This window comes from Choloepus didactylus, chromosome 12 (assembly GCF_015220235.1).
Source record: "Choloepus didactylus isolate mChoDid1 chromosome 12, mChoDid1.pri, whole genome shotgun sequence".
Lineage (NCBI taxonomy): Eukaryota > Metazoa > Chordata > Mammalia > Pilosa > Megalonychidae > Choloepus > Choloepus didactylus.
The window spans coordinates 90,790,898-90,935,076 of NC_051318.1; the positions used below are offsets into that span (position 1 = coordinate 90,790,898).

The following is a 144,179-nucleotide window of genomic DNA, read 5'->3' on the forward strand; positions in this document are numbered from 1 at the left end:
TGGTTAGAAATCAATCACAAGGGCTCACCCGGCTGCAAGGCCTTCTGGGAAATGCAGTCTGTGTGCCTAGGAAAAGGAAGAGGTTTCCTTGGTAAACACAAAACAGTCTCTGCCATTGCCCTCTTTTCAGATCCAAATATACGTTGCACCCACAGGACATACTCCCCCTTCCCCAGATGCAGCAAGTCCAAGTCCCATCCAGCTACTACATCCTGCTCCAACTCCAAGATCTCTAGGAGGGGAACAGGTCTGGTGGCCTGTGCACTACAAGACAAATCATCTTCCCCTCCTCTGATAATGTGATGGTGGAGCTGGGGCATGCTAACTGCAATAAAGCTACCTTCAGGAAAATAAGTGTAGGAAACACACAGTGGTTTCTTGTCATCAGCAATTGTGAAATCCTGCTAGTGGGGCACTGGGAAGACCCGAGGCCTGGCAGCAGGGGAAGTTCCCTGACTGGATCTTGATTCTACTGTCTGGGAGGAAATCCCCGGCTCACTGTTCTCCAGACCTCCAGGAGGTCTTCCTGGTCCAGTATCCTCCATGGCCACAAATAAAATGGGTGTTGGGGAGAATGCTTTGCTTAGAAACTAAGCAGCTTTAGATGCCTACTACACCTACTTTCAGATCTTGCGAGTTTGGGGGCTTGTGTGTTGTTTGAAGGCTTGAACAAAGTTTTGTTGTTGCTGTTGAAGTCCAGGCTTGTGTTTTCCTTGGCCATAAGACTCCCTCAGAAACTTCGTAGGCTTCTCCCCTATTTGTTTCTGGTCAATTCAATGTGTCAGTAGGAAGACTCGAAATGTTTCCCTGGACATATTTCCCAAGCCGGTTTTCTGTTTCATTACTTCCTCTCCCTGACTTCAAACAGCTGAACTGTGGTCACCTAGAAGCCATCTGAAACAAAAGGCTTATATGGGGACTACATTCCCTTAAACTGCTCGTGGCTCAAGGACGAAGAACTTTGTTTAACTGAAAAGTCATAATGGGCCTTTGTGGCTTTTTTGAGTCCTACTTCTAACTGTAGGGGGACTAGTAATAATAGGCTTTCCCAATACAAGGCAGCCCCCAATTTCTTCCTTTCCTTTCTACTTGCAAACTGGCTAATTATTTCCCAAGTTCACTCTTTTCTTGAACTCCTTTGCCTGACACAGCAAGGAGCAACAGATCACTAACATCCAGCAAATCAGAGCCACATGCTTGCTAGGCACATGGTCGGCCTTCCCAGTTACCACAGGCAATGGTTTTCCATGATGTTTTGCCACCTCACAACATAGGTCTCGAACTCTCCGGCCTCTACTAGTTTCATCACCACCTACCAGCCAACCGTAAAGTCAATGCCATGTATTTTGGGGTTTTGCGACAGCAGCACCCACTTCAGCATACTTACTTACTTATCTCCCTGCCAGTTAAGGTAATGACCACTGAGGCCAGCGGACTCTAAATTTCCTAGTCTGAAACACCCTTGCTTGCAAAACTCTGCTAGTGGTTTCCATGCTGTGGGAGAGGGCTTCCTAGTCTACAGCCAGTCAGGACCCCGGGCTGACAGAGGCCGTCACCTCCACGGTCCCCATGTTCCTCTCTGCCCAGTCAGTGGAAGCGGGAGGAGCAGAGCAGATCACTGAGAGCAGCTTTCTGAGGGGCCACATCTGGAAGCAGAGCTCAGCCACTTTGGCTCTCAACCCACCGACTAAGCTGAGTCAATGGCCATACCTATCCCCAAGGGAGAGTGGGAGCTGTCATTTCGGCTGTGTCCAAGTAGAAGGGGAAATTGGGTCAACAGCAACCAAGATGTCCCAGTTTGCCTAAGACTCCCCTGGTTTTAGCACTGAAAGCCCCACATTCCAGGAAGCTCCCTGAGTCCCGGGCAAATTGGTTAGGGTTGGTCACCCTGAGTCTCCATCCCATTCTCGTTCTCCTTAAGGAGAGAAGTCAAGTCTTCGGCTTGCTTTGTCTCCCAGTCTGCAGTGACTACATACCCCTTACCAGGGCACGGATCTAAAGCCCTGATGAGACCATAGGGCAGGTTACTTTAAAATATATGCTGTTTCTGGAAATTTGGACATGTGTGATGGAAATTTGTAGCATGCACGTCTGCAAACACATTTAGGGGCTGCACTGCCTCTAAATGAAGCCACTATAAAAAATAGTGGTAGGGGTTACACTACCATGAGGGGATGCTACCTGTTGAGCACGAGTTCTTAGAAGTCCTAAAATATTTTTGCCAAAGGGTTCATCAGAGAAGGAACAGCGAGGGGATGATTCAGATGTATCAGACAGGCACGTTTTCATTGAACTTAAAGGCAGCTACGTGAGCTGTTCTCGAGGGCAGGGACTGGCTTGTTCACCATGTACCTCTGGCCTGGGGAAGGTACTCAATAAATGTTCTCTAAAGAAATTAAAACCCAGCTTAGCCGGTAGCCCATGCCCACTTTCTCCAATCAAAAAGAAGGGGTTGTTGTTTTTTTGAGTTGAATTGTGAGCTGCCATTGGGGCTGCACTCTGGTTCTTGACACAACCAGAAGACATAAAGGAGGCGGTGAAAAGTTGTGGCCTGAGGGCCACCAGTCAGATCAGAGAGGAGTGGATGTGTCCTGGTCTGCACGGAGTCTGAAAATCTGGAATTTTCACCTTGAAGACCTCATGTTGAGTGGAATAGGCCAGACACAAAAAGGACAAATGCTGTATGATCCCACTGATATGAAATAATTAAAATAAGCAAATTTATAGAATCAAAAACTAGAATATAGGCTACCAGAGGCTGGGATAAGGGTAGGGATTGGGGAGTTAATGCTTAAATTGTGCAGAGTTTCTATTTGGGGTAATGAAAAAGTTTTGGTAATGGATGGTGGTGGTGGTAGCACAACATTGTGAGAGTAATTAACAGCACTGAATTATGAATTTGAATGTGTTTAAAAGGGGGAGGTTTTAGGTTATGTATACATTACTGGAATACAAATTAAAAAAACAAAAACAAAACAGAACAAAAGGGCAATACAACACAAATAGTGAACCCTAATGTAAACTATGGATACAGTGACTAGTACAATTATAAAAATGTTTTTCCATTCATTTTAACGGACGTACTATGCTAATCCAAGGTGTTAATAATAGGTGGGTATATGGGAACTCCATTTTATGCATGAATTTTATGTAAACCTACTTTTCTAATAAAATAAAATATAAAGTGTGTATCTATGGATGAAAAAACATCAGGAATTTTCAAACAGAAACCAGGATTTCTGGACTTTGAAACAATGGAAGATCTGACAAGACAATGCTTGAATTCCCATATGGCAACATCTGGACAGAGTTCAGTAGCAGCTGGCCCCAACGGCCCGTCACTCCCATTTCCCATTGCCTTACTCACACTTCACTCAAGGAACTTCTCTGTCAGATCCCATAGTCATCTGCTTCCTACATGCGTGGTTTAAAACTCACATTTCTAGGGTAGCAGTTTTGCACATTTAAAAACGGCCACAGAACCTTCCAGTAGTTGTTGAGAGGGCTTGATTAATAAGCCCGGTGACTAAAGGTCTGCCTAGTATTCCACAGGACTGCTTTTTCCATTATGAAATTAATAATTTAAGACATATAACCCCACCTGCAACCGTTTACTTCCACCAATGTTGTTAAACATGGACAATTCCCAGCGAATCCCTTCTCTAATTCACATAAATGGAACAGCTGTCTTTCAGTGTTATTTTTTAGATAAGGAAGAAACGGTTTACTTCTGCCGATACTCTAAAGGGCATTTTCTTCTGTGTGTGTTTTTATAATAAAATGTAAACAACCATTACTACTATCAAATACTAAATCAGCTATTAGAAAATAAATGGCCACATCTTTATACATAAGAAATACAAACTTAAACGATAAACAAGACAATGACTCAAAATTCATAGTAACATCCAACACTCACTGAATGCTTACTCTAAACCTATTTCTGTGCTTTCAGCTTTTCAGCATTATCCCTTACAAAAACTCGTGAAGATACCATGTCCCTGTTTTATGCATGAAGAACTTGCCCAAGGTCACCTAGTAACTGGCGGAGTTAAGTTTAAAATCAAATTACTTTAATACACTTTAGTCCAAAACAAAACAAAAACAAAACAAAAACCACATACCCATCCCCCATCACAAATTAAGAGGAATAAAAAGCCATCAGGAAAATCACAGGATGGCAGTATTTTACAGGATAGAGTATTAGCGATCTGATCCAACTCCTTATTTTGCAGATGGAGGGCAGAGAGGCTCTATCCCTTGTCCAAAGGTCAACCAGCAAGTCACTGCAGGGCCAGGCCTCAGCTCTTTTCCCACACGCCAATGCATGAAGCTTTACCGCGCAATCTGCTTCCAAGCTCTAACCCTTGGCACACTTCTCCATTTTCAGGCAATCTCATAAGAGGAAACTTCATTTTCTCTGCCTCTGTTTCTAATCTTTATTCCATTTTTGCAGTCTGAAATGGTTTGGAAGTTGATGCCTAAAGCAGTCATGCTGACAAGCCCTTGATAACTAAATGACTTATTTTACTTAAAGCAAGGGTTTTTATAGTGCCTGTATTGAAATTAAATTTCATTTCTGATATCAGTAATAATTAACTTTAATACATTTCTTACTTGTGTCAAGACAAATTTAAAATTGATTCCAGCATTGCATATTCATCACGTAACGAAAAATAAATTTTTGCTTTTAAAGTACGCAAAAAAGGGCAGAGAATTACTGAATTGTGAACGCCATTAATTTGAAACAGAAAGCAGACTTTCGTTAAAATCATGTAAAATTCCGTTTCTCGTTCACTGAGAAGTGGTCTTTTCTGCTGGAATGGATGATGTCACGAACACCCAGTGTTGGTACAACATTCCATTCTTCTCAGAAATCTTTCCTGCTCCACGGAACATAAGCATGATAGCCGATTACATAATAACCCACAGGCCAACAAGACCTAACCAGGTTTGTAAGCAAATAGTAGAATGCCTTTTAAAACTGCCTTAAGTAGAAGCCAATCAATTTACTTAAAATTCGTTAGGTAACTACTAAAATGAGGAACCTGTATGGAAATCTTCTGATTTTAATAATTCAATCTTATTTGAACATTTCATAGAAGCATTTTAACTGTATTTGGGTTCAAATTTCACATGCAATATTCACCCACCAAAATTCCATGGGAGTTTTGCTTTTTAAATAAAAGGGCCACAAATTCCATTAAATAACGGAGAAGAAAGTTCTCCACTATCTTAATAATACACTGACGTGAATTTTCTTTTTTTTTTTTTAAGTTTTTAAGTTTCTTCAATTGCCTCCTTTGGTGTTGAAGATCTTCATTAAAAACAAAAGATGCAATGGTTAGGGATCACTATTCACTATAGTCTTCTATTTAAAGTCAATGCAATTACTATGTTATCATCCATTAAAATCAGACATAGAACCTTCAAACTAATGACAAAGATTTTAAGTCCTCCCCCAATTCCCCCAAACATCTCTATGGCAGCTGCCATCAGACCGTTCTAGCCAGTCGCTTGAAGGGAGGCTTGGGTTGCCACCTCCCTACCTTGTTGCTTTGACCCTCAAAACACATGCACATGGCCCACCAATTCTCGTCAGGGACTCCCATGAGCTTCCATTCACCCATCAAAGCCCGCTAGCTCTACGCTGGAGAAATGAAGGGCTCAGATAAGCCTTGGAGCTTGGGGTGCCCCATTTCATGCTTACAAAAAAAATACAAACTTAAAATATAAACAAGACGTTTGCAGAGGCTCTGGGGCAGACGCCAGGGCTGTTGATGCATCCTGTTCACCTGCTCACCGACTTTGCTCCTGGAGCAGAGTGGGCCGTGCTCAGGCTCACTCCGCAGGTGCCTGTTTGCTTGAGGATTTCATCAGCTGTTTTTTAGTTTCAACCTCTTTTACAGTCTTACAGAATCAACTGGGAGGGACCTCCTTGCTCAGCTGGTTCCCCTCTGCAAAACCTAGACAGAATCATCCTGTCTCTTGATTGGACACTTCCAGGAGCTGGAAACTCATTCCACACTAAGAGAGACATGCAGACCCTGGTGTCAGAGCTCCAAGCTTCCCTCTGTAACTTCCATCTTTTGTTTCCACAGCTGCTTATCAGAACTATATCCAAAGTAAGGCTCATTTCTGTTTCAGTTCAGTAAACATTAGAAAACTAGGAATTTCATGGACTCCTATAATTTTAAGGCCATAGGGGAACTTAGAGATGATCTCTTCCAATCCCCTATACATCATCAGCCCAGAGGAGTGAAGGGATTTGTTAGGATTAAGCTCTCGTCTCCACTCTCTATTCCCTTGCTGGCCAGACAATGTATTCTCTACTTCTTTCTCCTCTACAGTTAAACCACCTGCACCCCTATTTTGTTCAGCCCTTTTGTTTCCCCTCAAGAGTTTACCAAATTGTTTTCACTCTACCTGGAAATATTTGTAGAAATGACTAATTACATCAACACTGTAATATGGAAACACTTGTTAATCAACATTTTATATGCTTTATTGAAAGTTGACAAGTGCAACAGTTAAATACAGTGATACCTTACAACTGTGTAGAGAACATGCACAGAAACATATGCATATAACTACTATACAGGTAATAGGCAGAAATCCCTACTGGGAAAGTCATCTCATTAGCTACAACAGTTTTCAAAGTATTCAACTAACTCAATCAAAACACTTTGGTGAACAGGGATTTACTTCAGGATATTCAGCAGCTAGAAGATTGCAGATTACACAGAGACTAACTGTGCCAAATTCTTAAAATTTCTTTATGTGTGGTTTTGTCATGTAGCGTTTTAAATGTAGGTCTATATATAAAAGACAATTCACACCTTTTCAGACAGCCAATGAAACATCTACATTTCAATCTGTACAACCTAAATAGTAGTTACAGTCCTCTATTGTACAAAATAGTTACACTACATACACAAATATACAATAAGCAAAACAACCTTCATGGTGAGATAGCCTAGGTCCCAGCTACCTATCGCCATTTAGTCACACTAACAGCTTCGTGTCATCCACTGTTTCGGAAACAGGCACAGTACTTTTGATTTTCGTGGATTTGGGTGACAGTCAATTTGCACAATGAACTGTGTTTCCTCTCGTTTTAGGTGAGACTATGCCTCAGTCTTCACTTGTACCTCCTTTTCAAGTCCTCATGGGGTGAGAAGGGGGAATTCCGACCTGGAACGCCACTGCTTTCTAACCCCATGTGTTAAACCATTTGCAAGCAGGAGATAAACCTTGGAGGTGGTGGTGGTGGGGAGCAGGGAAGGGATGGAAAGGCACACAGCTCCTCAGCGTGAATCAAACCATTTCTCAGGTATTTGCCAGGCTGCATAAGGTCCCAGTACATCCATGCTAATTCTCTGATTAACTTTTAATTCACCCAACTAAGAAACTTCTTCAAGCCAAAAGTATGACTGTTTAATACTGGGGGGGGGGGGGGGTAGAAAAAAAAGAGATAATGGCGTATATCAGTCTCACGTCTCTTTTGCAGCGAGCAATGAAATGGGTGACTGTGGAGGCGGATTCCCGCTAGCACATCTTCTCCGGGCTGCTGGGTTCAGATCGGGCGGTACCAGCCAGTTCTGCGGGGGCCACGGGAGGCTACGCGGTTGGTCCTGAGCCCTGGGACGCTGGCTGGGCGGGGGGCTGTGTGGTCCCCTGTGGCTGCGAGGTGGCAGGGGGGGAGCCAGTCTGCAGCTGGGCCTGAAACTGGGCGAGCTGCTCGGGGCTGGCCAGCGTCTTCAGCAGATTGTTTTCCTGCTCCAGCTGGGAATTTTTCTCTATGAGTTCTTTGATTTGTTCTTTGAGGACCTCCACTTCCTCTCTAACCGCATACATCAAATGGCTTTTCACCAGATCCTGAGAGAGAGGGTGGGGAGGGGGAGAAAGGTTTAACTTAACTAGTCACTATTTTCCTGATTCTGGGTTTCTAAAGCACTGTTTTGCATGGCTCTCCTGACCATTCACATATCCTGCCCTTAAAGTTTACCAAGCACTTGGGAAAATCTATTGAATACAACCACGACTGCACAATATTTGAATTTAATGTGGAAACGATTAAAAAAATTTTTTTTTAAGCCAATGAAATCTCTGCAGACCTTAGACAGGCATTCATACCGCCGGGTTTCCCACCGGACATGGCCGAAGGCACCCGGGCTCACCGCCCCCCGGCCCCGCCCCCGGCCCCGCCCCCGCGCCCGGCCCGCCCCTCTCAGCACCAGCTGCAGCCAGTTCCTACCGAGCATGTCGCCGCATTTTCCAACCTCCACCCCACCCTCGTTCGTGATTAAGCTGACATCACAGAAACCTGGGCAGACGTCGCAGCCAATGGGAGCCCGAGTTATTTATAGCTCGGAATTAAAGGTTCGGAGTTTGCCTAGCAACAGCGGGCAGAGAATCCCGTGAGAAGAGCCACAGGCGCTGCTCCAATAACAAAGACCAGCCAAGGCGGAAATAAAAAATAGGAGAAATCCAGGCACAGGATGGGGAAACAAAACTTTCCTCCGATTCTCCTTCGTCGCGCAGTAGCCGACATCAGCGGAGATCCGTCTGTGCGCTGTCTAGAGGGCCCTTCCCCGAGATCCCCACTTCTGGGGACCCCGTCTCCTCAGCTCCCTAGTTAAACCTTAACATTCCCAGTAAAGCCACATCGCTAAGGATGTGTCCACGACCAGAGGGAACCAGCAATTCCCTATACGTCTCCCTATCAAAAAGGGACACCTCTGCAAAAATCCCGACGTTATATGAAACCATTACAGCAAGAAGAACATTTAATACCCTCAGGGCCCGTTTCTCCCTCCCTGGCAGCCGCGGAATGTGGCTTTATGCGGGCAAAATGGAGAGAGCGCCGGCATTTCTAAATGCATGAAAAGCCACCAACATCATCTTAAATTATCGATGATAAACCGGTTCCATCCCAAGACGCCTGGCTCTTAGCGCTGTGCCCACAGTTAGTGCAAATGATCGTTAATCAGTACATACCATAGCTTGCTCGATTTTGTTGTCAATAGCTACCACACTTGCACCAGAGGAGCTGGAAAAGAAAAAGAAAAAAAAAGACCATTGATAATTTGGAATTTCTACTAAAGATCCAAGAGAAAAAGGATCTCCCAATTCCGTGATGTTACAGGCATCATTTTTTGAATATTCTTTAACGATGTGTGAGTAACGTATCACCCTGCAGGCAACACCAGCCACACTCATCTTACTGATGAATATCCAGACATCTCCCCCTTTTAGTGAGCCACAAAGGACTAAAATTACATAATGTGGTAGAAGCCTGTTCTCTGGCCAGAACGGAGAGAAGCAGGCTATTCTGAACGTTTCAAAAAGCAACGTTCATTCCACCGGAGCTTCTCAGCAATGGACAAAGGAATTCGCCCGGGTATCTTTCACCTGCATTATCACAAAAATCTCACGACTAAATTTAAACTAGCACAGCGACATTTACCTATTGTCAAGTCTCACAGAGGCGTTTTCAGTTCCCAGCAAGGATGACAAGAAAGAAATAGAAAAATGTCTCAGTTGGTAAACTCCTAGATCCATCGCCACTGGTCTACACCATTGGGATTTCATGCAATTGCAGCCAAGAAAACACCCTCGTGGAAAAAAAGAGAGGGAACACCTGCAGCCTCGTCTGAGCTAGATAAAATCTTCCAGCTTGCTGCAGCCCAGAAAGAAACAGAAACCGGCCGCTCTAATTGCAAGAAGCTTGGCGATTCCGGGAAGATGCGGACCGCACTGGCATGGGAAGATTCCCGATCTGCAGCCCGGCTCCGTTCGGCTCTCGACCTGGTCTCCCGGGCTCAGCCCTAAATATACGCAGGGAAGCGCCGCGCCGATTGGTCAGAGCGCCCCGGGGCCCGCCCCCTCCTCCCTCCCCGCCTCCTCCCTCTCCGCCCCCCCCGCCACAGCGCTTCCCCGCCCCCTCCTCTGGATCCCGCTCTTCGGGTGGGCTGGCGCAGGCCGCGCTCGGAGGGCTCGGGGCGGCGGGCGGCCCCAGGCTGCTGCGGCCGGCGTACGCCCACGGCTGCTGCGGAGGAAGCCCCGAGGGTCCTGAGAAATACGGCCGGAGCCCCGCACGTGCTTACGTTTAAGGGAGTCAGACCCCGTCCCCGGAGCTGCCTGCGCCCGCGGCTGCCGTGCGGTGAAAGCTTCCTATTTGCAACCAGAGCCGTCGGAGCTACTGGGCATGCCCAGTCCCACCGCTTAAGACGTGCGGGAGCTCGAGTGGCTCGATTTCAATTATCTAGTTCTTACGGGCAGCGGTTAATGGCAGGATTCTATTTCAGGTTTTATTTGTAAGGATAATAGGCGTACTGCAATAATAACCTTTTTTTTTTAAGCCAGTGAATTTTAGAGGGAAAAAATCACATTTGCTTTTTGAGATAAACTATTTTTCCATGAATTTGGTTGTAGAACCAAAAAACATTACATATTCTTGGCTAGGCATATATAAATTGATTGCAAAAAGAAATCCACCGGGTGAAATCAGGTTGATCTTCCTAAAATGTCCCCAGCGCCATAAACCTTAAAATCTCACCCCATCAGTGCCTTTTCATTAGTAATTAAATATGCTTCCATTTCTAATAGAAAAGTCAAATCCACAGTCTTAATCCTACATAGATCTATTTTTCAGTAAGTCCCTAAGGCAGGTTTTTGGAAGTTAAGAGTGGCAATTCCTCTCTCAATTCTAAGAATCTTTTCTTACATCACAGAGATTGAAATGTTGTAAAGTATGTATTCAAAGCCAACAACTTCTTGAAGTTAGTTTCTTTGACCACCCTCCGAGTCCAGACCAGTAGAAAAGAGATTTGATGGTGATTAGAAATAGTTGAGTATTAACTATTATGCTACAGGCTCACCCTCCTCTCCATTTCACCCCATGGCCACAATGACCAAATAAATGCCTTCTCCCAACCTAAATCAAAAGATCCGGGTGTAAAAGCCTATTTTAAAAATTTGTCTCCTTTATTTAAAATATTTTCAAGGATGCATCAATTAATGTTGCAATTTAATATTTTTATAAACCTAAAGCCTAAAGTTTGCTTAATAGATTTTAAAACAATTTGCAATTCGATCCAAGTAAGGAGGCAAATTCAAACTCTACGATACTGCCCTCTATTGGCAAAATAATATAAAAACAGAAACAATAAACCTATACAGTACTAGGGGAGACTTCTCTAATCCATAGGCAAGTGTGTTTGGCCACAAATAATTCCAACATAAAATCTGACCACACAACATATAGATGTATATATTCTATTCATATATATATATACGCACATACACACTCTCACTAAAAAGCCTTCTCTCTCAAGCAGTATCCTTTCCTAAAATTGCCATCAGAGCCTTTTGCACATTCTTTTAAGCTGACCCAGTGCCAGCAGGGATGCGTTTGGTTTCAGAAACTCTCAGAAGTGACTAGGAACCAAGTTTGGTGAATGCAGTAGATGATAAAGAGGGTAATTCTCTTTGGGGTCAAAAAGCAAAGTGTGTCTGACTATCAAGTAACAACATTCTTTTTTTATTGTAAGCATTATATTATTCCCCAAATTTTAAGGCTTTACTTTTGAATAACAAATATTTGTTATCATATTTTAATTTTTAAAAATTAAATATATATATATAATCTCATATGGTACAAAGTCCTTTGAGGAAGGCACTTATTTTAAGTAAAGTAAACAGATACATAGATAAAGTGGAGGCTTAAAAAGCATAATAATTAAAAATTTGGGGAGCAGGCTTGTGACCCCCATGCCTATGAAATCTATACAGAATTATCTGTTATTTACTTCATGATAGTCATCTGAAAAGAAGTTTAAATGTTATCTGAAAAAAACTTTAAATGAATAGCTAGAGTTTAAGAAGATGACTGAATTAACTGAATTTTATTTATTCATACTGTTCTCAAACACAGACAAAGTTAAGTTGGTTATGTTTCTATTTCAATCATTTCAACCGCATCCATTGTATTAAGGTACAGAAGCAAATACAAGCACCTATACTCCATTTAACCCATTTCCCTACTGAGGGACACTGTGGTCAACTTCAGTCCTTTGATATTTTAAATAAAATTGCAAGAAACATCCTTGAACACCTGTATATAAATTTCTGGAGAATTTGTTGGGCCAAAGGATATGCAACCAGGAAAAAAATCAGAAATATAGTCCTTTCATAACTTTCACATAAATATACTAGATTCCTTTAAAATTGGACTTTTATATCAAAAACTGAAAAGACATAATTTGAAAAAGAAGGCAAAGGAAATAGAACAAAGCTCCACGGAGGAAAAACCCGTGGATCAGAAATGTCTGGGGCACAAATGACTAGAATTACTTTAAAATGTTCTTCTATTCGCAAGACGAACTATCTGTGGGTCTCATGTCTAGTCAGAGGTCAACAAAGGTGTGCTGACAGGACAGAAGAAACACCACAATGCTTCAGAAGAGACCCCTAAATGGAAGGTACAAATCTTCAGGCCAGTGGCACAGAAATCAGAGGATGTCTTGCTCAGGAGGGGCGCTTGGAGCCTAGGAAACAGTTTGGAAATTCTCCCTTTAGAAAAAAACAGCTATTTAACTGGGGCTTCACTCCTGATATATTTGAGATCCAAGTGTGAGATTGGGGGGTATTTTTGTTTGGTTGGCTTGCTTTCACCTGAGAGTCTTCCATAGTGCATACTGCATATCGGTGGCAAGCATGCGAGGATAGAAGAGGAGTGGGAGCCCAGCCTGTGTGTTTCTAATTCACTAATACACGCTTGTCTTCCAAACTTGACCTGACTTAGTCAATACAGGCATAGTTGGGGATCTACCACTCAAACGGGAAAACTACTTCTCCCCCTTTCCAAACTCCTTGCAAATGTAAAGTGGCTGCCAGGGAAAGGCTTAGGCCCATCCCTCTGCTTCTGACCAAATCACTGTTATCTGGGGATTTCCAGGTCACTTTTCTAATTTACTCTCACTGGGTGCTGGGAGTAGGGTTGCCAGATTTAGGGAACTTTCGGTTAAATTTGAATTTCAGATAGATAAACAACTAATATGGAGAATTAGCTGTTTGTCTGAAATTCAAATTTAACTGGGCATCCTGTATTTTATCTGGCAACCCTCGCTGGAGGCATGATGCACGTTAATGAATAAAACCTTCCACCCTTGGGTAACGGGCTAAAATGATGTTTCCTAAAAGGGCTGACATTGTTAATCAAGAGCACCTGAGAATATTTAAATGCTTATCCTGGATAAGGCAATTAAATAGATAAAAGTCATTTTGTCCCCAGCTGATATGACAATGTCCTGTAATATAAGCAACAAAGTACACATTGGGCTACTTATACCATTAGGGAAATGTGAATCTTTGGACAACCACTATAATGCTTGTAGGAAATACAGCTACAGCAAAGCTCCAAGTTCATCCGAGGTGTTATTCCTAAGGCAGGCAAGAACAGTGAAGGGCTTTATTAAGTAAGGCACATGTTTGGGCCCCACACACAGTGGCAGAACAAGAAATAAAATCAGAGAAGGCAAAACAAGAAAAAGTCATTAAATTCAACCAGATTTTAAACTTCCTTGATTTCCACGGAAAGGTCAGAAGATAGAGTTGAGGAAACCTTCCAGAACATAGAACAAAAGAAAAAGAGATGAACATTGGGAGATAAAAGATAAGACACTTGAAGGATGAATCTAGGAAGTCCAACTTTGAAATACGAGTTTCCAAAACAGAGAACAGATGGGAGGAAAGTGTCAAAGAAATAATTTAAGAATTTTGCCAGAACTAAAGGGCACGAGTGTCTAGATTATAAGAGATGACCAAATGGCCAGCACAATGAATGAAAAGAGTTCTACACCAAATCACACCATGAGACTTCAAACCATTGGGAATGTGGAGAAAATTGTAAAAGCTTCCAAACAGAAAAACAACAACAACGAAGTTGCAAACGAAGTAACCAGCATCAGAATGGTTTTGCTGGGTGCCAAACAATAATCAAGAAAATAATTTTAAAATTGAGAGTAAAATATTTTTAATCTAGAATTCTACTTCACCAAATCATCATTTGAGTGTAGAGTAAAAACATTTTCAGACGTTTCAGACACCAAAAGGGAGGTGCAAATCAAGAAAGAGGAAGACATGGGAAACATGAAACAGGGACTCAACCGCTGGAGAGAAGGGAAATGAATCCGCAGGAGGAAGGTGAAGGGAAATCTCAGGATGCCAGCTGCCAAGCAAGTGTAAGCAGCCGGTCTCTAATGGTGCAGGAAGACAGAGGACTCTCGGAGGGAGAGCTTGAGAAAAAAAGAGTATCTAATAACATCTCAGCATTTGCAGGGAAGGCTACTGATAAGTATACGACAGACCTGATGGAACAGTTCAATAAGTTCAGACAGTTTTATAGAACACAATGCAAGAAAAAAAAGCATAAGCTCTTAAATTTTGGATGATTATATTAAGTTTTAAAATTTTTGTTGATTTAACTTGACAAAGTTAACTTTTATTAAGAGGGTGATAGGAAGAAAAATGTGTAGTAGGAATGATTTAAAAGTGCTAAATCCTAATATACTACAATGTGAATATATAATATCTAAAACTGTAAAAGAGAATAGTATAAATATATAAAAATATGAAAGCAAATATGAGAAAAAAATAACTACAAGTTAAAAGCGGCTGCCTCTGAGAAATAATGAAAATAGAGTGAAAAAAAAAAAAGGAATTGTTAATACTTTTTCCGGTTCGTTCTATTTGATCTTGATGTATGTACACATACTGTTTTGATTAAAGAAACATTTTAAAGTAAAAGAAAGAGGTACACAGGGATCAACAGAGAGCTGCCCCCTTCCCAAGCTCCAGCATGAGGAAATTACCCAAGGCTGGGAAAGAGCCACTCAAAAGGAGCAGACAGAACAATTTTCAATAATCAAAACATCAGGCATTACTGGTGTTACCAACAGCCCCGAGTGGAAAAATCTTGTAATACATGGATCTCAGATAATCAGAAGGAAATGACCTAAGAAGTAAGGAAAGGTTAGTCTTAGACTAAAGAGGTTTTGGTTCTATGGAAAGCAGCTTAAAAGAAAGTCTTCAAAGGATCAAACGTAGAAAGTTTTGTCTCAAAACCAAACTCAAGGATATTTAGTATAATATAATACCTACCATCAAATAATTCATAAGTTTGGGCATTCAGTAAAAAAAAAATTACCAGACATGCAAATGAGCAGAAACAACTCATAATGAGGAGAAAATTCAATCAACAAAATAATGCAGATATGACAAATATGGTACAATTTTTAGACAGAGACATGAAAACTGTTATGATAACTACATTTTATTCATTCAAGAAGATAGAAAAAAACATGAGCATGTTAAGGAGAGATGTGGAAAATATAGAGAAAACCCAAATGAAATTTATTAACATGAAAAATGTTTGAGAAGAAAAATATACTAGATGGGGTTAACAGCAGATTAGACACAGCAGAAAATATTAGTGAACTTGAAAACATAGTAATAGAAACTATTCAAAATAAAACAAAGAAGAAAAACACTGAACAAAAGAGCAAAGCATTATTAAGCTGTGGGACAACTTTAAGCAACCAATTATACCTGTAGTTGACATCCCTAAAGGAAAGAAAAAGGAAAAATATTTCAAGAAATAATGGCAACTTTTTTCTTAAATTTTATTATAACAATAAAGCCACAGATCCAAAATGCTGAATGAACCCCAAGCAAAAGAATTGTTAAAAAAAAAAAAAACAAAAAAAACCACAAGGCATATAATCAAATTGTATAACAACAGTTATAAAGAGGAAATCTTCACAGCAACCAGAGAGAAGAAGTACATTATGTATGGGGCAAGAAAGATAAAAATGATTGCAAATTTCTAGTTGGAAACAATGCTAGACAGAAGACTGTACAGCAGCATCTTTAAAGTGCTGGGGGGTGGGAGTGGGAGGTCTTTGTCAACCTACCGTGCCCAGTAAAAGTATCTTCAAAACTGAAGGCAAAACTAAGACTTTTTCAAACATATGAAAGCTGGAAAGATCATCACTGGCAGACCTGCACTATAAAAAAATTTTAAAGGAACTCCAGGCAGAAGGAAAGTGAAACCAGAAAGAAATCTAGGTCTATACAAAAGAATAGAGTACCAGAACTGATAACTGCAAGGCTAGATACAAAATACTCCCCCCTTACTATTTAAATCTCTTCAAAAGATAACTGACCCTTTAAAGCTAAAATAATAACAATGGGGGTGTGTGTGGTTAAAATATGTAGAGGTAAAATGTATGACAAAAATAGAACAAAGGCCAGGAGAGGAGAAGGAAAGTATACTGTTGTAAGGTTCTTATACTATATTACTTGAAAATAGATTGTGGTAAGTTAAAGATGTATACTACAGACTCTAAAATAGCATAGTTATAGCTAACAAGCCAATAAGGGAGACAAAATGGAATCAAAAGAAAATACACACTCTAATAAGAGGAAAAGGGGAATAAAAAAAAGAAAGAATAAATAAATACCCGATGGTAGATTTAAACCAACCGTATCAATAATTACATTAAATGTAAGTGGTCTTAACCCCTTCAATTAAAAGGCAGAGATTGTCAGACTGGATTAAAAAAGCAAGCCCCAACTACATCTGTCTACAAGAAACATACTCTAAATATAAAGCACAAATAGGTAAAATAAGATGATGGAAGAAGATATGCCATGTTAACAATAATTAAAGGAGGCTGGAGGGGCTCTTAATCACTCAAAGTAAGACTACACAGCAAGGAATATTTCCAGGAATAAAGAACATCATTTTCTAATGATAAAGGGTCAATTCATCAAGAGGTCATTAAACTTTTAAGTGTTTATGAATCTAATAAAAGAGATTCAAAATACATGAAGCAAAAACTGGTAGAATTGCAAGGAGTAATAGAAAAACCCACAATTATAGTTGGAGATTTCAACAACCCTCTCTCAATAATTGAAAGAATGGCTAAACAGTAAATAAAATAAGGATACAGAACACTTGAATAGCACTATCAGCCACTTAACCTAATTGATATTTTTAGAACAGTCCATCCAGCAATAGCAGAATAAACATTCTTTTCAAGTATACATGAAATTTTTACCAAAGTGGATCATAATCTAAGCTGTAAAACAAGTCTCAAATTTTAAAAGATTCAAATCACATAAAATATGTTCTCTGGCCACAATGGAATTAAAGTGGAGATCAGTAATAGAAAATTATCTGGAAAACCTCCAAATATTTGGAAACAAAATTACAAACATCTAAATAATCCATGGGAAAAGAAGTAACCAAAGGGAAAATTAAAAAGTATTTTAAACTGAATGAAAATTAAAACACGGCATATCTAACTGATTTCAATAAATTTAACAACTCAGATGAAATGGACAAATTCCTAGAAAGACACAAACTACCAAAATCCATTCAAGAAGAAACAGATAAACTCACGTGTTCTACATTTTTCTTAAAAATTTAATTTGTAGTTTAAAATCTTCTTACAAAGAACACCTCAGTCTCAGATGGTTTCACTGGGTGAATTCTACTAAACATTTAAGGAAGAAATAATACCAAATTCTACACAAACTCTTCCAGAAAATTAAAGAGGATAAAACGCTTTCCAGCTAATTCAATGAGGTTAGCATTACCCTAACACCAAAACCAGACAAAGACATTACAAAAAAACTACAGATCAATAGCCCTCATGAACACAGATGCAAAAATTCCTAAAATTTTAACAAATTGAATCCAACTATATATAAAATGGATAATATATCAAGACCAAATGGTGTTTATCCTAGAAATGCAAAGTAAACATTAGAAAATCAAGCAATGAAATTCACCAGACTGAGGAAGAAAAACTATCGGATCATCTCAATAGATACAGAAAAAGCATGTGACAAAATTCATAATCCACTCATGATTTAAAAAGAAAAAGCTTTTATTTAGCAAAATAAGAATTAAAGTAAACTTTCACAACCTGATAAAGGGCATCTACAAAAACATTTAGCTCACAGCATGCTTCATAGTTAAAGAGTAAATGTCTTCTCACTAATACTGGAAAAAAGGGCAGAATGTCCACAAATAAGCTACCAGAAGTATCAAAAAGCAAGTTTAACAAGATCACAGGCTATAAATTCAATATACAAAAACAACTGTATTTGTATACTTAACAATGAATAATAAATTGAAATATTAAGAAGTTTCATTTACAATAGTATAAAATACATGAAATCTAACAAAATATTTACAAGATCTGTATGCTAAAAACTAGAAAACACTGATGAAAGAAATCAAAGGGGACCTAAACACCATGTTCGTGGGTTGGATAACTCGGTTTTGTTAATATGTCAATCCTTCCCTCCACCTGCTCCTCAACTGATGAACAGATCTGATGCAATCCCAATCAAAATCCCAGCAAGACTTTTTGTATAAATTGACCAGATGATTCTAAAATTTATATGTAAAGGCAAAGGAACTATTTTGGAAAAGAACAGAGTTGGAGAACTCATGCTACCTGTTCGCAATACTTGCTATTGCTCTTCTCATTAATATGGTGTGGTCTTAGGAAAAGGAGAGACGTACAGATCAATGGAACAGGCTAGAGAGGTCATAGATCCACACATACGTGGCAAATTGATGTAAAGGAAATTCAATGCAGAAAAGATAAGAACTTGATCCATTCCTCGCATTATATTAACTATTAACTTAAATGGATCATAGATCTAAATGTAAAATCCCAAATGAAAAAACTTCTATAAGAGAATGCAGGAGAAATCTTTGGGATTTGGGGATCCATAAAAGAAAAAATTGATCAATTGCGCTTCATCAAAATTAAGAACTTTTATTCTTTGAAAGATCTGTTACAAGAATCAAAAGATAAGTTATAAACTAGGATTAAATATTGCAAGTCACATTTCTGATAAAAGACATATCTAGAATACATAAAATACTCTCAAAACTCAACAATAAGAAAACAAATATCCCAATTTCAAAAATGAGTAAAAGACTTGAGCAGACACTTTACCAAAGAAGATACATGGTGGTCAATAAGCAAGTGGAAAAAAAATGCTAACCATCCTTAATCATCAGGGAAATGCAAATTAAAATCACAATGAGTTACCTCCTCATATCTATTAGAAAGGCTAAAACTTTTTTTAAAAAAACGGAAAATACCAAGTGTTGATGAGAATGAGGTGCAATTTGGAATGCTCATATATCGATGGTGGGAATGAGAAATGGTACAATCACTTTGCAAAACAGTTTGGCACTTGCTTTTAAATGTACATTTTCCACAAATCAACAATCCCAAAGTTATTTACCCAAGTGAAATGAGAACTTACGTTCTCACAGAAATCTGTACAAGAATGTTTAGAGTGGCATTATTTGTAATTGCTCAAAAAAGAAACAATCCTAATGTTACTCAACTGAATACTGGATGAACAGACGTCATATATCCACATAACAGAGTCCTACTTACCCAGCAATTAAAATAAACTACTGACACATGTGACAACATGAATGCATCTCAAATATATTATGGATGCTAGACTCAAAGGACTGCAAACTATATGATTCCATTTACATGACATTCTAGAAAATGCAAAGACACAGAGAAAGAAAACAGATCAGAGGTTGCCAGGGCCTTGGCCCACGGGAGGGGGACTTTTGTTGGTGAGGGAACTGTTTTATATCTTGATTGTGGTAGTGGTTACACCCACTGTTTGTGTTTGTCAAAGTCTGTAAAATGTACACTAAAAAGTAGCTGCCTCTAGGTAGCAGACTGGGAAGAATTAAAAAAAAAAAGGATTAGATTTTTTCCATTAATTATATTTAATCTTTATATATGTACATGTTTTATTTTAATTAAAATAATAAATTTAATTAATTTAAAGTTAGGAAAAAAAAAAAAACTGGAACCAGAAGCTGAGAGCAATGAAACCCAGGAGCAAAGGACCAGCAGATGCCAGCTGTGTGCCTTCCCATGTGACAGAGGTGTCCCTGATGCCAGCAGCCTGTCTTCAGAGTCCAGGTGTCATCCTGTTGATGCCTTATTGGGACATTTTCATGGCCTAAGAACTGTAAATTGTAAGTTAATAAATTCCCATTGTAAAGCCAATCCACTTCTGGTATGTTGTATTCCAGCAGCTTTAGCAAACCCAAACAGTGGGGATCCTCCCTTACTAACCATCTAAAGCTAGCCATTCTACAGATGGAGAGGCAGGCTGGGAGACGGTGTGGGGGCACAGAGGTGGCCTATGAGCCAGGCTGTGGGGTTTCCAGGCCCTGTCCAGAGTGGAGATGTGCTTGTGGTGTGAGTTGGCCCTCCTCAGCTTCTCGGCTTGGTGCTGGGGGGACAGACAAGGGGCTGAGGGGCAGTCCCCAAGAGTCTCCTGCATTCTGAGAAGGTGCTCTCCAGTCACTGGGAGAAGATCCCAGGCAGGGAGGGAGGCTCTCCAGAGACACAGAGACGCAGCCTGCTGACTGGCACGCCACACCATGCCACACCACTGTGCCAATGTGCCTAAGAATGATTTTGAAACTGTTTTCATAAGTCCTGGTAGTTGCTGGAGATCCCTCGAGAGCTGTAGAACAGTCAAGAGAGAATCTGAGCAGACCAGAGAGAACATTGCTCACTTATAAAGAAGGAAAACAGGCTGCATCCCCAAGGTTTGTGGCTAGGGGTAATGGAAAAAATGGCTCAGCAACAAATCTAACACAGTCCCGACAGATCTTTACCCTCAGAAGTCATCACCCTGGGTCTCCTTTCCATCTCTCACCTAGAAGGTGATTGTGACATTGCTACATTCTCCTTCACTCACAATTAAATAAGGTGAGAAGACATATAATGAAAATAATGTACTGAGTGGGGCTACTAAAGTGAATGGAATAATGTAATGGGAAATGTAAAATTACAATGGCTGCTAGGGTCAATTTTTAGCATATAAACTTGCTGCCATTACTGTAAAGGGAGTGGTCAATACAATACAACTTAGCCAGAAGGATATAAACTGGAATAAAAAATTTCTCTATACATGAACTCTCCAGGCATTCCTTCATTCATTTATACATATTTATTAAACACTGAGCACCCACGAAAGGCCAGGAACTTTAGGCTTAGCACTAAAATTCTCAAGATAAATAAGACATAATCCCTTTTTCCAGTGACCAGGGGCAGTTAAGCAGGGTGGGGGTGGAGGGGATTAGTAGAGGAAGTGTTTCGGTTTGCTAAAATGCAATATGCCAGAAATGGGTTGGCTTTTAATAATGGGGATTTATTAAGTACAAGTGACAATTCTACGGCCATAAAAATATCCAAATTAAGGCATCAACAAGAAGATACCTTTCCTGAAGAAAGGCTGCAGACATTCAGGGTGCCTCTGTCGGATAGCAAGGCACATGGCCGGCGTCTGCTGGCTCTCTGCTCCCAGGTTTCATTGCTTTCAGCTCCTGATTCCAGTGGCTTTCTCTCTGAGCATCTGTGTCCTCTCGTAGCATCTCCAGGGTGTTTCTCTCTAAACTCTCTCTGGGTATCCTCTCCAAAAGGACTCCAGTGAAGGATTAAGACCCACCTTGAATGAGGTGGGTCACATCTCAATGGAAACAACCTAATCAAAAGGTCCCACGCACAATAGGTCTACACCCACAAGAATGGATTATAAGAACGTGGCCTTTTCTGGGGTACATAACAGCTCCAAACTACTACAGGAAGACATGTGAAATCTGGTATAACTTGTCTATATATAAAGAACGATGGCTAGCAGAAAGCCAGGGGATGCTTTCAAGGTCAGGAAACAGTATGCTGAGTTTGGAGACCTAACAGTAGCAGAATGTGGCCAGGAAGTAAGAAGATGAGGGTTGGTGGTGGGGGGCATAGAGAGAAGCAGTAGAAGAAAAAAAGGCTGATGACAGGCTGGCACCTCGCGGGCCACGCAATGGAGCCTGGACCTTCGTCTGAGGGCCAATGGGGTCTGCGCTAAAGGGTCTGAAGCAGGCGAGTGATGCGATGGGACCTTGTTTAGCAAGGTCGCCCTGTCTACCAGGTGGAAGACTACAGAAGACGGACTTGGAAAAAGAAGGAAATAATGAAGGCCAGAACTAAGGAGCAGTGAGGACATAAGAGAGAAACAGGGAGGGATCCCGGAGATCTTCCGAAGCCAGCACTGGCAGGCCTGGTGGGATGTGGGAGCCAGGGGAGGCAGGACGAGGGTCAGGCCTCTGGATCATGGGAGTGAGTGGGAAGTGGTGCCTTTCACCCAGATGCCGTAGGAGGAGGATCCAGTTCTGGGAAATGACAGTGATGGGACACCCTAGGAAGTGGAAATACAGTTTTGGAACTAAGGAGAGATCTGGTTTGAGGAAAAATGTCTGGAAATGGTTCAGTGGCAGTCAACAGCCATAAGAGGGGATCAGAGCACCCCAGGAACGTATATGGGAAAGAGATGGTGGAGCTGAGGGGTCTAAGGCTGCCGGGGGCTGCCAGCATTTTCACAGTCTGGCTTTGCAAAGACACCTGAGTTTTCTGCGGGTCAACACCACACCACAGAAGGTGGCCGGCCTTGGGCTATTTCATGAGAACCTTGTCAGAGAGAGTAGCCTTTGGATGAGGAGACCGAGAAGCAAGAGGATCAAGGACTTGACTGTGGAAGGGGTGGGAATGAAGAGACCAGGGCAGCTCTCCAATTCTAAGGGACAAAAAGGGCCCCCCAAAGAACTCCCAAATGTGCTCTATGAGAGAGCAAATACGATGTAAACTTATTAAATAATTGAACTAAGTCTTAAGAACCAAAGGAAGGCTGTTTAAGTAACCAAAAGTAACCAAAAAGATATGGAATTAAACTGAGATATTGTAAATCATTCCCACTACATAGCAAGGAGGGGGATCAAAAGGACAAAGTTGATAGCAATTATTAGAAAAATAAAACTGCTTTATATCCATACCACGACCCCCAAAGTTGAGGCTTCTCAATAAACTGGTTCATACAGATATCTTACTGCATCCTTACAACTCTGAGCTAGATACCATTATTTTCTTCATCTTAGAGGAAAGAAAACTGAGGTTTGGAGCAGCAGAACAACCTGCCCAGTGCCCTAACACCCCCATCAATGGCAGAGTCAACACGCAAATTCAAGCTGGTCAACTCTAATATAGAGTGTGACGCAGCCACCAAACAGTCCCAAAAGCTGGGCTGTTGCTAGACAACCCAGAAATGTGCAGCCTGATTTAGTAAAAAAAAAAAAAAAAAAAAAAAAAGGATGTCTATCCTTAAAATCATAAATGTAGCTTGTAGTCATTACGGCAAAGCACTTTTGGACAATTCTGCACAAATACATAAACTGGATACTTCGATATGTAAAAATAGAGTTAAACAACTTTGATTGCATTTAACAAATTGAGGGTGGGGGGCAAGTTAGGTTCTATTTCTTAAGGGATTTTAAAAAAATAAATGGTCTTCCCTAACAGGTTAACTAGATTAAACCTGTTTGAATACAGAAGAATACCTGGGAGAGAAAAGGTTTTTTTAATGAAATATTTAAAACATACAAAATATCTGTAACATACATGTAAGTTATGAGGCATAATCATAGAGCAAACACCCTCAAACCCACCATTAAAGTACGCACGTGACTGATAACCACTGAAACCCCCAAAAGCTCCTCTCTGGGCCCCAGCCCGCGAAGGGCAACTTTTCCTCGACCGAGATTGTAAGAAATCACTTCCATTTATGTATTTACTATGTTCACAGTTGGCCTCCCTTCACCAGAATGTTAAGCTCCACAAAGGCAGGGGGGTGGGACTATTTTATTTACCAGTGTGTCCCCAGCACCTAGGTCAGAGCCTGGCATACAGTAAGAGTTCCACAGAGTCTCTCTCCAACCGAGGAAAGTGAACCTCGATGATAATAGCAGCAAACCCTTAATTACACGTCGTATTTGTCGGTCCCTATTCGAGCCCATTACACAAATCAACCCATTTAATCCTCAGCAGTGCCTATGACCCAGTTACATTACAAGCCCCTTTATTACAGACGAGGAACTGAGGCACGAGAGTCTTGTGACTGGATCAAGGCCATACTCATCACCACCATGAAAAGCAAAAAGCATTTCTATAGTTTTAACAAAGCAGATGCCATAACATTTTGGAAATTTCAGTCCCTTGAAGAACTGGTTACCACTAGAACACTTGCAATACCTGGAAAAGTGATGAAAATGCAACAAATACACAGACACAGAAGGTCTGTTCTAGATGCTAGGGATTCAGGAGAGAACAAGATGGAGAAAAGTCCCTGCCCTCATAGAGCATATGTTCTAGTGGGGTTTAAAAAGTAAACAAGACAAGTACAATGGTGACACATACTGAGGAGAAATACAAAGAACGTGAAAGAGGGACAGGAATTAGCAGAGAGGGTGGACTTTTAGATAAGCTGATTGAGGAAGGTCTCCCTGAGAAGGAGAGTTTTGCGTTAAGACCTGAAGGAAGTGATGGAATTTGCCACAGAAGCGTGTTTTGAACCGAGAATAGCAAGAGGCAATGCCCATGTGACTTCAGGGGTCCCAGTGGAGTCGATCGGCATTCCCTGGTGAGGAAGGAATGGCTCTCTGGCATCTTGGAATTCTTAAAGGCTCAGCTCTTCTTTGGGGGAAAGCATACTTTCATACAAGGTACATTAAAGAAGTACTGCTGTGCGTTTAGTGGTAGTAGGTATTAGATACTACTTCATATTCTCCTAAGCTTGGCTTTTCAAAGGTTACTCTGGGGTGCTTTTTGCCTTCCAATTAAAAAAAAAAAAAAAATCAAAATCTTTTCCTGTCTGGAAGCACAAACAAGTGGTGACCTTGTATAGACTCATCTGCCTTCAAAGTCTGAGCATGACAGAAGGATGTGCAATGGGAGCTGTTTTCTCAGCCTTGGATTGGACAGCTGCAGTGGTTTCTCACAGAGGGAGGTGAGAGCTACTTCTGATTAAATATGGTGGACTGAACACATGCATTTATCTGTTTTTTCCTATAAACTATGAAAGAGACAAAGAATCCGGTTTTAAACATACAAAGACAGACAGACTAGGAGACATGTCAATTTCAACAAAGTGTTCAAAGCTGGAAAAAAAAAAATGTAATTCACTTAGCAGATGTGGAAAAAGCCAAAACCTAAGGAAGCAGAAAAGAAAGTCTGGAAGGTGGTGGCTACGCACTGAAGAACTCCAAAAGGCAACTACACATGGCTGAAAGTGTGAGGTGCTGGCAGGGTGAGGGTCTCTACAAAACCAGGCCCGATCCCCATCCCGGTCAACACAACTGAGTGACTGAGCAACCACTAGCAACCCCCTAACATACCCGACACCCAGAAAAAAAAGGAACCCGAAGGACAATGTAGACAATGAAGAAACTCAAAAATCCTGAAAGATTACGTGGATGAAAAAGGAGGGGGGAAAGGTGGGAGAACAACCATAACATTCAGAGCACCAAAAAGAGCCCTTGGAAATGAAAAAAAACTGACATTATGAGAGCATATGTGAAAATTCACTAGAATGATGGAAAGTACAGCAGAAGAAATATCTCAGGAACTAGAATAAACTCTCAAAGAGGGAAAATAGGAAAGAAAAGAATATTAGTTTAGGAGAGCTGACATTTGAACAACAGGACAACAAAGAATATAGAGAGGAGGAAGTTATCATAAAATAATTCAAGAAAACTTCATACAATACAGATCAAGCTTTTTAAGTTAAAAGAGCCTATCAAATATAATCAGTTCTAAAGCCAGTTTTGAAAACGTGAATTTGTTCCTAAGCAACTGATATTTCAGAGAGCAATTTGAGCATGATGAACATTGCTTGTTTGCCTATGCACGATTTCATTAGCAAGAAACACTGGGTGAACTCAGAAAACTACATGTTGCTGCATAGGAAAAGGCAAAACGCAAATACACACATCTTAAATGTATACCAGGTACCTCCCTGGTTCGTATTTGTTATCCTACCAGGTTATGTTTGCTATTTTTTGCATTTGCATTTCTACATAAAAAAGCACTCACTCAACATCCCAAACTTGTCTCAGCATCCTGGTTCAAAAATATCAAGCAGTGCATGAAAAAGGAAAACTTTAAGTATTGAGGAGAAGGTGGAAATATGGTGAAAAAAGAGGGAGCATGTGTCATTGTCTGACCAGTGGGTACAAAGAACACACATTGTGACCACCAGAGATAACATAAAAATAAAAATCTATGGCACTACAATTTCAAATGCTGCACAGTCAATAAGAACAATCCTAAAGAAACAGAAGAAATGGAAAGATTGTTGAATATATGGCTGGAAGACCAAAAGAGCAAAAAAAATCCAGAACAACCTTTCTCACAATCAAAATGAAAGCACTATCTATATACAAAGACCCTAAATGGAAATCTCTAAATCCCTCAGAAGTTGTTTCTTTCAGTGCTAGTAGAGGCTGGTTTAGTGGTTTCAAATATCTCTATAATTTCCAAAGCCTCCAGCTGTCGGGTAAAGCAGAGTGTGCAGATGAGAAAGCTGCTAAATATTTCCAGCAGTGATAAAGAAGTTAATTGAAAAGGTTCTACATTGGATCAGATTTTCAGTTTTGGTGAAACCGTTATCTATTATCAATGCACGCCAGCTCTAAGTCTACTGACACTGTTTTATATATTGGATGGACTTAGAAAATTACAATTTCCAAGGATTTCAAGAGCTAATTACATCAGAATAGAGAAAGTTCCAAGATCTACGTTCACTTTTTAAACAGATCAGTAATTACTTTGGAGTCACTATATTCCATCAAATTTAATCCTCTCAATATTTCTTACTAAGAATCAAATGTCAGTCAAAATTAAATCCATATTCTCCTAGTAGCATGATTCTATATGGCCTAAGAGAGGTAAGCCAAAATGAAACTGAGTTCTCCTTCTTAACGCCAATTAAAGTGCCACTTTCAAACAATCTTTAAAAGCATCTATGATGTTATTTTGATCATACAAGTCCAGATATGCAATTGCAATTTCAAAACTCAAATTCTATTTATTTCCTGTTCAGTACTGATTTTTTTTTAATGCAGTTTTAAAGAGTGATAGTCAGATTTTGAGCTTTGGTGTCAGACCTTAATTCGGCTTTCCAAGAATCATTTCTGCCTGTGTAAAAGGGGGGTGATAATATCTACTTCATAACGTTGCAAGAATTAAATGAGATAACACCAGACAAGAACCCGGCATTTCCCACAGCAAGTAAGGTGAGCAAATCAGGTCCTGACTTTGAGTTCTCAACTGCTGGGCCTCAGCCGTAACTGAGGTTAATCTAAAGGGATCGGCACATTTCCCCCACTGACTTTTTAAAACAGAGACTTCTTGAAGATGGCCTAGTATAGACAGCATTGCCACACATTATTTCCAAAAGCAATTTTTTTTAACTATAAAATCACCTTTAGGCAACTGGCTGCCCTTTTCCCTAATACATAATAACTATCTTGAAAGCCAAGTCATAAGAGATCTTGTGACAATTTACAGGGTTCCGGAATGTCGTTTTCATAAAAGGGCGACTCAAGTCTTCCTCGAATCTCTGTGAGATGATGAATCGCTTCAGAGAGTGATTACTAATATTGTTGCTGTCTATCTTTACAGAGAACCCCCTCTTTTTTGCACGCCCATTTACTGGACATCCCGAACTGTGCCGCCGTCCCCGTGGCCTCCTCAGTATAGGCCGTCTCTGCCTTCTTGGCCTCTCCTCAAGGAAAAGCCGGGGAAGAAGGCTCAGTCAGCTTCTGTATCGTTCCTTCTTCTCGTAATTTTGGCACATGTGTTGCTCCAACAGGAAATCAAGTGACCCGACCCCAGAGCAAGGAAGGGGATACACTCTTTCCCAACGTAGCTCCCTTCCACAAATATTTATCGCACAAATATTTATTACAGATATTTATTTCACAAACACTTTATGCCTGTCAGGGTGCAAGTCATTGGGCTTCTTTTGCAGAGTGAAGCAGCCCTTCCTCTAAAAAGTTTTCCAAACCAAAGCCTGGTGGAAATTTGTAAACAGTGGTTTCTCTCGGCAGCTGCTGAGATACTACCTAGCATCCGTATTTATAACAGAGCACTAGAAGAGAGATATTGGTTTTCGGATAAAAACTGCTTTCTTGTTATAAAGTTCAAAGAGGAAAAAAAAAGGCAGAACTAAACTTTTAAACCAAATTTAACTAGAAGGGAATATGCATCAAGCAAGTATGCAACAGGCAATGTAGTAAACACCCCACGTATTATCTTGTTTAATATTCAACTCAACCCTATGATCATTGCATATACAGACGAGCAAACTGGAGCAAGACTGGTTTGTCCGAGGTCACCCTGCTGGTAGATGGCAGGCCTGGAATTTGCACTTGGGTGTGTTTGACTCAAAAATCCAACTTCTTTCCACCACACTTATATATTTCGTTAGTGCCTACCTGTGCTAAATACTGGGACAGGTGCCATAGTCCAGGAGAGGAAGCAGGTTGGCAAGTGATAATTATAGGGCAAAGAAGTAAGGGTGACATCTCAGGTGTGGCAAGTGCCTTGGGAACACAGGAGAAGCCAACTAAAGGGGGAGGCGGCTGTTGAGGGCCAGGAAAGATTTCAAAGGAATTTTCTCCTAAGTTAAAGCTTGAAGGATGACCATGAGATCACTAATAAGAACAGAGAAAGAGAAGAACATTTCAAGGAAAATAAAGAACACATCCAAAACAGAGGCAAAGCCAAGCATCTTAGGAGAACGTTCCACAAGAGTAGGAACATCCGAAATAATTAAAGAATAGAAGAACATGAAGGCAGAGAAGGAAAACTAGAGATCCTCCCATCCCCCAAAATTGTGAAAGCCATCACTGGTAAGGAACCTGAAATTCACCCCACAGGTCACAAGCACCAGCCAAACACAGATACTGGTAAGCAGTCACTTCAACCTAACTGGTACAAACCAGCTAAATATCAATCCTGTCCATTGGAAATGGGAACACCCACGGTGGGGTTTTCTGCAGGGGAGTGACTTCACCACCTGTGTATTTTAGCAAAGTAATTCTGGATACAGTGTGAAGGCTGAATGGAAGGACAACAAAAGCAGACACCAGGACAAGTTCTGTAAAGGGGACTATGCTGGAAAAAAGGATGTAATTTTAAAGGAAGCAGGTACTCAAAATATAATCATCATTTTATATGAGTCTATGACCATAACAAATAAGTATGTATGTGTTTGTGTCTGTGTGTGTGTACACATAACACAGAAACCATTATGTAATAAAAATAATTCAGATGAGGGGCTACTAGATCCCCCCCCATATATATATATGCTATGGCTCTGTAAATGCTACATCACAATGGTCTCATCTAACCTCTTTTGTGGGGGCAAAAAAAAGAGCAGACTTTTTAAGACTCTGAGTCCTTCTCTGTGATAATCTTATAGCAAATATTCAAGATGCAAGATACAATCCAGCCCATGCCTCTCATAGTTAAATCGTTCATATGCTCCAGTAAACCATTTACAAGCCCGCGAATAACAAGGAGTACAAGCACAGCACAAAAATCCAAATTAAAAATCTCATAGTAGCAAGAAGGATACACAGAATTAAAAAGTCCACTAATGCAGGATACAAGATATGAGAGGTTACTCTACCCCTGAAAGGTATCTGGGCTGTCAAAGTACTTGATGTAGGCTCCATTTCCACATCAAAAAGAGGATATAAAAAATTTAGAGAGAGCCCCTGAAAGGACAAAAAAGAACTTAAAAAGTTATAAAACTAAAGTAGAAGAGAACAAAGAACAGGGAAGGAAATGGATACAATATAATGAAAAGTCCATTAAGATGCGTTTGGAAATTTTTTAAAACTCAACTTTGTTGTGTAAAGTCAAGAGTTGCAGGCTAATGTGTAATAAAAAACGGGTTATAGATGCATGCTATGCTTATTAAGGCTTGAGAAATTAAAAAAAAAATTTTTAATCATACCACTTATTTCAGTGAAAACAGATCCACTTAATAATTCTTAGTACTTTTCCCAACTAATCCTAATTTTGCAATAAAAATTAAAGCTGACCATATAAGAAACTCTCACATATCAGTTTGTCATGTGAGCAAATAAGCCAATTTCACTTGACAAAGTAACAAAAATGGACATAGCTATTTGTATATAAGCATAAAGAGAAAAAGTATAAATGGATATAAAAGTACATATGATTTTCTAAAATTACGGAATTTCAGCAAAAAGTCCAGGGAAATTTCTTTGAAAGTGCAGAATGACCTAAAATCTATAAATCAAATACAACTCACTTGACATATGCCCACACTTCTCACATATCTGTATTAATTTTCTATCTATTCAGAATTAGAGAAACAGCACCTCTAGCTACACTCAATTCTGAATTAAGAAGTTAAAGTGTCTAACAGCCCATATAAAAACACCATGCACTCTGACTCAGAGATGGGTCAATGGAAATTAAATCAGATAAACTGTTGAATTTCATTAAGAGGTTTGTTTAAAGAGAGTAGATCTCTCTTTTAAGATGATCTTTTAAAAGAAATGTCTAAATCCTTAAATACCTGGCATTTGATTAGAAGATATCATGAAAGACTATATACTTGCAAATTAATATTCATTTGCTCTTAAAATACAACAAAGGAGAAAAATTTTAAAACGATCCTTACCTGCAATCCAATCATAGTAATTGTCAAAGAACAATGCCAGAAGAGAATAAATCAAGAAAGAAAAAAAAAGGAAAAAAAAATCAGTCATTTTCCATACTGTTTACTATTTCACATGCATGTACCTAGCTTTCATTTTCATATATTCAGGAATATATCAGCAATTAAAAATGCTTAGCTCTGCACAATAGGGGTTACTCAATGACTGCTGCATTGAATTTTAAAGAATATTAAGTGTAATTAATTATTGTGTTTTATTATCTCATGTTTAGAAAAAGAAACTAGGAAGTTATTTGTAGTCACCCAAAATAATAAAAACTAAGCAATGTGGGAAATATGTACATAATATTAAATGAACAAAAAGCAAGATATAGAATTGCACACATCCCGTGATGACAACTATAGAAAAGAATGCAATATGTGGTAGCCAGCCTTCAAGATGGCCCTAACGAACCTTCTCCTCCTGGAAGTCTCGCCTTTGAACGGTCCCCACCCACAGTGAACAGTGCTGTACTGTGAAAAAATATCGCACAGATGATGGTGTGTGTGATTTCCAAGACTCGGTCACAAGGCCGTGCCCCCTCTTTGCCCACTCTCTCTGGGAGAAGCCAACTGTCATGTCGTGAAGCCCGTCATGCAGCCCTATGGAAAGTTCCAGGTGGCAAGGAACTCCGGCTTCCAGCCGACAGCCAGCATCACTTCCCAGCCACGTGAGTGAGCCATCCAGGAAAGGCGCCCTCTGGTTCCAGTCTGGTCGTTGATGACGGGAGCCTCCATGAGGGACCCTGAGCCCGAGATACCCAGCTAAGCTCCTCCTGAACTCCTGAACCCCAGAATTGAATAAGGTAATAAATGCTTGTTGTGGTTTTAAGCCACTACGTTTTAGAGTGACTTGCTACACAGCATTGGAGAACTAAAAAATATATTGTATATAATCATAATCAAAAGAGAGTGTGCCCCTAGTATAAGACCAGGGATGATTTCTTCCTCAACTTGCCATATTTTCATCATTCCATTTTTAAAAAGCATATTTGATGCACACATCTCTAATTGCTCCCTCCATTTCCGTTAGGTGAGTTTTAGCTAAGCCATCGATTCAGCAAATGCCTGAACACTCACTCCCACTGTGGCCCCTGACATCCTGCAGCTTACAGTCTAGTGGGAAAGACATACTTTATCAAGTAATATCACAAATTGGTCTACAATGACAAATTATGGCATGTTTTGCTACAGCATCTGTTTCTGGAAGGCAAGTTAATTCATAAGTGATCAATAAACGGAGAAATGATGCCAGTATAATGTGAAAACTACAGTGGTTCACATAGATTTTTCCTTTATCAGAGGAGCCAGAAAAGCCAGTGAATTACAACCTTCACCAAGAAAGGAAAGAACTCTCAGCTCCACTCTATACTCCCTTCATCTACATTTAACCACACTTTAAAAATGAGCTCTCCCCGCTTTGTGCTCCTTTCTTTCGGCTTATGCCAGGTTACAGGTCAGCTCCACTGGCCCAGACCTCCAATTTCTTCTACCTTATCTCAACACCTGCCACCTCTGTGGCATTTCACTCTTCTTTGACTATATTTAATATCTACCATGAGAGCTTCCAACCATATTGCGCTGGTACTAATCTTTTATTTTTTCAGTGCTCTGGTTACAAAGCTCCCTAAGTTTTGAGTGATGGGCTCCAGCTCTATTTTCCCCATAAGCAGTCTTATTGTTAGTGTGGAGTTTTGCCAAATGGGAAGGTTTTTAGGAACCTATGTATCGTGTTGTAGAAGAAATGCCTGCACTTCTCAAGAAAATAAGAAGAGCCGGCGTGTGGGAACCAAGACCAAGGGCCATGAATCCAGGTGTCTGACCTGGGTGGGACAGCATGGAGGGCTGGACCCTCAGGGCTACTCTGAGCTTTGGGACCTATGATCTTCAATTCCACTGAGAAGATGGGGTAGGGATTGGGGGTGCGTGGGGAGGGGTGCTCAGAGCTAGTTCCAGGGGCATTTAGATAAGCTATTCAAAAGGAGCTCCCGACTCAACACACTGAAGCAGAACATACCATTGGAAAACATGATCATCTTTTGACCATCAGAATAAAGGATAAAAATACAAGAGTGTAAGTTCAGATCCAGCCTTATTACATGGAGGTAGGATAGCGGGTTGCAACAGAAGTTTTCAAAGTTGCTGATAAGAGTTGCCAGAGGGAATATTTTGAAAATACAGACTCCTGAGCCCATGTTAGACCTATGATTTAGAATGTGCAGGTGTAGGAAATAATAAATTAACAAGAACAATAGCTGCTAGCATTTATTCCGCATTTCAACGTACCAGGCGATGTTCTAAGCACTTTGCAAGCATCATCTTACTTAGTCCTAACAACAACCCTAATCGTTAAGTGGAGCACAGAGCATTGCCCCTGGCGAATGATGAGGCCAGGATTCAAACCTGTAGACCCAGAGTCTGCCATCTTAACTGTGGCCTCCTACATCATCAAAACCACCGCCCGCCCTCAACAAGCCACGTGATTCTGAGGCAGTCCCCGTTCACCCAGTGCTTGGGAACCACTAGAAGATGCAACCTTTCAAAATCACTTTTAGCCAGATAGATCTATGAAGTCCAGCCCCAAAACAACAGTGCTCTGTTACTGGGCTTTAAGTCAAGTAGCATTATCTCCTTTATTATGAATAATTTACAATATGCTAGACGGACAGAAATAGTTTTCATGCAGAGGATGGCCCTCTAAGACTTCTGTCTCTGACAAAAAGAGGAATTTTGCATAACATACTTTTTTTTTTCCTACCTCACTTAGCAAGTTGCTAAGTCTTGTCAATTATTCCTCGATAATCTCTCTGCCTTTCTTGTTTCCACTGCTATCACCCTAATCCCAAACCGTCTTATAAATGACTTCCCAGGGACTGCCATACCATCCCACCAGGCAATCTAGCTTCAGCCTCTATTCAGCCCAAACCAAGCCCTCACATCTTACACACTGCTTCAGTTAATTTTCTTAAAACTTTGCTTGCCTACCATCCATTCAATTAGCAGTCCTCTACTGATTACAGACAACCTACATGATAAAACCCCTAATCTTCAGCCTGCCCCTTTAGCATCTTAATTCAATAAAAATTTCAATTGCAATGAATTTTTTAATCTGAAATCCCTTCATAAAAACAAGATTTAAATAATTTTAAAGGATATTTAAAATGAGAAAAATAGTTCAATTGTAGGCTAATTCTTTTAATCCATTTAGTAAGATACTAGCTATCTTAGAGTTAAAATGTTCTAATACGGTACGACTTCAAACAAGCTGCTTTTACCAACAGCTCTTAAACTTTTTGCAGAACCTGTAGGAGGATGTTCCTGACACAAGCTAAATTCTTTTATCTATCTGATCTTTCAGATAATCTCAAAGTTTGAGTTAATTTAGTTTCAGAGTGTACAGTTACATCAAAAAAAACTCTGCCGCCAAGCGACAGGGAGAGTTTAGGCTAGATCTTTAAGCACGAATCTTTTATATATTCCACAAAACCAGTTTATCAATCTTGAGTAGGATTTTTTATTTAAAAACGTACAATACCTTACCAGAAAGGAAATGTATACATTCTAGAAAATTACAAGCTAGGGAAATTTATCCACATATTTCAGTCATGAAAGTTCCGCTTACTCTCTACTTCAAGGTTAAAAAAAAAAAATTCTGCTACCAAGGAGAATTGAGAAGAAAGGATCAAGTGTCTATGCTCTAATATCCATTTCAGGTGGAGATAATTTATCAGTCATTTCCCCCTGGCTTCTGTAGCGCTCTTTTAAAAGTTCTCAATTACCCCAGAAAAAATGCCCTCCATAAGCAGCTGATTTCTGCAGCCACCACGTAAAATGCATAGGGTTGGGAACTTGGCAAGCAGGCAGGGAGCATCTTACAGAGCCAGAAAAATAGGACTGTGTTGGAAACAGTCTCCTATACTCTGTTTACTCGGTAGCACTCAACCATCACTTACTTTTTGTTTACGTAAGGTTAAATGGATTCATTCTGAAATTTAGTCCAATGAATTCTATGTATAATTTCTCTTAAAAGATTAGAAAAATAAACAAATAATTAATGAAGGAAACAAATGCAGAAGAAAGCCTCCTGACAGTACAGTCTTTCATAACAGATTCGCAGCACAACTCTAGCCCTGGAAGGATACAGGAGGGGAAAGAAACACTCTGGCAGAAAGAGCAGCCTCCATCAACGAGTGAACCGAGAGGTCCAAGAGGCTGCAGTCTCTCCCCGAGGCTTGCAGTGCCACCGACAAAGGCCCAGCCGCCTGGAACAGCTCGCCAATGACCAGATCACCACAGAACTCACCAGCAAAGCAGAAAGATGTCTGCTCTTAACTTTAAAATCGGTATCGTCTCATTCATCCAGATTACATACGATTCAGAGTCCAAAACTTTATTACAGGGAAGATTTCTCAACGTTGCTCCATAGGCGGTTAAATTAATTTCTAATGATCCTCGTAACTACACAGAATCCTATTCGGTGACACAATGGGGACTCATGGTCTGCTGCTGCCTTTAAAAGAGTGCCTGTAAGGAAGAATTTGTAAGGTCTTGTAGTTTGTTTTCCTGCCCCCAAGCACCCTGTCACAAAACTCCAGGTTTGCTATTGAATTTTACAGAATGCAGTCATGTTCTACCACACCTCAATCAGGGAAAAAAAAATGCATATGAGCAAAATGCCAGCTGACATCAGGCAGTTAAGAGCTCAGACTCCATAGTCTGTGCTCAGACCTGTCCTTATTCCCTCCACGTGGTTTTATCTACTGCTTCACCTTAATCACAATCCAATAACTGATAAAGGTTACCTTACATTCTTCTGCTTAAGAATTCAGGGAGGCATGGGATGTAGTTTTAAGTTTTCCATCACAAAAGTTAAAATTCAAAAGCCCTGACATATAAAATGCTTAATGGTTTAGCCACATGGAAAACTTTAATGTTAGAAAACCCACCGTTTACTGAGCATTAAAGCAAAAAGAGTCACAAAAATACAATCCTGCCACCTGGTGGTACATATTCAAAAATACTTCACCATTTCACACATTCAACCGAATTTTTTTATTTTAAATGTGTGCCTATTTGGAAAAGTATGCATCAATATAAAGCAATTATTTTTAATTCTTAAATACTGATGCTGATATTCATTAAAATTAACTGAAATTTATTAGCTTGTCAATGTTTGGCTTAGTGAAATTATTTCTAAGGTCAAAACTAAATTCTCTCTTCAAACATTGAGATGGAGAAATGCGACTGAGTAGCACTTGGAAGTCTCATACTCTTAGCCTCAATTGTGGATCCTGCTTTCCTTTCTGTTAGTTAAATAAGCATCACGTTAAATAAATGGAACTGCAAAATTTTTATTGTCCACTGGATAGCACTGTTTGATCAATTTTAAAACATGAAGTACAAATAAACAAGGCAAGGTAAATTTCTACAGTACCTTTACAAAATATATTTTATAATTCTTAGATTGTTCAGATTCCTCAACAAACTGAAATAAAGCATTAGGTTTCTTAATATCATACTGACATTAAAAAAAAGACTAGCTCTAGAACAGTGGCTAAAAATACAGAATCACTGCCATTTTTAGAACACTATGCATTATGCATCACTTAATTATTCCTTTTTAGAAAATCATGAACTGATGATGAAGTCTCCTTTGACATATAAAGGACTGGAAGTTTATCCTATGAAAATATGAGCCACCAATCACAGAATACGATGATGATGATATTAAGTTGAATTGAATGAAAAGTCTACTTGTGTAGGTTGAAAATAGTTGAATATGGTTCAGTATAATAACTAACATGTACTGAGAGCTTCTTATAGATCTGTGCTATGTACTTTACCTAATCAATCTCATGTAATAATCCCAAAGTCAACCTTGTGAAGGAGCTACCAATATTATCCCCCATTTTACCAAAAAGCTCACTGAGGTTTAGAGGTAAAAGAACTTGCCCTAAGTGACAGAGCCCATCTTCTTCCAGCTCCCCTGGCCTTGACCACCATGGCCAATAGGAGAGATATCAAACGGAATATCTATTTAAGATGTTTCTGAAAAGACAGTTAATCTTTTGGTGAAAATTTTTTGTCTTTCTGTTAATGATGAATTTCAACAGCATTTGTTTCCTTCATTACTCTAGAAACTTTTGGGAGAGAGGGCAAAGAGAGACTGGTATATTTTTCTATTCTACAACATCATTTGGATTTACTCCTTTGATTTAACAAAAACTGGTCATCTCTTATATCTCACAACGCTAGAATATTCCCTTTTCTTTTCTAATGCAAACCAGCACGTGTTACCTTGCACGCTGGTAATCAACCTTTTAGACACTCAACCAACCATTGGTATATCTGGTTTCTCTCTCCCCTCTCACCCAGTCCTCTAGCCAACAGATATCTGAGAACTGCCTATGTGTCCAGGTGCTGAGGAAAGAAACGAGAGAAGGCACAGTCCTCACATTAAAAGTTTATAGTCTATTAGGGGATAACAAAGGGATGGCACAATTTACAATGGTAAGTATTTTAGGACAAGTATCACAGGGTTTAATGCAGTCATGGAGGAAAAGCCGCTCATTTTGTTTTGCCGTACCCATTTTTGCCCAGGCTTTCCATCCCCCAAATCGTTCTACTAAAATAAACTCCACATTTGTAACTTTATTCCGTGTTCATTCAATTTCAAAGTATTAAGTACTGTACTATTAGCATTCATAGATAAAAGTACAAAACAAAAAGTTTAATCGGGAATAATGACTATGCAAATATAAGTTTTTCACATTCTTTTCTCTTCTCTGTCCATAAATTAAAATGTTCAAACAACCCACTAAGTGGCTACAGGTGAAGCAAGGGAATCGGTATTACCTATCAACTCGATTAGTCAGAAAAATAGATTAAAGACAATTCAAGAAACACAAAGATTTGCAAACTGAGTTGCTTTAAATGCCACTGTTTTAACTAAGCACCGACTTTCAAAAGCTCCAACACAGCCCTTTCTTTACACCCTTTTCCCTTTCAACTTTCTTGATAAAATATACCTCTTTTCTTAGGTTTCTCCCTATCACTAAAAAAAAATTTCCTGTAAAATTATATTTTCTTTCACATGTCAAGCAAAAACAGAATTAGATTTCAACAGGTTTTCAATCTAAATTCTTCACGTAAAAACTAATTATCTTATCATGGTACAAAATTTAAGAATATAAGAGCTATTTTCAGAGCTAAAACTCTGCTAATCTGAGATTTTAGGATTCTAGTTCCAGATAAGCCAACAAGTACACACCTTGAAAATGTTTTAAGAGTGGAACTAGGACAGATGAGCACTCAAATGTTTAATTTTTGTGTGCCTAGCATAAGAACATAAAATATTTTAGCTGTGATTATGGTTTTCATTTCCAAGTCTCCCTTTAACCACAAATTCAGTATTGGTAGAGGTCTACCTTCAACGAGACTTTAAAAACCATGAGGGCATTCAAGAAATAATTTAAGAAATTATAGATGAGACAATTTAAGAGTCAATAAACATTTAAAAAGTTCAATACACAACTCATTAGATCACAACATATATAAGGAGAATCATTTCCTCCACAAACTTCCTCTGATTAAACTGGCTACACAATGAACCTTTTACAGTTCTTTATATTATATAATCTTTAGATTACAACCTATAGTTGAAGCTGAATATAAAACAATTTCATTATGAACTGTTAGCCTGAATATGATTTCAGTTAAATATACACACACATCTATACATATATATACATATATGTACATATTATACACTTATACATTTTAATGTACATGAAGATATACAATTACTTTTAAGTGCATTATCATATATGTATTATATAATATTTAAACTAATTCATTCAACAATTATCTATTGAGCACATACTTTATATGTACTACATACATATGTAAAGTACAAATCAGGGAGTTAAAAGACTGAGGACCTAGTCTGACTGGCTGTGTTTCCAGAAGTAACAATCTCTTGGCTTCAATTCTTCACGTGTAAAGTAAGGATAAAAATATTTGCTTTCCCCCCCTCACAAGTTATTTCAAGGATTGAAATGAACAATCAGAGAGCTGGACAAGTTATATTACAAAATAGGTGGGCAAATAAGATTATTTAAAGCTAAAATTGAGATGAAATTTATCTTATATATATAAAATATTTCCAATTAGCCATTAATTTCAGTGGGATAGTTATTTGTGACTCATAAGTTCTAACTGGTATACCAAAAAAAGGCCTTTTTTAAAAATCATCACAGCCAGTTCTTAAAAAAAAAAAAAAATTCTAAAGCACAACTCCTGGTTTTCTATTAGTATCAACCACTAAAATACAAATTACTTCAGTCATCTTACAAAAAATAAAACTCTCTCTTCATCTATTATTATGAAAACAAACTTCATTTAACCATTGGTGATCAAATATTAAACAATCTCTCACTCCCCTTCCTGCTCTAAAACTGTGACATTTTTTATTAGGAAGCTTACAAACATGTCAGAAACCTACAAATCAAAAAGATTTTAGAACTCTTTAAAGATTGACTCATTAGTTTTTCACTAAAAACAATTTTTTAAAAAATTGCCGCCATAAAATGACAAGGATTAATTTAGGCAAAACATTTACTTCTGAGATTCAAGAATTTCATGTATAATAAAGCAGAAAATTTCTCATTTATAATTTTAGATCTAATGTATATCTTTTACTGAAACTGTTAATTGTTCATCAATCTTCAGATTTAATAAAATATTTAAAAGTGTATTTGCCCATTACCCTTTTGATAAGCCTCCCTTTGAATAAAACTAATCTGTGACAATATTTCTGTAATTGTTTTCACTCATTTTAAGCCACTTAACCGCTTGTTTTGTACCTCAACGGTTTTAAAATTCTAATTCTAAATTAATTCTTAATTTGAAGATTTAATACCAACTCCTCTAAAATATTTTACATTTATTTAGAACTATACAATTGTACAAATATAGTAGAAACAGCATATATACTTGGGTCTATATGTACATATTTTTAAACCATAAAACTAGAAATAGCCAGCTCTAAGAAGCACCCACAAACGTTTAAAACATTTCAGAAGAACCATGTAACCAATGCTTTATATATAAATTTAGAAGTCTCTTTGTCTAAGACACACTAGAGTTAAGTTTACTTTCAAGCATGGAAGAATGAAATTAATATTTTCTAATAGAAAAGCTTAATTTAAAGTTCTGAATCATTTACAATTGAAGTCAATTCGTAATGGCTTCAACTGGGGAATCAAACAAATTAAAAGCTAACACTTTGCAACCAAATTTTTAGAGCTCTAAACATAAAAAAGGACTTTAAACAATTCATCTCAGTTAACAAGGGAAGGAAAAAATTCCTTCCTTCCTCATCTCCAAATAATTCTCCCAGTGGTTTTAAGAAAAGCTTTTGAAATCTTTCAACTGGGAAAATGACAGACAAAAAGAAAGGGCTGAAATGAACCTAATTTCATCCTCAAAGACGGGCACAGAAGCCAACTGCCTTTCAAGGTAATAAACAGCGTTTAGGACAACTCAGGGACAAGTCCTTCGCCAATTATTTGAATTACAGTTACATACTCACAACAGGTCTATCACTAGACTACAGAAAGGGTTGTATGCTACACGCACTGGGCAGCTCTCTCCTTGGGCCCCTCTCTCCAGCCGGCCCAACGGACGCTCGGTGGCCCCCCAAGGCCGCCAGGAAGCAGCGGTCCCCAAGTTCCACAGCCCCCCCCCCAGGCAGTTTCTACTTAAAGGGGCAGTGAATCGATTTATTTATGATGGCTCACTGCTTCAGAAAGAACAAAAACACCGTAAGTGTAGTGATTCACAAGGATTCAGGGATTGAAAGGGCACAGGAGATGTTCCTTAGGTTTTCGTAGAGTGTGATGACTCAATAACATATTGCCCCTGTTGATCATTTCTCCTTGATCCAAGAATCAGGAGGATCTAGCGGAGTGGGGGTGGGGTTCACAGCTTTTGAAACATGTTTCTTTTTGGAAAATAAAACGCAAGAAATTCAAGAATAGAAGGAAAAAGACTGGAGGAAGAGAAAGGACGAAGGAAGGGATGATGATAAGAAATGACAGTGGGGAGAAGAAAGAAGGTAGGAAAGAAAGAAGAAAGGAAAAAGGAAATGAGGAGGCAAAAACTAAGCAAAGCAAATCCAGAGCAAGCAGATATCAGGAGGACTCGGAGAACCCAGCTTCCTGACAGCTTTTCAGTTCCCATGAGGACTCAGTATACTTCAACAATTTGTGTCCAGGATATTCTGCTCTGGCCTTAAAAATATACCATTTAACTGAAGCAGAAGCAGGGATGGGATGGTGAACAAAGAGAAACTTATAAATCTTAGTTTGTTCTTCTCTTAATCTGCAGTGCCACTCCAGAAGGTAAAAAGAGATTGATAAAATCAACCAAATGAAAGTAGGGGGAAATGACATAAAAACAAAAAAAGATGGTGTGAATTATAAAGCAGAAAGCGATATAATTAATGAGTAAATCTACAAGTTACATCATTTAAACAACAGATTAAACTTTGGAAATTTGTAACAGAAAAATATAATGGAGAGAGGCCAACATCGCAGAACAAGAGGTTTTTTTTTTAATTACAAGACTGAAATATTTTAACAAATGTACTATATATAAAAACTTATAGAATGCTACTGAAGGACACTTACAGGGGAATATATAGCCTCGAATGCAGAAAAAAGGCTAAAAGATCTGTGGGAAAAGTATTTATCAAAAAAATTCTAGGAAATCTCCAGCCAAAAAAAAAAAAAAGTCTGAAGAAAATACAAGAAAGGAAATAATAAAGATAACAGGAAAATATTGAAATAGAAAACATATATATTAGAAGACCAACAAAGCCACAAATTAGTTCTTTGAAAAAGACAAAAATTCACAAATCTCCAGTATGAGTAATTATGAAAAGACAGAGAGAGAAGGCAGAAATAAGCAATATCAGGAATGAAGAAAGGGGATAGAACCACAGTTAAAGACAGGATACAGATTAAGCAGACAAATTGCTAGAAAAATATAATTTACAAAATGGATTGATGAAAATATAAAATCTGATTAGTCCTATATTAACATTAAATAAAATTAAATCAATAGTGAAAAGTCTTTCTGCAAATAAAACTCCCAGACTAGACAGCTTTACCAGCAAGTCCTACAAAACATTCAAGGAACAAATAATTCTAAATTTAATCCCCAACATTAAAAAAGAGAATACTCCTGAATTCATTTTATGAAGCCAACATAAACTTGATACCAAAACACTACAAGACAGCCCAAGGAAGAAAAACTACAGGTCAATGTCACTCATGAACACAGATGCCAAATCCTTTGAAATGTATATATTAAAAGAATAAGACATCATGACCAAGTTGGATGTATCCCAGGAATACAAGCACTGTTAATATTAGGAAATCAATTTTTGTAACTCACCTCCCTGAAAAGATTAAAGGAAAAATATCATGTGATAATTACAAAAGAAGAAGAAAAAGTATTTGAGAAAACTCAGTAGGCATACTTTATTTTTTCTTTTCCTTTTTTAATGGAGTGTGTTGGATGTCTCTGTAATTTTGTTCAGATGACCGCAGAACCTGGAAAGCTTTTGCTGCTATTGATGCATAACATACTGCTATTGGTCTTTTTATATAAATCAATATATATACGATTAATTTGAATTTTTGGAAACTTTAGCTTCCAAAACTTTTTCAACTTTGGAAAAAGTATCCCCGTTGTACCATGTTTAGTTGGCATTGATCAGAAATTAACAGCCATACTGATCTAGAAATGTTAAACTTTATTTTTTTCCATTCATACAGCGGTAACACACTGTATTCAATATGTATGGTCTTATATACATGGGTTTGATTACAGAAGCTAATACAAGTATTATCTAAATAATGAAAAAATATTCAATCGACCATGAAGTTTTAAAAGCTTAGAAAACTAGTAATAGAAAGGAATTTAACCTGATAAAGGGTATCAACAAAAATAAATCTAAAGCAAATATCATACTTAATAGTGAAACATTGAAAGTGTTCCCTTTGATATTAGAAACAAGACAAAGATGCCTGCTAAGAACACTTGTATTCAACATTATATTAGAGATCCTAGCCAAAGCAAACAAGTCAAGAAAATAAATAAAAGATATAAGGGTTAGAAAGGAAGAAAGGAAGCTAACATGATTCATAGATTTTACTTCAAAGAAAACCTAAAATAATCTACCAATAAATCATTTGAATAAATAAGATGTATTTAGCCAGATTGCAGGATAAAATTTCAAGATAAAATTATTTCCATGTATCAGTAACAATTAGAAAATATTATTTTTAAAAAGATATGATTAAAAATAGCAATAAAATATGAAATTCCAAGGAATAAACCTAACAAAAGATATGTACGACCTCTACGGAGAAAATTTTTAAAGTTTGTTTAAAGACTCATGGTCACAGATGGGAAGACTAAATATTATAAAGATGTCAATTCTCTTCAAACTTATGTGTAGAGTCAATGAAATAACAATTTTTTAAAGTGTTGGGCTTTTTTGTGGTATTTAACAATTGATTCTAAGAAAACATAAGATACTGATTCTAATGATATAAAAAATTTTAAAAAGGTAAAGCCAAACTCCACTGTTTAGGAAATGCGACAAGGAAAGCAAGAAACGAGCTATCATACAGTCAGGAGAGTCGTTACTTCTTCAAGTGAGGGAGAGGGTTGTGGCTGGGAGAGACACAATGGGATGGGGTATGGGGGCTTCAGGAGGGCTGACAACATTCTATTTCTTATAATTAGACAGAGAGAGAGAGAAAGGGAGAGAGAGAGAAAGGTGCATAACATTGCTATCAAAATAAATGCTCGACCCTCTCTCTTTCTCTGCCCATGGAGGTAGCAGCCATCCCCTTCCCGGCATCATGGCTGTCCTCAGACCCCTTGTGAAGCCCAAGATCATCAAAAAGAGGACCAAGAAGTCCATCCGGCACTAATCAGACTGATATGTCAAAATTAAGCTTAACTGGAGGAAACCCAGAGCCACTGACAACAGGGTGCAGAGAAGATTCAAGGGCCAGATCTTGATGCCCAACATTGGTTATCGGAGCAACAAGAAAATGAAGCATATGCTGCCTAGTGGTTTCCTAAAGTTCCTGGTCCACAATGTCAAGGAGCTGGAAGTGCTGCTGATGTGCAACAAATCCTACTGTGCTGAGATTGCTCACAACGTTTCTTCCAAGAACCGCAAAGCCATCACGGAAAAGAGCAGCCTAGCTGGCCATCAGAGTCACCAACCCCAATGCCTGCTGTGCAGCGAAGAAAACAGAGAGCTCGTGTCCAAGTTTTATTTGTGTGAAATAAAACCATAAAAAGTCTGCCAAAATAATAATCATCATCGATGCTTGATTCTATGCTAATGATTGGAAAATCTGGATGAAATGAATTAGAGTCCAAATACTCAGCTGTGTAATTATGAGAGGGGCGAATGGATTGTGAACTCCACCACTGATGGAAGATGTCAAGTGGAAGTAGGATTACTCTGTTTGTGAAAGATGCTCTAAAGAAGATTCCCACACTTAAAGAGATTGAGGTAGATGACCTCTACATCCCTTCCAATTCTAAGATTCTATGAAATTCCAAGCTTTAGAATCCTATAATTATTATAACCATATGCCTCATTTTCATGTGAAGCAAGAAATCTGAGGAAATACATGTCAAGCTTTTTAATTAACAGAATACTGTCTCCAAAGCACTTGGATCTGTCTTGAATCTATAAAGTAGAATGCCTGCTCCTTCACATTCTCTGAAGGCTTTTTTCTTTTTTTTTATTTGAACTTCACCCAAGAGCAGAGCTCAGCAGAGATTTGGAATTGAAATTGAGGATGAGCTAAGAGATATATGTCAACTATTTACTCTAACAGTTTATAACATCCCTCCCTGTCTCAAATTAAATAATCAGGAAGCAATGTGCTTAGATTTTGCTTCCTGTATATGCCTTCAACTTCAAGAGTATGCCCTTAGTGTTAAAATGTCAAAATAATTAGCTACCACATCAGGACCATACTGGGATCTTCTGCAAAATTATTGTTGAAGATATCATCTATTATAATAGCCATTTAAAAATGAGTAAGTTAAAATTCATAAATGTAAAAATGACTTACAAAAGACACACAGCTAACATATGACAAGGCCAGAACTTGAACAGAAAACTCATTGACTTTTAAACCAATACCTTTCTTACTATACCTAATCGCTTCTCTGAAGAGAACAGAGACCAAGTCTTCTATTTTTTTTGTATCTCCTAAGAGAACTCAATATCAAATGCACAGATGGCAAATGGAGGTATGGAATTTAATTAGTCCTCTAGAGCAACTAGTAAATATACAGGAACAACTAATAAACAGTCTGAAACAACTGTTGGGGGACATCTATGACTGGACACACATCGTATACCAGTCTGGAATGGGGGAACGGCTGAGATCGCAGACAGAACTGGAAACTTAATAGTGATTACACTCTCCTCCTGAAAACTGGGTCTGTCTGGTCTAGGAAAATCTGATTGGGGTGATCAAGGAAACCAGATGCCTAGACAACAAAAGATTTCGAGTCACACGAGGAAAAAATGAAGCTATGGCCCAGTCAAAGGAATAAACTTATACTTCAAATGAGATACAGGAGTTGAAACAACTAATTAAAGATGTTCAAACAAATCTTCTAAATCAAATCAACAAGCAGAAGGAAAATGCGGCAAAATAGAAGAAGGATATAAAGACACTGGGTGACCATAAAGAAGTATTTGTAAGCTTGAAAAACCAAATGGCAGAACTTATGGGAATGAAAGGCACAAAAGAAGAGATGAAAAACACAATGGAGACATACAACAGCAGATTTGAAGAGGGAGAAGAAAGGATTCATGCACTGGAAGACAGGGCATCTGAAATCCTACCCACAGAAGAACAGATAGGGAAAAGAATGGACAGATACGAGCAACATCTCAGGGAACTGAATGACAACATGAAGTGCTAACTGTACATGTCATGCGTGTCCCAGAAGGAGAAGAGAAGGGAAAAGGGGCAGAAACAGTAATGGAGGAAATAATCACTGAAAATTTCCCATCTCTTAAGAAAGACATGAAATTATAGATCCAAGAAGCACAGTGTACCCCAAACAGAATAGATCCAAATAGATCAATGCCAAGATGCTTAATAATCAGACTGTCAAATGTCAAAGATAAAGAGAGAATTCTGAAAGCAGCAAGAGAAAAGTGATCCATCACATATGGGGAGTTCGATAAGACTATGTGCAGATTTCTCAGTAGAAACCATGGTGCAAGAAGGCAGTGGCATGATATACTTAAGATACTGAAAGAGAAAAACTGCCAACCAAGAATTCTATGTTCGGCAAAACTGTCCTACAAAAATGAGTAAGAGTTTAATATATTCCCAGACAAACAGACACTGAGAGCATTTGTGAACAAGATACCTGCTCTACAAGATATAATTAAGGGAGCACTACAGCGGATAGGAAAAGACAGGAGAGGTTCAAAGAAGAGTGTAGAAATGAAGACCAGCTTATGGGTAAAAAGAGAGAGAAAAAAATAAAAATAAGATATGACATATAAAAAAATCAAATGCACAGTATATATTAAACATTGACAGAGATCTACTGTTGAAATAATTATAATTTTCATGATAGGTCAACAATCAAATAGGTAAGTAGCACTTTAATTTAGTATTACAAAAATTCTATGTTAAAAAATCCAACATTTGCAACTAGAATATTAATAATAATGTTCTGGTATTATTATCATTGCTGTAGCAAACACCAATTATTTAAATAGTTATGCTACCATTTAACAGGGATTTCACTGTCTGTCTGCGACTTAAAAAAAAAAAAAAAAACACCAAACAGAATAAATCAAAAGCTATTGCACACTATATTACCAATAGGAAGCTACTTATTCTAGAGAAATCAGATCTAATTGCTGAAATATGATGGGATATAACTGGATTTACAGCTTATGAATAATGATTAAAGTATTTTATAAATTTTTGCAAAGATCTTCATTGAATATCGTATTGGTAAATTAACATTGCAATATTAAAAGCAATTGCTACAAAATATTTGCATTATTTTAAAGCATTCTAGTAATCTTAACCATTTGTAGCACTTAAGAGTATGTGGAGACAGGATATATGGGATATAGGATGAAAATATTTGACTTTTAAGTAGCAAGTACAAAATTCAGTATCAATGTTTGCTGCTCTATAAAGATCTCCATGAATTTTCTTCATGAATATGTTCTATGGTTTTGTTAAATTTATAGAAAAATAGCTTATATGGTCCCCCATTTTCTCAGATGATATTTTCCACAGTAATTCTAATCACCACTAACAAATCAGGATAATGAAACAGTTAAGATAATAATGCATCAATAATTAATGTATCTCACTATTTAAAACAACCACATAAGATAATAAACCATTCCCAAAAACATCAATTGTCATAAATCTGTTCACCAGTCTATCTGGAAAAAATAACTTGTGTATACTATTCCTTCCATGTGATGGAACCAAGAGGAATTTGCATATTGTTTTAATAGCATAAAAAAGCAGCAAATAAAGTAAACTAATCTTATTTTCAAGATAACTTCCGTTTATTTCATTTCTAACATTCTACCACCTTAATATGGTGAAATGAACCAATATTATTTTTCACTCGAACAGAATGGTTTTACTAAAATGTGAAAAACAAGATAGCTGTATTAAAAATGCTTTTTGTTAAGTTTAGGTTTTACTTGTTAGTTTTTATCCAATTATCTATGACAATAAATACCTTAAAACATGTAGAAGAGCATCTAAATGGAGAACATAACAAGAGATTAGGGGGTCCTTTCTTGAGCCTAAACCATACTGGGTAACAACTCACAGAATGCCTAGTAAATAGCAGAGTATGATTTCAGGAATGTATTTGTATGAGGAGCTGAAAAATCTCCTGGGAGAGAATTAAGCCCAAGAAAAGGAAAGGGATAGTCAAGGGGACAAGTTTGTCTCAGTAATGAAAAAGAAAATTTAGTCAAGAAATGGAACTGGAAATTCTACACCCAGCATGGTATCTGTCACTTTTGGGTCTTCTCCTGGTCCTAACCTCCACCACGCAATCCCCATTCCTATTTAAGGACTAATTTCAACTCCCATGGGGGAGAAAAAGGAGTGTACTCCAGTATCTCCAGGATCGACTCCCCAGTCCAGTGGGCCCCTGCAATGGCCAGGACGAGGTCAGCTACAGCACCCCCGAAAGTGGCAGTGCCCAGTGAACATGGCAGAACCTCACGGGTGGTCAGAACAGAGAAAATTAAAACTAACGCCATGTGGCTGGCACGCAGACATATCCATGAACCCATGTGAGATCCCCTTTGGGAACTCCAAAAATAACTGGAAGAGGCGCTGGTATCCCATATTAGCAGGTGGGGGCATGGATTACACAATCATCAAAAACTAACATTCTAATAAAAATTGTTTAAGCCATAAATGACACAGAGTTGTTAAAAACTAGCTGAAATGTGATTGTTGACATAGTCAAAGTATATCCAACTTTCTTCTTTAACAGTTATGTAAACTACATACAAACTGTAGAACTTGTGTTAATTTCTGTCCAGGAATATAAGTACAGAAAAAAATATACATTAGGATTATTATAAAACAGAATCATTTGGTTCTAAATCAGTCAATTAAAAGAAAATTATTTGTAATTTCATATAAACATAGAATAACTACTGAAGTGATTTTCCTCCTTTATCAATGGTTATCTAATAAATGATGTTAACATACAAAACGTGCTCTACTTAAGAAAAAAATAATCAAGATTATTCAGACTGTGTGATCTGACCCCTACATTATCGAAAATAATGTCTCATACTTGAAGGCAATCTTTAATTTTAAAAATCAGTTAACTATGAATCATGATTATTTTGTATATTTAGTAATTGCAATTTATATTCAAAATCAAGTTTCTTTTTATATTTTCTTACATATAAAATTTTTAAGAAAGGTTTAGGGTACCCCAGTAACTAATTAATTTAAAAATTTTAAGACTGCTATATGGAAGATTTTATATGGACAGCTGGATGGAAGATATTTAACAGGAAAATACCATTTTAGAATATACAAAATGCCATTTTGAAAACCCACACTTAGAATATTCTTGGAATATATGTTCTTCAGACCATCCATCTCTGCCTGAAATACAGCCCCTGCACATCCTGCCACGTCCGTTCCTTTTCTAGTTAATGCAGACTCAGCCTTTGGATCTCAATATAAGTCCTTTCTGGAAGGGCGCCTTCCCTGAACCCTCAGACCAGGCCGGGTCTCCCTGTGCAATGCTCTCGTAGATATAAACCCTGCTGCTCAGCAGAAGCGAATCACCTGTATAATTAAATGTCAGACAGTCTGTGTCCTCCAAGATACCGTATGTACAGTGATGGGGCATGCGTGTTTTCCTCACTGTTGTATCTGCAGTCCCTACCACATTGTATCTGCAGTCCCTACCACATTTCCTGGAAGTCAGGTGTGTTTGAACAAGAGAAAAGAGGAGACAGTGGAAAATACAGCAATCATTATTCCTATTTTTAAATCAACTACATACAAACTATTTTTAAATCAAACTACATAAAATAATTTCACCAGATTCCTTGGAGAAGCAGGGACTCTTTTAAGTTGCTTAACTAGCTAAATCACAACCTTCTCTTGAAGAAGCCAGGAGATTCCAGAATTCTTAAGTTTGAAGAAGTATTAAAGTTTACTTACATTCCAAATGTTTTCATGGAAAAAGTAATACATGCAAATAGAATAATAATACTGTACTATTCAACTCCAGCATTGTTCTAGTACTCCATACCTAAATTACCTCATAATAACTCTATTTTTACCATTTTCTAGGCAGGAAAACTGAGGCACAGAGAGACTAAGTAACATGCCCAAGTTCACAGGCATAAGTAAGTTTTTGAGTCAGGCATGGAACCTGGGAGAATGAGGCCAGGGAGCACATGTTCAATTGCTTCTACACAGAATGAGATAAATGCAACAGCTCACAATTAGAAAAAAAAATAAAATAAGGGGGTATTGGAATTTTTTCACTGCATAGCAGTTCTTTATATGATTAAAATGTAAATATGTGCATTTACAACATATTCCAGAATATAAGCCAGCAGTCAGTTATCCATGGAAAACCCACACTTAGTTTGATTGTACCCCAGTATCTAGTCTTCCTTCCTGTGCACAACACCCAGCAAGAGAGCCCCAGGTGCATGCACTCAGGCTAATATTCAGTGGCAGAGAGCTAAAAGGAACAAGATTAAAGAATTTGCATTGTGTGTATATACACATAAGCACACATATGGACTGTGTGTATGTATATGTACATGCATGTGTGTGTACAGAGATTATCATCCAGGCTCTCCCTCGCCTAAGATTAAAGCCCTCTGAATACTACCGAAGAAGAAGAAAACTAAACCCACTTACTCTGCTCCCAGAAGTCTCCAAGAGCAGAACCAATAAATGACACCAGACCAACTAATTGCAGAAACACCAGGATTCAATGAAGCATAAGGGAATGGGCAGTGCATCGAGTACATCTAGAATCAGCAACACCACCCTCACAACACAGTCCAAACTCGAGACAATGAAAATCAACCACTGAACAGTTGAAAAGCTCTCATAAGACAGTTACGCCAAAGCAACAGACTCTACTCCTTAGATTTTATGGGAAAATTATTGCCTCTTGCTTATCATACAGTTCTTAAAACTTGATTATCTGGCTTCCTGGGTCTCAGGGATAAAAAGCAACCAACCAAAGGGAAAGCTGTAAGCAGGCACACACACCGACAGTCTCAAGAGGAGACAGTGTTCAGCCTAATGAGACAGAAAAATAAGGAGTAGCCACCATATGCAACAACTCATCAACCAGAGGCTGAACCTGGGTTATCATCAAACCACCATCATCGAAGGTTAAAATAGATTAGGCATCTGCAAATTTAAGCTTCAATGATCTGAATATTTCTCCTATGTCAAATACTCAAACCATTAGAAAACCAGATAAATAGTTGTTACCATTCAGGATCTGGAACACATTTTTCTGTCTTATGCTATTTATTTAGGACTAAACTGGAAAAAAGTTTACCCTTCTTGGCTGGCCCTGTCAGGACTGCTGTATGTGAACAACTGTTTCTCAAAAATGACAACACACAGAAGCACAGTTATGCATTTTACAAACATGCAACTCTTGAGCCACCATTTGAGAGCATACAAGAAATATGATAAAGAAAAATGTAAGTAACATAAGACTGCTAAGAAGCAAATTTGGACTTCATTTAAAAAATGAAGGAATTAGAAGTATACAAGTTCCAAAATGCATCAACAGCACATGAACTCTCTTTTAAACTGAGAAACTCTAAAAGAAAAATATCTTATAGTATGTTACTTTAATAATATTAATTTATCATCATTAATAAGATTTTTTAAAATTAAGATGAGAAGATCTATTGTTTTCTAGTATCTTGGCATTTTCAGGACAATAGGGTGATGCTATTCCCTTGGGAACTAGTGCTTACTGATAAATTCATTTCTACATATAAACGTATTAGATGAGCACTTCCTACTGTATAAAAATTGTGGGAGGTTTTTTGGGACATAAAGAGTCTAGTAAAAGAAACAGACAAATAAGCAAATAACTACAATATATTAAATCCTATCACAGGAAGAGATTGAGGCAGTAGTGAAACCAGGAGTAGCTGCTGAGAAGGGAGAAGTAGAGTTTGGGATGATTTGGGGTTTAGCTTGGAGTAGGGTCTACCTTGGTTCTATTAACCTTGACGGAATGCAGGAAGAACGGTTTGAACGGCAGGATGAATGAGGGACCGAGGTTGAATGGGGCATCCAAGCTGATAACTCACAGGACGGGTGAGAACACTCAAGGGCAGCTCCAGAATTTCTAATGAGGAGTGGTCCAGGGGCAGAAGGGATTAGGAAACTCTTCTGGAAGCTGAGTTTGCATACCAACCACTCTGCTTTTACGTAAAATTTTTCCTTAGCCTTTTTTTTAAAACATAAGATCATATGCTTATTTAAGGAAGCTTTAGTGTAGAACAGGCGATGGAGGTTAAAGGCCCATTTCCTCTTCCCCTTGCACTACCAGTGGATGGACTTGGTTTCCAAAGATACCTCTCAAATGGACATACCCAATCATCAGCACACAGGCAGGCTCCCTGGGCTGCAGAGAAAACCTGTAGGGTGAAAAGCAGAGCAGGCAAATGATAGAACCTAGGCCAACACCAACACTTAGGAGGGTCGGGAGAAAAAAATCTGTAAACGAGACTGAAAAGGCGGCGGCGGCCACGAGACAGAGGAGAACCTGGAGAGATGGATGCACTGAATCCAAGGGAGGAAGACTCAGGAAGTAACAGGCAGTAATACCAAAGACAGAAATCAGATGAGACGGGGCCTGGAAAACACCCACCCAGACTTGGCAGGTAGGGAGCCTGGGGCCGTTTGCAAGCAAACCATTTCGGAAGCTTGGGTTGGGGCATGGCCAGGAACAGGGAGCAGCCACAGTACAACCGGAGAGATGATGGGTACCAAGAAGACAGAGGATTGGGGGTTGGTGCTGCCTCATACAAGAAGGAACCAGGAAAGTGGAAAAGATTGAAGACGATAAGATGATGCATGCCGATGAAGCAAAGTCCCAGAGGAGGAAATTTACTCTAATTTTACACAGAAATTAAACTAGTGTGTGATGAGAACACTAGTTTCAGTTAATACGATAATGGGATGCAGAGGTTTTCATGTGCGTATTCAAATATTTGAGCATCTCCCATTCTCAGGACAATACTCAGGGTTGATCACGGACCCTCCCCCACTTTGAACAAGGCTGGATACATCCACAGCATGCTGACAGATATCATGAAGTCTACTGATTAATCCATGAGTGGATTTTATCTTTATGTCATCTTAGAATGCGTAAGGAGCCACAACTACCAAAAAAGTTAATAACGTGCTAATGAGGGGAGTGGCAGGTAGGCACAGACACTAGGTCCAGTGTAAAAAACTTCCCTTCTTTGAATGCCTAAGATACATCTTCAGTATACTTCATTCAGCAACCACGTACTAATACTACTGCCTGAACTATTAGTCAAATTAAAAAAAAATACCTTTACGTATTTATATCTCATCCTCAATATACTCCTGAAGAATGTCACAATCTCTCTGTAGTGTTCTCAAATTCCAACAGTCTTTCAAACATAAAGGGTGGTGCTCAGTATTTTAAATTTTATTTTAGTATGAGTCATATAAACTGGAATTACAGAAAGATATATATATGTTAGTCAATGTCTAGTATGCCACTGAAAGAGAAAACAAACATCTATGCTCTATTAGTCTACCAAGTACCAATGATACATGGTATTGTTTAATCTGCAAAACAACCCATTTTTCAGATGAGGAAACTGAGGTTCAAAGAAGTTAAATAATTTACTGCAAGCCACACTGCTGTAAGTGAGAGAACCAAGATAGAGATCCCAAAGGGCTTATTTCCACTCTACCATACTTTACTTCAAATAATGCTCAGAAACACACAGTAAACATTTTGGATATTTATATTCTTTAAGTATTTTAAATCAAACATAGGTTTTGTTGCCAAAAAAACAAACAAAAAAACCCTTACGGTTACTAAGATAAAATATACTTATTGAAACATCATATTCACTCTGAATATATAAAGTGATAAAAAATACTGTCAATATTAAGTGTTTACTCTGTGCCAGACACTGTGCTAAGTGCTTTAGAAGGATTATCTTATTTACACTTTACAATAATCCTAAGAGATTATTTTTCTATTATTTTACTATTATTTTCCTCTATATTTTACAGAAGAGAAAACGGCGGCTCGGAGAAGTTAAAAGTTGATGGTCTCAGGATCACAAAAGGAGTGAGTGGTAAAGCCAGTGTTTAAACTCAAGGAGTCTAACTTCAAAGAGGTCATGCTCTTCATCAATGAACTGTAGAAACTATTTTTGCAATGTCCTTTCCTTTAAGAAATAAAACTCCAAAAAAGGGACTATATTATTTAGACATGGGTTTTCCCTAAATTACCCCTCTACCCCATATTGTGCTATGCACATTTGAACATTCAGGTAACTAAATAGCAAGCAACATACTGAGGCATAGTTTCCATGGCTAATCTTTGAACTACAAATGGGACACGACTTAAATCCCAATTTAAACCACTGGTCTTTTTATAATATTCATGATCAATAAATCAGCAAATTTTAAAACAAGGATACAGTACGGAAAGTTAGCACAGTGAGCAAGCTTTATTCTAAAATCCCGAACTGTCAAGAATATTGTAGAAAATTTACCATTGCTACTTTGATAAGAAAAATGAAGCAAGAGTTCCAAAAACTGGTCAGCCCTGAACAGACGGGAATATAATTCGAACAGCCCAAAACACGCAGTTTCTACTGATTGGCCAACAAAGTGATAATATCCACAGTAACAAGCAAGCCTTGGAATACGGCACTGGGAAAAAAATCTACATGTGCACCGAGAAGTGACTATTCTTACTCAACGGTAGATGGCGCTCACAGATCATGTCCTATTTAAAGAAAGCTACCCATTTTCTCCTGGGAGAAACATTTTTTTAAAATACACAACCCAGGCTATCTTAAATTAATAATGCAAAATGTTTATTTATATAACATTCTGTATAATTTAATTGAAAACCTAGTTTTTCTTCACACGAACACACAGGCATCATATACATGAATCTGGGCAATTTTTAAAAGAGATGCATTACTTAAATAGAGTGTAACAGTTACAAAATTTGTTAAATACAACAGACACAAAGGTTGAAAAACTGGGGGAAAAAAGGAACAAAGGTAAAATAAACTCAAAACAAGTAATTCCTGTGTTTTGAGATTTTTAAGCTATTCAAATTATGGGAAAATAGTATGCAGTTTCCAGCTTTCATTTATGAAACTGGTAGATTCTTACAGAGTAATGAGAGTTTGAAATTATTTCTAAAGTCAACTCTGGGAATGTTCAAAATCCCTTTAAAATCTCCTACATCCTCAATAATGGGATTTCCATTTGTCTCTGCCAGACCCTTTAAAACTATGCAGAATAGACTAATTTCCTACTGACAAGCAAGGGAAGTCTTTCCTCCTTCCTCACAAATAACCAACCTTTTACACATTACAAATAGTGCGTCTCAACCCAGAGGTGTAAATAATGCCTCTGAGTGTGGGGCTTAGAAGCCATCCCACAGCTATTTATTATCACCAGTCACAATAGGGGAAGGGAGGCAGTAATAGAAATTGTGAGAAGTAAAAGACTCATGATATACATGTTTAATACCTGCAGCATTAGGTAACCATCCCAAATCCTAGAAGTCAGTCTAATTATAGGTCTTTGAAGCACCACAGCATAATTGTACAGCAGTATTCCTATTTGAGGGGGCCCTTCCAGCATCTAACATCGAGCCACACAAGTGGTTTTTCCAGTCTGTCCAGACTGCATAGGGGACTGATTATCACAGGATATCTTAACTAAAATGGCCCTGACTCGTGGGAAATGCACAGGAAATAATGTTTCGACTCCTAGCCCCAACACGTATTCCTTGAGAAGTCACTTAACCAACTTTCAAACTCAAGTTCCTCAGTCATAAAATGGAAGTAAGGTGGGACTGTGGTGAGAATTAAAAAATAAAAAGTATGCAGAGTATACAATATGAGTAGATATATAAAGATTCAATGAACGTTGGACTCCCTCTTCCTTTTACCGTATTATAGAATAAGGAACAAGCATAAACAATAGTATAAATTCACTGAGGCTGTCTTCAATCAAGGCAACAGAAAATTAAGTGAAAAAAAAAATGCAGATAAGCTACCCTCTCATCATCAAGAGCTAATGAAGTATGAGTTTTCTAGAAGAAAAAAAACATTGTCTAGTACAAGAAAAATAAAAACTCAAAGACATAAATAATAGGCACTATAAATAGTGACTCTAGCTACAAACCTAAGGATAGTAACCACACTTATGGGTATGGAAAGTTCTTTTTGGTCTTTCAACATATAGTATTTCCACCAGTAACCTAATATTAACTTTGTACAGAAGTTAAGATTTCTTTTTAGTAAGATTTTTTATAAGACTGTACATTATAATAAACGATTTGATTACATTTTTCATAAAAAAGACAATTCAAAATTGACTCAAATTTGTGAAACAAACCATGTGTACAGTTAAATTCAGTATATAAAGATTAGTTCCTGCTCAAAGAACAGAGGACTAGAATAACTGTCAACCTAAAACTTGGTACTTCTTGTTCAAGAACTAATTAAAATATAAAATAAAACATAAAATAAAAATATAAAATAAAGACATTTCAGATATATAAAAATAAGAGTCTACCACCATATGACATTTACAAAAGGAATTTCCAAGTAACATACTCTAAGAAGAAGAAAACTACTACCTTAAAAAAAAGGTGCAAGTTATAAGAAGGAATAGTAAGCAAAGAAATCGATAAACATGTAGGTAAACCTAAACAAACATTGTTTATATAAAATAATGATAATGTCAAATTAGTGGAGTTATAAAAAAGACGGTCTTAGAACTATGGACAACAGTATGTAAATTGTGGGGAATAGGAAGATGGTAATTAAGTTAAAAAGTCGTAGATTTTAATTTTTTCTCAGGACAGGGGGAGAGTGGGTTTTAAGATATTAGCTTTATACTTTTAAGCTAATTACACAAGAGTAGAAATGAAAAGAACAGAAAGAGAGGATGTAATTCCCAAACCAGGAAAGCGAGAAAAGCCAAAAACAAAAGTCTTAATCCAAAAATATAAATCAAGAATGGAGGAACTGGCAAAGCATAGAAAAAGCAGGACAAATAGAAAGCACGACAATGGAAGAAAGAAATTTAAATGTATCAGTAATCACAATAAATATAAATGGATCAAACTCAACAGTTAAAAGATTTAAAATGTCCCCCCACCCCAATTCACTATACAGTATTTGCAAAAGATACACTAAAATATAAGGAAATGCTAAAAGATGAAAAGTAGAAAAAAAGATATCATTGGCAATATCAACTAAAGAAAGCTGGGATAACCTTGTTAAAATAAGACAACATAAACCTAGGTAGAAGGCACCATTAGGGTTAAGGGGTCATGACATAACAGATACAGTGTACCAGAAAGATGTTAAGAATTCTAAATATGTATTTACTGAATAAAATACACATAAATATATAAAGCAAAATTTGAGAAAACTATAAAAAAAATCAAATCACCACTCTTTATTACTGTAGGTCAAGCAGACAAAAGTAAAGAGATTAAATAGCTGAAAAAAACAATTTTAAAAATCTGACTTAATGGACACATAGGGAATCCTCAACCTTAAAATTAAAGAATACATATCCTTTACAAACTTACATGAAACATCCAGATAAACTGTTTCTGCACTAAACCATAAAAGTTTTAAAAATTTTTCAAGGAATATCACATAACCATGTTTGCAGATCACTATGCAACTAATGTGTAATTCAATAACCAAATGATCAAGATGTAAAAACACCTACATTTGGAAATTTCAGAACACACTACTAAATTCTTTGTGGGTCAAAAGAAATCTTAAAGGAAAATGAAAACACTTAAAATGGAAAGGACAGGCAAACTTGTAAAATATACTGTGAAAGTACAAACTTGGAGGGAAATTTATAGCCTTAAGTGCTTAAAATGTTAAAGAAAGGATGAAAATTAATGAGCTAAGTTTCCAATTTAAGAGAAGGAACTAGAATAAACCTAAAAATGCAGAAGGAAGTAGATAATAAATATAAAAGCATAAGTTAATGAAATTTTAACACAAGACACAATCTCAAAGCCAAAAGTTCATTCTCTGAAAAGACTAATACGTAGACTTCTGAAAAGATTAATAAAGAAAAAGGGAAGCAAAAATAAACCATATCGTGAATGAAAAGGGGATATAATTATAAATAAAACAAAATTTAAAATATAATAAAGATACTATGAACTTTAAGGCAACAGTCAGAAAACTTAGAAAAATATAACCTACCAAAGCTAATTTGAAAAGAAATTAAGAGAGCCTGAATGAATCCATATCCATTAAGGAAACTGATTCAGGAGAAAAAATCTTCCAAAAAGAAAAGGTCTTACATGTAAAATTCTACCTACATTTCCAAGTAACAGATGATGCTACTCTCTTTTAAAACCTTCGAGAGAACATTATGTATATACAAAAAGGAAAATTCTTTATTCTCAAACTTATTCTAAAAGGCTAGTAAAACCTTGAAACCAAAATCAGAAAAGGACAGTTTGAAAAAAGAAATTTACAGGCCATTCCCTTTTATGAACAGTGTAAAAATCCTTAAAAATAAATAAACAAGCAAAGGTAAAAACAAACCTAGTAGTGAATAAAAAGACAATATGTCATGACCAAGGTGGATTTACCCCAGGAATATGAGTGGTTAACCATTAGAAAACCTTGATAAGTTTATGTTATTTGTTTATACGTTTATGTCATTTCTCACAACAGCTGAAAGAAAATATCACTTCAAGATGTACAAAAATAGCATTTGATGAAATTCAATATAAATTGCTTATTAAAAAGAAAACTTAGTAAACTAGAAAGAAAAATTCTTTAACCACATAAAAGATCTTTATCAAAACTTACAGAACATATCCTTCCCAATAGTGAAACCTCCAAAGTATTTGCTTCAAAATTAGGAACAAGCATGCCCAGTATGAGCATTCTATAGAAATTCTAGTCCTGCATTGTCCAAATACAGTAGTCACTACCACATGTGGCTACTTGTGAAATCTGGCAGTCCCAACTGAGATGCACTGTAACTGTAAAATACTTTTGAAAATTTGGTGTAAAAAAATGTAAAATATAAATAAATGTTACACTGATTATGGGTTGAAATGACAACATTGGATTAAACAAACTGGGTTAAGTAGAATAAAGTACATCATTAAAATTAACTTTACCTGTTTCCTTTTATTCTTTAATGTGGCTACCAGAAAATTTAAAATTACAAATATGGCTCACAATATATTTCTATTGGACAGAGCCATTCTAGTTGGTTCAATAAAGTCAGCTCTATTTTAATACAAGAACAAATATTGGAAAGTATGAAACAAAGTTGTCACTCTCAGATGCTGTGATTGTCTACATGGAAAACCCAAAATTATAGACGAAGACATTAGACTTGATAGGATTTAGCGAGGTGACTAACTGCATTTCTATGTACACCAACACTTGGAAAACGTAATTTTCAAAAATATACCATGTACAAAGCAAAAGAAATATAAAACCACTTAGAATTTAACAAAAGATGTATTTCGTGTGACTCCCATATCAAATGACAAAATACGTATTCAAATAAAGAGGAATTGTAGTATTTCCCTTGAAAACTGCTCAAGAGAAACACTCTCCATGGATAACTATGTATAACTGATAACTCCCAAATCCCTCTGTCTTCTCTAGTTTGGACAATCCTCAACCTCTCTACCAAATTTATTTGAAAAACCACCTGAGCCTTTTTCCCCATCATCCTTCACATCCCATCTGGCACTAAGATTCTACCCCCAACTGAGGGGACCCTCTCCTCAGCCTTTTCCTTCCCACTGCCCAGTCTTAATTCAGGACTCCATCACTTCTCACCTACTAATCACAACTGCTTCCCCACATCGAATCCATTCTCTGAGTTGCTGCCAGATCCATCTTTCTAAGATGCAAATCTAATCATCTACTTTTTTCTAATCAAAATCCTGCCATGGTGCCCTACAGCTTTCAGAACGTGAAACTCCTTTGCTACTCTGGGCTCTCCCCACCCCTCTGGCTGCATCTCGAGCCATTCGGCCATTCCTCCCCCTTTCCCCACAGTTCACAGAGCATACCCTTCCTACTGGAAAGATCAGTGCTGTTTCAAGGCTCTGCACTTCTTTGCCTGGGAAACCCTTTCCCAAGTGAGTAATTGCCTTCAAAATTCAGCTGAATGTCTCATCCTCTAGAAAGGATTATGCCGAGCATTTTCCACAGCCCGTGACACACTCTATTATAACACACTCTATTATAGTTGGTTTATTTTCCTATAGACGAGATAATCCCCTAGAAGACTCCAAGCCTGAGAGCTGGGTCCACGACTCTACCGTGTTTGTATCACAGGACCTAGCTCAGCCAACGTTCATTCCTTCAGTCACTCGGTCCGGTCCGCCCGTCAACCATGAAACAGTTCACAGATCCGCTCACCCTTCAGCTACCTGAGGGATGCCATCAAGTCTTCAAGGTTGGCCAGTATCAGAGAGAATAATTAGCAACTTGTTGGTGCAATGTTTCTGCCTAGGAGTCTGCCCTCAAACAAATTAAAACAAAAGCTTCTGACTTGATTAGAGCCACTTAAATACATGAAAGAGTATTTTCTAATCCTTCTAATTAAAAAACTGAAAACTGTTCTTAGTCAATCATTAAGGAAATGTAAAATAACCTTTTATTAAATAAGGCTACCATCAAGGTAAAAATTCCTTAATTTGTTTGTGGAGATGAAAAGCCTCAATATAAAAATTCAACTAACTGCTCTCTCACACATGAGAAATACAATCCAATTTCACCCTTTAAACCTAGACGTGTACTCACCCCATACTACCCACCAATCTCCTGAGGCAACGGCCCTGGGGTCTCAGGCTCGCCAAATCATTTGGTTGGGATTAGAGAATGTGCCAGAAGCTAGATTTTCTGTTTGAAGGTTTTTTAAAGCTTTCTCGCGCTTGCCTTTAACAGTCTGTTGAAGGCACTTGATGCCGGAGAATGTTTTCAACAATCTGAATTTGAAAGTACCCAGGTGGGCCTAAGTGGAGCAAGACTAGTTCTCTAGACTTCCTCAATAATTAGAGATAAATTGATATTCTGAAACTCCTAAAATTTAGAGATAATACTTTGTATTAAATCAAAAACTACATGTTTTCATTGTTAATGGGGTTAGTCCAACTCCAATTGCTTCATTCCCATCTAATTCTGCCCACATTACAACATCTATAGATTTCAAACACCCAAAAGAATGAAGCACAGATATTAATGTACTTTATTACAGGCAAGACTGATTTTTTCCTAGGGCTGTTTCTGCTGACCCAAAACACTATCCCCATTTTAATTAGATTACAAATTCCTAGAAAAGACCCATTAGAAAATATTTTCTCAATATCAGCAATTCTTCGGCTTCTCTTAATTATTCCTTGGTTTTAAATCTTACAGGCTTGGAATCAGTAATTATTACTTCCAATTTTCGTGTTGGCTGCTGGAAAGCTCACAGCTAACTTATGGCTGATTTCTAGACGCCATTAGAGGCAATTTGGGTATTATTCTTGTTCTGAGCTCTGGCTTATTCTTTTCTAATCTCTTTTTCTCCTTTGCCACAATATAGATTTAATTTTAAGTTTATTTTGTCATACCGGATATATTTTCCTAAGTTGCCTTAAACACCTTCTAAAAAATAAACCTAGAAAACCTTACTCACACACTTAACTACTTATTAGCCGGTCTGCTTCAGGGCTTCCGAACGTCACAGAAGCCAGTCAAAAGCTACTCCACAAGGATTCCTTGTATTCATTCTGTTACCACAGGCCTGTTCCCCATATGAATCTTTATATACTCTTTTTCATTTCTCGTTGAGCCATGGCAATTTATCTTACCATCAACAGATAACATTTCTGCCTAGATTTCAGAGATGAATCAGTTAAACTCTCTCACTCTCCCCAACACCCCATCTTAAAATTATAATCTCAAACAAACAAAAAGGCTTCCATCTGGGTTCTTAATGCTAACACTTTCTGTTTTTCACTGTTGCCTTATTTCATCTCATACATTTAAAGGCACCCAGTCTGGTGGCTCCTTCCTTTGCCAGGAGTTTCATAAAAGGGTACATCTCTGCCATTATCATTCTTCAGGCAGTGCCACAGGGCCCTACGGTGGGATTGGAAGGGATAAGGATTTAGAACTTGGCGCTGATAGCTGGTGAATCAACAGAGGGCAGTGAGGGCACGTTAGTCTAGAAGGTAGAAAACAGGTAAAACTCTTGACAGGCAACAGGTAATAACTGGCATGGGTGGCAGGAGACAGTTTCAGCACCAGTTACCGATATCCCAACAGATGGGTCCCTGCCAATGTCAGCATCAGGGTTCCAGGAATAGGCACAGAGGTATCAAAGCAAAGACTCTGCAGAGAGAAATAAAACTAGCCCAGGTACCTGGACTGGGGTGCAAGGTGAGGAACTGACCGTTGGAACAAAGCTGAATGCTAATTATAAATACTGAGCCGGAAGTATCAACTAGCAACAACAGCCTTAGTGCTGAATCCTCCAGCACTGAACGGAATTCTTTAAATCCTGTAAGGTCAGACTTGGTCCCAGAGGCTGGGCTGGTGGAGGGCTGAGCACACTAGCAGGGTCGAATGGACAGAAAAGAAAATGACTGGGGCAGTGACATGCAGCATAGGGTTACTAGTTAGGAATCTACTATAGCAAAAGAAAAAAAAAAACCAGAAACTTCTTAATAAGCACATTACTTGTATCAAAGCCATATAAATCTACAAATGTCATATGAAATGGTGTGAGAGAGAGAGCAAACACACAAGGGACAGCACACAAATGCATGCACTGTAGGGTGACAACCCACAGAAGTGGATTTCTCCCAACGTCACCACTGATCTTTACACTCAACATCAGATTTTTAGTACTTAACCTTCCTAAAAATTCTACTAGCAGGGCACTGTAGATCAAATGAAGTAACTGTCACTCTCCAACCTGTCTTTATATGAAACAACAAAAGTGCTTCGATATACACACCTTATGCAATATGGTTATTAATCTCCATTTGCCATCACTTGCTCACTAGAAATTTTTATGGCTCTCTCTCACAGTTTCAATGTGGTATTTGTCAATTTATATGACTTTGCTTCAGGTAGTATGCTTATTAAGAAGTACTTTTTTTTCTGACTTAATCCTCCATTTGAATGATCAATGCCTTTCTGACTGATGAATTTAAGTTGTTAAACTTTCAGATTCCAACTTGGTCCCAGAAAAAGTAATTGGATACTTGCCTGAGATGGAAAACACAGATAACCTTTATTTAACTTGTCTCAGCCTGAAATACCTTTACATGCCACGGATGCCTTGGGTGACTATGGCCTAATTCTCTCAAGATCCCGCAGTTGAGAAAAGCCACAAACCACAGTAATCCCTATAGGCAGGTGGCATCATCACCCCCATTTTACAGATGAGGAAACTGAGGCAGAGGCTGACTCACTTGAGCAAGCTCACATAGCTAGTTAAGTGGGATAATCAGGACTGCAACCCAGGCAGTTTGGCTCCAGGGTCTACCACTTCAGTGAGTCCAACCTTGTTTCTCTGACTCCACAAAGCTCTTCCTCCAGGTACAGGACGCACTTCATGACCTAATCCTTGATAATCTGCTTTTAAAACTTTTTCAATTATTTGTTTTCCCAAAAACACTGCAAGCTGTTTAAAACAAACACCATGAGAAACTTCTATTATATTCCCACAGTGCAAGGCCCAACCCGAGAAAGGTCTTCAGAATTTGTTTAACTGATTACTGCAACTAAAAATAGCCATAGAAATGCAGGAAACAATAGACGTGACTAGCTCACTTGACATTAGCCTTGCTTGGGCCACACTGCAGTCTGAGGCACACTAATTTATTCATACTGAACATACTGGAAACTTGAAGGTAAAGCTACAGAGATTTACATAAAATAGATATACCTATATAAATCAGTACAACCACACAATTACTAATCTGAAGGTTGTTACTTCCTGGTTCCTTCTGATCATTTCTAATTCTTTCAAGCAGATACCCCAGAGCAGTACACAGAAAAGAACAGAGGTGAGAGAAGTGACGCAGCAGAAGATGAAAGTGTCCAGAAACCTGTTGGGGCTCTATTTTGGAAGATACAAATCAAGAGTAATGTTAACAAGGAGACAAGAAAGGAGAATGAATGATTACCACCAAGACTCCAAGATGCCACTGACAAATACCTCTGAATTTTCATACTGTTGCCATTGCCAGATGGAGTATAAATCATCCACTTGCCCCAAGAGCTTTCTTCAATTGGGGCTTAATCTAGGATATAAAAATCTTTCATAAAGCAGAGAGAAGAGAGAAGCTTACAGTACAAACTTCTCAGTATCTCAGCAAGAACTATGAAGAGGAAGTTAAGACCCCGCAAGTTGACAGGGAGGTCATTCTACTGCTGATGAATATTTTATCACCATTACTCGATACCTTTCCTCCTTCAACTCCACTACTGATCCATTACAAAACCTACATTTATAGACTCTTCAATAGAGAACCTTCTCATTTTTACTAGAAATACTTAAAACACCTTAACATCTTAAATAAATTCATGATTAAATTAAGACATTAATTAAATAAATCCTAGTAGAGCACATTAAACATAAAAAGATGGAAATTTAGTTTTTAACTATATGTTAAATGTGAAAAATAATATACCTGGACTTTGTTACAACTAATGATTGATTACTTGAGAATTACAGCTACTGGTTTATTGGCATAAAGGAAATGTGGTTCTTTGTCAGATGCTCCAAAGCCCCAAAACTATTTAATAGCACCAAATGGAATAAGATACTGAAGTGAGAAAAATAATTTCACTTTCTTAGGGGCATTAAGTAAGGTTTCATGCTTTTTGCTGGTGAAATTCAATTTTTCTCCTCTTGGAGCCAGAAAAAGTAAGCCTATATTTGATGGATTTTTTTCCTTTTTTCCATCAAAACCAAACATTACTCTAAATTTCATCTGTGGTCTCGTGTTTTTTTTTTTTTTTCTTTCTTAAATCCTTATGAAGAATCTCAAGGAAATTCTTAAAAGTTATCTGAATGAAATATCTACCCCAACGTTCACAACTTATTTAAAAAGATATACATACAACTACCCAAAATGTCAAAAGTTAAGCTTGAAATATCATTATCTCAATTAACAATGTATTAAAGTTTAACATATCAAGACCAACAGCTAATTTTCACCCTGAACATCTCTTATTCAATTCTAAGTTATTCAAAAACTCTACTGTATATGTTAGAAAGACTAAATGCAAAGGTAAGCTAAAAATCCAGAACGGAGCCTAAAACTAGTGTTCTTGAATGAAAATTATACATCATTACTGACTAGTTCTACTCTGGGACGGTTTTACTTAGAAGGTTGTCTCTATTGCATGCAAATTGTTGCCCAATACTACTTTTTTTTTTAAATACGAAAGCTTGTGTCTTAAGTTTTATGTCCAAAGTTTCACTATTTCTTCTTCTTCTTAGGATTTTGTTTAAAATATATCATTTTTTAAACTACAAGGATGTGTTTTTCCCAAACCACACAACTGAACAAGGAAACTGTATACTCTGCTACTAAATTATCTCATAAAAACTCTCTGACTTCACTTTATGAGAGCTGTAACTGCTTTGTACAAGTTTAAACAATCTTATTTCAAAACGAAAAGTGGCTATTAGTGGACAACTGGATTTTTCAATAAATTTCAATGAAGTTATTGAATGCTTACTACATACAAAGCTCTAGTTTCTGTGGCCACCAAAGAATAAGACATTTTCTATCTTTAAGGAGCTTATGGAATAACAGAAATCTTTTTTAACATGTGATAATAATAGCAAACATCTATATAGTACTGGGCAATTTTAACTCACTTATTCCTCACACAGCCATGTAAGATGAGTACTGCTATGTGCTCCTAATTTATAGATGAGGAAAATCAGGCTCAGAGAGGTTAAGTAACCAGCCCGAAGTCCGGAGCTAGTAAGAGGCAGATCCAGGATTAGAACTCGAGCTCCAGAGCCCATACACTCAACCACCTGCCCCACTGACTTGCAAATAAAGATTAAGGCAGAGTTTGGAGATGTAGCATTTTTCAAAAAGAAGTACAAAAAAACACTTGGGTCTCCAGAAGGAGATCACATCCAATCAGAGAGATCTGGAAATGCAGTCCCTGAAGGATGGGTACGTTCCAGGGGAATTGTAGGGTGGGAATTCTGGGCAATGGCGACACATAAAAAAAGGCAAGGGGTTATGACCAGGCAGTGTATTAAAAGTACATGCATGAAGTCAGCTAGAAGGGAACATGGGGAGCCTCTAAAGATTTCTGGGATGGCTACTGAGAAGATGAGTTTTAAAAAGATTTATCTCATGGCTGGGGACAAGGGAGTGGGACACGGGGTCAACTGCCCACCACAAATGGGCCACAGACAGAACAGCAGCCTGGCCTACAGTGGCGGTGACCGGGATGGTAGGGAGGACAAAAGCAAGACACACTGAAGGATCAGAGGCCACAGAACTGCTAACTCAGTGTGGCTGCTGAGTTCCAGGCACAAGCACACGGAGCCCTGAGAAAGCAGTCCCAGGTGACTGGGCTTTTGAGCCAGGATGCCTGGAAAGTCGGGGCAACCATGAACGGAAACTGTAAGCATAGGAAAAAGTGTTCATATGGAATACAAGGCAGTTGTTCAGACACTCATGACAGGGCCCGGGTTGACGATAAGGATGTGGAGTCATCTGCCAAATTCAGAGTTTAACAATTGTAGCAAATGGGTCAGGAGTAAGACGGAAAGGGACAGAACTGAGGACAGAACCGTTACAGGTCCACATGCAGCGCATGGGGGGCGGGGGGGGGGGGGGAATAGCCAAGAAAGGAAATAAAAATAACAGAAGTAAGAAAACTAGAGTAGTGCAGGGTGAAAATAAGGAAGGTTCAGAAAGAAGTCAAAGATCAAGCTTAGAGAAAGCTGAAGGGGCAAGTGCTCGGGGTAATGTGCTGAAGTACTATGGGTCTGCATTCTCAAAATTTTATACTCAAGTAAACGTTATCATTAAATTATTTTTAAAAACTTGCAAATCCTGACCATGTGGGTATAATGCTAATCCCTACAGCCAATACAGGACACTAATATGAAGTACACAAAATACTTTCCCCTTCACACCAGAGAAAATGGCAAGCTGCGTGCACACGAGGCCGCAGTACAGACAAAACGTACAGCTTCCTGGCATGCCAATTCTACTCAATATTAGGTCATTTAAAAGAGTATTTCATATTAAAACAAACAAAAATGTATTTTGGAGTAAAAGAGAAGAGTCATCGACTTCAAAGAAATTTCACACTTGCCTCAAGCCCCACTGAGTTTTCCTCCCAAATCCCAAATCCCCACTGTCTGTATTTGTTCTCCCCGGTCTTTATCCCTGTCCTCAGAGAGCTTAGACTTCAGCACAGGCCAAGGGTCAAGGGGCTGCAGCTGCACAAATGAGGGGCACCTTCCCCAGTTGTGGGGGAATCACAGGCAACTTCCCTGACGTTTAACACAACCTTTAGCTCGGGATACATGCCACATTAAAACAAGATAATATTCCGCTTATCGAATTAAAAAATTAGCAAATCAGCAAAAAAAAAAAAAAGTAAAAAATAATGCTCAGTGTGGGCAAGGGAAATAAGTACTCATACACTGCTGGTGTAAGCACAAGTAAGGCCCCTGTGAAAGGTAATCTGACAGTATATAGTAGGAGTCTTAAAAATGTTCATGCCCTTTCACCCACCAATCTCACTTTTTGTTAATTAACCCCTAAGGAAATAATTCTAAATGCATAAAAAGATTAATGCATAAATATAAATGTTATTAAAGCACTGTTTATAGTGAAATAGTGAAAAAATAAAATGAATGTCTGACAATAAGGGAATAAAATAAACTGTGATACATCTATTCAATGTTTTCATATAGCAAATAAAATAGCTTTTGAAAGACCAGTAATAACATGGAAAACTGTTCAGTTAAAGAATTATGAAAAGTTGTATATAAAATATAACCAGATACAATTTCAAACATTTCCAAACCATATAGACAAAAATCTATGCCTAGAATTCCGCTTTTCTACAGTTGAACTTCTATCTCTGTAGAACTGGAGGGCAAGTAAGGTTAATTTATCAATCAATTTATTCTAATTTACATTTGGGAGGAGAGACTAAGGGAAGCCATGAACTTCATAAAACACCCACCAGCTTTCTATTTTCCCCATCAGGCGACTGGTACCCTAAGGTCAGGAGCTTTATCATATTTCTTTATCTCCAACATCTAGCACAGTGATTAACACAGTCTGCTCAATAAATAGCTAGACATGATGATCCTAAAATACCTACTCATCAAAATGCTATCTTTCTAAAAAGAAAAAAAATATATACACATGTACTTTTTTTTTTAAACAATCAGTAACCTCAGTCAACCAAGCTAAAAATCTGGCAATCTATAAAGTAGTTTTTGATGATGTTTAAAAATAAATGCTACCCCCAATAAATGTTTTTTTTTTTTTTTTAATCTTTAGACAGGTAGGAGAAATGGTTTCATGAAGACAGGCTTCAGCTGAGCACTGAACGGCTGATTTGATCTGCTGGGGGTTGGGTGAAGAGCTCTGATAGTAATTCAGGTAGAAGATCTGCCCCAGCAAGGGCCATAACCTCAATCTCAGCACCTCTTAAATGCTAATGTTCCCAAGACTTCTACACCCCCAGCCTTCTGCTCTTCTCATTCTACACACACTTTCTGGTTGATAACATCTACTCTCAGAACTTTAATTATTGCTCTTAAGAGGACAGCTCCCAAGTTAATATCTTCAGAATTTTATCCTAACCTTTAGCCTCAAAGTTGTGGCCCATCTCTACTTGGATAGTTGTTTCAAATTCAGCATGCTCAACACTGAATTAATCTCCCCTTCTGTAAACCAGTTCCTCCTATATTGCCTATTTCTGCAAAACAGAACCATTTTGCACCTAGAAGTTTGGGTCACCCTTAATCTATCCTTTTCCCTAAACCGACATCCATCAGTTAACAGACTTAGGAATTCCTAACTATCTCTTAATGCAGTCTCTTCATTTCCATCTCTAAAGCCTCTGACCTAATTCAGGCCCACACTGGCTCTTGCCTCCTAGTTGATTTTCCTGCCTCCAGTCCTAACTCATCATTTAAGACTGGCTGAGATGTCACCTTCCCAGGCCGGTCTACCCTCTTCCCCTATTCCAGGTTACATTTCACTTAGGAAATGTTTCTGCAGTGGCTGTTACCCTATTAAGCCAGCGCCCCCTCAGGGAAGGGACTGTCCCTCTCAAACCATTTTGCTTTATTTCATTACTTCTGAGACTCAGTGAAAATGACTTAGTGTATTGGATCCAATAAGTGACAGACCACATACATCTCAAACGTGAACTTCATATTTTTAAACGTACAGTAGATATTTTGTGATCAGGACAGTAAAATTAATTTAAATCTCACTGCTAGAAATGAGAGACTTTTGTCGTGCATTTTCTTAGTCACAGTATACAAAAAACACAAAGATCTGTGAAGTGTTTTTTTGATATCAGCAAAAGGTCTTCACATTTAGAACACAGACCCAGAAAGAACTTGGTCTAATGAAATGGAGTGAAGTGTTTAACAACAGAAGGCACTCCAGAAATAAAGGGAACTGATTAGAACAGAGATTAGCTTATAGAATGTGGCTATGTTTTTTCATTTTGATTCAGAATTTGGGTAAAGCATTGGAAATCCTATCAGCTGGCAGCGGAGCAATATCAAACTACAGTCGCCATGAGCAGTGTCAGCCAGTGCAACGCTGAATCCTAGTAGAGAGTGCTGTCTTCTGTCATCCACCTTTTCCTTCCAAGTATGAGCTAGAGTTAACTACTTAAGGCTTACGGGAGAAGAGAATTCAGATGACAAGTTATCTCGGTAGGCATGAACAACCCCAGCCACCAATTAAAAACAGTTCTGACAGAGAAACCTTGAAGATAACCTACATTAAACCCTAAAGAATAAATACAGAAAAGATCAAGAAAAGTTCCTTTCAGTGTGTGGGTAGCTACAGAAAACTAATCAAGAAGGAAAACACTCATCTTTTCTTTCTATGACCCTACTATTCAAAACATCTGAAGGACATTCTAATTAAAACACATTCTGAATATGATCTGGAGAAAATATCAATTATCCAATAAATGTTGAAACAATCAACAGCCATCTGAAGAAAAAAAAAATAGAGTTGGAGCCACTCAGGGCACCAAGATAAATTCCAAATAATCATATATTTATATAGAAAAAATGAAATCAACAGTTGAAGAAACTGTAAGATAATTTCTTTTAATCAAGGTCTTTATGACGCAAGGTCTTTCTGACTCAAAATTCCGCAGATGTAAAAGCAAAGTTTGATGAACTGCATTAAAATTAAAAAATAAAAAAAAAAAACCTCTGCATGGCCAACAACAAAACCTAGAAACACCCATAAGCAAAATCAAAAGATAAATGTCAAACTGAAAAAAAAAATATTTGCTACTCATCTCATCCACAAAGAGCTAATCTCCATGATATATGAAGAGCTCCTAGAAATTGATTTTTAAAAAAAAGTCCAAAAACTCAATAGAAAAATGAGCAAAGGATATATGAACGGCAGTACATGGAAAAAAAATACATACATGAAAAGATGACTAAAGTTGCTCATAATCCTGCAAATTAAAACTACTCTGAGTTACAATTTTCACCTAACAGATCAGTAAAAATCCAGAAGTTCAACAGTATACACTATTGACAAGAAAATAGGACAAGAGACACTCTCTTCCATTGCTAGTGGGAGTATAAATTGGCACAATCCTCAGGGATGAAAATTTGGCAATATTCATCAAAATTACAAATACATATCCTTTGACCCAGCAATTCTACTTCTGGGAATTTAACAATATATTTACACATATGTACAAGGTTACTTATTATGGTATTGTTTGCAGTAGCAAAAAATAAGAAACCAGTTAAATGTACATTAATTGGAGACTGGATAAATAAAATATGACACATGCATATGATGCAGTACTACACAATTTTTTAAAGGAATGAAGCAGAGTATTTACTATATGTAAAGACTGCCAAGAAATATTGGTAAGAGAAAAATGCAAGGAGGGGGGACAGTGTGTATAATATGCTTTTATGTAAAATTTTAAAAAGTGAAAAAATTAGAATATAAATTCCTAATTGCTTGAATATGTACAGAGGATCTCTGAAAAAACATATAAAGAACTTAACAACTGCCTAGGGACTGGGCTAGGAAGACAGTACTGGGTGAATTGGGGACAGAGGCAAGAGAGAAGCTTTTTGCACTATATACCATTTAAAAACATATTAAAAATTTTTAAAGGAAAACCATGCCACTTTGAGTAAGCAGTAACCTCAAAGAAGGAAAACTAGGTTACAAATATGAACAAAACCCACATTTCTAGCATACCACCTTCACGATACTTTTTGAAATGGAAGGCTGGGAAGTGGGGTTGACTTTAATGAAGACATAAGCCCATTTCCAAAAAGTATTTTCTAAATTCTTTAGTTAATAGGTGATATCTCTAGAGTAATATGCTATCTTATCTGCAGAACTTCAACATCTATTCTAATTAAAACGTTTTCTTGTTGAACATCACTAATGTGCTTGGGAACTTTCAGGCACCCCCCTCTTACCATCTCTCCTCTAAAGTGGTTAACCTCCCTCTTAATCATGATGAACTTACTTCTTAAAAAGTAGTCTCTTGATAGTCTTAAATAGTCTCTTAAGGAAAGATCCTGAAGACGAAGACTCCCAAGGGGTACCTGGGTAAAATGGCCAATGGAAACTAGCCACGTGGGAGCCAGCTGACAGAAAAGAAACCCAGGATATGGCAGCATATCCAGACTCACCTGGACTGCATCACATGAGTAGAGAGAGTAGAAAAAGTCTTCCTTACTTAATATGAAAACAAGAAAACACCTAATATTATAAGTGAAATACTATTTGAATTACCTTTAAGGTAACAAAATGTACAAAGGGACATTTTTAAAACATGTCATCAAAATTCCCTTAAGTAGAAAAGATGAGGCCAGACAACTTGCAATGAGTCTACTCAAAGACAGGATTTTAAGGTTAAGATTTTCCTCTCTAATTCTCTTCCTCTCCCTTCTGATTTCTGAAACGGCAACACGCTAGCAACAAGAGCTTCTCAAAGTAGAAAACAAAACATTTCAGCTTCTGGAATGAAGATGATGGAAAAAAATCAGAGACTGTTAAGCAAGGCTGGAAATTTACTTTAATTACCATGCAAATTATTTTAATTTTGAAGGATTATTGAAAAGAAAGCCCCAGTTTTTAATAATCATACTCGACACCAGTGATCTCCAAAATAGGGAATGAAAGACAACCTACTTGATATGCGAAGAAAATATCAGAATTTCTATTCTTATTTATTTTTAAAAGTTAAGAAAGTTAAGAAAGACATGGAGCTCTGCTGATCTTCTACACACTAAAACTGGCACACTCTTTCCACTCCTTATCGGATGGTTCCCATCAACTAGTGTTTACACTGTGGCGTCCTCAGTGGTAGTCTCAGAAAGATACAGGAATTTTAGGTAGCAGCCTTCATTGTATACCTTAAACTTTACTGCAATTTTTGGGTGCCTGACTGAGTTACCTTGTTTTAACTAAAATGACTTAAGTGAGTTATCTTGTTTTAACTAAAACTACCCATGCCAAATGAAGAAATAGCTTCAAAATATTTGTGCAAAGGAATATAGAACCAGGATATCAATACTGTAAAAGGAAAATGGCAAGGTAAACACTTTTCCCAGTACAAGCACCTTATTAACCACATCAGGTGATATAAAGCAACATCATGCTACTCCAAATCGACCAAAAATAAAGAAAACCACAAAACTCTCAAGAATTCTGTTTGAAATACAGATTTATATCCACGACCAAAAATGACAATCATAGCCCTAAATATATAATGTATTATGAGGAAATAATTAATGTGAATATGAAGCCTCTGTTACTCAAAAGACATCTAAAAAATTAAACATCCATAACATACACGAACTTCTATATTTTTAAAAAGATATATAGGTTTAAAGCCATGCCAATACTCAATCCAGTTCTTTCAACAACTCACTATATATTAACAAATAATAAATACCTACATTACATAGGAAAAATACGTGTTTTCCCTCCTGTGGTAAAAATGGGTTAAATGATAAATAAAAAGTATAGTGACAAATTAAAATGCAATCCTTTATCAGTGAATACTGTTGGAAGAATTTTGGGAAAGATTGCTTAACGTTTAAACAAATAAGTATTAGAGCAAATTATGTAGTATGGAAAGATGGATACAAGAGAAAAGATTCTTACATGGCTCAGCCCACAGTAGTTGCTAGATTCTGTTTCCAGCACTAAAAAACATTCTGTATGTTAAGGATTAAAGGAAAGCTTTACTGGAGAAGACATAATCTCAACAGCAAATTATTTCTTTAATAAACTGTGTAACTTCTAATACAGCAGCTGCTTAACTAGAAAAGGGGCTCTCATTAAATATACAAAGATAGCTACTGATATATGAAACCACTCACTGAATCATTCGTTCGTAGACAGATTACTGCCACAAAGAAGCTGAAGAAGTGTGCACTAAATGCCTCGGGATGCCATCAATGTTGTTAACTTTATTAAAAGCAAGACCTTTAAAAGAGAAGAATCTTTAGGGTATTTTTAATGAGCTACAGAGTGCCTGAAGAATTTTCCCCCATACAGTTCACTAGTTACCTTCTGTAAAGAACTGAAGAGTTGTTGAACTTAAAAAAGATTTGCTATGATCACCCCAATCTATTTTTGAACATTTTCCTTACACCAGAAAGAATTGGAATCAGTATAAAAAATTAAAATTAAAATTAAAATAAATAGATTGGGGTGATGAATGCACAACTATAAGATGGTACTGTGAACAGCTGATTGTACATCATGGATGACTGTATGGTATGTGAATATATCTCAGTAAAACTGAATTTTTTAAAAAAGTATTAAAAAAATCAGTTGATTTCTTAGGACACAAAGACACAAACTACATGAATCTCTTGAGGGGTAGAAGCACAAAAAAAAAATTTGCTATGGATTTCTTTTACGGGGAATCATTTCAAATTTGCTGACCTTTTCTGTGATAACAAGAGGTGAAGTGTCGAAACAATAAACACATTGAACCTGTACCTTCCACGTAAAAGGCATGCTTTAACTCAAGAGACGAGAGAGTGCTTTTCTAGATTTATAGGAAAGGTGTTTTAAAGACGAATGTTTAAAAACATCCCCATGATTTTGTGATTTGTACTAAAAATATTGAGAACAATTTTCAAAAACCTCTTATTTGCATTAAAAACCTTGAAAACAGAATCTTAAGCCTGTTTCAAAATCCTCCAAAAGCCTATCCATGGGTTTTTAATCTCTTAAAATGATAGAAATTAAACGCCTTCAAATTAGATAAAAAAGAGTAACTGACATTAGGGAAGATAAGAGATCCACTAGCCGAATTTCACCAAAATCCTCTGCATAAATTTGTTATGGTATTAAAATCCGAGCACAATTTAAGAAACATTGCCATTTGAATCAATGTATCTTTGTCAACTATCTTATCCAGCTATGATAGCCACAAAAAAATAAAAAGTGTCAAATAAACTGACCTCAGAATCAGATTCATATCACTCTTGTCAAAGTGTTTTAAGATGTTGAAAACTAATGAAGCAGTTGTTTAGAAATGTCCCCATCGTTTTCTGATCTATACTGAAATGTTAAGGAGTGATCTTAGAAACCTCTCACATCTGCACACTCAAAATATGTACCTATATAATTTAGGGAAGAGCTAAAAAAAAAAACTTTGACTCATGCAAGTGAGCCATGAAAAACTTACATAACAAATTTGGTCCTCCTATAGATTCTCCTTTTCCAATGAAGAAGCCAATCTTAAATAGAAAAATAAGATGATGTTCTTCCAAAAGCACAGCCAGTAACAGAATGCAATTTTTAACTGAAAAATAAAATTTACATATAAATTCCTGCATTCCTATTGGAACCCTCATTCGCAACAACTGAATACTTTTCCAAGAATGATCAAAAAAAGTTGAATCTTTTAGCATAACTTCTCTTCATTATAGGGAACCTGATATTTTAAGTGAGAAACTCAACTATGGGAAGAAGAAATGTAATGCACTTAAATAAAGAGTTTGGGACTTGAGCTACTTAATTAGAAAATGTACATAAAATATGTCTTCATTCAGGTATATCCCCCCACAACCACAGAGTTCAAAGAACAAAGAAAGCTGTTGGCTTGTTTTTATTTTTAATGCACTGAATTTCGCAACTAAGAAACCATGGCCCTGGTTTAATAGCTTTTAAGAAAAATGGAAGCAGAATTGTTGACTATTTTTAAAAACCTGATAGCTATTAAAAGATTGTTTTTAATGTCTTTCCAAAGACAATATTGAAAAAAAACATAAGAGTTCATGTTTAACAGTCAAGCAACATCTTCCATGAAAAGACTTCTATTAGGATACTTATACATTGATAGCAGAATGCTACCAATTTTTTTTAATTAAGACTACATAAAGTGTATGAATGAAAACTATGAAAAAATACTAAGTCCTTATGAATAAAGCTTCAGAAATTTTAGGAAGTATTTAATAAAGTATTTTACACATGAATTCAACAATGTAACAATGACTGTTAATTGTTAAATAAATATGCAGGTTATTTGCTGCTTTCAAAATAAATAAATGCAGTGATCTCTTTAGCAAAGAAACGTTTGTTTTTAATGACGCTAAAAGTATTAGTTCTTTATTAATTCAAACATACACGTTTTCTCAAAATAAACAGTACCTCAGCCAGAAAAAGTTCTATACTTCAGTGTGCTTTCTGCTCTACAAAAGGACACCTTACCATCAATTTGATTAGTGGAGAATTGTTTGTTGTCCAGTGAAGTACTTTAGTAGCACTATCCAATTTTCAGAATAAAAACATACACTGAGCTGACAATTGCCACAAAGCTCTTCTCAAGAATGTTAGGCAGTTCAAGAAAAATAAAAGAACTCTAATGTACATTATTTCAAAACAATGACTCACAGTTAATGAGTATCTTAAGTGATTGCAAAAGGCTGAAGTGATTAGTTTATTCCAACTACCAAATGTCAGACTACCAACTGTTTGTTATTCAGACCCTAGCAAAACAGGCCCTAAATTTACAAAAAAAGATTTTTAGATTTTTTTTGTCAGGTTTTAAGAAACTGTACGCTAAATAGAGAACTGAGCCTTTCCATTCTAAATTTCTCTTAAGAAAGGCATAAATTGAGTCAAGGCAAAAATTAAATCCTTTACGGGAACAACCTCTTCCTCCCCCCAGTAAGAATGGTTCAGAGAACCTGAACTGAGAGGAGTAGAAACAAAGTGCCTACGTGAGTAATCTTCCTATAATCTTCTGAAATCACTCGAGAGTTCAGAAAGTTATCAAACATACATTTCAAGCCAAACTGATTTTAATTAAAACTAGTTTCAACATTTTCAAAGTTAGAAGCACATCTAATTTTTTTTTTTTCATTGTGGAAGGCCTCAGTAGTGGAACCATTGAGTGTCAATTTTTTTCTTAAAGTGTCAGTCTAAACATAATCAAGAAATAGCCTCAATTTTAAAAAATAACATTTCTCATCATTGAAGGGCAGGGTACTAAGAATGTTACAGCTGAATTCAGCTTTATAGGGAATTCTTTCAACAATATTTTTGTGAACTTTTCATTGATTCCAAGCAGAACATTTTTTCATGTGTTTTATATCTAGCAAATTGGATTTCTTCTTTTATTGATCACTTTTCTTCCTTCTTTTTTTCTTTTCTTAGTGAAAGAAAACTAAGGGTAGCCTCTCACAATTTCATGAAATGAAGGCTAAAAGCCAGGCTCTGTGCTAAGCATTAGCAAAACCATAAGCAAAAACAAACTACCCACTTCTCTTGGTATCTTTCGGCCAGAGGGAGAAATGTAAAGCCTTGACTATAAGGAATGACAGGATGGTGATCTAACCCATTCCTGAAGTGAGGAAGTGATCACCTAGATAAAACAAAGGGAGAGAGAGAGAGAAACCAAAACATGGTCAAAGGTGAGACTGGAGAGGCAAACAGGGACTTGGTTGTTCAAGCTAAAAATTACATTAAAGACTCTCGTCTCTATCCTACCTATGACATTACAAGGCCCAGACAGAAGCCAACTGAGGGTCTTAATTAAGGATATAACGTCATTAAATTCATGTTTCGAGAAGCATCACTCTGGCTGCACTGTGAAGAACAAATCTGAAAACAAAGGTGTATAAAAGGAGACCAGTTCGGATAGAACTTTAGTCATTCAAGTCAGGAAATAATGGAGCGAGCCAAGGTGGTGATGAGAGGACAGACTGCTGAGATATTTAAGACACACACAAAAAAAACAGTACTGGCTGATGGATTGGGTAAGTGTAAGGAATACAGAAGTATTCAGAGTAACACCTAGGTTTCCAGCATGCATGGCATTCATTAAGATGGGGAACACCAAAGGATGACCAGAGGGTGGGGGTGGATCATAAATTCATAAATCATGCTGAAAATGCTCTTAGGACATCCAAAAAGAGATGTCGGGTAGACAGTGAGAACTACAAGACTGGACCAGTGTTATAGACTTGAGTCATCTTGCATGAAGGCAGTTCACCTACAGCGTGGAAAGAATTGCCTAAGGAATTGAGAAATGACGATCAAGGACCCAGCATGAGACACTCCCATATGTAAAAGCTGGGTAGAGTGAGGAAGAGTCTGCAAACCAGCCAGAAAGGCAGGAGGAAATCTGAGTAAAGACTCACAGAAGCCCAAATACTGAAAGAGAATGTTATCAATCGTGTTAAATGCTGCTGAACCAAGGGATGACAAGATATAAAAAATGTTCACTTCATTTGGTGCTAAGTCACCGGTATCCTTTGTAGCATTATTTCAGTGAAGTAATTAGGGTGAAAGCAAGATTAGAGTGGGGAAGGAAGAAATGGAGAGATTATAGGCACTTTTTAAGTTGGTGCACAGAGAAGAGATGAGGCAGTAGCTAGAGTTGGATATAAATCAATGGAAGTTGTTTTTAATGTGGAAGGACTTGAATATGTTTGTATACATGGGAAGTATATACATGAGAGTGCATGAGAAGTACACTTTAAACCAAGTATATGGTTTAAAGAAGGAACAAAAAAATCTTAAGACAACTAAGAAAACAGAAGGAAATGAGATCCAGAGCATAGGTGGAGGAAGAAGGGATGGGTGCTAAAGAATCAGATTTGCTGGATCAGGAAAATGAAGTCCCAACTGACAGCTGCTCCTTTTTCCCGTAAAGGAGGAAGTGAGGTATCTGCCAAGCAAGCTGTGTGTAACTCAATATAAATTTCCTCGAATGTAATAAAATTTTAAACTAGGAGACCTCTACATAATAATAGAAACTTTTATTACTGTGCCTGATCCATTGTAAATGCTTTACATATCTTAGCTCCTTGAATCCTCAAAACATTCCTGTGAAATAGGAATGCTTACTTAGTCCTCTGACAGATGAGAAAACTGAGGCAGGGGTTAAGTGACTTACGCAAGGTGCATGGCTGTTTTGAGCATTCAAATTCAAGCACCGACCTAGAGCTGATGCTCAGTCAGTGTGCTACATGACCTCTACACGGCTGAGACGGAACCTGCAGACCAGTGTCACACAGATACATGGGTTTGTGGTACTCTTGAAACCCTAAGTTGGTGACAGGATGAGAGTTATTTTGATTCCACATTATCAAATAATATTAATCCACACGTATTCACAGCTAAGTAACCTAGGAAATAAGACTTCATAAAATTGACCCTCACAATCACTAGTTCACACTAGTGAGAAATAATCCCAAAGAGTTATGTGTTTTGTTTCTTTTTAACCTTCACTGCTTATTTTCCAGGGATAAAACAGCTTTCCTACAGCACCACAGTGGCATTGTAATTTACCTATTTATGTGCAGATCTTCCTCACAAAACTTGGGCATCTCAAAGGCTGCCTATGTATTCTTCATTAAAATGTTTGTCCAGTGCCTTCTGTATGGCAGCTAATATACAACAGTAAACAAAACAGATAGGACCCCTGGCCTCAAGAAGTCAGGCAATAAACAAACAAGATATGCTCTCAACTTAAGTTGAGAAAAATACAAGGAAGGAATCAATGTAACATCAGAGAATGAAGCCACAAAGTCCTTAAGATAGAAAAGAGTGAGATCCAGACTTTGAAAAGAGGGGTGTGGGTTAGAAGCATCTTAGTATTTCAATGCTTGGAGAGATGCATGAAATTTAATAGGCAGATGCTCAGTAAGAATAAGAAACAAATCAAATTAATGGTTTAAATAGCTCCTAGTAGAGCACCATTACTAAGTGTTAGGACCTAAGCTAAATTGAAGTTGCTGGGGTACCCAATTAGAGAACAGGTATTTGTCACCTTAAGGTACACCAATATACAGAAAACATATAAGGCACCTATCAGGATACTTTTGACCCTATGAGCAATTCTTCACTCTATCTTATTTTGATATTCTCCACTCATGACTAATGAATACGGTCCTCCCATAGAGCATGTAGAGTAATAATCTTTTCCAAAAAATGTCTTAATTCCCTGAATAGTTGGAAGAATTATGTGAAAAGGTTTTAAAAGTGCAACACATTATGCAATTTTTAGTGGCAATTATTCTCACACTACTGCTTACTTGAATTATGTCAGCTATGTTTCTAAAGTACTGTAGTGCTATGTAGTATTATGTTCGTAATTACTGTAACTCCCAATGACCTGACATAATCAAGTGAATAACTTTTAGAAATAGATACTAAAAGTATACAAACCTATCAATTTAAAATAGAAATATTTAAGTAGAAAAATATTAAATGAGGCTTTGTAAAGTAAGGCATCAAGTCCTTTTACAAGATGACCCAGCACTCACTTCAACCTTGCTGACATCACAAAGTCATGGCAAAGCTTGCATCTGACATGTAGACAGTCATTCTGAGATCCTGAGAATTTCACACAACATAAGCATAAAGGGTCTAAAATTAGGTAACAGGAACTATTAATCAAAACAAACCATTCCTCAGCTTGAAAGAATATCTAAGCCATGAACACACATCACACATGCTGAGAAAAGAGGGCAACAAATGAACTGGCCTATAATTTCATTGCAGAACTGTCTCGACTTAGTTCAAACAGCATTTTTTTGGTTTGAGGTTATTTTCATATGACTTCTGTGTAATCTCTGGGATTATGAAACTGTACAAATAAGTTTTTAAAACAATTTACCTGCAGTAATAGAAAGAACACATTCTGTGCAACAGTTATGTGGTACATAAAAACAGGACCAAGAGCCAGAAGACATGGATTCCAATTGCCCTTTGCAACTACCTTGGCTGTGTATGAAGTTGGGCAAATATGTCTTTCTTTGAATCTCATCTTCCTCAATAATCAGAGGAGGGGGCTAGATTAGACCAGTGGTCCATTTATTTTCATATGTACCCCCTAAGTTTAAAAAAAAAATTGAGAATGTATTATTTATGAATTGTGTTCATGAGTATTACGCACTGTGAACAATTTGCTTATGTATATAAAATGCTTATTTCCATAGAAGTATTAGTAGGAAATTGCACCTATCTCACTCCCTCTTCCCCCAGAACTTAGCAATACTTGTCACCCAATAGATTTACTTGGTTAAGGGACAGCCAATTAATTCAAATTAAAGTTAATAGTAGCCATCAAAAATATTGGTGACAGTCACATTAGTTAATTTTGGTATCTTAAGCCTTGTTTAAAACAGCAGGATGACAGCTATTAAGGCATATAATTGATAATACTACAAATATTTTTAAGAAGAAAACCAGCTATAATCTTTGCAAAATTAAAATACAAAACCGTGCATATTTTTCATAATTACTTTCATGAGAAAACATAATTATGGTGTTACAGGCATCATACTTAAGTCTTTTACACTGACTAATGTCTTGTATTTTAATTTTGGGTCGCTGATTGGTATACAAATACATTTTCCTAAAGAAAACCTCAAGTGAACTGGTTTTACTTAACCAACAGTAAGTGATTCAGTAATAAACTAAGATTTCTAAACATGTATAATCATAATGGTACTTCCTATTCATATGGAAAACACTTGTTTATGCAGTTCAAGAGTTCTCAAACAGGTGCTTCAAATCATAAACAAAATACAGAAACTGGATCTTGCAACTAATATCTATTTAATCTCCAATTTCATTTTTAAAAAATTCATCACCTCTCACTGCTCTCATTCACTTTCTGTTAAATTTAGTAGATAGATGCTTGATAAGGATCAGATGAATCAAATTAAATCACTACAATGGTTTAGAAAGCTCCTGGTAGAGCACCATTTCTTCTAAGTATTATGACCCAAACTAAAAAAGCAAAATATCCTTTTTATCTACTTCAAATACTGAGGCTCAACGTGTAAGTTTTACTGGGAATATGAATTCTTATTAGCAAAGATGTCTGAAATCAAGGGTGTAACAGAAATCTTTAGGTTTTGACAGATCTGCTTTCTAATGCCATCTCCATTGCTAACTGATTATACACCCTTAGGCAGGTTTTGTAACCTCCAAGCTCCAGTATCTTTATGTGTAAAATGGGAAAAGAAAAAAAAAAAAAAATACTATCTTCCTCACTGGATTGTTGGGTGAATTAAATTAGATAATCTATGTAAAGCACCAACGGTGCACACAGCTGGCATGGAAATGTTTGCTCTCTTCTTTCTTCCGCATTTCCTAAAGTTCTTTCTAATTCAGGTAAAGTAGACTAGACCTTGTATCTCAAGCCAATGATTCCCAAACAGGGGTACATGAACCCTTTAAGCTACACACAACCATTAAATAAACTGCTTGTTTTTTTTCGTGGAGTTCAATTTGAGGAAGAAAAGCTAAATACCATAACTGGTAATTTTAAACATTGTTACACCAAAACAATGTTGCAACAGGAGAATACTCGCACTACTTTTCAAGAGGTAACATCAGACTATAATTACATAGAATTCAGGCCACATTCCCAGACTTCCAGGTCTACTACTTCACCATCCTCTGCAGTTAGGTATGTTCTCAATCTCTTCCACTGAAGCACTGCCTTTCATTTCTAATCTTAATTATGTTACTAAACACGATTTCAACTTTTTTTCCAATGCCAGTCACTTGACAGCAGTTCAGCTCCTATGGACGTGGTTACCCTTAAATTAGCAAGGACAACCTGAAAAATAATGTTTTACATTACACAAATCATTTAATATAGAATTTATAGCTACTTAAGTCAGCATTAAGCAAGCAAACCAAAAATCACTTAAATGCAGAATGTACTTTTGTAACTGATTTCCCAAAGTCTTGGCTTTACCTTGAGTCCATTTTTTTCTCTTTTCGACTAACTGTGCATACTGACATAAAACTTATATAGTCTTTGCATAAAAAGATAACTCTCCTGCTTTTTAGAAACAAAATACTTTATCACTTTTATTTTATTTTCCTAACAGAATTTCAACATGCCTAAAATTAAGCACCTTACTGGGTAAGTATGTTAAGGACCAACAAAGTGGCATGCCTATTCCAGGGCCAAATGCAATGTAAGGGCATGTGCTCTGACGGCAAAGGCTGACTAGACCTGCACTGAGAAACAGTGATAAACTGTAGTATATTCAGAAATCTGCAAAACCCCTAAGGATCTCAAAACCATGCCACCTTGAGTAAGAGCTAAGAAAATGGGGGTGCTTAACCTGGACAAAAGAAAACCTGAGCTTGGAAAGGAGGTAGTATAAGAGCTGAATACCTGAAGGGCTGTCCTATTTGAAGGGGATCAGGCTTCTGTGTTTCTGGAACTGGGGATCAACATGAGGAGGCAGCAAAGTGGTGCACATCTATGAGCTAGCAGTCAAGAGGCTTGGGTCTTACTGACAATTTCTTATCATTTGCACAATATTGGGAATGTAAGTGATAATTCTGGATGTCAATTACCTTACATATAAAATGAGGGTACTAAAATAGACAATTTCTAAGATACTTTTCAAATAAAAAAAAAAAAGACCTGGGAGCGACTTCTGGGTCAACTTAGCTTAAGAACATGCTGAGCACAGAGCTCTATCCCTAGTTCACATCAGTCTTATTTGTTCTATATAAAGGGGGAAAGGTAGAAGAGATAGCCACTTATTTGAAGTAAAAAGCCAAAAACTCACAAGCTGGAGTTCTTATAAAAGGAATTAAAACACAGGAGGGAAGATTATTGTGCTTTATGTTACTACCTATTGATTAAAGTAGATTATACTAGTAATTTAATTCTAAGGAAAAAAAAAACTTTATCCATTTTTCTAGGTCATCTGTTTTCAACATTGGCCTTTCCCCCCCCAAAAAAAGAAAAAAGAAAAAATATCAAATCAGGAAAAAAAAAAAAAAACATTGCCCTTTCCTAAATTTCTATAACAACCCTAAAAATTATGCTGACACTCAACTCTTTGAACCTATGTAATATTCCTTTCAGAATTCCAGCTTAACTTTTTCTCTAAATGGTTTTATATACCAGTCAACAGTATTACTTCTTAAGCCTTAATGTAACAGGTAACTCTGAGTAAGAATTAAGTGAACGTTTATAAAGCAACTTGAAATTTCTCAAACCAAAGTAAAAATTACTCCATACAGTGATTGTTTTCTGTTAGTTACCACTTAATAAAAATAGGCACACACAGCAGTAATTTCAGGGCCTATGTGAGCGCATAGAGACCGATGTGCACACCTCCAGATGCACTGCAAAGGAAGTCACCCAGAAACAGATCTGTGGCTTATCCATTTCTCTTTCCTGGTAGAGGATTTTTTTAAAAATTATTTTCCTAATTCTACATCTGTCCGGAAATCCAAGGCTATCTGTTATAGTTTACTTTATCATCAGACGTTTAAAAAGAATTACATGGAACATATTTTGAGCATTTTTCTACCTATGCCATACCTTACCTCTTGAGCAGAGATCCCTTGGCTCAGAATTCCTGAAAGCACCGATGCATACTTTGAAATTTCCTAACATTTTTACTTTAGTATCTAATTACATTAGATGTATACATTAGTGAAAAAAACATTCAGAGCAACTATGTGCTTATTTTGAACACAAATCTTCAACAATTTTGAACTAAATTAAGATTAAATCTTTTTTAATGAGAAACAAAAAATACAGGAATAAATGAAAAGCAAGAAATTGCTAAGGACCTCTAAGTACTGACATTTTGCTCAACTGTTTCACTATAGCAAAGTAAACTAAGATGTGCACATAACTACAGTGAGCTATAAGGACATCAGTACTTTGTAGTCACGATGCTTTTGTGACATTTACTTTTGTAAACAAAAGTCACGGACACACAAAAAACCTTTGTTTCCTCACAAGAACAATCAGAACAGATCTTTTAAGACTCCAGTTAATCAAACGATGGTGTGCAATAGTAAGCATGTGTTCTTATAACTCAAAGATATAAAGGTAGCCAAATCCAACATTCTGTAATAATTTTATTTTGAAGCAACTCATGGTTTAAAGGAAGACTCCATGTAATAAAAAGTTACTTAAATTACTTAATATTTATTTCATCCATCATATCTTTGCAGTATTTTTGAAGTATCCAGTGAAGTTTTTTTTTTTTCAACCCTCACACCTCACCCTTTCACAGTACATATATAGGAAAGGCTTACAAATTTTGTTTTCAAATAAAATTCAGCCTTCAATGAAATACAGTATGCCTATAAATCTTCTAAATTCTAAAAAAAAATTTTGTTCAGACTCTTGACTAGTCTTTTCCAACTAAAGTCAGCAATTTTAGCCTTCTTCCTTCCTCAACAAAAAAATACAATAGCTATTCTAAATCATAAGTTCCTTTTATAATTTTTATTTTTTCAGAGTATAATTGCTTTTGGGAGCCAACTGTGCCATTTTAATCCATAGGTTGCCATTAATTTAACTTTTATTTCTTGCCTAGGACCCTTCTTCATGTTTATTTTTAAAATTTGGAGTCCACTTCTTGAAAAACTCTTCTTCAAATCCAAAAGAAAATCCTGTTACTTCTAACAGACCCTGCATAGGAAAGGTAAATTGTTCCTCTGGCTCCAACTATAGCTATAAAGACAAGAATCTTTGTCTTCATAAAAATCAGATTTCATCCTTGTCTTGATACAGTTAAAATCAAGAGACTTTTGAGCCAAGATTTCTCCTTCTACAGTTATTTGTTCAAGTAGAACACTAAAATACAAAACATTTTTCTTCTGTTAACAGTTCTTATGAATTGGGTGGTTTCCCAATCAGCCACTATTTTCAAACGTTCTTTTTACTGAGTAAGAAGGGTTATCTTTTGGCATGTTATTAAGAGGTCATATTTTTGATCAATCTAACTTTGATGAGATTACTCCTGATGATACCAGGAGTAATTTTTGAAAGGTAATTTTTGAAAGTTTGAAAGGTTTGTAAAATTGACACAGAAAAACTGCATCTAAAAAAAATCCAATCCAGGAAACAAAGCTCAAATGAAGCTAATCAGGAAAATGCAAAATGAGACTAGAGGTCACCAATTTATTACATTTGGCACTTGGTGACCCCAATGAAGAATCGTTTTAATTTAACAGTTTAAAATTTTTTCTCAAAAAAAGATTAAAAAACACAAGATATAATATTATTCAGAAATACTTAAAGGAAGACACATAAAATTAAAACATGCTTAAAAATAGTGTTGGAAGTTTTCACTTTCTACTCCTGAAACAGAAATAAGCCATTTATCAGTAAGTACATTTTTTCAAGGAGAAAATATTTATTAGTTTTCAAAATGATCACATATACAAATATTACACAATCAGTCATTCTAGGAAAGAAATAGCTTATATCAATATTCATAAAAAACTGAAAAATATAGGACTGCATATTTTGACAAAATATTTTAAAATCTGAAATGAAAATGCATCAAAATAGAGTTTAAATAAACAAATCAGTTCACATTAATACACAAAAAGTTTAACTTTTAAAGAGCTTTTAGTGACATGAGATGAACAGAAATGCACTTACATTTCTTTTGTACACTCTAAGGAACAAGAGCTAAAATGTAATCAAAGCATGAGATTAAGAGACTAAATCACTTTTCTTCAAAGCTGAAACAAAAGGCTAATAATCTCACGGGCCATAAACTAGTTTGCACTGTAGTTCAAAGAGTTCAACCAACTCAATTTCCAAGCAAGTTTCACTTTTAGTTCACTGAGTTCTTTTAAAATGAACATTATCAATGTTCTTTTAAAATGTACTTTTTTTAATTCATGTGTCTTTAAACTTTTTTTTTTTTTAAACATTTAACAAAACAAATCAAGAATAAAAGGCTGTAGTCGTTTGTGGGAATTCAGAGCTCTCTAGGGAAATTTAAGTTCAGATTGATCTTTTAAACTTACTTTTAAGTACTATACTCACAGAAATTTAGTTATAATTAATGAGGAAAAAAAGCAGTTCTCATAGATTGCCAAGAAAAATATATAAGCTAGTTTATATCTTAGCAAAAGTGGCTTCTAAAAACTTTTAGGATTCCTGAAACATCTTAGATGCTCAATAATCAAACTATTAAATTTTCTGTATTAATAACTCTAGAACTCCTATCCTTAAAATTTATGCCAAAACAAAACAAACTGGCAGCATCAGGTGACCTAAAAAACTTTAGCTTTTGACTGGCCAGTTAACAGATACCAAAAAAAGACACAGAAACATATTGACAGATCCACTTCCATCAATTAAATGGTATTTTGGGTAACTTTTTGCAACACTTATTCATACCTAAAGCTTATTCTATGACTAATTGCCTTTGCTCTGTGAAATACCACTTTGTGGCAACATCACTCAAACTGTAGCCTGCCTTCAGTGCAGAACGATACCTGAAGTTTAACAGGTATTTAATACTTTAAACAACCTACCAAACTACTGTGATCTCAAAAGATGTCTCCTCTACTTCTCTACTGGATCTTTGTGCATTTGACAAATACAATAAGAATAAGGCTCAAAACCAGAAATAGATAAGCTAAAGGAGAATTTCCCAATATTAAAAGTAATTTGGGAATAATTCATCCTTTATTCACTAAGTTTCTTTCAATGTCAGGCAACAAACATCAGTTTCATTAAGTTTTTCTGGATTTTTTAGACTTCGTTAAAAAAAAATAAGTGTGCCTGTTTCATTAAGGTGAAGAGATTCAATCCCACACATCTTTTAAGTGAAACAGACAGAGAGCTGCTCTTTAAAGAAAGGAGTCTCTCAGCTTCCTCTATTTCAGTCTTCTGAATAGAAAGTAATATTTTCATGGCCATGTAAAATTCCAAACTGAAAAGACTGTTTCATTATTTGAGCCTTTCCATTTCCAGACCAAGAGTAAACCAGAGTAAATCTTAAAGTTTATAAATGACAAGATCAGGTGCTCTCTCATCCTTGTGTCTTCTAGACATATTGCATGGATCCATTCACCACTGCCTTCCAAACTGCAGGTGCTGGCATGTGTGACAGATATCATCCATGAAGGCTCTGCTAGGAGAATTCCTTTTGCTGAAGAGGTATGATGTTTACCAGTTGAAAGAAATCTGGGCAATTAGAGAACAAATAAACCGGTCTCCCATTATCAAGATACCTGGAGTCACAGAAGGAATCCACCAAGGAAAAATGAAAACTTGCCAAAGGCACCAAGTTCATGTTCTACCCATTGTAGATGATAAGAACTTCCTGGAACCAAATCCTACCTTTGGCATCAAAGAAACTAAGAGAAATCCATCTTAATGCCATGAGAAAAATCTAGGACAAGGCTCTTTTGCCACAAATAACAATATTCCTAGGGACTGGAAAACTACTTTTGAGTATGGTAAACATAGCTTTCAGGGATACGATACCCTGAAACTTATATTAATTTTTATTTATTTTATTAAAGAATGAAGCCTAGATTTGACAACAAAACCATAACGGGACTATCATTTCATCTTCTAAAAGATCTAATTAATATGACGTTCTAAAGTTTGAGGTAGGAAAAAGACCAAAAAGTTCTCACTAACAGGGTAGGATAACACACAGACATCTGACTATGTCAATTAAGAGAGCTCAGATGTCCTGCTTGCCCAAAGATGAAATAAATAAACTTTTGCATTACTGGAATATAAAAGAGCATTCAGAAGTCCACTAATACCATTAAAGGATAAAATGGGCAAATACTCCTTTCTAAAATTCCTGTGGACTACACAGGCATTCACCAAAGCATGTGCCCCAAATCATCCACTGCTTTAATTATCTGGAGAGAAAATTAAAGAAATTTAGGTCTCTTTTTTGAATGGGCACTAGTTGGCATTCTTAGAAAAACAAACAGATTGCAGCCCCACTTGGTTCTAATATGAACCCAAGGAGTTCACCAACAGAATTAAATGGGCAATGGAAGGACACTCCACTCTATAAAGAAACCCAAGCAAATAATGGAAAGCACCCACTTGTTTATTATCCTTTCCCACTCTCTCCAGAAGCTGGATATTCTGCCTCCAAGGGTTCAGTGGAGAAAGTGGACCCCTGACGTCAAAAGCTCTCCGTGGTCTTGGCTGTATCTGTGGTTCTAGGATCACTCCTTGCACCTCTGGTAGGAGAGAAGCACTGAAACAGAGAGCTGAATATAGATTTAAGAAAAAATTCTTATTAAGAAATTACATTCTTTGGTCATTTGAGTTTGTAATGGCTTATCCTCAGGATTCAAAGAGCTACCTTTGGGCATACTTTCTTTAGTGCCTTCTTAATTTGAATTTTAGAAGTCTGTCACCACAAATGATTAATTCCTCAGTAACTATTAAGAAGGGACCTATCTTGGGTCTAAGCCATAACATACTCTGTGACAAACTACTCAACTTCAAGTGGAAGACCGAATCCACAAAAGATAAATTATGAGTAAAAACAAGAGCATAGTTGTCTTAAAGGGACAGGGCAGAGGCACTCAACCTCAGACATGTCAAAGGAGGAGCCCCAGTTAATTCTTCTGTCAAAGAGAAGATGATGGATTGAAAAGGAGAAACAAAATCGTCAAGGATATTAACAGAAATACTAACCCTTGGGAATGTCCTAAGACTCTGAATTTGTTTTCGGTTCTCAAGTCTTCAGTAATTTGAAGAATTAATCAGACTACAGTTCCATATTATAGCAATAAAAAGCTTCACCTGAATTTTACCAGTTACGACTACTGTCAGTGAACAAGTTTATTTCTCAAGCGCTCATCTTTAAAACGGGGGTGGGGGGCAGAATAGTGGGCACAGATAATCTAGACTCAAAATCTTTTTAAAAAGCACGATCGTTTGGTTTGGGGTCAAGAAGGACCAGGAAATATTCATTAATGGCTACAATGTAGAAATTAAAGCAGTAAGATATACCCAAATGATAGATGATGGTAAAGATACTGGAAAATAGTTTGCTTTACTTTAGGAATAAGGTAAAACAAGAGAAGAAAGTTCAAAGCACGCAGTGTCTGATCAAGGAAAAGCTGAAAGGAAGATAAGATACGCAGATAAGTATTTAAAGTTACGGGGACTTCAGGATACTTTACCAGTATTGCCTTCGGAAAACAGGTCAATTATACTTTATAATACGGAGTGACACAACCCTATTAAATGTCAGATTTCACTCTTAATATAAAGGTGCTTCAAATTCCTGCTCTATGAAATACAGTCATACTACCCTATTTCAGGGACACATTATATATTTTGGGATAAATTAAGAAAAAAAAATGCTAGCACATAATCTCCCTCTCAAGGCAACTGGTTATCACAAGAGTTCCTTACCTGTTAGTGGAACGAGGATTGTTTTCTCTTGTTCTCTATCAATCAAACAACAAAGGATTTATCTCAGCACTAAGAAGGTAGCAACCAGCCAATGTTAGTGTCTTAATACCTTTACTTCCTCCTGGCTCTGCTGGCCAGTTTGGAAAGATACCCAAAGCTGAAAGGGAATTGTTATTCCATTACCTAACAACAGTTAGACTCAATTTCTTAAAAGCCTAAAGATGAAATGAAAAAGCTAACCCTTCTGCTTAGGAATACACCCAATTCTGGACAAATGAAAAAATGAAAACAGTTTGACCTAAGAAAAGAAAACCTGTGAATTTTAACAATCAAATCTGCAAAAACTGCCAAAAATAGAAAAGGAAGGGAGGGAGTGAGAAAAGTAAGACAAGGGGAAAACTGTCATCTAGCAAGAAGTAAGACAAGGGGGGGAACTGTCATCTGGCAAGAGATCTAACAAATAACCACTTTACCAAAGCATTTTATGAGCTATTCTTCAAGTTTCCAATAAATTTCAAATAGATTTTATGTCTTAACATCTTTTAGTTTTGAAGAAACTATACCTTTGATCAGGAGGTTAAAAAAGTATTTTATAACATAATTGTACTGAGGAAGTATATGAAGTATGACCAGAGAAAAGGAGCACAATTTTAAAAACATCTGAATACTGAGTATCTTAAGAAATACAAAGTAATTGGGTTACTTTCAAGAGTTCAAATAACCCAAACAGATTAATGCAGTATTCCACAGCTATTTTTAAGGGATGGATCTTTAATAATTGAAAATGGCTTAAAATTAGTACATCCAAGCCATGATATTTATGTTTATACTGTGTAAACACAGGTGCTACAAAAGTACTTTAAATATTATTTAAATAATTGTCTAGATTTTCTACTCAATTTCCATGAGAAATTATTCTTTTCCATTTTAAATAATAATTCAATATAAGGCATACGAATTATCTAATATTTCCAAATTAATGACATAAGTAAAACTTAACTACTTTAAGATACAGCTAAACAACTTAAAACCTACAAATAAGATACAATTTTCCAGTTTTACTTCATTTCTTGAATACTAATCAGTAATAACAATATAGCTGGATGAAAATACAGGTAAAAAAGAAGAGGTTCTTTTTGAAATGGGAAATACACCTGGTAATTTTTTTTTTTTTTTTTTTTTTTTTTAAGTTTACAGTCACACTTCATTTTGAAAATGAAAAACAACTCCCAAGAAATGCTATCTTGCTTAATTAGGGCTAAGGTTACAATTACTCCTTCAGTAGGAGCTTGAAGTACTTTGTTTTCCACACTCCAAAGAACACACAGATTAAAAAAACAACAAACTTGGATTTAAAAAAGCCAATTGTTCTTAGGTTAGGTTACAGGATAAGTTAAACACAAAAGTTGGCTGGAGAAGTATTCTATCCATTTTCACATTTGTCCCAAGTCAGATCACTTTCAGAAAATTTAACTTATTCACCTGAAGTACTAAACTTCTAGATTCAACAGACACTAAAAAATGAGTAAACAACTGATACCCCGAAATACAGATTATTTTGAAATAACCGAAGAGAGCTGGTGTCTGTACTGCTTCAGAAGTTAATAATTTGTAAAGACTCCTTGGATTCGATAATATACCATTTTTAAAGAAAAACATAAAAGGGCTTTCAAAACGCAATCATTATTCAAACGACAAACAGCAGTCTCAGTGTGACTGTTATTGACGGAGGCTCATAAGAATGCTCTAGCACCACCTTATCTAATTCTACCTGAGCGGACAGCATCCTACTGCGATGCCCCAAGTGGGGTGCGGGAGGGGAAAGTACTCTCCTGCTGCAGAACTTGTATTCCAACCACGAAAGAATAAATTCCAAACCAAAGCTAACAACATCAGCAATGCTTAGATGCCACATAGGAATAAACAACATCATACGGCCAATTAACCTACGAGTAGATAAAAATGAAATCTCTTTAACATTTTCCATAAATGCTTGTAAAAAAACTTCAAAAGATTCTTAAAGTCCAGTTACATTAAAATAAAAAACAAGAAATCTAGTTTTTATATATAAATAGCACTGAGAAATTCTTCTGAGATGAACATCAAATTACTCTACAAAATTTGTCTTCAATAAATTATTAAATGAGCATATACTGCTTATTAGTTTTAAGCATCTCTAATATCAAAGAAAAAGGGAAGGCTACAATAATCATTTTTAAGCAATAAAACAAAAGGTGATATGTTTATATAAAATTTTTATTTACTTGTATCTATAACTGATTTAAAGTTGAACTTGCAAGTTTGTACACTGAGATTATTCATAAAACAAGATGTTCTTTGCTAAGCTGGAAGCATGATGCCACATCTTTTTCTTACTTATCTTTTATCACATAGCCTTCCTGCTTCTAAGGCACTTCTATATAGAAAACAAATTTCTTGCAAACCCCCTAAGTTTCCAAAACAGTCCCAGGTGGCATTAATAAGAAAATAGAAGACCATCCCTAAGAGAAGCAGTGAGTCTTTGTATGTCTTGTCTCTACAGGAGTGCTTGGCAACCTGAGTGGATACTCAGAAATGTTTAACAAATGAATGAAGTCTACTGATCAAGAAACAAAAAAGTAAAAGGAAATTTTGCCAAGTGGCTGATATCTAAAGCAGATACTAAAAAAGTTCAACTTCCTAATCCTAAAGTAAATAAAAAATTTTATCAGAAGTATAACTCTTTCATAGGATCTCCTATGAGAGTCATCAGCTTCTAGAATTAACTTTTCTGTATGGTCAGCAGAAACTTCAAAGGGATTATCCTGGAATGACGCAAATTTGAGTCAAATTATAAAACCTAGCATAGATTTTCCAATGTTCTTTTCCAGAGATTTAAAATTAGTGAGAAAAAAAGACAGATACTGCCAAAACATCCCATTTTAAAATATTCAGTTTCAACAAGTTGAGAAATTTGCCTTTAAAAACTAAACGAATAGCTTTCTTAGCCACAGCATTATATTGACTCTGGAAGAAAAGATTAATTCCAGACCACAAATCTCATCTGTACTGTCAAGTGGGATATCCCTTATAAACACCAGAATAGGGGAGAAAGCCTGGAACTTAGAATGCACAGCATTATAAGGCTATGCACTCAATCATGGAAAGCAAATTCCTAAGAGAAGAAAGTTGTAATGAGAGTGAAAAAAACTACTAGAATGTTTTAAAAACTCACCATCCAACCTAATTCCTAAATTTATCAATATATGTATTTCCTCATCTTTTTAGAAAAGACACCATCCAAAAAATGTTATTGGAACTCATGTTACTCCACTAATTTAAATGTCAACTACTTGTTAAAGATGGACAAGCAAGAGTTGTCTAACACAACAGTCTCCTCATGCTCCACTAAGGTATAATGTAAGATGCAGAAGTAAAACAGTTTAACAATACCATATATATTTTAGAGCAGTTACTCACTGTAAAAGATTAAAGACAATCATAAAAATGTATCTGTATAACTTATATCAACTATAACAAAGGATTAAAAAGGCAACCTTGGAGCCAAGAAGTCTAAACTGAAACACTTAAAACTGTCTCCTTTGATTGAAAAAGGCATGTGTACTTAACAAAAAAAGAAAACCTTAGTGAAAGTAATTTTTTTAAAATCTCAAAAGTATGGTAACACAGTCTTTTCATAAATAACCTAATCTATTACTTTTATTTCTCCAGCACCTTTTTCACCTGTTTATTGTGCCAGCAGGAAATATGTCTTTGTTCTCAAAATGACCAGCATATGCTGAAGTATATGTAATCTATCGAAAAGATTCATCTTTCTACTTTATTTTTTATTCCAGGATCTTGTACTGTGCCACATTCACAATGAGTACACTCAGAAAAAGATGACTATAAAAGACTATAGCAAGATATACATTTTATGTTTTATGAATTAGGCTGCCTTTACATTAATTCCTTCAGGATTCTTATCCATCTATGACAAGAAAAACTATCAGTCAACAACAACAGCAAAAAGACATTAATGAGTTAAGTTTAAAAGGTTCTAATCAGGCAAGAATCATCAATGGTTGCTAAAATTATAGGATGAAGTATGATGAGAAATAGGACACATGCATAGTCTCAAAGTATCTCCTCCACACAAGACACTAGCTAATCACAAAGGGGAAAGCGCCACTTTCACAGTGCAGAAACCTAGCAGATACCTCCTTAACAAATAATCAAGTTTAACGCCATCAGTAATGGGACAAATTGATATCATGTACCTCCTGATACAATGCACTCAGAAGGACATCACATCTGTGGTATCTTGGCCGAAAATGTGTAATTTCAATCTGACCATGAGAAAACATCAAACAAACACAATTTGTGGGACATTCTACAAAATAAAACTAGCTAGTACTCTTACAAGTGCCAAGGTCATGAAAGGCAAAGAAAGAACCAGCTTAAATCAAAGGAGACTAAGGAGACATGACAACTAATTACAATATAGGATCCTGGACTGGATTCTAGACCAGAAAAAGGTCACTGAATGGACAACAGTCAAAACTCCAATAAGGCTTAGATTAGTAAATAGCATTGTATTAATATTAATTTCCTGGTTTCAATATCTGTATTCAATATTTGTATGATGGTTATGTAAGATATGAAAATTAGGGAAAGTTGAGTAAAGGGTACTCGGGAACTCCATGTACTATTTTTTGCAACTTCTGGTAAATCTAAAATTATTTCAATATAGACAGTTAAGATTTAAAAAAAAAAAAAAAAAAGGTCCTGAATATGGTACCATATTTCGACACACCTATGGAATATCTACTGAGAAGCTAAGAAACATAAATCTACAATTTTTATTATTCACGTGAGAAGTTTAGCCCAATCTTTCTTTAAAAACTAATCCTGATGGAAATGATAGCATTATCTGATGTTCTGTATTAATATCATAAAAGTAATCAGATGATAATGGATTTATGTCTTTTCTTTTTTTATTATTTTGCTAAATAGTTTTCTATCGAGAGCTTTGAAGGAGAAGAAATGTTAGAGATCAAAAGAGAAAATCTCTCTTACAAACAGGAAAATCTCTCTTACAAACAGGAAAGTAATTATGTGGAAATTAATGCTAGACTGCAGCAAGCATATGACAAAATAGGGGAATTTAAAAATCTTTCAAATTAAAATTATCATAGTTTGAATTTTTATTCCTGCATTATTAAAAATGGAAGATATTTAAAATGGAAGACATTCTGCTCATTGTTTTCTTTTAAAATTTCCATAGGAAAGTTTAATGCCAAAAATATCCCTCTTACATTTTTTTAAAATAAGAGATAAATCCCCAATAACTTGCCTTCATTTATAAAGTTGGTTATATTGATAACCATTTGCTTTATTTTATTTTTTAATTTATAGAGCGCTTAGTATATGCACACAATATTATCATCATAATTCTACCAATAAAGAAAGTAAGGCACAAAGTGATGAAGTTACTCACTCACCTAAGATCACATACTTAGTAAAAGTTGTAGAGAAGGGAATTTAAACCAGTATGACTCCAGGATAACGATGAAATATTTCTTTTTTAAATACTTAGCATACAATAATGCTAAGTATTTTTCAAGTAGAATTCTGAAACACTTTCCCTCAAATTCTTTTAAGCATAGATCAGTTGACGGTTATTAATACTGCCTTTTATATCAACCTACAAAAGTCTGACATGGCAATAGAACTTAGAAGTGCAGCAAAACAGAACTCAAAATCAGCAACATAAGTAATCCAGGAACAGATGTTTCTATTCAACCTAAAAAGCCTATTATCTAAAAGTGTGCTGCAATGGTTATCAGAATCCCCCTCACCTTTTAAGTATCTGCAAAAAGCAAAACATAGGAAGTTTTTTTCTAATTAGAATTTATCATTTACATATTATGTATCTATTGACTTGCCTAACAAACATATAGTCTTTTTTTTTTAGTCCAGCATATAATTTTATTTCCTTAATGTGAGATTTTTTTTGTGTATAGACTAAGTCTTATGATTATGATGTTAACATTTCTTCATCATTTGGAATATATAGTCTTTTAAATGTATGAGAATTCCAAGGAGTTTCATTGAGTTCTATTATCTTAATGTAATTTAAACACTACAAGTACAATTTAAGTCATCATTTCTGCTATAAGCATGATAAAACAATCTTGCAATAATAAACTGGATGGTATTCGCCACGATTCAGAGCTCTAATCTTTTGCCCAGAGAACACCCTTTAGTTTGTTCTAGAATATATAACACAGTTGAATGTTGTAGTGGTCCTAAATTTTAATATATTCTGAACATTATTTACAGATATTTTACAATATGTCTTCCATAAAGACACGACCAAAAGGTCACTCTTCTGCATCACCATTTGAATCAATATAAATTTGACATCAGACACCTGCAGAAGCACTCAACACTTTAGGTAAGAACAGGGTGCTTACCCATTTTTTATTAATGAAGTAAGGTAGATTTTTAAGAAGACAGGTAAGATAGGAAATTACAACGAAAGCCTTCAATCTACTCCATTGTAGGACACGCTCGCCTGGCAATCGGGCTTGCAGTGAACAAGAAGTCAAGCCGTCAGCGGTGTTTACTGCAGCCTCGGCAGGAAGCCTTGAACCCCAGGGCCTGGTCAGCGAATCTCAGAAAGCCAGAAAGTCAACTCATCCAGCTACCCTAACATAACGGGAATTTCCCTTCTGAACCTGCACTCAAATCTTATGCTTTGGCTGCTTAAGAGAACCCACCCTTCAAAAAGTTCCTACAGAAAATAGCCAATGTCAGTTATCCTATAAATTAACAAAATGATATTCTGGTTACCATGTATCAATCTCTTTGGTTTTGGGTAAGTCAAGTGACTTTCCCACACTTTGATAACCTCTAGACAAACTAGTGAAAACTACACATTTCACATATACTGCTTACTTTAACTTAAATATCTACAATGTGTTATTTAAGTTTATAAGTGCACATGGACTTTAAAAATCTGTTACAACATAAAAATGTATTTCACAGAGAAACTTTGTTTAGGAAAAATCTCAAAGAATATTTTTCAAACAAATCAGTTCACTCATTTTAATTATTCACAAATGCAAAACAATTCTAACTGGGTCAAGAGCCACAAAGACCACAGCTATTACTAAAGGTGTTTTTCATGCTGAAATAGTTAAGATTAAAAATATCTAATAGTATTTGTCATCCAGTTTGTTTGTCAGCTAGTCACTGGGTTATCTCAGTAATGAGACTACAAACCAGAAGAATAAAAAATGTCTAACTTGATAAGCTATCCTAAATTTAATTCCAAGGAAACAAAATTCAATCCTGGTATCCTTTGACCGTTCACAGTTTTGACAGCTGTTTCTACTTTCCAAACATTCTAGGAATAAAATTTTGATCAAGTCACAATCCAAATCTGAAAATTTCAGAAAAAATATTTCCAAAAAGAAAAGGTGAATAGGTATGGAGGAAAAAGAACACCACCACCATCAAATTAACAATTTAAGACATATGTTTTAAGAGATACATGAAGTTTAGTTAGCAATGAATTGGCTATTTCAGTAAAACTCTGGAAAAGCCACAACAGATATTTGTTTAAGTCCATGAATGTATCAATACCACTGGAACTCAAGTTCTTGATTTATCAAGACAGATCTTCACATCTGGATATACATCCATTAAAAAGTGAAACTAATGCATCTTTCTCCACACATTTTAATAAGTCACTCCTTTAAATGTTACTGAGAAGTAATATCAGATTATGGCATTTCTAGATAGGAAAAAAAAATTTCCTTCCATTCTTGAATTACTCAAAACTTGAATTATCAAATTTATGAAAGTGTTAAATGAAGACTTTAAAGACTCTGATTTCCAGCAGTTTTATGGTGGTCTATCTTAAAAGGCATTCCCAAAAGAACAAAAATGCCTTCCCTAATCTACCAGTTTATCTCCAGACACATTTCCAATAACCATCTTTTCTTCCCTTCTGATAAATCCTATAGTCCCAAAAGACTTCAGTTTTTCTCCTTAGAATTCTGACATCTCTTTCGGTAATTTTTTCTTATTCCATCTCTCAAATGAGCACAACATAGGAAATGCACAAATAGAAAACAAGAATATTCAATTGGTTCCTTTACTTAGCATCAAAGATTCAACTCTCCAACATAAGAAATCCAGAAAGTAATGTTCTAATATTGATGGCAATTGAAGCACAGAACAAACTCTGATTACTTTCCTTATCTTTGAATGTTCAGAGTTAAGTAATCCCTTCTATCCTATTTACAGATTTCCCCCAGGAATATACCACCACATATAAATAAAGGCTAACCCCCTAAGGTCTGCAAACCATTTACAAACGCACGGCCAATTAAATGAGGCTGCAAATATGTCAATGCTCTACTTTTCAAAATATTATAAAGGTCTGCCAGATGGCCCAGTTGGTATGTACTCTCACATGGCAACGATTATGCTTCTATTTCTAATATGAATTGTACACTTATGGAAAACAGGGTGTATAACAGAAAGGGAACTGTTATGGAGGAATAATAAATGTAGAGATGGGCTCCAGCTGAGGCCTGCCATCACTTAATTACATGACCCAGAACATTTCTTATCCATAAAATGGAACAGATTCATATTTCCCAAAGTGTGTTCCAAGGAAGACTGGTTCTTTGGGACATTAAGAGGTGTTACATTAAGAGGTGTTGTATGATCAAAAGAGTTGAATTCAATCAAATAAAACTGTCTCTTTTCTACAGAATTTCTCAGTCTCCCTCCAAGTTGTACATAACACAAAGCATTCCTCAAACTTCTTGCCTCGGAACTATTTTTTTTCCCCACTGTAAGGACTGGTATTCCAAAAACACTACTTCTGGAAATTTCTACTAGATTTAAAAATCTAGCTGAAGGAATATTTGATACTTCAAAAGCAGGTACTGACTCATTATCTTATCAAAACTAAACTGATTAATTCCATTCATTCTAAGGAGAAAGTTTTCGGTTCCATATGGAACTAAATGGAACAGATGGTCTTCAGGGCACTATGCCCGTCTAAAACAATCTTTACGATGAAAAAGTTTGAGAATCACTTGATCAGGATAATGGTTCTATTTTGGAGAATTAACAACCTGCTGCATGACACATTCTTTTTAAGTAGACCCTATTAATAAAAAAAAGGGGGGGGGCAGGAATGCTTTGCATTTGTTTCTGTGAATTAAATCATTTTGAAACACTTCTCAAATAGACATAGAATAGATCTAGCAGCCTGGGATTCAGCAAAAGAATTCAACCCTGATGCTTCCATTGCATGTAATAAATTCACTTTTCTCTTACGCTTCTAGAATGGGGATACCAGCTACATACCGACCTTAGGTGAACTGAGAAAGAAGTCACTGCAGAACTGAGCTAGGTGCACTGCACACCTCATCTCTTTTAATGCACCAACAACAGGGCAAGGGCACCTATTATCCCACTTAGAGGTAGGGAAACCTGGACTCAAAGAGGTTAACTCAGACACAAAGGCATTCCAAAGAAGAGGTAACAGAAACAACATTAGAGACCAGGTCTGATGCCAAGGCTGATCTCAGTACACCCCCTTACAGACTAGATCAGCCAACTAATTTGAGTGTAAAAGCTTTCATACACACTATATACAGAATCACAATAAGCATAATCTAACAATTTGGATAATGCAGAAGGAACATTAAGGTCTTATGATATTTAGGGTACTAGACAAAACTCTTGAAGGCCAAAACCTTGTCTTTTTTTTTTTTTTTTTTTCTTTTTATCTCCAGTTCCTTTGCTCATATTTCTCAAATGAATACATCATCAGTATACCAGGAGAGAACAGAAATACTGTTAAAAATCTGACAGACTAACAGACAACTTATTAAATAGCTGTGTGACCTTTTAAAATCCATTATACAGCCATATTTCGAGGAAGGCCACACCTGCACGTGGCCTAAAGGAGGCCTGCATCAGGTGTTTGACAAAGCAGCAGTGGTGCTAGGGCCTTTCCCCACTCGCCTGCCCTGCAGCGGTCTCCCAGCCCCCTCTACTTCTCTGTTTCTTTCCTCGTGTTAAGACCCTAACTCAGACCGTGGGCAAGAATGGCATCCAGGTCACACAATCACAGGCTCAGACGCAACACAGCACAGCTTTCATCAGGCCAACGTGTCCACTCGTGAAAAGCCTTTGTTTTCAGGCTACTGTAAAGCTAATGGTAGATCCACATCGATTCAGAATCTGAGTACATCTGTAACATCAACTAAACCTCTAAATGCAGAAAAAAAAAAACCCAAAGTGGGTCCTTAAGATGTCCATTTCACAAAAGTTTACTCTACTTTTAAACCATTCTCTCTTCCTTCTGACTGCCTACCTGAATGAGAGAAAATGACAGGCAGTCAAAAGTGTATCAAATAAGTGAAATGTCTAGAAATTCAATCAACTTGCGCAAGAAGTGAGAACTACTGGCTTTCTTCAGCTTTTGACCATTCCACATTAGTGGAAAGTAGAAACTATGGAACATGCAAATAAGATTTGTACTACGTTTCTATTAAATTATAAATTAAGCTCCTATTTCTTTTAAGAAAGTTCTTTACTGCTGTCCACAACTCAAAAATAATTCCAGCTGCTTCTTTCTATAGCTCCAATGTTTATTTAATAGGAACAACACAATGAAAATGAAGGAAGATTGTTTCAAATTAAAAGAATACCCAATTGCAATTGTCTTAAGACAGAAAACAAACTCCCCCTTCCAGGATAGTGAGCAAAAAAAAAAAAAAAAAAACAGAGGAAATAATATTTTTCAACTGGATTATTCAAGTGCTCATGCAAATCAGCATTTTCTTGTATATATACAATGCTAATATAAGCTGTAACTATTCAAAATTTAAAGTTTTAGTCATAAAATGTGCTATTATAATTCAACTGACTGTTAAAGGTTTCCATAAAAATTTATTTTAATGTAATTTGCTCATATTAAGCTTAAAGAAAACACCAAAAGTATCAATCCATATCTTCTAACACAATGTCCCTAAATGAGACTAAGGGAGGCTACCAATCTGATTTACTGAAATATTCATATCATAAAACTTAGTGTCTCTATACTCATTTATTCTTCACAGATTGGTTTCCACTTAAGTAGATTTTTCAAATTTAAAGTTTACTCTTTAGCAATAAATTTGGAAAGTTTAACCTGTTCTGGGTAGCAGGCATTTTCAAAATGTATTCAGAAAACAACAATTAAGTTTAAAGTTATCATCATTAGGAACACCAATACAACTCCATAAAATAGTGGCACCCTGAGGCACTACTCAAGTCTAAGGAGCCAAATGGCTCCATACTCACAGGTTAAGGACTGCTTTTTACAGTTGTCAGCTGTCATCTCTGGCTACTCATCAGTGTCCTGGACAATCTCCAGAATGTGGTTAAGACTGCAGGCTTTGGAATCAAACAGCCCACATTAGGAATACTAGCTCCATCCTTTAGCAGGTACATGACCAAGTGACTTAGCTTTGTAATTTTACCTATAATGATATATTAGCCAAAAATATAGCAAATCAAATTTTAAAACCATTTTCTTCTCATACGATCCTCAGGTTGCCTACGAATTTATCATCTTATATAAATATGCAAAAAAAAAAAAAAAAGAGCTAAAGAGATTGCCAATTCAAATATTATGTACCTTTAGTAAGTATTAAATATATTTGCTCCTAGGAAGATTGGAGTGTGGTATAATAGCTTATTATTATGGAGGCTGGAGGTAGGAAACTAGAAAGATACCTAATTTGAACTTAGTCCATCTCCTTTCTGGACCCTCCCTTTCTTCCTGGAGCCTCAAAATAGGTAAAATTCCTAATAACAAAATATAACCAGATGTACAAATCCTACTGTCATTTCAGAGAATAACTAAACAATGTATGGTGGATCCCAAAACAGGAAAATAACACAATAAAGATGAAGAATAGTTCAGGCATGCTCAACCAAGCCCCTCATTCCAAGACTCTACGGTAACATGGAGCATCACGGAAAGATAAGAGATGGCCCCATGGAGACTGTGATTTCCATCACTGAAGGAAAAGGAATAACCAAATTTCTCATACCTCATACCCCATTAAGGAAGGAAGAAACTAGAAATCCCAAGTAAAGCCAGCACTTTCCTAAAACAGCACTGATCAGGGCACTACTCTGCTAAAATGAGCCCTCCATTCCAAGTTCAATTATGCCCAGACTTCTCAATCCTGCATATAAGCCTTCTCAAAGTCAAGCCTTATTGTCCGTATTCCATCTGTATGTAGACACAATCTACAACCAATCTAAGCCTATGCCCTATATTCTTTTCTTTAAACACTCCCTATACTTTGAACCTTTTTGGTTTGTTTTCTCTACTAAAATGACCTACCAATCCCCACAGTTATTAAACTCCTCTCAAATGTCACCTCCTCAAAAGTATGTGATCTTTACCTTCTCTGACTCCCAATACTGTTTTATTAGTACCTCTCATGACGCATCATATCCTATCTTGTCATATTTTTCTCAATTACTGGGTTTCTATCCAAAGCCAGTCCCTAAAATACTTAAAGCAGATTACGAAGATAGATATAAATATTTCAAGATAAAATGAACTGGTAATAGGTGGGGGGAAAAACAAACTAAAGAGAAAGACCAAAAATGGTAGGAGAATAATATATGGCACTTGCTATCCCTCTCTCTTTCTCTCTCTCTCTATATATATATACACATACACATATATACATACATACATACACACACATACACACACACACACACACACACATGCACTTATCCCTGAATTCAACTGTAGGCTCCTTAAGGATAGGGACAGTGCCATGCATACACTTATTAAATAAATTACATTCTTTGAGCTATCTAAGAGACTTTGTTACTTAAGGACAATTCCAAAAAAAAACCTTTTCGAAACATTGTATTCCTTTATATGCATACCTAGACATAAGTGAATATATCTTCAACTTCACAAATGATAAATGAAAAAAGGCACCAACCTACAAAGGGATAAATGTTTTATAGCACTTTAAATGTCATTAATATAATCAAATTACATTTAGTAGCAATGGTGGCATTAATGTTTTTCCCTTTTTAAACACTTAAAGATCTGTGCCATGCCCATTTTGGCGGAGCCCTCGGGCTTCTCTGGGGACAGGAACAGTGCGTTCTCCTTCCACTGCCTGGATGCAACTGGCGCCGGGAACTGGGTAGCAGGAAAGGAAGCAGGCAGAGGTCTCTACAATCACGAAGGTAAAACCCCAATCCTGAAATATTAGTTCACATTCACTTGGATTTCTTTTCACTGCTAAAGGTATTTGGGACACATCTGCTTTGGATTACAAACATGGATAAACCCTAAGAAAACTTATTAAACTGCCCAAAAATCCTACCTTATGGTTATAGCCACTTATCCTCAGACCTTTAAAACAGTGGCTATGGATAACAGCTGTTCTGGGAAATTAGGCTTTTTTTTTTTTTTTCTTTCTCAAAATAAGAAGAGAAGCATATTACTTTGAGGGAGGATAAATTAGGCAAGTGAATACAATGTTTTTGTAACTTGAGGGATTTGCCAACCAAAGGATTCCTATACTAAATCATTTTACAATGGAAATCACTATCTCTTCAACTTATTTCCTTCATTCACCAACAAATAACAGAAAAACTTACCTTCTTAATAACTAACTGGTCCTTCCTGCTTCCTGTCAATCTGTCTTGAACACCATCTGGTTAATGAGTGGGAGCCAAATCATTCCCCAACTCAGCCTTCAGTCATTCCCTATAATTCCTTAGACAAATATACTTCAGTTGAATCCAACTGTTGCCTCACTGTGGCCCAGAATGTTTTCCTTGTTCATCTCATTTTCATTAATATTCTCCTGTCTGAAATATTCTCCTCCACCCCAAAACTTTTAAAAGTCAATTTGAACAACACTGCTTTCCTGACCTACCAAAGTTCAATTCCATCTTACCACCTAAGAAATATTTTGTAGCGCTTTCAGAGAATTTACTTAACCTCTCTGAATTTATTCCTTCGTCTATAAATCGAGGATTAGATGACATCTCAAGATTTCCAGCTCTAAATTTCTGATCCTTCAATTCCTCATATCATGTTGTTTAAAATTATTACTTAGCTCTTATACTGCCATATATTTTCCCCATGTATATGTCTTATACAATCCTTGAGAACAAAAACCATGTTTGATTGCACCCTTGCCTACACCATTACTAGATACAATGATTTACACCAGGTACCTACTGCTACGCAGGAAGGAGAGCGGGGAGAGAGAGAATTTAAATAACATACAGTAACACATCTGGGAAAAACTGAACCTTAGTCCAGGCTATCAAAATGACCGTGAACTCAATGGTAACAGGATGGCAAAGTATCTACCCATGATTATATTCCTAACTTTAGGGCTTGTGTTTTCTTCTGCTACATGTTTGAATTCATTTATTCAACAAATATTTCAGAACTTAACCATAAGCCAGGCACTATTCCATGCACTTGGACTGCAGCAGTAACCAGAGCAGGTCTCTGCTCTCATAGAACACATGTTCTTATACAGGAACAAGAGTAGCCAAACTTCCCGAGATCAAAACAAGGGATCTTGAGGACAAAATGAGTTAAGAAGTATCTGCAGTTCCCAGTTCCTTCCACTACATTTAAACTGATGGAAGAAACACGAAGTAATCAGGAGAATAAACTCTGGAACCAGGCTACCTGGATTTGAATTCCGATTCCCACTTACTAGTTACGTGACCTTGAATAAGTTACTTTATCTCCTTCTGCCTCAGTTTCCTTACCTGTAAAATGGGGGTAATAATGGTACTTAAACCTCATAAGGTTGTTCTGGGAATTAAGTAAGTTGATATCTGTAAAGTGCTTAGAAAAGTTTGGCACATAATAACTCTTATTTTCAACCACTCCTATCACAACTAGTACTACTACTGTTGTTATTAAATTGTCACAGACATTCTATGAACAAGCTGAGAGGAGTAAATAATACATAATAGGAATTCGATGTTTAATTACTGACTGAATAAGCGAACCCAAGACCCTTTTTTCTTCTGTGAAACTGGAACAAAAGCAACCTATCAATGTTAAGACTGCTAAAACTCAAGAGAAAATAAACTATTTCAAAGTGTTTGTTAAAAGCAACCCAAAAAGTCATTCAGGATTAAGTTTCTATTACTCTCAGCACTAGAGATATATCATAGCTACACGACATGGAAAATATAATGCGAGATGATACTATATCAACTGCATATGTTTATACCTTCAAAGCACCCCTAACTAGTCGATACTGGCAGTTTGTACCATGTGACTCACACTAAGAAAGCCTAACAACCAAAGAAATTAGATAACTCAGTGAGCTGGAAGAGAATGAATCCCAATCAACCATGAGCAATTTTATAAATCAAGCCATCTACAATTCACTCAAAAAAAGAATACTCAGCCACATAGAAAGGCTATCTTAAGTTCTCAACCTGAGTAGCCAGCTGATATTACAAAAATTATGTGGGAGGCCTGGAAGAATAAGGCACTATTTTGTCTGTCTTCTCCACACTCAGCTTAGGGTCATCGTCTGCTCCACAGTAGGTGCAAGTGGACAAGGACGGGCAAGACCATTCACCAGGATCTACAGTTAATCCTTAATGAAATGAAGCCACAGGAACTTTTCTCCCCAATTAGCACAAATATAATGATTTCAAACTCAGGCAACCAGGTTTAACACTGATAGCCACAAACAGGATGTGAAAGCCTCCTTTAGAAACACTCGTAACTAGCAGCCTCCAATGATCACTGTACTTCGACGTCATTTTCCATATTTTCCCTTGTTTTTAATTGCTCCACCCTTAAAACCAAAGCCCCATCTCTTAATATTTTTACTCCCATTTAATACCCATAGATAATCAGTAAAAAGTTTATTGCTAATTCCGATCACTGCCAAACTGTCTTCTGGTTCCTCTGTCTTTGTATAATTCATAACTTACTGGTTTAATAAAACTTAATTAGAATAACCATAAGTAAAACAGATCAGTTAGAAAGTTTAAATAAGTACTTAACTCACTGCTTACTAAACTGTTTAAATAAAACTCTATCTAAACACAAATAAGTGGCATTATACAAGTTTAATATTTATACTTTCAACAGCTGAAACTGCACCAAAGGACTTCTGAGAATGCTTAATATTTAAGAGTCATAATACATTAAATAGCTGAACCAGTCAAAAGTAGATAAAGCAAACAAGAATACTGATACTCTAATTTTGAAATAAATGAGAGATTTTCTGTATATTTTCAAGTTGGAGAATTGTTATTGGCACAAACATAAGTAAATGCAAAATAAATATAAATATAAAATGCTTGATTAAAGCAGCAAATAAGCATAGCTTTTTTGGCTCACAACACAGCATAATGTAAATCAAGTAATTCTCAATCATCTCTATTAAAGGAGAAATAGTGGTATCACATGATAATCTATAAAAGAACTTATTGATCTTTGAAATATATCATAATGGTGATATATTTCATATACTTATGCATATTAAAAATATTTTTCTTTAGTTACTCATTACGCAGATTTTTCCTGAGCACAAACTATGTTCTCTGGCACCGAGACAGGCTTTGGATACATAGCAGCAAACCAAACTTCCCTGTTCATCACCCTAAAAACCATCAAACAGATAGTAAGAAATCAAAAATTAATTATCAACTGTAGTGAGCATTATGAAAGAAAAGAACAGGAACGATGAGACAATGTGACAGAGAACCTAAATTGAGAACGGCATGCCAGAGAAAGCCTCTCGGAAAGTGACAGCTAAGCTGTAAGGATGCAGAGGAGGTAGCTCAGGCAACGTTCTGGCTAAAGGAACAGCCTGTGCAAAGGCCGAGGGGAAGCAGCAAGCACGGACGGCAACTCGAGGAACTCAGAGGACGCCACATGCCCTTGGAATGGGGAAAGGGGGCAGAGGAGGAAAGAGTGGCCACAAGTAAGCAAAGGAGAGGGGTAATTCTCTTAAAAGAAATGGGAAACTATGCATGATTGTTCTTTAAACCCACAAGCGCTCTAATAAAAAAATTTTTTTTAATTTTAAAAATAAAAAGAAATGGCAGAGCTTTAAGGTGTTTTGGGCAAGTGCATGATATTGAACAGATTCCCATTTTAAGGATACCACTGTCTAAAAGATGCAATATTAAAGAAAGACAAGGCTGTAAGCAGGAGGCTCACTGAGGAAGCTACTGCAGTACTTTAAATGAGAGCAGATGTTATCTTAGACCAGAGTTGTGACAGCTGATAGAGCTGGAGAAAAACAGATGAATTCCAGGTATATTGAAGGTGAAGGTCAGAATATATACAGTGAAGAAAAGGGAACCATCAAGAATGACTTCCAGGTTTCTAAAGTGAAGAACTACAGCAAGAAATGATATTTATTAAAATGAATAAAGGAGAAAGAAATTTAAGGATTGGGTAATCAAGAGTTAAGTTTATGACCTGCTGAGATTTGAGAGGCCTATGAAAATCCAAGTAGAGATATTACGAAGACGGGCAACTGCACCGGCCTAAGGCTAATAAGAGAAGTCTAGGCTAGCGATATCCATTCGGGAGCTGTTATCATACACAGTGTACGTGAGACCATGGCAATACCTGATTACCCAGGGAAAGGGCAGAGTGAAACGGGCTCAGAGATCCAAAGAAACTCCAACACTGAGAGTCTGAGAGAGGAGCAGAATTTGAAAGGAAGACTGAAAAGAAGCGGCAAGAAAGGTGGCAAGAAAATGAAGAAAGATATAGAGAGCAAAAAGAAGAGTCTGTGTTTCCAAAAGGTCAACAGGTCTAAGGATCCTGAAAGGTGAAGTAAGATTTCCAAGTCAAGCCGACTGGTGAAGAATGGTAGGGAAAAAAGACGTTTGAATAAATGTGAGACTAGAAATTGAACCTAGAATCTAAAACTAATTTAAAAAAATTGTTTTAAAAAGTATAAACATGCTTTAGTTTTCCCTCATGTAGGTTTCTTTCAATGAGCTGTTAAAGCATATTCTTACCAAGACATATTCAACCTTAACAACAGTGACATGGCAAAAACCACCCACCAAGGTTCTAACATTGCAGCACCAGGACCAGCTCATGCTTTGCAGTTTCATAATTTCAAATGAAACTTTCTAAACAAGAAATAAAACTTACTTGTTTTGCAATTCTGAAGCCGATGATATAAACACTGAATTTATATTAGAAAATCAAAATGGCTTTCCTGAAAAGATAATTTCCATATAACTTGCAAAAGAAAAGACAGGTATTAAATTAATCCATTTAACATCAGTATGTCTACTGCAGTCCAGAAACACCACTGTGTCAATCTCCTCCACCATTTATTTTCTCACCAAAAACGTAAGTAAATGCTGGTAAATTCTTCAGTAATTCCGCTATTTGTATTATTAAACAATGAATGAAATCAGTGAAGCAATGTAGCTTGCTTGCTTATATTTTTCAATCCCTGTATCATTAAGGGCCTCAGCCTTACCTATTGTTCATTTTGTAAGTAGTAGAAAGAGCACTGGATTTTGAACTGGAAACACAGATTTCAAACCTAACTCTACTTTACTGTTGTGTATGTAACCTTAGAAAATTCACTTGACCTCTATAATAAACTAAGGCTTCAGTTTATTCACCAGTAAAATGGAAAAAACTTAATTCATGGCCAAATGTGATAATAAATATTAACGGACTCTAAGCCTAACACTTTCAATCATTTCTACAAATTGAAATACTGAGTTATATACTATTCTTATTTCTGCTGGATATATGCCAAGCAATTCTACTCTTTAAATTTATGTCCTCATTAAAGACCATACCTTGGAGCAATGACTTTATTAAAATTAGCATCACTCTTTACACTTAATAGTGCAGTATTCTACAGTGGAGATAGCTGTGTATAGAGTAAACACATCTATTTTTCATTCTATTTTTCATTCTTTCCCTAAAAACTCCACTAAAATGACAGCATAGGAATTGTTTTAAATATAAAGACATAAGCCCACAAAATTGGAAAGAACGGACAAAAAAAGACAATAGCAACAAAAACCTAGAAGCTGGAAAGCAGATGGTTGAGTGACAAATGACTTAGCAAACAAGGAAAATCAGATCTTTAGCAAACAGTGGAGAAAGCCAAGAACAAACCCAATTTAAACTGCAAAACCCCCAAAAGACTCAAGAATTGGCAGTACTGCATAAATGTGAAGTAGGATGTAGGGTGGGGAAGGGATGCTAAATAAGGAAGATTGTTCAAAAGTCAACCAGCCCTACAGATCTCAACTAACCCTTCTCCCCCACCAAAAAAAACTAAAGTTATATTGTCTGAGGAAGGTAAAATATGAGATCCCAGGATAGGACTGAGGTAATCTGTCAGAGTAGAAGGCAGAAGAAAATAATGAAAAAGAGGGGAGTGCGAGAAGAAACGTATATGAGGATGCTAAAATTCCCCAAGACCTTTTATGCCACTTGCCCTGCAGATGACTTATAGAAAGGCCTTGACCTTCCAGGCAAGAAATCAATGTAGCCTTCTCTGGGGAATCTACCCAGCCAGGAAGAAAGATATCAAGACACTGACCAAACAACCCCCCAACCAAAGAGCCCAGTCAGGTCACTAGACAGTGAAGCTAACAGGTGACATTGACAACATTTCCTAATCAACATTTTAGTCCCCTACTCTTACACGATTACCAAAAACCTAAGGAAAGTCTATTACATGAAAAATAAAGACCAAAGCAAACAAAAAGAAAATGGAACCTGAGGAAACAGACTACACAGGAGAAGAAAATTAAAAAAAAAAAATCTAACATTTATACATTCAGATAGTTAAGAGAAAGTAATGTCATGAAATCAGAACACAGTAGTATTAAAAAGGAGCAAGGAAAAAAAGAGCTCTTAGAAATTAATTATTCATGATAATAATACATAATAATAAAATTAAAACTCAAAAGAAATGGAGCAAAAAGAAAAAGATGGAAAACAGGAAATCTGAGAAAAATCAGAATATAGCTAGAAGGTCTTTCCAAATAAGAAGAGATCAAGAAAGAAAAGAGAATGAATCAACAATTTCATTCCAGAAAAAGTCCTAGAATCAAGAGATGCTTCCAGACTGAAAGAGCACACCAAGAACTCAGCACCATGGTTGAAAACAGACCCTCAGAAGAGGCTATCTTTGAAAAATTTCAGAACAAAGGAAACAGATAAAAACTTAAAAGCTTTCAGAAATTTAAAAAAGGGAGGGAAAGACAAGGAAGGGGGAAGAAAGGAAAAAGAAAACACTCACAGATCACTCACAATATATGAGGAACCAGAATGGCTTCAGACGTCTCAAAAACAATATGGACGTTAGAAAGCAATGGAGCTAAATTACAAAAGAATGCAATTTCCCACTTGGTATTCTTTACTCAACCAAAAACTCAAACAAGTATCAAGGTAAACAAACATCATTTTAAAACATCAAGGAAAACAAGAATGAAGATGTGGGTGCCTGGAAAATGGAGATCCAGCACAGGACAAAGTGAAGGTAATCAGCAAAGGGTACCCCAAGCCAAGTGGCAACCACTTCAGAACGGAGGTCAGAGGATATAAGAGAAACTTCCCCAGAAGATAAAGTCAGTAATATTTGATGTATATGAACATCTTGAGAGACAATGGTGAAAAGCTCAATTAGTGAATTAGTGATAGAGAAAACTAAGCAAGGAAAAACAAATGAACAGTACAATGAACTCCAGCCAGATAACGCTAGCAGCTGACAAGCCACCCTGAGAATTTCAAATCAGATCTTCAGCCCCGAACTTAAATGCAAGCAGACAACCAAGAATTACCACACATCTGAGGAAAGCCTCTATCATGAAAGGTAAAGCTCAAAATACACACACAAAAAAAGGGGGGGGGGGGGGTGAAAGGCAGCTTGCAAGGGAACAGACCACAGCTGATAGATGAAAATTTGGTGAGGGGGGCACTAACATTTTTATATACTGGCAGCTGGGGATGGAATGGGAGGAGGGAGGTGGCCACAGGACGTTGTTCAGGATAGGAAAAGTAATCGTATTTATATGAATATTGAATCATTAGTGATGTAATCATACTTACAATATAACTATTGGGAAGGGGGACTGGGTGGATAGGTGGTGACAAAAGAGCAAGTTACACTTAAAACCAAAAACAAAAGCAGGAAGCATTTTCTTTAACGAACACTTATATTGGGCATATGAATGAGACACAGTTCTAAGGGCTTTCCAAACTCATCTAATTCTCATAACAACCCTATGAAGTAGGTAATATTATCCCTGTTTTTACAAATAAGGAAATTGAGGCATAAAGAGGTTAAGTAGCCCAATGTTAAATAAAACTAGTAAATGACAGGAACGATCAAATCCAGGCAGTGTAATTCCAGAGTCCCTGCTCCTAACTACCAAGTTATCTTGCAAATATAGTAGCAAAACGACCATGTTATTTAGAGAATAGGAGATCAATATCACAATAATCATCCAAAATAGGTGTCTGCTTCTGGGAAAAGTAAAAGGGGTAGGTTATTTTTTTTAAATAACCTCATAAACTATAACTCTTTAAACTGTGCACGTACAACTTAATAAAAATAAAAACTTAAATTGTAATTTACTATTTTACAGTTAACAAATACTGTTATCTGATACAACTATCCTCAGTAGTAGGCACAACGAATATTATTACCGTAAGAAAACTCTCATTCTCTTCTTTAACAAATATTTGAGGACTTACTAAATTAAATACCAGGGACTGTGTTTAGAAGACAGCCACCAATTCACCTCAAGGAACAATGAAGAAAGAGAGGTACAAAAAAGCAAGTCTTTTTATTCATTTCTTTTCAATCCATTGCATAAATTAAATACCCCTGCATCTCTAACAGCTGTGGTTAAGAAGGACAATATAAACTTTAAAACATGAAGAGAAAAACTGACTGCAATTCAAACAGCAGAGAAAGGTCTGCTCATTAATTCGTTCAAAAAATATTTAGTCCCTGCCCTTGATGAACTCACAAGTCTTGTGGGGAAGATGGGTAAACAGATTATAGTTTAATGTGTACAGTGCTTAAATACAGGAACACTGGAAAGAGCTAAGGAAACAACATTCCCCAGGGAAGAGAAAGCTTCAGGGGAAACCTCTGTGCAGAGTTTTGAAGGATGAATAGAAGTTTGACTAATTTAAGAAAAGAAACCATAGTAACAATCACAAAACACAAAACACTACATCTCGGTGTGAAATATGTATCTTCCTCCCCTGTTATAAAGGTAAGTTCATGTTAAAGGCTAAAATAAGACCCTAAGATCTTTAAAGAGTGATTTTTTTAAAACAAGATTATATATAATCTTAATGCCTTGATTCATTTTCTCATCTTTATAGTCTCTCAGTGGCCAACTGAAAGCATTTTTCCACATGTCTAATGCATGTTTTTCAATCTAAAGCTTTAGAGTATTATTTCAAAAGATGATTAAAGAATAACCATCCTTTGTTTGTACTACCTTCCAAAAGTTATAATGTAAACCTATTTCCTGAGTCATACTGAAATTAAATGCACCCATTCCCCTTTCTCCCATGAGAGACTAATAGTGGTCAAGCTTCCAGATGACACTGTGACACAGAAGCTCACATGGGAAGAAAGGTAAAAAGAATTTTCTTTAACGATATCCTTTTTCCTCTTGTAGTTATCTCCAGATTCCCTTCCAGGGACAAATTCAATTGAAACAAATAACATTTATTCTTCCAACTACAGTGATAAGAGAAATAATCTGCAGTAAAACACAACAGAGAAGGTAACATATATATATATGTACTTATCCTTTCTAACCTTTACAGGTATTTTAGGGATAAAAATTTTTGACTTTTCAGAATTTGGAAGATACCTTTGAAACAAAACTTTTTCAGTTTTGGTGACTGACTTTGATGTTAACTAACAAAGGTTCAAAGACATCAATTCAAAACAGGTCCAGTCTGAAGACAACTCAAGTTACTTTAAAACAATATCTCCCATTTCTCAGGATCTCCTCCTGTCTGTTCCCAGAATTCCTAACCTCCTCACATAATTTGCCCCAATTAATCTTTATCTCAGTTACTATCTGGAAAAATTAATTTTGTACTAATATCTAAATCTGTGACTCTATCCCTACAATTAGAAATCTAGTTGTAAATCGTAACACCTGGCTTTGATTGTCGGGAACAGCAAGTTGTAGAAGGCCCTATCACACCCTACCACACCACCAGGAGAAAAAAAAGAAAAGTCACAAATGGCAATTAACAAAACCATGGCAGGTTTGGATGCAAAATGTCGATCTTCATTTGTGTATTTCAGCCCTTCTCTAAAGTTAGCATCTACATAATTTATCTGTTTTCATAGGGTCTTCATTCAGATCACAGGTTTTAGATTTTTAAAACACTGATATTTGGGGTATATTTTTTTTAAAATTACAGGTGAGTATTAGCATTTAATGATAAAAGTAAAAGCTTACCAGTAATTATAATGGGACTATTAAGGACACCACCTCATGGAAGTCTACCAATTAAAGTCCAGTTTTATATGCATGATACTGAATACATTTGGTGAGGTAAACAAGATTTTAACTATACGACTGTCAGAAAAAGTCAAATTCTGAAAGGTAAGAGTTTAAAGTATTTCAGTTAACCAGGCCTTTGCCTTATATATCTTAAACAACTAAAAGTATCATGAAAACCTCACGGAAACACATGGCCTTTGTGTTTTCTAAAACTTGCAATTCTTTTTGAAACAGGTTCAATTATTCTGAAGTGAAAACCACAAATATACCTACAGAATATAAATGCTTCAATTGTTTTGATTAAAGTTCAGTCACAAAAATCTCAAACTAATACTAAATTAATTAAATATCTTGCAAAGTTTATTCAAATGTCCACAGTGAAAATGAGTTGCCTTTGTCATAACTCCTATATTATTTTGATCAGTCAGACTGGCAAATTTGTGATGAAAAGAATGTTTCTTTCAAAATCAGTTTAGTTTTAAAGCAATGTAGAATCATGAGAGACTTACAACTTCTCAAGCCAGTCAGCTTCAAAGACAATTTGGGTCTATAAACATCATTAGTGCATTATTTCTTATCTAACAGAGAAAACAGTGGTTTAAGAATAGATTTTAGGGGCTATGGTTTTTGTTTGGGGTTTTTTGTTGTTGTTAAGGCAAGAAGGAACAGGTGGAGCAAGGTCTTATTCTCGTGGCTCTCTAAGCCCAGCCCTCCAAGCCCTTCTTTCTTTACTTTAAAATGGCTACCACCTTCACCTACCAGGCACAAGGAAAAATGTTCAGATAAATCTGATTGTTTGCATAGTGCAAGCCCTTCTCCCCTGCAAAATATTTAAGATTCCCATTCCTCTACTGCTCAGATAAAATGACCATTAAATAAGTACTCCAAAGTTAGTCAATTACAGTATGAAGGCTTTCCCATAGTATACTTTCCAATGGTATCTGGGTATCTGGCTAGGAAAAGCAGGTAGCATTAGCTATCACAGACTAAAATCAAACATAGTAGAATGGAAAAAAGGATCGTAGTAAAGGAGAAACAAATGTGGAACCACAAAACCTCTAGAGATGATCATAAGGACTTTAGTAAGTCAAAAGAATGGAGTAACTAACATTGGAGTTAGCAAAAATTAAGCTTCGGTTCACTATTAATCTTTCTAAAAAGCATCTTATCAATAACAAAAACCATTTAGGGCTCTCACACATATCTTTAATGTGAACAACACTATTCTGACAAATACTGTTTACCTATGAAACTTACGCCATTTCCTACCCACTCTGAAACCAATCTGTAACACTCGTGCTCTAAGAAAACACTTACCATGAAAATGTATTTTCACATGCAAAAATGAAAACAACATATAGTGCTTTAGACTCTTTTTGTGCATACACACAGCTACTAAACAGACTGACTACGAATCTGCCAGATGTCTGCAGAAACCCAGCATTATCTTACCTCTCTTCCTCGCCATCCACCAGGGGTGTCGTCAGCGGTAGCACCTTCAACGGGAAAAGAGAAGCAGAGGCTGCTAGGCTGCTGCTACTCCCATCTGAAACTGCTGACATTCCCCCACTGTCACCACTGATAGTCTGAGGTAAGCCACCTAAGGAGGGCTCCACTGGGCGCCTGGCATCTTCAATTTGGCTTCCAATTGCCTGAGCTAACGATTGTGCAGAGAACTGAGTAGAACTTAGTGGGATCTGTTGTGCCAAAGGCAAATTTATATTAGTCGCTATTAAGGGAGGTTGACTAATGCTTTGAACCAAATTACCATTTTGGGTGGCAGGGGGTTGTGCTATATTCTGTGGTGGAGCCAAGTTTGTCGGGGCAGAAGGCATTCCAGAAGGAACGGATGAACTAACCTGATTTGTAACAGAAATACTACTAGCAGAGGGCAAAGGGCTAACTGTGGGCAACTGCTGTGGGACAACTCCTTGAGCTACTGATTCTACTCCTGGCGGCTGGGGAGGTGCAGTTAACAGGGTACTCTGGGGTGCCATGACCAATTGTTGAGGAAGACTTGAAGTGCTAGTTTGAACTCCCTGATGAAGAATCGCAGTTTGAGCAGGTGGAACTACTTGTGAAGATGGAGGAGCACCTTGCTGGATAACTGAAGGTGTGACGGGGGCAGGGGGCTGCTGCCCCACAGTAGGTATGTTTGCTCGTTGACCGATGTTTACCATCTGACTGCTAGCCGGTACAGCAGACACTGCTGTTGGAGCCTGGCCCCCGGGCTGGCCGGGTGCCCCTGCAGGTTGTGCTTGGCCTGCTGCGGGCTGCGCTGGCAGCTGAATGCCTTGGGCCTGGGCCACAGGGATCACGGGTGTTCCTGCTCCCACCCCTGCAGAACTGGACTGTCCAGAGGATGCTGCCGTCTGAAGAATCGACTGCGGATGTACATACTCTGGAGTGGGATTTTGAGTCACTGATTTGCCATGGCCTGGGGCCATCTGTGTGGGAACAGCTGGCTGCTGCTGTCCATACTGTAACTGCTGGGGTGGTGGCCCTGGAAGGGGAGTTTGCACTGGAGGAGCCATCTGAGAATATGGCAGTTGGGGTTGAGCCAAACTGGAAACAGAAGGCGGCTGAGCTAAAGCTGAAGTTACACCCACCACATTAACAGGCGATGGCTGGATACCAGTTGCAACACTGATACTGGCTTGCAGAGGTACTGGTTGAAGACCTGGCTTTTGCTGATAGCTCAGTTCTTGAGACTGTAATTGGACCTGGGAGATCTGTGGCTGAGAAATACTCTGTGGTATACTTGCTGCTGAAATACTCTGTGGACCAATGCTACCGAAATCCATCTGTTGAGGGGCCACACCTTGAAGGGCTGGTGGTGGCAGCTGCGGCACCACCACAGCAGGGGCTCCCATCTCCCCGCTTCCCACGCTCTCCGTGTAGTGACTCAGTGTGCTCACGCTACTGCTCACCGAACTCCCACTGGTGCTCTCCCTCTCAGAAGTCACTTCTGCTGGGTTCTGTTTTACTGTCTCCACTGCTTTATTTACCACACCTTCTGTGGCAGGTACAGCATTTTCTTTTTCATAGAACTCAGTGCAAGTCCACCTGCCTTTCTTAAAGGGCTCAGAACTGGTATCTAACTTCACAACCCGGAACCTGGATGTGTTCACCGCAGGTTGTGGCTGCTGACCAGAAACTGGTCCCACCATCATGCCAGGGGCTATGTTAGGGACATTACCAATAGCTGGGGAGGAAGCAGTCCCGTTGCCCATGCCACTCAAGATATTCACATTAATGCTAGCTCCAGGCCCACCGCTCCCGCCAGCAACACTGGGAATACCACCTGTATTTATGTTAGCATTCCCAAGCACGCTGCTGGCCACATTTGGACTAAAGCCACCCACTGCAGGAAGGTTAACATTATTCACCGTGTTGGTGCCAAGAACAGACTGTATACCTAGACCACCAGGAGTACTCGAAGTGCGGACATTAGTTATTACAGATGCAGGTGAGCTACTCGATGATACAGCAGAAGTTGGTGCAGCTGGTAGAACACTGTCCGTGCTTCCTGTTGTAGAGAGTTTTCTGGCTACTGGGCTGGCGGGTGGCCCTCCAGAGACGGGTGCCCCGGACACACCGGCGTGGGCGGGATGGTGGTGCCCGTGGTGGAGGTGGAGCCCGTGCCCGTGGTGGTGGTGATGGAGGTGGTGGGGGTGGGCATTGCCATTGATCACAACATTCTGTGCTGGAAGGTGAGGCAAATGAGCCTGAGGAAGGTGGGGCTGATTGGGAGAGACGGCCCCAGGTGTCTCGGCTTCCTGGAAGTTATTCAGAGTCTCCTCGGAGGAGCTGCGTTCGGGCTCCCCTAAGTCAGTAGCCCTGGAAAGCGACACGTCCAAGATCTCCGAGGAAGACAGATCCTCCGTGTGAGATTCGTCCAGATCGTCATAGCTCTCCGTGTCCTCGGCTATACTGTTGTTAGAGCTGATGCTGGCGGAGATCTGGGCTGGAGTAACGCTAGTTATCTGGAAGCCACTTTTCTTTTTCATCTGAGTTCCGCCTGGCCCAAGAGGCTGTGCCTGCAGCTGAGCCTGCGAAAGGAGGTTCAGGCTTTGTGGAGGCGGAGGCTGGGGTCCCGACGTGGAAGAGGCTGCAGGGGGCGGCGGCTGGAGCAGCGTCGGGGGCGGCAGATCCTCGGCTGATGTGGCATGACTCCCGACGCTGGTACCTGCTGCGCTGAGCGCAGAGGCGCTGCCACTGCCGCTGCCCCTTCTCGGGAACAGTGCTGGGTGCGCCATCTTCCTAGCGCTCACGTCGGCGGCGGCGGCGGACTCGGGCGGCTGGTGCATTGTGTTGGGTATCGGCGGGCGGAGGAGGCGAGTGCAATTTCCTTCTGCACCGTAATCTTTGTATTCAAGACGTCGGAGAGAAAAACGGGACCCGAAGCTCCGCCTGGCTCGATTCCTCCTTCTCCTCCTCCTCAGCCGAAGGCACCGGCGCCAGTCGCTCCTGCCTCGGGGGACGAGCTTCGAGAAGGGAGGACGAACGAGGGTGAACAGAGCAACCGGGACCCGAAAGGAGGGACCCCTTCAGTCCTTCGCCCTTCCCTTTCCCCTCTAGCCTCACACCCCACCCCCCCTTTATATTCCGCTTCACGTGGGGTGCGGGGCAGGGCAGAGAGGGCGGGGGTGGGGAGCGGGGACTGGGGTGGGAGGGAGACCGAGGGATGCCCACCTTCCGCGGCTAAGTCGCCAACTCGGAAGCCACCTCCACCCGCTCCTCCCGCCGCGGCGCCGGCTGCAAAGCCCTCCCGGCCGCCCTGCACGAAGGCGGCGCGGAGCTAGTCCCTCCGGCCCCTGACAGCCCCCCGGCGAGCCCGGAGCTCAGCGGCTCTCAAACCTCCCCTCCCGGCCCCGCGGGGCCCGCTCCGCCCTACCCCCTCACGCCCCGCGGACCCTTTCAAACCCCCTGGGCTCGCGGCGGCTGCTCCAAGGGGAAACGCTGGCCGCGGCTGGGGCCCGGGTGGCGAGGCTGCGAGCGGGGCGGCGGCGGCGGCGGCGGCGGGGTGCCCGGTACGGTGAGCCCGGCAACGAGGCGCGGGCGGGCGCGCAGAGACGCCGGGTCCTCGCGGAGCGCGGCCGGGGCGCGGCGGCGGTGCGAGCGGGAGCCCAGGGAGCGCTCCATCACTGGCAGCCATGGAGCCCGAGCATTTTCCTCCCGCGGGGCAGGCGCCTCGGCTCGGCACGCGTCCTCGGGGAGGAAGGGGCCGGCGCCCGAGCCTCCCCGGGGGACGGCGAGCCGTGCGCTAGCGCCGAGGGGTGCGAGTGGCTCTCGTCCTCTTCCTCCGCAACCGGCTCGTCCTCACCCCGCTACCGCCGGGCCGGGAGGGAGGGGGCCGCGGGCGGCGGCGGCTCCTTTCTCGGCGGCGTTGGTGGCCAGACGGGCTGGTGCAGCGACTGCAGCCGACGCCGCTCAAAAGAACGAGAGGTGGGGCCGGTCGGTGTCGGCCAACCGGGCGGGTGAGTGGGTGGGTGCTGAGGGAGGGGGTCGGGCGGGGGGCGGTGGGGGTTGTTACTAGTGCTCTTCTCCGGCTCCCCGGGTCTCTTCGCGGCAGCGGGAGAGGAGGGACCAGCGCCGGAGCTCAGGAGGCGGAGGAGGAGCAGGAGGAGGAGGGGCGACCGCCGACAGGAGGAGGTGGTGGCGGCGGCGGCGGTGACGGGGGAGGGGCCGAGGAGCGGAGAAGGAGGAAAGATGGCGTCTGCGCATGCGCTCCGGCGCCGCAGACATAAAGCCCGGTCTGGCGGGGAAGGAGGCAGTGGGTGTTCGGGCCTTGCCGGGCGCTCGGTCTCTCGGCGGAAATTGCCGAAGGCTGGTGGAGGCGCCGTCGTTGTAGGGGGGGGGCGGGGGAAGCATCTCGGCGGAGGGAGCGAATCCGGGTCGGCCTGTGTGGGGGTGGGGCAGGCTGGGGGCCAGGAACCCGAGCACGCGCGCGCGCGCGCTGGTTAGGTGTGTCCGCTCTTTTCTCACACGCGGCCGGCGCGCGCGCACGGGCACGCAGTCGGGGAGGGGGTGCGGCGGGGAGCGGGGAAGAGGGGCAGGGCCGAGCGCGGGGCCCGCGGAGGTGGCTGCAGCCCTGGGTTCTGGGCGTGCGTGCCCCCGGTGGCGTCCCCCGCCTGCGGAATGGCTAATGAGGCTTTTCTCCGCAGCAACAGCATCACGAGTTCCAGCTCCCTGGAGCCCGCCGCCGCCGCCACGACATGAGTCAGGCTTTCTTCCTCGGCTCGCGGCGGAGCCCTCCTCCCCCTCGCCGCACCTGGGCTCGCCCCCGGCCCGCGTCTGCCGTCGCCCTTCTGGGGGTGGGGGTGTGCCCCGGCGCCGGGAGCTGCGGGATAGCGGCAGCTCCCCGTGGTGGGTGTCGCCCTTTGTGCCAAGCAATTGTGGCTGTCATGCGGACCCCTTGTCCCCCGACGGGCTGGGGCGAGCAGCCAGGCAGAGGTTGCAGAGGTTTGCAGTTAACTGCCCAAGGTCTTGGGGATAGGCGCGCCTCTAGAGAGGGAGTGGTTGCGGTAGGTCCTTACCTCGGGGGAAGGAGGAACCCAGCCCAGTAAAGTCAATGACCTCAACAGGTGGCGCTTATTCAGCACCGGTGCCTTTTTCATTTCATTGTCCAGGTTTGACTTACAAGACACGGTGGCCTAGGCATGGTGGGAACACGTGAAACGATAAGTGAAGAATGCCTTCTGGGGTAGGAAAAGAAAAAGAGCCGTCCGAAATTCCAGTTAAAAAAAAAAAAAATCAACATTTCATGAGTCTAAATGTAGCTCAGAAGCAATGTCAGGTTTGATGGGACTCAATTTACTGAAGTCGCTTGCCCGGCATTGCATGTCAAAACATTATAGCATTTTTTACTATTCGCTCAGGAATTTAACACTAACAGCAATGTAAGCTGTAAAACTCGAGAGACAAATTTTTATTTTTTTAATTTAGGTTCTCGGAGGGACTAAACGTTTATGGTTAGATTTTTGTTTCAGGAAATCCTACAGACTCACAAGATCCACAGTCCTATTTCAGGAAATTGTTAAAATGTTAACATTTGTCGTCGTTTTCAGATTTTTTATAAACCTGTGGTTGAAAATGTTACCTTTAGGTTTCTCTGAACTTTTCCCCTCATTCCCTCCCTCAGAAAGCTAAGATTATCACCATTCTCTTAGATTATTGAATAGAAATGCACCCTTAACATTGCATGTCTACCCTGTATCAAACTATGATATATTGCTGCTTTACTTGTGGTCTCTCCCATTAAACAGAAAAGTGAGGACTATATTTTTTTACTTTAAATTGCTAATGTGGAGCTCTTAATGTAGTACAAAGTAAGGCGCTCACATATATTGAAAGTGATAAGTTGATAGCAAATACAATTGAAAAGATTGTATTTTTTCTCGTTTTATGATATTAATTCTTGATACATTAATCTTAATACATGAATGATTGTATGTTTAGATAGCAACGGCCATTTGTGTATTTTACAAAAATGGTCTTTTTTTTTAATCCCCCAGTAGCTTATGTTGCCAGTGATACTCCTGGTTAATGGCTGCCATCCATTGTCAACAATTTTTGCATGGAAAATAGAAACTATCCCAAACGATTGAAACTGCAGTGAAGTGTAGATAGGCAGAATTCCATTTCTTTGGACTACAGTGTGAAAGAAGATGCTCTTGATCTCTTAAAATGTTGCCTTAGGTCAACGTTTTAAATTACCCCAAACAGCAGCTCAACACAACTTGGGCCCCCAAAATACCTGCTATAACTATGCCCATACGGATTGAAGCAGAAAAATACATAAAATATATTAAACTCTTACCCTAAGTTGAGAAAATGAATGAGTTGTTGAAATAACCTTAAAGAAGGGGTACTAACCATTAGCAAAGGATATTGTTGTTGCTATTTTATTTTTCAGACTAACATAAGACATAAGAAAATATGGTCTTTTCAGACCTTATCACTTTTTCAAACCCCTTATCACTTTCAAACCCCTGTTTGGGTTGTATCAAGTCCCACTAAGATATAAAAAGCCACTCTCTAATTAGGGAAACCTGAGTTTGGAAAATGTGCCCTTCTCGCTCGCTCTCTTTTTTTTTCAGTTGTTAGTACTTCTATAACCAGCAATAAGTAAACATAAATATATTTAAACCAGCAGAGCACCTAAACAGCCCTGTGTTACCATGTTATCACCTTTTGGTGAAAAAGTCATGATATTTTTACATAAATATTAAATGTCTACTGCTATATGTAAAGAAGTCATTCAATCCTTTGAACCCAATATTTAGAGTTCTTTGCCTTTTGAGAGACTGAGTTTCACCGTTTACGTTGTGAAGGTGTATCACTGAATTACCTTTCTGTTGACAAAAAGATTAGTCTGCAATGCAGTGTTGATTTGAACAAAGTTATTGCCACATTGCAGACCAACCAGTGTATTTGGCTATGTTTAGTATTTATTCTACCATAAAATAGAAAATTTGCTGAACATTATAGCACAATTTACCTATTTGTGAGAACTGCAATATGGGTCAGCATTTAAAATCAAGTAATTCTCAAAAAGCACTGCCAGGGAAAAGCAAGAAAGGAATTAGGGACCCTCAGAATGGCTGTGAGTGGGGAAGATAGATATTAAAGATAAAAGCATACAGATAGCATGCCACAATTCCACTCTTGCAATTGTTCTGGGGAACCAGTGCTTCAGTCATGCAATGTTACTTATCTGTAACTTTTAAATGCCATCTGAAAAGTTAGTTAAATCTTTAAACGTATCTTGTAAACATCACAAACCCCACATTTTTACATGTGAGGAAACTTACAGGGATATTGCTGCATGTTTATAAATCAATTTATCATCTCAAAAGTGGTTAGAACGAGACCACAAGTAGCATGTGCTACTTGAGAATTGTAAGTACCACAGAATACTCACTCTGAAACTTTTCATTCACATGTCAATGAGTAGAGTTTAGCTTATAGCTGGTTAGTTTTGAGCAGCATTTATTAGATTTTCAATGTAACTACATTTCTGTTTAGCTAACCGGTTTTATAACCTCAGAGGAGAAAATGCTTATAAAACATAATACAGAACTTTAGATTTATAGTTTACAAGGTGCACTGGTTCGCATTAGATCCTTTAATTCCACCCTCTGAGAAAGGAGGCATTGTCATTCTCATTCTAGAAGTAAATGATCACAGAGAAGTTAAATAACTTGTCCAAGGTCCATGCCTAAATTGAGGGCTCAGGTCCTCTGCACTTCAGATTCTGTGCTTCCATGTTGAGGGATTTTTCTGAAAAAAAGCAATCTGAACTAGAGGGATTAGTATTTCTCAAACATCTCAGGAAAATTAATGAGGGTTCTTCTAATGCTTCTAAATGCCAAGCAAGATATGCTGCGACACGAATTGCAAAGAGCATTTCTTCCCTCTGAAGAGGCTAAAAACTTTTTCTCTTTGAACTCATGTAAACGTTATATATTCTTCTACAGTCAGTCTTTTCTGACTGATGAATATGTAAATTTAGGGAATTTTCTACAGCTTAAGAAAATCATTTCTAACATCCGCTACAGAACTATGACGTGTCAGTGAAAAAAAAATTTAATTAAAATTTCTTTAAAGCTATAATCAAGTAGTCCTTCAAATCTCCCCAGATGATGACTAATATTTATCGAATGCCTACTACATGCTACACATTGCTCTAAATGTTTTAAATGTTATATCTCATTTAATCCTCACAATTGCATCAGTTAGGAACTATTCCCCATTTTACGGATGAGGAAAGGAAAATGCAGAGGTTGAGGACCTTCAAGGCCTGGCAAGTGTAGGGGCCAAGATGCAAATCCCAGCAGTCTAACCACTCCTTCACAGCTGCCTCCAAAACATTTTTAAATCAGGTTCCTGCCAACTCTAACTCCCAAGTTAAAATTTCTACAGTATACTCATGTTTTAATTTTCATAATTAGATATCTCCAAAGAATATGAGCACCATTTTCTCCTGATGCAGAACCATTCTAAGAAAGAACATGTATTTTAGAGACTTTACCTTGGACACATAGGGACTGGACATAAATAACAGGCAAATGCTTCAATTAGTCTGATGATCCTTTACTGATCAAAACAGAAGCCCGATGCTTGAAGAATGGCTTTAAACACATAACTGAGAAATGCTATGTGTACAGGACAATGTCAGTGTTTTCCTATTTTAGCAATTAGCATTTATTGAGCATGAGAGCCAATAAAATAGAATAATAACTTAAGCCTCCCCACATGCTCTGAAGACCAATTTGTACTTTTTTGAGTACTAAGTTATAGATAGAAGCACATTTATCACAGTAATTGTATCATTATTCTAATAAGACTTCTGTTTTCCAAGGTAAAGGAACTAAAACCAGGACAAAAAGTACCAAACAAATCAAAACAATCAGTATTCCTTTGTAGTCAAAAGATTAGGTTCACAAACACTTAGGTCTCAAAGTTCAAGCCTGGAAGCTCAAGGAAAAAGGAATGGCTATTGAGATCATTCCTTACTATGGGATTTTCCTTTGTTCATTCTTTTTCCTTCTCCAACATATCTTTCAGGAGAAGAAAATTGATAAAATAGTTTTTGTAACTTAGTCTTAAAACCGGCATTTCCAGTTAATTTCACTATAGAAAGAAAACAGGAAATCAGTTGTCTTAAAGGCCAGCATCTTTTCTGATTTTAATAATTTGTTTAAAAGAAAAAGAAAAGCACATCTTCAACACATGGCAAACTAATCTGAAATCAGAAGCACAAAATAAAATGCCATTAGCATGATCACGGAAAGTTAAAGACAACGGGACTGTTTACATATGGAAGGCATTCACAAAAGCCTTTCTATAGGAATGATAAAATAGAACCATTAAAGAGGAAATGCTGCAATTTCAGAGAAAATACGAGATGGGATTTAGGATGAAAAGGCCTACAAACAGATTTGTTTTAATACATGCAATGTATACACACTTGTCAGACTCAAGACAAATATATGACTGGCAGCCTCTTCATTGAGTTAAATATAAAGTTAATTGCCAAGATGCCAACAAAGCTTTCCATCAAAAACTGGAAGAAGAGATGGTCCAAGTGCTTTCTTGCCCCAGTTATTTATAGGTAGGAATGAGATCACCTGACACTGCTAACTCAGTGGTCTCCCTTAGATGTTTTGAAAGAGTTTCCAACACTTTATTCAAGTCATATAAAAATGGTTTTTAAATTACAAATCTATCAATGCATATTTTGAATAAAACGGTTTCACTCTGTTACCCCAATGTTATCACTACCAAAAATTGTCCCCAAATTATTTGATAAATAAAAACAAGAGTCTTGAAAGAAATACTTTAATGAGAAGCATCTTGAGAAAGGAGCTGCATTTTCTTTATTCTGTAAGCATAAGATAGGAGCTCAGTAAGTACTTGGAAGGAATTTCTTACATCTCACGTTATGTAGTAATACTGTCAACATAATTTAACATGTGAACTTTACTACTGAACCATTCCCAAGATTTTTCTGAAGAGCGTTAAGTTCAGAAATTGCGGCATGAGAAATCAAGCTCATTATTAAAATGTTGGTCAAGGGCACCCAACAGTATTAAATTTCCTACTTTGTTCTTTACCTGATCTCTCTCCAATTCTCCTTGCCCAGCCTGAGCCTATAACAACTTGCTGAGTTCCCTTTTTCATGGAACATCATGCCCAACACAATTTTTATGTTCACGAGAAACAGAGTTCTGTGAAAAATAGCAAGAAGATATGAGTTAAATCTGCATCTCCTTTTCTGATGGCTCTGCATTTGTTTAGGAACAGTGCCTCAGGTTAAATACTGATTCCAACAGGAATCTTGAGCTTGTGTGGATTCTGGGAATGCATTCCTTACATCCTGGTTTAGGAATCCAGAGGGACTCATGTACATGTTCCTGTCAGATGAGCTCCACAACTATTTTCCAAGAAACTTACTTACTGATCTTTGGCATGACAAATCACAAAGCTCATACAAAGCCAACAACCAAGAGAGAATTTCAGGTACTATTATCCCTTTTAAAAAGTAGCAAGCTTAGTTAGTATGTCTAAAAAATTTTTTAGCTGTTTCTACTAGCCATCATTTGATCAAAACTTCCATTTTGAAGTGTTCATATAAAATGAGAGTTCTCCTATTTTGCCTTTCTCCTCACACAAAACATTTTTTTCTTTGATTTATGACTGTCAGTAAAACAAAAACTACCTTATATTATATAACTAAGGTCAGATTAAAGAAGCTACCTTGCAGATTACTGTACGTATGTTTTAAATTTAAGTCCATAATATTTAGCACAGTGTGCAAGTGTTCAATATATTCTCTGGGATGATAATGATTCTGTAGCTGACATCTATTCCCAAGAATACATGTTAATTTAATGAATTCTTTGTGTAGCCCCTTTATTTGGAAAGACAAATTTTGGCCCCAGAGCCTCTCGGATCCGTTGGATCTTCCAAGGAGACTGATTGCCGTTTCCACGAAGTTCTACTGATTAAAATGTCCAAAGAGAATAGTCATTGGCAATGTTTTTGATGATTCTGTTCTAGTAAAATGTGAACTTAGCATTCATCTTATTACTAGTTGTAGCAGATGAGTCAGGCATTTAAGACTCTGGCCTTCACACAATTTTAAATGGCTTTGATCTTCAAGTCCTGTCTTTCAAATGCCAGATAGATTTTATCATGGGCACTTATTCTCTCTCTCTCTTCCCTTTCCACTCACTGCTCCACCCAACCATTCCTCCACTCCCATTTCCCTCACCACCCCTCAGAAATTGAAATTATCACCATCTCCATTTTGATGAACCCCCCAAATAGTAAAATTTCATTTTCTTCTTTTCTTCATGATAGTTGTGCAGCAGTAGTCAACTAATAATACCATTTGCTATTCCATTCATCCTAAGTAAATGATGAGTTGCAATTCATGAATAGTGCTGCTACAAAAAAATAAGGGATAAAAACGAATAACAGGGCAGTCTATTACTTTAAAAAGGAATAGTCAGCATTTCACAAATACATAATATTAGCGACCACGGCTGATCTCATCTGAGCCATATTGCAGATATTTTTTCACCTCCCTAGGTTTAAATTCCCTGTTATATTTCTACATGTAGTTTTCCCTGAAAAGCACTTTTAGTAGAATTAACCAAAAGTAGATAATAATTCATGGGCTGCTATATTGTTAAGGAATAGAAGATGGAAAATGTGGAGTTTTGTTGTCCCTAAGAGATCTAGGAACATGAAAGAAAATATTGAACCAACTTGGGTGTCTTTAATTGAATATATACTGCCCGTTCTTTGGGAGACAAAATCGCCGTGCAACGGTTTCCTGTACACCAGTGAGGGCACAAAAGGAAACAACCTTCCACAACCCCAGCTCAAGGATGTGTTTTCATAACCTTATTGTCAACGAAGGACAAGTAGAAAGTAGTAGGAGATCAATTTGGTTCATGTTTCATCAAAGACATTTTTCTACCAACCATGAATAGAATAAAGGTTGTGTCCCTAATTCATGCATTTGGCATTCACCAATTTTATTCTATGGCAGCCCATTATCTGCATACAGCCATATAGAATATTTCATGTGAAAGACTAGAAAGAAGGCTTTATGTTTAAAATAAGTAGCAGTAATAAACTATCAGCTCTGCCTATAAAGCACTAAAACTGACATGTTTTAAACATTCGCTTGAGTCCCATTCTCAACAAGGAGCACAGGGACCATTTTAAAAGTTTAAACTTGCTTGTTCTGTTCAGAAAAGGCCTCCAACTTAGCTATGGCAGTCCCAGAGCCAAAAGAGGAATCTATTGCACACATTGAATTGCATTTTGATCCGTTTTTCAGGTAGTCACCACCTCATTATCTGCTTGTGAATTGCTCCTGGGCAGTTTGCATTCCCAGGCCATCTTGAATTTATCACTGAACACCAGTTGTGTCCAACCTCCCGACTGCCCCCCTCCCACATCCTGTTAATGTGTGTGCAAAGGATGTGAAATCATCTAAAGCTGAGTCTATACCAAAAGAAAAACAATAGGTATAGGCAGGTAAATCCATTGAGGGGAGATAAAATCCATTAAAATTTATTCAGTTTGTTGCACTTTATTCACTATTTTGGAATAATTACATCATTGCTTTCTTCTAGTAGCAAAGGTAAAGAATCGATTACTATTGTTTCAACAAGCTCCCTGCCAATGAACATTTCTTAAGGCCTCGCCTAAGTTGTAGGTCATTTTTAATGCAGAACAGAAAACTTAGATTGTCCCTATCTACCTCGTAACAGACCATTCTAGAATGATTGTAACCATACCCTTATCCACCCAGCAGAAACCTGGGATGATCAAGCTCATTTGGAAGGGTTGTGTAGAGTCAGGCCACCATGGTGGTATAGACTGAGAGTTTCATTCTAATGGTCAGCAGTCCAGGTCACCAAACAGTAAGGCAATAGTTGTGGACAAGTACTTAGTAGAGGATACCAAGGTAATGTCCAGAGGCCTTCAAAGGCTGTAGGGGGTTGGGGCTTAAGGATTAACACAGAACTCTGAGGTGCCTCTAGTTGGTTGGAGAGCAGCCGGGAGAGCTCTCTGGAAGAGTAAGAGGGCCTAACCACTTGCCAAACCCCTTTGCATTCAAAGGAACCACCTTGTCTTGGCCCCTTAATTTTAATTTTTCTTTGGCAGGGACACCTTGAAACAAAAAGGTAGCCCAGGCATACAGAACCTGGACTCCTAAACATCATCTTATATCATTCCTGTCATCCTTTGAGGCCTAAGCTGAGATCCTAATGATAAGGACCCCGATACACAGCCAAGCGGTGTGAATGACAGAGATAGTCAAGAATTATGAAGATCCTGCCATTAAGTGTTCATTAGGGACTTATTTCCTATAACATTAAGGGCTTATTTTCCATAAAATTTCCAATACTTGAACAGTGCCGTTAGTGTGGAAAATTCAAACCTATTGGTGCAAAATTGTCAATTATTCAATAGAATTCACTAACAAGTACTATATATCACATATATCCACTGTCTCATATGCTTAGTGTGATGATTAGGTTCATGTGTCAACTTGGCCAGGTGATGGTGCCCAGGTGTCTGGTCAAGTAAGCACTGGCCTAACCTTTACTGCAAGGACATTTGTGGCTGATTAATAAATCAGAAGGCTGGTTTATTAAATCATCGGTCATTTGGCTGCAGCTGTGACTGATTACATCAACAAAGGACGTGTATTCCACAATGAGAGAATGCAGTCAGCTGGAATTGATCCAATCAGTTGAAGACTTTTAAGCAAGACAGATAGAAGATCTTCACCTCTTCTTTAGCTAACCGGCAAAGCATTTCCTGAGGAGTTCATCAAAGTTGTAGTTTGTTCCTGAGGAGTTCATCAAATATCTTCATTGGAGTTGCCAGTTTGCTGCCTGCCCTATGGAATTTGGACTCCTGCATACCCACAGTTGCATGAAACACTTTTATAAAATCTTATATTTATAGATATCTCTTGTTGATTCTGTTTCCCTAGAGAATCCTAACTAATACACTTAGACTGCCTACAAAATAAGAGGCAAGACTTGCATGCTGGTAGTTTATTTGGAAAAGTGGTGCCCTGGAGCAGGAGAAGTGAAAAAGGGAAGGAGGAAAAACTAGTACAAGGATGTTATTGAGTTGACTACCACTGAGGAGCGTGTAATGGTTAAAGTGTCCAGTTGCTTGCTCAAGCAAGCTCTGGCCTGATTGTTACTGTGAGGATATTTCATAGACGGATTTGTATGTATAGTCAGTCAATTGCATCTACAGTTGATTGCATCTACGGTCAACAAAGGAGATTGCCCTCAGCAATAAGGGGAGCCTCTTCATCCAATCAGTTGGAGGTCTTAAAAGCCAGAAGTGAGGATTTCAGAAGTCAGAAAGGAGAATTTCTGTCCACTTCAGCCAGCCAGTTTCTCTTGGGGAATTCAACATCACCTTCATCAGAGTTTCCAACTTGCAGCCTGTCCTACCTTTTCTCTGGAGAGCCCTCACTAAAACAGAGGCTTAAAAAGCCTCTCAAACTCTTCACAAGGAGACACAAAGGGTCAGCATTTATCCATCGGCTTCCATTCCCTATTGGTCAAAGGGGCCCTATGAGCGTGAAGTGCAAGACCTGCCCCCCAGAGTGGGCTCCTGTGCATGAGTGCAGAATTTATCCTGATGACGCAGGAGGTCTGGGCTCCGTGAAATCAGAGACAGTGGTCTGAGTGAGGCAGAGGAGGATTTCTAAGTGCCTTGTCATCACAGTACTTCAGAACTGATTGCCATAATTTGAATTAGAATGTAATATTCTAATTCTAATCAAGTATCTTTTAATTAGTATTTTATAGAGTCATTTAAATTTCCCAAGAACAACCTCTCATTAACACATTTATTTGAGAACAGAGTCAGACTCTATTAACTATCATAATTTGTGGACTGAGAGTAAATTTACATTTGTATTATCTATTTTTTTAAAGGATCTGGTTAGAAATTAAATGTATAAAACTGGCTTCAAGGAGCATTTTTAAATATTTACCTCCACCATCACCTATATATAGATAATTGTATGTTGACAAGTACTTCTAGAACTTGCCGTGGTAACAATTCAATAACAATTTGCTGAAAGAATGAAAATTGAAATTGTAGTTACAAAGCCACTTAATCTATTAATTAAGCAATGGGTCTTCTATGATCCTCTACTGGCTTGATTCTAGTCCTTGTGTGTACCTTAAAATTATAAAAGTATTGTTTTGATAATTACTCTCTAAATCAGATATTCCTCTACATTGGTAAGCCCCCAGGGATTCTGAATCAATCACGCTTCTCTTAATGATAATAAGGAATATCTAAGGTTGTGTCACAAGGAATCTAACAGATTTATCATACCTTTGATAAGTGTCTTCAAACTGAGGTTGTGTTTTTCATCTAGTCAAAGTCTTTATCTTTTTGTAAGAGCTGAGATATAATTTATATACCATGTAATTCACCCATTTTAAGTGTACAGTTCAATACATTTTATATATTCAGAGAGGTGTACAACCATCACCACAGTCTAATTTTAGATCATTTCCATCACCCTAAAAAGAAACCTGTCCATTTATAGTCACTTGCATTCCCTCTCACAACCCTAGGCAACCACTAATCTACTTTCTGTCTCTATATTTGCCTTTTCTGGGCATTTTGTGAAAATGGAATCATACCAAATGTGTTCTTTGCATCTGGCTTCTTTCACCAAGCATAATGCTTTTGAGGGTCATCTGTGTTTTTTAATCTTTATCTTTCAAAATCAGCATGTATGGTTGCTCTATATGATATCTCCTAATAATCTTATTCCAGTTTCAAGGCAAGATTTCTGTCATATACAATGTTAAATAAAGCCACTTAGAGAATTATAGAGTAATGTGCACAAAACTTGATTGGACATTCCTAACAAGAAGAATCTGTCTTCTATATGTAACTTTTTCCCCCAATTATAAAAATAACATAGATACAAGCATGTTAAAATACTGAAAATAGAGAACCACAGGAAAGTATAAAATATTATCTTAATTTTACAGTAAAATAAAGCCACTATTGATATCTTAATCCTTTTTAATCTTGCATTTACTTTTAAAAATTAATTTCTATGGCAATTCCCAATTTAATAAGCCAAGCCCTTGATCTTGAGACTGGCCCTTATGAAACTTATTTCTGTAGTGGTGAAGCTAAGCCTACTTATAAACATGTGTAACAGTCACCCCCAGAGAACCTCTTTTGTTGTTCAGATGTGGCCTCTCTCTCTAAGTGAAACTCTGCAAATAAACTCACAACCCTCCCCACTATGTGGGACTTGACTCCCAGGGCTGTAAGTCTCCCTAGCAAGTGGGACATGACTTTCAGGGATGAGCCTGGCCCTGGCATTGTGGGATTGAGAAAGCCTTCTTGACCAAAAGGGGGAAAAGAAATGTAACAAAATAAGGTTTCAGTGGCTAAGAGATTTCAAATAGAGTTGAAAGGTCATTCTGAAGGTTAATCTTATGCAAGCTTCAGCCAGATATTGCAAATTGCCATGGTATGCCAAGCTCCAACCAACAATACTTCTGAAAACCCTAAAGAAAACCTGGGCCTCTATCTAAAACTCTATAAAAGTTTTAATTATTAAGTTTATTTTCCAGAAACATAAAACCTCCAGATTGTTCCTATGCCAGATGAGTTCTGAAACTTAGAGGTACCAGTCTCTCCCAGAATATCAACCAGTTGCATTCCCCTACCCCATAATGTCAACACCCCCGTTCAACATGAAGAAGTTAGAATGGTCATTGCCCAAATATCCCTGAAGACTGAGAAAATGATCAAAAGAGATGGAGGAGTTGTAACAGAGAAATTAGGATTTAACAAATGACTATGACTACCAAATCATTACATAGATATTTCTTTTTGTGGTTTCTAGTGTATTAGAACAGCCAGAAGGAAATACCTGAAATTGTGGAACTGTAACCCATACTACACTTTGAAATTGGCTCTATAACTACTTGTTAAACTGTACTTTGAAATTTATCATTTTCTGCATATATATATTTCACAATAAAAAATGTTTAAAAAATTATTTTCTCCAGCTTTGAAACCATCAGAAAAGTTGCAGTATTATTAGGATGAACAGCTTATACTCTTCACCTTGATTCACCAATTAACAATTTGCCACATGTACTTTTTCTCTGTGTAGCTCTGTACGCCCACACACACAGAGACACACACTTGCCCATGTGAATGAGCTGCAGATAGCATGATACTTGAGCCAAAAGACTTCAACATGTATCTCTAAGAACAAAGGTATCCTCTTCCGCAATCAAAATACTATGATTCGGAAATTTAACCTTGATTCAATGCTATTATCTAACATAAAGTCCATGTTCATATTTCACCAATTGCTTCAAAAATGTCCTTTAGAACTTAAAACAAAAACAAGAAAACCCCAAGTGCCAATTGAGGAAAATCTGTTGCCTTTGGTCATTGTATCTCTTTAGCCTCCTTTAATCTGGAACAATGTCTTAGGCCCTTCCTTCCTTCCTTCCTTTCTTCCTTCCTTCCTTCCTTCCTTCTTCCTTCCACAGACATGTTCCAGTATGTCACTCAAGCTAGATTTGTCTGTTCTTCATAATTAGATTTAGATTACACATTTGGGGGAGGGACATGAATGCTATCTATGTGTTGTTTTATCTTCTCAGTGTTTATCACTGGGGAACCCTTAGTCATCTTTAACATAATTAACATTTTAGGTTTTGCATAATTGGCATATTATATGTAAATGTTCATGGTCCACCTTTAAAAATAAGAATTATATCAAAATTCCTCCATGACATGAAATTCTTCAAAGTCAGCACTTCAAATAGATACATAACAGTGTATCATATGGACTTTCTTATACTTGAAATAAATTCATTTACATTTATGCATTTCATTCTAAGTGCCACGGTAGTTGCAGTCCATTTACTTGACAAATAAATCCTCTCTTAGACATTTAAGTTATTTCCATATTTACTATTATAAAAATACTCTATTGAAAATGTTTAGGAATACTATTTATCCACATGTATGACTATTTTCATAGGATAAATCCTGGAAGTATAATACCTACTATTATTGGATTAAAGGGTATAAACTTCTAGAGGTGGCCAATTGACTTTAAGGAAATATGGGAGCCAGCCTTCAAGATGGCTCCCAATAATGCCTGCCTCCTGGTACTTGTGCCTCATGTAGTCCTCTTTCTCACTGTACCGGGATTCATCTGACTGACCAACAGAATATGGCAGAAGCAATGGGAAGTCAATCCTAAGATGAAGTTATAAAAGATGCTGTAGTTTCTGCCTTGGTGGTTCTCCCTCCCCTGTCACTTGTCCTGAGAGAAGCCAGCCACCATGTTTTGAAGGCCCTCAGAAGGCCACATAGCAGGGAAATGAGGTCTTTGGCCAACAGCCCTTGAGCAACTGAGGCCAACCAACGACTGCATGAGTGAGCTCAAAGCAGGTTCTCCTGCCCTACCCAAGCCTTGAGATGACCGTCAATCCAGCCAGTAGATTGACAAAGTTTCATGAAAAACCAGCAAAACCATTCACGGGCTCCTAACCCACAGAAACTGTGAGATAATAAATGTTGTTTTGAGCTTCTAAGGTTTGAGGTAATTTCTTACACAGTAATAGAGAACTAAGATAAGGAAGTATGAATCAGTTTATATGCTCACTAGCACAGCACAAGTGTCTGACCATACTGCACTATACTCATTTAAAAAACATTCTAATTTCATGGGTTAAAAAAAAAAGGCATCCTTTTATTTTAGTTTACATTTCTTAATTCATGTTCTGTGAATGGACAAGTCCATTCATATCTTTGCCCACTTATTTGTAAGACAAGGTTTTCTTCTTATGTATAAACTCATTCCCCATTTCCACTTAAGTTGGTTGTAATATTTTCCCCATTTTTAAGTTTGCCTTTTAATTTTGTTTATTATGCTTTTTTTGGCATACTGAAGTTTTACATTTTTAAGTAATCAAATTTATCTGTTCTTTTTAATTCTTCTATTCCTGTTATGCCTAAGAATTACTACTATGAAAAATAAAGAAGCAGAATAATGAGTTAAAGAATGATAGGGTGGGGAAGGGTGTTAGTTTATATATAATGTGGCCTGAAAAAGCCTCACTGATAACATTTGACCAGAGACTGAAAGGAAAAATAGGCCATGTATGTCTGAAAGCAGAATATTTCAAGCATTGAATTTTAAGAAATATTTTTCTGCATCTATTGGTCCAATCTGTTAATATGGTAGATTAGATTGACAGATATTGGGATAAACTTTACTTGATAAGATATATTTTAATACATTATTGGATATGATTTGCTAGTAATTTTTTTTAGAAATTTTGCTTAGAAGCAAAATTTAGAATTCAGAAATTCATGAATAAGATTGACCTGAAATTTTCTTTCCATAAATTGCCTTGTCTGGTTTTATTATTTTCAAAGAACAGATTTTGCTTTTTGTTGATTATCTTTGTTTTGCTTATTTTTTCTATTTTCTTAACTCCTGCTTTTAATTTTATTATTTACTTTTTACATACTTTTTTGTTTTTTCCTAGCTTTTTGAGTTGCACACTTAGCTCATTTATTTTCGATCTTTCTTATATTTTAAATAAATTCTTTTACATTTTTTGCATTTCATTCTAAAGACTACGTTAGCTGAATCCTACAAATTTTGATAGGTTGTTTTAGTTATACACATAAAAAATAGTTTATAATTTCCATTGTGATTTTCTCTTGAATCCATGAGTTCTTTTGGAGAAGGTTTTGTTTTGTTTTGTTTTGCTTTTTAGTTTGTGACCCCCTGAATGCCATTTTACAGATAAAGAATTGGAAGTCCACAAATATTAAATGTCTCCCTCAATATTGACTACCTAATTCTAGCCTGTAAATAAAGTTTCCTGATTGCTACTCTACTCTTTCTAATTTCTTAATTCATATTATTTCCTCATCAGAAAGTTTCTTGAAATTAAACCAACATTTTCTTTAACTCATGTTACATTTAGACTTCTACTTTTTTATTAGCCCCATCTGTTACACCTATGTTTAATAATATTTGCTTAAACCTTTATAAAATATAAATATATTTGGACAATTTTCTTCTTGACTTTCTTATCCAGTCAGGATTTATTAATTTCTAGCCATATCATTAATAGCTAACACCTACTGGGCTCTCAATAAAAAGCTTACTGAGGGAATTTTTATTTAACGAATGTTTAAAGAACATTATCATGCCACCTATGAGCTTTCTTAAACATCAAATGATAAGTCCCGCGATGGATGGCATCTGCCCGGCTCATCATAGCACAAGTCCAGTGGGTTAGTGACAGACACAAAACGGACAACAGCAAGAAAACAGAGCCACCGTTGGTGTGAATAGCAGTTCCATGGTCAAAAAAAAAAAGAGCAACGAGAAATGTCTGAAATAATGAAATGAAAAAATGAAATATGGGTGATCATAACCATCTTTCATGAAACATCTACAACTGTGAGAAGTAGGTTTTGATTTTCCCCCCTGTATAAATGAGGAAAGAGAACAGCAAACCATCTAGGTCACTTGCCCTAGGGACACTTTGTTTGGAATGCAGCCCCTGCCTGATTCCACAGCCCATCCTGGCTCCAATAAGCCAGAGTCTTCTCTCAGGACCTTTATCTCAGCACTTTCCTCCAGTTCCAGCCCAGGTCAGAGTCAATACAGAGGTCCGAGTGCCTCCCCTTTCTGTAATTGGGTAGTGGGCAATAGCTCGAAAGCAAAGGAGGAAGGTGGTGGTATCTGGATCATTCTCTTACAAACACAAAATACTTTGCTAGAGATTAAACACCTACCTTGTTTTTTTTTTTCTGGTCCACACGAATATCTTTGGAAGGTGCTCCCAACACTGCTTACTTCCTAGTCTAAGTCCTCCCTAAGACTATTAACAAAGGAACTCTAATATCAGCAAACACAATGCGCTGCTAGGAATATTACTCTTACTTACAGTTAATCAGCTCTTTTGTGCATATTTTCTTTAGGCATCCTATAAAAAATGCAAGTATTTCCCTCTTATTGGTTAGTAAAACTGCATTAATTAGTTTTACCAATATAATTTGGTGCTGCACAGTAACAATTGTGTTTTGGTTTTTTTTGTATTGAAATATGGTATAGTATAACTTTGGTAACAATGATCTTTTGATTATTTTATAAATTTATCAAAGAAGCTTTATTGAGCTTGTACTGGTTCTTAAGATTTTCCTTGAACATTCCCCCATAACCTTTAGGATTTGCAAATTGGTAGAATTTCACTTTTTTCTTTCCTTTTGGTTTTGTGGTTTCTCTTTAATATCTATCATTTTATTTATTTGTTTATTCATTTATTTTTTGTTAGAGAAGCTATGGGTTTGCAGAACAATCATGCATAAAATACAGGATTCCCATTTACCACCCCACTACCAACACCTTACACTGGTGTGGAACATTTGTTACAACTGATGATAGCACATTTTATAATTGTACTGTCAATTAAAATCCATGGATTTTAACTTAGGGTTCACTGTGTAGTATAGATCATTATTATTTATAGAAACGTGTGTGATGATTATGAAGAATGATTTTATGGAATGGAGAGATGCTTACAACATAAAGCATAGTAAAAAAAAAAAAGTAAAGCAGGGCTCAAAATTGAATATACAGTGTGAACCCAGCTAAATAAATATTTACATATTTTATTTTTAAAAGTTTTTTTGTTTGTTTGTTTTTACTATACTACAAAACTATCTTTGTAGTATAATTTGCAGGGAGGAAAAATCCAAGGGAAAGAGAGGTCTGACACTCTGATTTCACTGAGAGACCATAGATCCTGTAGATATGAGTTCCCTAAGTCTGTAGTCAAAAACAGTGCTATCTCATTTGGGGTGTTCTGGAAATAATATCTGGATCCTTTTGGAAGCTGAAAATTCAGTATCTACCTTGCCCAATTTATTTTCCAGCCGGAGGTTCAGTTTCCTGGACTTTAACAGTCTTTTCATTCAGATTAATAGCATAATATTTGATATATTTCTCAACATCCCTTTGTCTCAGCTTTACCAATCATTAAGAGCCTAAGAATAATATCACCCCGCTATTATACTAAAGTGCTATATGAGGATTTAGGAATAAATGTCTCCTACACACTTTGCAACTTAGACATGTGGCTCTTTGCTTCTAAATTGTATTGTCTTTCGAGGTTAGAGACACTGTGTGTATGTGTGTGTGTGCACGCACGTGTATCCTTTCCGTTTTCTTTAAACTCTGCATGCTTGATCCATTATTCTTCTTTCCAGGAACTGTGACATAAAAACTAAACTCCTGTCCGGTCATCTTGAAAGGTTTCCTTAATGACCCTCCCATGTGAACGCATGCAGGCTTAGCTGAAAAGCATGACTAATGTGGCCACGGAAGCCCAGAAGACTGAGTCGTTCATCAAATATTAAAGAGTCATTTCATAGAATGACTTTTCCAATCCACCTTTCAATAGAATTGAAGCCTGAGCAATTGTAAGAAAAGCAAAGGACGCTTAGGTATTTTATTGAAACGTCATCTAGCCATTTGGGACAAAACAACCTATGTGATTCTCCCCCCAGCTACTGAGCAACAATTGATGTCCTTGCCCATAGCAAATAAACATAAAGAAAAGACATTTTCAAGGGACTGTTTTACAAGCGCTGATGTCTACAGCTCAGTTCTATCTATTGTATCGAGTTCCCCCGATCCAGGCTCCTCATGAGTTTTTGGATCAAGAGATCGAACCACTGATTAAAGTTGAGATAATACAGTTCTGATAATACATTACTCTTACACAATCCCCTTGTCATCATGTCTAAACTGGCAATCAGTTTAGTTTGGTACAACTTGTGAGTTCACTCACAAATTTCCAGAATAAAAATTATTGTAAAATAATTCAAATTTGTGAATTATAGAAATAACTCATATGGAGAGATCAGGGACTAAAATAATAAGGTAGTAGTTACAAACTACAATATATACAATGGGTTCTTCTTTTTATAATAAATTTTTTATTGAGATTATTCACATACCATACAATTATCCGAAGATCCAAAATGTGCAATCAGTTGCCCACAGTACCATCATACAGCTGTGCATCTATCACCACAATTATTTTTTTTCAATTCTTAGAACATTTTCATTACTCCAGAAAAGAAATAAAGACAAAAAAAGGAAACTCAAATCCTCCCATACCCCTAAAGACCCCTGCTCCGTTACTGACTCATAGTATTGGTATAGTATATTTGTTACTGTTGAATGAAGAATGTTAAAATACTACTAACTGTAATATATAGTTTGCAATAGGTATATATTTTTTCCTATATGCCCCTCTATTATTAACTTCTAGTTATAGGGTCATACATTTATTCTAATTCATGAAAGAGATTTCTAATATTTGTACAGTTAATCACAGACATTGTTCACCACAAGATTCATTGTTTTATACATTCCCATCTTTTAACCTCCAACTTTCCTTCTGGTGACATACATGACACTGAGCTTACCCTTTCCACCACATTTACAGACCATTCAGCACTTAGTTATTCTCACAATGTGCTACCAATCACCTCTGTCCATTTCCAAACATTTAAGTTCACCCTAGCTGAACATTCTGCTCATAATAAGCAACTGCTCCCCATTCTTTAGCCTCATCTATATCCTGGTAACTTATATTTCATGTCTATGAGTTTACATATTATAATTAGTTCATATCATTGAGACCCTGCAATATTTGTCCTTATATGTCTGCCTTATTTCACTCAATATAGTGCCCTCAAGGTTTCTTCATGAACCCATTTTTTAAGATGGTTTTGTTCACACACCATACATCCCATCCTAAGTAAACAGTCGATGGTTCCCTGTATAGTCACGTATTTGTGTATTCACCACTGTGCTGGTTTGAATGTGTTGTGTCCCCCAAAACGCCATTATCTTTGATGTAATCTTGTGTGGGCAGACCTATTGGTGTTGATTAGACTGTAATTCTTTGAATGTTTCCGTGGAGATGCGCCCCACCCAGCTGTGGGTGATGACTCTGATTGGATAATTTCCATGGAGGTGTTACCCCACCCATTCAGGGTGGGTCTCAATTAAATCACTGGAGCCATGTAAATGAGCTGACAAACAGAAGGAACTCAGTGCAGCTGTGAGTGACATTTTGAAGAGGAGCTGCAGCCAAGAGGGACAATTTGAGGAACGCACTGGAACTGAGAGAGGAGCGTCAGCTTACAGAGACATTTTGGAGATGGCCTTTGAAAGCAGACTTTTACTCCAGAGAAGCTTAGAGAGGGCAAATGCCCCAAGAGGAACTAAGACTGAATTTTTGGAGAGAAGCTGAAGCCTAGAGAGAAGCATGCTGGGAGAAAGCCATTTTTAAAGCAGAACTCCAGAGCAGACGCCAGCCACCTGCCTTTCCAGCTAACAGAGGTTTTCCAGACACCATTGGCCATCCTCCAGTGAAGGTACCCAATTGTTGATGCCTTACCTTGGACACTTTATGGCCTTAAGACTGTAACTGTGTAACCAAATAAACCCCCTTTATAAAAGCCAATCCATTTCTGGTGTTTTGCATTCCAGCAGCCTTAGCAAACTAGAACCACCACCCCCATCACTATCTATATAAGGACATCTCCATTTCTTCCACAAAGATGGAGGAAGAGTCAAAGAAGGTAGAGAGACAAAAGAAAAGAAAAAAGAAAAAGAGAGAAAAAAACATGCCAGGTAGGAAGCAACAAAAGGAAAGATAGCATTAAACTAAAGTACAATAAAAGAGTCAGACAACATCACCAATGCCAAGAGTCCCATACCCCTCCCTCATGACCCCCTCTTATATGCATTTAGCTTTGGTATATTGCCTTTGTTACATTAAAGGAAGCATAATGCAATGTTTCTGTTAATTATAATCTTTAGTTTGCGTTGATTGTATTTTTCCCCCAATACCACATTATTTTTAACACCTTGCGAGGTTGACATTCATTTGTTCTCCCTCATGTAAAAACATATTTGTACATTGTATCACAATTGTTGAGCACTCTAGGTTTCACTGAGTTATACAGTCCCAGTCTTTATCTTTCCTCTTTCCTTCTGGTGTCCTACATGTTCCTAACCTTCCTCTTTCAACTGTACTCACGTTACATTGCTGTGCTACCATTACCCAAAATTGTGTTCCAAACATCTCACTCTGGTCTTTTCCCATCTGTCTGTAGTTTTCCTTTTAGTATTTCCTGTAGAGCAGATATCTTGTTCACAAAGCTGTCATTGCCTGTTTGTCAGAGAATATTTTAAGCTCTCCCTCATATTTGAAGGACAGTTTTGCCGAATATAGGATTCTTGGTTGGTGGTTTTTCTCTTTTAGTATCTTAAATATATCACCCCACTTCCTTCTTGCCTCCATGGTTTCTATTAAGAAATCTGCACATAGTCTTATCAAGCTTCCTTTGTATGTGATGGATTGCTTTTCTCTTGCTGCTTTCAGGATTCTCTCTTTGTCTTTGACATTTGATAATCTGATTATTAAGTGTCTTGGCATAGGCCTACTCAGATCTATTTTGTTTGGTGTATGCTGCACTTCTTGGATCTGTAATTTTATGCCTTTCATAAAAGATGGGAAATTTTCATTGATTATTTCCTCTGTTATTGCTTCTGCCCCTTTTCCCTTCTCTTCTCCTTCTGGGACATGCTTGACATGTACATTCATGAGTCTCATGTTGTCATTCAATTCCCTGAGATGTTGCTCATATTTTTCCATTCTTTTCCCTGTCCTTTTGTGTATAGGATTTCAGGTGTCTTCTTCTTCAGTTCCTGAGTGTTTTCTTCTGCCTCTTGAGATCTGCTGTTGTATGTCTACAATGTGTCTTTCATCTCTTGTGTTGTGCCTTTCATTTCCATAGATTCTGCCAGTTGTTTTTTCAAACTTTCAATTTCTACCTTATGTACCCCCAGTGTTTTCATTTTACACTCCATGTCTTTTGCCATGTCTTTCCTAAACTTTTTGAATTGATTTAGCATTAGTTGTTTCAATTCCTGTATCTCAGCTGAAGTATAAGTTTGTTCCTTTGACTGGGCCATGACTTCATTTTTCTTAGTGTAGGTTGTACTTTTCTGTTGTCTGGGCATCTGGTTTCCTTGGTTACCCCAATCAGGTTTTCCCAGACCAGAAAGGGCTCAGGTCTCAGAAGGGGGAAATATTCGGTATCAGGTTTCCCTGAGGGTTTTTCTTAGAAGATTGACAGATCCTGTGAGGCCTCAAGTCACTGGGCTTTTCCTAACCTGCCCAGCAGATGGTACCTGTCAGCCTGTCACACCTGACTGGTGTAAGGAGGTGTGACCCACTTAGTTTCTGTTTTGGCTGTTTTCCCCCAGGCTGTGGGGTCTGGTTCTGAAGGAAAGGCACATAGTAGAGCTTGGCACCACCTCCTTTCTCTTAGGGAAGACACATCCCATAGGGAGTTATCATCTGCATTTAAATAGGTTCTTTGTCTCTCTGACCCTGCAATCTCCACCCTTGTCTGGGTCAGAGCACTGTGAACTGAAAATGACTGAGGCTTTCTCCACTGAGCCACTCAGGTTGAGAGAGAGCATAAGGGACAGAAAGTCCCCCTTGAGGGCCAGTCTGTGGCCCCCCCAGTTTCACCTATTGGTCAGAGATAGCACCTGGTCCTCTAGGCTACCCCTCCCAGGACAGAGAAGTCCTCCGGCTCTCAAAGGTCAGTTGTCACCAAAAGCCTCTGTCTGCTTGTTGGGGATTCATAGCTTATATCAAGCAGTCCACATTTGTTAATTATAAACCCAGTTGGAGCTGGACTGAGGTATATTTGCTTGTTTAGAGAGTGCTGCTTTCTGCCCCAGCAAGGTTTTGCAGTTTGGGCTGCCATGGGGGGAGGGGACTCCCAACTCGGGTCTGCAGTTTTTACTTACAGATTTTATGCTGTGATCTCAGCCTTTCCTCCCAATCCAGGTTGGTGTACGATGTGTGGACAGTCATGGTTGTCCCCCAGCAGTTATTCCAGATTATTTACTAGTTGTTCCTCGTTGTTGATTAGTTGTTCCAGGAGGACTAACTAACTTCCACTCCACTCTATGCCACCATCTTCTTCTGCACCATTTTGTTTGCTTTTAGTTGCGTGAAATCTCTCTGGAACAATTAAAAAGAAGCAGTTAAACTTGGTATACAAGGTGAGGTGAACAGTGTTGCCAGTAAAAAGGGGCTAGTGTAAGACTTGTCATTTTCTACTTTGCAAAATTTGTTTTCAAAGCATGCAAAGGTGTCTCAGAGATGATTCGCCAGTGTTGGATGCTGAAGTCAGGCAAATGGGTTCCAACCTACAATGAGTCCTTTTTATTTGTACTCATCATATCTGATGTTTGCACATTGCTAACAATAAGGCATCTTTCATGTGTGTGGGTTGAGGAGAATGAAATACATCCATGAAGTAGGATGGTCTCCTGACCAGCAATATATGCCCTAATAAAACTAGCAATCCGAGGAGTATTAGGACTGCACTCAAATTCTGCCTTCTCTCTTGAATCATTCACCCATTGTTCCAGTTTGCTAATGCTGCTGGAATACAAAACACCAAAAATGGATTGGCTTTTATAAAGGGGTTTTATTTGGTTACACAGTTACAGTCTTAAGGCCATAAAGTGTCCAAGGTAAGTCATCAACAATCAGGTACCTTCACTGGAGGATGGCCAATGGTGTCTGGAAAACCTCTGTTAGCTGGGAAGGCACATGGCTGGCGTCTGCTCCAGAGTTCTGGTTTCAAAATCCCTTTCTCCCAGGATGTTCCTCTCTAGGCTGCAGTTCCTCAAAAATGTCACTCTTAATTGCTCTTGGGGTGTTTGTCCTCTCTTAGCTTCTCCGGAACAAGAGTCTGCTTTCAACAGCCATCTTCAAACTGTCTCTCATTTGCAGCTACTCTCTCAGCTTCTGTGCATTCTTCAAAGTGTCCCTCTTGGCTGTAGCAAGCTTGCTCCTTCTGTCTGAGCTTATATAGTGCCCCAGTAAACTAATCAAGGCCCATGCTGAATGGGCGGGACCACACCTCTATGGAAATTATCCAATGAAAGATCTCGCCCACAGCTGAGTGATCAGATGTTTCATCCAATCAAAAGTCTCCAACCCAATCAACACCAATATGTTTCCTGCCCACACAAAACAGCATGAAAGATAATGGCATTTTGGGGGACATAATTGCTTCAAACTGGTGCACCCACCAACACACAACTGGTGTCACTGGGCTGTTCTGAAGGTCTGGCACACTACAACTAGCTGCATGGATGGAGAAGGGTCATTAGACCAAAAGATTGTCATCTTATCCTTAGAGCTTATGTTAGGACAAAGAGCCATTCCTTTCGCACATTGTAGTTTGGTTAAATCACAAGTGCTTGGCCTTTAAAATATATATATATATATTAGATTTTTTATTAAATCATGTTTATTACTCTAGTGTGTGAAGATTCTCTTATATGAGATCATTTACTGTTCCCAGATATTGGCAACAAGCCATTCTCTATGAAGATGTTTGGTATTTAAAATATGCAAACTGAACATCATTGGCAAAGTAGATGAATAACAGTTTCTTGTTCAACATAAATGATGATTCTTTTATGAGGAAAAAAAGTCAATTAAAAAACTCAGCTTGAAATCAGACTCTTTTTCCAGTATGAATAAGAGTTCAGTTATTTTTTCATTTAAGCTTTGGGATTCCTTCTCTCTTTTTGGACATTTTGGTATCTCATTTCCAGTACAGATGTTTATTGCCTTCAAGGTTTTCACAGAGAATTTAATCCTTGGCAGTGAAATGAAAGTATCCCAGGGGGCAAGGTCAGGGGTGGGAGTGGGAGTGCGGGGGAGGTACTAGCCAAGTTGAAGGAGTTTAATTTGAATCAAAAAATTCTTTAGTCATGCCAAAGATGTAAAATCAGCAAAGAAACAAAGATTTACATAGTGAAAACAGAGGTAAATCTCTGCTTTGCAAGGAACACATTCTCTTTTCCATACTCAAAACTGTGGTGTCAAACCCACAATAGGTAATCCTTGAAAAAGAATATTGCCCTCATCTTTTAGAAACCCTCTGCTGTGTATAGTATGATTACATTTGTTCCTAGAGATGTGCTATGATGACTGAGCTCTAGTTTTCACTTTGATTCAAGTTTAAACTGGAACTGTTGTTCTCCAATATACACTGTTTTAGGAACTGAAAATAAATTCTCAGTGAATCTCATTCCAGGACTTAATTTTAGCATTTATTTCCATTTATTTCCTTTTTCCTTGTCTATGTTAGTGTCTTTGGTTGCAAGCAGTGGAAGCTGATTCTGGCGACCTTAAGCAAGAAGGGAATTTACTGGGTAAATCTGAGAATCTCAAAGGATTGAGTAGAGAAATCTGAAGATTTCTGTGCTGGGAAG

The 144,179-nt window shown here is 37.7% G+C and overlaps 1 protein-coding gene and 1 pseudogene across 14 annotated transcripts; one reads left to right on the top strand and one right to left on the bottom strand.

The window, feature by feature from the left end:
- Window positions 1–6,483: 6,483 nt before the first annotated feature.
- TSC22D1 (TSC22 domain family member 1) lies at window positions 6,484–118,683 on the bottom strand. Of its 14 annotated transcripts, none has more exons than XM_037800571.1 (4): window positions 118,096–118,683; window positions 114,632–117,666; window positions 9,001–9,052; window positions 6,484–7,878 (listed from the first exon to the last, which is right to left on the bottom strand). In XM_037800571.1, exons 2-4 carry the CDS (start codon window positions 117,487–117,489, stop codon window positions 7,621–7,623), a joined length of 3,168 nt encoding a protein of 1,055 aa, XP_037656499.1. In that variant the 5' UTR covers window positions 117,490–117,666; window positions 118,096–118,683; the 3' UTR covers window positions 6,484–7,620. The 14 variants fall into 14 exon arrangements, 10 of the variants coding, with proteins under 10 accessions (XP_037656499.1, XP_037656500.1, XP_037656505.1 ...); XM_037800572.1 differs by lacking the exon at window positions 118,096–118,683 and adding an exon at window positions 117,875–118,061; XM_037800577.1 differs by lacking the exon at window positions 118,096–118,683 and having other exon boundaries at window positions 114,632–114,675; window positions 115,039–118,061.
- Window positions 43,656–44,094, top strand: LOC119507436 (annotated as a pseudogene).
- Window positions 118,684–144,179: the final 25,496 nt, after the last annotated feature.

Excerpts from the sequence above, each read along its gene's own strand:
- TSC22D1 (XM_037800571.1), bottom strand. The coding sequence starts at position 117,489 with ATGCACCAGCCGCCCGAGTCCGCCGCCGCCGCCGACGTGAGCGCTAGG. Across the intron at positions 9,053-114,631 it reads GTGGATGGCGAGGAAGAGAG|CTCCTCTGGTGCAAGTGTGG; the intron begins GTAAGATAATGC and ends TTTCTTTTCCAG. Across the intron at positions 7,879-9,000 it reads ACAAAATCGAGCAAGCTATG|GATCTGGTGAAAAGCCATTT; the intron begins GTATGTACTGAT and ends CCTCTCTCTCAG.